This window comes from Myotis daubentonii, chromosome 5, assembly GCF_963259705.1.
Source record: "Myotis daubentonii chromosome 5, mMyoDau2.1, whole genome shotgun sequence".
Lineage (NCBI taxonomy): Eukaryota > Metazoa > Chordata > Mammalia > Chiroptera > Vespertilionidae > Myotis > Myotis daubentonii.
In genome coordinates this window covers 84,099,755-84,243,933 of record NC_081844.1, presented here as the reverse complement: position 1 = coordinate 84,243,933, position 144,179 = coordinate 84,099,755, and the positions used below count along the sequence as shown (strand labels likewise).

Below are 144,179 nucleotides of genomic sequence, written 5' to 3'. Positions count from 1 at the left end.
AGGAAGGAATCCTCTGTGGCTTACTGTGTCCTTTCAAAACGTCCAGTTGTCCTGACCGCTCCCTTTTCTGCAACAACTTATTGCGAACCGGCTTCCAAGCCAGGGATCCTTGGGCGGCTGGTTTTCCATTTGTCCATCTGCTCATCCACAACCTCAGAAAAGTCGCTGGGCAGGGCTTCTGCTTAGGAGCTGCAATCGCAACCTTGCAGCCAATGCGTGGAGCAGGCGATGGCACCCAAGTGCAAACAGACTCTCCATATGCTTCAGCGTCCTGGGGTCCTCGAGCAGCACAGCCCAGGGAGGTTTTTAATTATGTCATTGGGCTACACGGGAGAAAACACACCTTCTGAGAGGACCCTATGAGCGACCAGAACAGAAGATGACTCAGGTCTCAATGGCTCTCTCCTTGGTGTTTGGACAAAAAGTCAGGTCCCATCGTGAGGCCCTTCCCGGCAGAGAGAAGGGTGTCAGTGAGTGAACACAGCGGGGACATGGCCAGGGTCGGGCCTGTTGACCACATTGCTGCAAAGAAACTTGCCCCCAAATGATGTCCACCTCTTCGTGTCTGCAGTGGGAATGGGAAAACCATTCTCAGAGGAGATATAAAAACAAGGCCCTGAGTTCATAAATCCCAACTTCCCCCAAGATGTTCAGTCCTAGTTTCATTTCGGGGGCATTTATACAGATATTGAAAGACTCAAGGAAACATCTGAGGAGAACATAATCCAATCCTATTGTTTTAGACAAATGTGCTTTCTGAGTTCTCACCATGAACTTGACTGAATGAAGTCTCGCGCTGCACACAGCATCCTGCTAAGTGTTACCACATTTGTTTGCCTGGTGTCATTTAATGAGGTTCCACAGAGCTCTCAGGCTCCTAGACAAACAATGTAGAGAGAAAGGGGGTGCAGCCAACGTTTCTCTCTGTTAGTTGATCTAAAGATGTGGGCTGGGCCAAGATATCCCAGGATATAAGCCGGATTTCTCTGTCTGTGTGTTGGGGGTGGAGGCAGGGAAGGGCACTGCTTGTCCTTTCGTGTACGCTAGCCCATTGGAACAGGGAGCTCAGTACCAGCTCGGAAATCCCCAGGGGCACAGGCCTGATGTGCAGACAAATAAGCCCCAGAAGGAATAGGACTCCCTCTGTTTGCTAATGGTGATATCCCTCGGGGCCTGGCAAAATGGTTAGCTCATGGCAGCCCCTGTGTCTGACAGAGTTCTGGCGGCAGGAAATAGGGGGTATACTCACACTGGATCAATGGTCAGTTTAACAAAGGTTCTAGTTACAAACTTGCAGAAAAGCCACAGGGACCGTTCAGTGTCCCCAGGAGAGCCACAGTGAGTGGGGTGTGTGTGTGGGAGGTGGGGGAGCGGGGAGGGGAGCTTCACAATACTAGGTCTGAAAGGAGAAAATGCTGCCCACCCAAGGCAGCCTACTTCACTTTCCTTCCTCCCTCCAGTTCCCTGCTGGTGCTTTCCATTGGCCAAACCCAACCAGAAACCGGAGGAAAGTGAGCCCAAGGTACACTCCTCCCCTGTCAGCCCCCCAGGTCACAGAGCAAGATAGAGAAGGGAAATATTAGATCTGGAGGAGCTAGCAGCAGACAGCCACGCCAGCCTTCATAAAGATTTGCTGGCTGACCAAGGAAGAAGCTAACAGGGCAGGAAGACAGATGGTTTTCCTCTGTGTTGTTTCTGGATAAAGTGAACTCACTAATACACCTATAGACCAAGCACCGTGTTAAAGGCATTACATCCAAGATCTTATTTCATCTTCACAACAGCCCTATGAGGTAAGCACTATTATTATCCCCACTTTATTTTTTATTTGTTTGTTTAAAATATATTTTTATTGATTTCAGAGAGGAAGGGAGAGAGAGAGATAGGAACATCAATGATGAGAGAGAATCATTGATTGGCTGCCTCCTGCACGCCCCACACTAGGGATCAAGCCTGAAACCTGGGCATGTGCCCTGACTGGGAATCAAACCGTGACCTCCTGGTTCATAGGTCAACGCTCAATCACTGAGCCATGCCAGCCGGGCTATCATTCCCACTTTATAGGGAAGACAACTGAGTCCCAAAAGGCTTGTGTAATTGGCTCAAGGCCCACACTTAGTGTGTGGAGGAATCAGATGCAAGTCTAATCTTTCTCATTTCCCAGCTTTTCATTATGAAAATTTTGAAATGTAAGCAAAGTTAAAAAAAATAAAACAATGAACATCCTTACAACAAACACCTTGATTCAACAACTGTAAATATTTGGTCTTATTTCCTCTTTCTATATGTATACATAAATATGTAGATTTTTTATGTAGAAGGAAATGTAAAATAAGGGGCAAATATTCCCTCATGCAGTTTCCAAAATAATAATATTCTTCTCACAATCAGCTTACAACTCTCACACCTTAGAGCATTAACATCCATTTCCTAATATCAAGCAAACTTGTTTAGAGTAAAATTTCTTAGTATTTCCTAAAACCCCCCGTATTTATTAATTTAAACCAGGAGCCAATTAAAGTTTGTACACTACATGTACTTGTGTATTTTTAGCCTCTTTTAATTGACTGTTCCCCCAACTTTTTTATTAAATGGCATTGGCTTTGTGAAGAGTCTTGGCCTGCTAACTGATTGAATACTCCATATTTTCTATTTGTCCGATTTTTGCTTCATAGTGTCATTTAAATGGTTCCCATATTCCTCTCATCTTTGTAAACTACATAGAGGCTGGATTGCACTCAGGTTGGTGAGAATGCTGTCTCCTCTCTACATATCCTCAGGAGGCCTTTGATGCCAAGAGTGCCTTGGATGGTGCCTATACTCTCACTAGCCAATCAGGGGCCTGGTCCCCAGCCAGGGAGGAAGGGAGGGGAAGGGCTGGAGATGAGCTTGCTGACCCTTAGAAAAGTCCAGACTGGGGAATTCCTGACTGAGAATTGTCCGGATGGGAGAATGGAAAATCTGTGGGAAAGAACAAGACAGAGGGGAGGACAGATGACCCACACAGTCACAGCACATCTCATCTTACAGCCACTCTGGGAAGGACCACTCCCCGCTATGAAGACCAACATGCAGACTTGTGCCTCATTCAGAGGCAAACTGTGCCCCCACCTCTACCCTCCAAACCCCAACAAACCCCTATTCACCACCAAGGATGTTAGCCTTTTTTTATGTGGCCGCTTTTGCCCATCAAGTTTATGTTATCTTTTTGCATTGCCTTGTTGTAAGAAATAAAAATCCACTCTAGATCACTTACGTGAAAAAGGATATATATCATAAAGAAGCAAGTATATCAAGAAACAGCCTCATGGGGGTCCCAAACCAAGAACTGTCCGACTCCTCTCACACTAGACCCAGATGAACACAGCAGACATCTTTTGGGGTGTCTGGCCAGCACACAGCCCCCCATGGACCTAACAGCCCTAGTTTTCAGGATGCCCTCCTTTGGCCATTGGGTTAGCATTGGTGACCCGATCCACCCTCCTCCAGGAATTTGGAATTGTGCCTAAAAGAGGTAGGTCAGTCTCTGCTGGTTCCTGGAATGGAGGATGCGTCACTGTAGTAAGGCTGAGAAAGCCAGAGAGGGAACACAGAGAGGCCAACCCACAGAGGAGCCCGAGGGGTGTCACAGAGTCGTGGAGAAAGGAGAGACCCACGTTCTATACAACACATTTCCTTTTTGTCTTAAGCCAGTTTGTAATGAGTCTGGTAACCTGCCACTACGTCTCCTTGGCCAAACAGGAGCAGTCTGCCCTGGTGGGAGGGATCTGATGGCTGACATTGTTTAGAATTGCTCGTGTATGGCAAGCAGTCCTTTAGGTCGGTTAATTCTCACTTTTCATTCTCTGCAAACAATGTGCCTGCACAGGGGTCAGAAGGGTGGGGAGGAGGGGCTCCCAAGCCCCTGCTCTTTGGAAACCACTATGACTAAGTCAGCGAGGGCCAATCGGGAAGGATTTGGGAAATGTTTTTTAAAGCCTTTATTTCCCTCTGCCTGCGCAGCCCTGATTCGAATGTGCTCCTAGAAGGAGCCCCCAGAAAAAATCCCCAAGGGGCCCGAGTTCTCCTCTTGCCACCACACCTGCCATTCTGCCATGGGAACAGCCCTGGACTTCAGCAGGCCAGGGCCCGAGGCTGCGGCCTGTCCCCAGCTCCAGCTAAAGTCCCCAGTTATGGATTTTCCTCCGGTAAGAAAGAGGCTGGTGCCACCCTCCTCCTCCGAGAGTGGACACTCACTCTTCTGTTAACTCAGTATTTCCGGCTCTTTGAATAAGGGAGGGTCAAAGACGGGAGCCCAGAGGCTTTCTGGTGGAGAAGGCGACCTTGTACATGAGACCTCGAGACACAGCCAGCTGCTGCCCTTTCCCCAGGAACACTCTGAGGACGCCTGCTCCTCCGGCCTGTGATACCTCCCTCCGCCAGGCCGCCATAACCAGGTAACAGTGAAGAATGTGGCGCTGCCTGGAATTCCGGCTTCTCTATTTTTTTGGTTTTTTGTTTTTTTTGTTTTGTTTTGTTTTGTTTTCAGAGAGGCAGAGAGAGAGGAAGAAAGAAAGATAGGAAACATCAATGATGAGAGAGAACCATTGATCAGCTGTCTCTGCATGCCCCCTACTGGGGATCAAGCCCACACCCCCGGCATGTGCCCTGAGCGGGAATCAAACCGTGGCCTCCTGGTTCATTGGTCAACTATCAACCACTAAGCCACACTGGCTGGGCCCGGCTTCACTATTTAACAGTCATTCGCTTCAGGCAGGTTACATGACTTAGCCTTGATTTTTTAAAAACAAGTTTGTTGAAGTGTAACTTACATATCATAAAATTCACCAGTTTTAAGTGTACAACTTTATACTTTTTTGGTAAGTTTACTGAGTTATGCAACCATCACCATAATCCAGTTGGAGAAGATTCCTATGATCCCATAGATTGCTTGTGCCCATTTACAGTTAATCCTCATTCCTACCCTCAGCCCCAGACAACCACTAATCTACCTTCTGTCTCCACAGATTTGCTTTTTCTGGATATTTCATATACATGGAATCATACAATGGGGCCTTTAGTGTCTGGGTTCTTTTACTCGGCATAAAATTTTTGAGGTTTACCCATATTATACAATGTATCAGTACTGCATTCCTTTTTTTAAAAAAATATTTTTTTTTATTGATTTCAGAGAGGAAGGGAGAGGGAGAGAGAGAGAGAAACATCAATGATGAGAATCATTGATCAGCTGCCTCCTGCATGCCCCCTACTGGAGATAGAATCTGCAACCCGGGCATGTGCCCTGACCAGGAATTGAACCATGACCTCCTGGTTCATAGGTTGATGCTCAAGCACTGAGCCACATTGGCTGAGCTGCATTCCTTTTTTATTCTTTTTATTGCTGAATTGTGTGAATTGTATCCCTTTATCAGTTGATAGGCATTTGAATTATTCCCAGTTTGGAGCTACTATAAATAGTGCTGCTAGGAACATTTGTGTCTAAGTTTTTGTGTGGACATATGTTTTCAATTCTCTTCGCTATATACCTGGGAGTAGGATGGTAAATTGATGTCTGTCTCTTTAAGACACTACCACAGTTTTCCAAAGTGGCTCAACCTTGGTTTTATCACCTGCAAACTTAATATATGTACCGAGTCCCTACCTCACATGGGTGTAGTGAGGTCTGAATGAGTCAATGCAGCTTAAGCAAAGTGCCTGGCTCCTGGTAAGTGCTCAAAAAATGCCAGGTCTGATAGCTGGTGGTTTTAGCACCTGGTTACTTGACTAGCTTTCCCACCACACCATAGCTACTTGAAGGCAGGAATTGTGTGTGAGTTGAGTCTTTATCCCCAAACCTAACAGTCTCAGAAACTTGAATACGGCACTGACTACAGAGCCCAAGGGGCACAACACTGTCACAGAGGGGATCAACTACAATAAAAACAATCACAAAAATTCAAACACTTGGAGGCTGAATAGCACGCTATTAAACAATGAGTGGGTTACCAAAGAGATCAAAGAAGAAATAAAAAAACAACCTGGAAACAAACAACAATGAAAACACAACAATCCAAAATCTTTGGGACACAGTGAAAGCAGTCCTGTGAGGGAAGTTCATAGCATTACAAGTCTACCTCAAAAAACAAGAAAAACTAGTAATAAACCATCTAAATCTGTAACTTGAAGAATTAGAGAGAAAGAGCAACAAGAAAAGCCCAGAGTGAGCAGAAGGAAGGAAATAATAAAGATCAGAGCAGAAATAAATGACATAGAGACCAAAAAAAAAAAAATCTATGAAACCAAGAGCTGGTTCTTTGAAAGGATAAACAAGATTGATGAACCTCTAGCCAGGCTCACCAAGAAGCAAAGAGAGAGGACCCAAATAAACAAAATCAGAAACAAAAGAGGCGAAATAACAACAGACCCCACAGAAATATGAAGACTGGTAAAAAAAAAATACTATGAGCAACTCTATTCCAACAAACAGGTCAACCTAGAAGAAATGAACATATTCCTAGAAAAATGTGACCTTCCAAAACTCAACCAGGAGGGATCAAAAAAATCTCAATAGGCTGATAACTGTGGAAGAAATGGAAGCAGTCATCAAAAAACTTCCAACAAACAAAAGCCCTGGACCAGATGGCTTCACAGCGGGGTTTTATCAAACATTCAAAGAAGAAATAAAACCTATTTTCCTCAGACTATTCCAAAAAATTCAAGAGGAAGGAACACTTCCAAACTCTTTCTATGAAGGCAGCATTACCCTAATCCCCAAACCAGATGAAGACAATACAAAGAAAGAGAAGTACAGGCCAATATCCCTCATGAACATAGACACCAAAATTCTCAACAAAATTCTAGCAAATCGAATCCAGCAGTACATCAGAAAGATCATACACCATGACCAAGTGGGATTTATTTCAGGGATGCAAGGATGGTACAATATCCGCAAATCAATAAATGTGATACATTACATAAACAAACTGAGAGATAAAAAAAACCACCATATAATCATACCCATTGATGCAGAAAAAGCATTTGACAAAATCCAGCACCTTTTCTTGATAAAAACTCTCAGCAAGGTGGGAATAGAAGGATCATACCTCAACATAATAAAAGCCATATATGACAGGCCCACAGCCAACATCATACTCAATGGGCAAAAACTAACACCATTTCCCCTAAGAACAGGAACAAGGCAGGGATGCCCACTCTCACCACTCCTGTTCAACATAGTACTGGAAGTACTAGCCATTGCAATCAGACAAGAAGAAGAAATAAAAGGCATCCAAATTGGAAAAGAAGAAGTAAAACTGTTCTTATTTGCAGATGACATGATATTGTACATAAAAAACCTTAAAGACTCCATCAAGAAACTACTAGACTTAATAAATGAATTTGGCAATGTAGCAGGATACAAAATTAACACCCAGAAGTCTATGGCTTTTCTATACACCAATAATGAACTCACAGAAAGAGAAACTAAAAAAGCAGTCCCACTTACCATTGCAACAAAAACATTAAGATACCTAGGAATAAAGTTAACCAAGGAGATAAAGGACCTGTACTTAGAAAATTTCAGAGCGCTGAAAGAAGAGATAGAAGAAGATATGAACAAATAGAAGAATATAGCATGTTCATGGATTGGTAGAATCATTAAAATATCCATACTACCCAAAGCAAATCTATAAATTCAATGCAATCCCCATTAAAATACCAATGGCATACTTCAAAGACCTAGAACAAACTCTTCATAAATTCATCTGGAATAAAAAAAGACCCTGAATAACTTCAGCAATCTTGAGAAAGAAGAACAATGTTGGAGGGATCACAATACCAGATATCAAGCTATACTACAAAGCCACTGTGCTCAAAACTGCCTGGTACTGGCACAAGAACAGAAATATAGACCAGTGGAAGAGAACAGAGAACCCAGAAATCAACCCAAGCCATTATGCTCAATTAATATTTGACAAAGGAGGCAAGAGCATCCAATGGAGTCAAGACAGTCTCTTCAATAAATGGTGTTGGGAAAATTGGACAGATACATGCAAAAAAATGAAACTAGATCACCAACTTACACCATACAAAAATAAACTCAAAATGGATAAAGGACTTAAACATTAGATGGGAAACCATAAAAATCTTAGAAGAAGCCATAGGTACCGAAATAGCAGACATTTGTTGTAGCAATATCTTTACCGATACAGCTCCTAGGGCATTGGAAACTAAGGAGAAAATAAACAAATGGGACTTCATCAAAATAAAAAGCTTCTGCACAGCAAAAGAAACCATCAACAAAACAACAAGAAAGCCCACTATATGGGAGAACATATTTGCCAATGTTATCTTCAATAAGGGCTTAATCTCCAACATTTATGGGGAACTCATACAACTTAACAAAAGGAAGATAAAGCATCCGATCAAAAATAGGCAAAGGACCTAAATAGATACTTTTCGAAAGAGGACATACAGAAACCCAAGAGACATATGAAAACATGCTCAAAGTCACTAATCATCTGAGAGATGCAAATTAAAACAACAATGAGGTACCATCTCACACCTGTCAGAATGGCTATCATCAACAAATGACAAGTGCTGGAGAGGATGTGGAGAAAAAGCAACCCTCCTTCACTGCTGTTGGGAATGCAGACTGGCGCAGCCACTATGGAAAACTGTATGGCGTTTCCTCAAAAAATGAAAAATGGAACTGCCATTTGACCCAGAAATACCACTTCTAGGAATATATTCCAAGAAAAGAGAAACACCAATCAGAAAGGATATATGCACCCCTATGTTCATAGCAGCACAATTTACAATAGCTAAGATTTGGAAACAGCCTAAATGCCCATCAGCAGATGAGTGGATTAGAAAACTGTAGTATCACTACACAATGGAATACTACGCTGCTGTAAAAAAGAAGGAATTCTTACCATTTGCAACAGCATATACCAAGTGAAATAAGCTTATGCTAAGTGAAATAAGCCAGTCAGTGAAAGAAAAATACCACATGATCTCACTCATTTGTAGAATATAAAGAACATTATAAAATGATGAACAAAAATAGATACAGAGGAAAAGAAGCATCGAACAGACTGTGAAACTACAGCAGGAAGGCTGGGGAGGGTGTGGGAGGGAGCTAAGAGATCCACCAAAGCACTTGTATGCATGCGTATAAGTATAACCGATGGACGCAAGAGAGTGGGGGGGGGGGTCGGTGAGGGAGTGTGTGTGGGGGTAGGGGAGGCCAGGTGAAGGTCAATGGGGAAGAAAGGGAGACATATGTACTACTATTTGTAATACTTTAAACAATAAAATAAAATTTTTTAAAAAAAGAACAGATGGTGGGCCAGATTGGGCCAATAGGTACAGTTTGCTAACTCCTGCCCTAAAGAAACACTCAGTCTTATACACAAAGATAAATGTACAAGAATGTTCATAACAGCATTGTTGGAATTTAAAAAATTAGAAACAACCTAAAGTCCATCAGTAAACAAACGAATTGTTTTATATATATATGTATGTGTGTGTGTGTGTGTGTGTGTGTGTGTGTGTGTGTATATATATATAATATTATAGCAGAATAAATGAATAAACAAGAAAAAAAATACCCCTTCCACTCTCTGCCCTTGACCACCAAGGCTTGGAACAGGTACTGGGATGCCCCTCCCTGGGGCTGAGCCACAGAGCTCAGAACTCACTGCTCGCCCCTTAGGATACCCCTCCAGCTCAGCTGCCCCATCCTCCATGCCCCAGGCCCAGGCTCTGTCCCACTCATTGTCTTCTGGTGGAGGCCTGTACACCCCACTGTGTCCCCAGGAATCCTATTCTAACCAGGCCAGTACATGACAGAGGGGTGTGTGTGTGTGTGTGTGTGTGTGTGTGTGTGTGTGTGTGTTGGCAGAGCAGCCAGAAGAATCAGAGTTCCCTGGGGTTGCCTACTCTCTGCCAGCCACCCCTCCACTTTCCCCCCATGGAAAGAACAGAGGTAGACCCAAGGTCGATGAGCGGAAGTCCGTGACCCTGGGGAAGCTCTCACAGAGGAGGGACGCAGCAGCAGTCACACCTGCTGCTCACCTCCACGCTCATATCTTCCGGAAGGCCACTCCCCACCACCAGGAAGGCGGCTCTGATGGGAAGGGGAGAAGGAGAGGGAACACTTCCCGTCCCAGAGGGCAATTATTCCAAAATTAACACACTGCGGACCCAACAGCAAGCCAACTGCACGGTTAAGAAAATCAGTGGAGTGTATGCAATTAATTAAAGGACGTGTCTCAAGGCAGACTAAATACGAAAAATCAGGAACCGGAGTCCCTTCGTGATCAGAAGGGGGAACTTCCCGGTTTGATTGCAGAAAGCAATTTACTTCAATTAGCAGCGACATAAACAGGGTGATTGCTTAATAGGAGGACCAACTCTCTAAAAAATAAACAGCCTGGATTGCATCCCTTCCCATTATGCTCGCAGAATGGGACTGCTTTTCCCAAGACGGGTTTGATTAACCCTTTCGGAGCCACCCCACTCCCAAGGGGAGAGCTTCAAGTCTCCCGCAAGGTCTCCCCACGGTGGTCCTAACATTTGTTGTGCATTTAATAAGTGCTCACCAATTTGCTTGTCGCTTTCATGTCTGTCATTTCCCCTCAGTAATCCTGGGAGATATGTTTTATTGTGCCCATTTTAACAGATGGAGGAAATGAAGCTCAGGAAGTTTGGGAGTTCTATGGGGGGTGATCTTTTCAAATGCAAATCCAATCATGGCATTCCCCTGCTCAACTTAAAACCCACCCGCGGCTTCCAAACTCTCTGTCTTGGCCTCGAAAGCCCTGCCAGGCCTGTCTCCTGCCTCCCTCTCCCGCCTCCACTCACACCACTTTCCCACATGCTCACTGCATTTGCAGCCTGCGGCCATGGCCTGTTCCTCAGACATATTAAGATCATTCCCCCTTGCCCTAGCTAGTTTTGCTCAGTGGGTAGATCATTGGCCTGCGGACTGAACAGTTCCAGTTTTGATTTCAGTGAAGGGCACATGCCTGGGTTGTGGGCTCAATCCCCAGTGGGGAGCATGCAGGAGGCAGCCAATCAATGAATGATTCTCTCTCATCATTGCTATTCCCATCTCTCCTTCTCCCTTCCTCTCTGAAATCAATTAAAAAAAAAAAAAAAAGATCATTCCACCTCAAAGCCTTTGCACTTGCTGTTCCCTCTGCCTGGAATGCTGTTCCTCCATTTCTGGTAGAACTGACTTAACTCCAGATCTCAGGTCAAATACTGCCTCCTCATAAAGGCCTGCTCTCTCTGCCCCATCTTTCCTCACCCCTTTTGGCTTTTGACCTAACACTTATCTTGTTTGTTCTCCTCTCCCTCCGAGTTCCATGAGAGCACAGATTCTGGCTTCTGTCTGTCTTATTCACTGCACAGGGTCTGGCACACAGTAGGTAGACAGAAAATATTTGCTTAATAAATAGATGAGGAAACTGAGGTTCAGAAAATATTTGCTTTTAAATAGATGAGGAAACTGAGGTTCAGAGAAGTTAAGTCACTTTACAAGGTCAAACCGCCAGTAACCGGCAGAGCTGGGGTTCACACAGCTTCCTCGGTGTAGCCACACGACACAGCCCTCCATCCGACCCCACCCCCACCCCACCTCCACCTTCTCACCATCCCCACCCCAGCCCCAAGAAGCAGGCACCCATCCAACCACTGGGAGAGCATTAAAACCACGCCCCAGAGCATAATCCCTTCTTCCTGCTGATTCTCCCTCCATACTTGGTATCCTTGATATTGTTGTGTCTCAGCTGGGCAGGGTCCTCATTCCAAGAATGCAAATTCCAGAAGTTAAAAGACCTTAAATTTCTCCCTCTGGCTCCTCACCTGGAAGGATTTAGGTACTGAACTGGGCTTCTCTTAGGAAATGCATCCTTGCCCTGGGAATGTGGAGGCCATGGGAAAGCTGTTTGAAGAAACTTAAGCTGCCCTGTGACCCCCACCCAACCCACAGCCAAGCCCCCCAACATACACAGCCCAGTGCGTGGGGGCTACCTGGGCCCGCTCTCAGGTTGGCTGTAAACGGGGAAGGGAAGGGTGGGGAAGCCAAGATCGGTGTCAGGAGCAGCAGCCTGGTGAAGGTCAGGGAGACAGTGAGAGTTGTGAAAACATGGGCCTGAGAGCTCCAGGAATAGGAGAGGATGACTGGGAGAGCACTAGAGATTGAACATGCTTTGCAAAGGAGTAAAGCAACAACCCGGAGCTTTCTTCTTGCTGGGGACACTTACAAAATTTAAGACGATCCAAACCTAGCAGATAAAGACGGAGAAACTTTTGAAAACAAGTATCACGTATGCCCTCGGGGAACAGGATGTACGGAGCCTTTTACCCAATTGAAGAGCCTTTGCCTCTTTCTTTAATTAAGCACCTCTGTACCCCCCCCCCCCCCCCCCCCCCGTCACTGTTAATTCACTCCCAGGTCCTAAGTGGGGCAGGACCCTTGCTCTTGAGATTCTGGCCCAGGGCCGTCTTCAGAAAGGCCTTAGCGTGGTTTTACTTAGCCTTTGGCACCAGTTTGGGGGGCAGAGCTTCAATTCCCCTGTGACAGCTGGGAGGAAGACCGAGTCCCATTTGAGGTCATACACTGTCTTCAAAGGAGCTCAAATGTCCTCTCCTCCATGAGGCCTGCCCTGACTGCACTAAGATGGGAATTCTGCCTCTGTTATTCTCCAGCTCTGTTCCCAGCGTTTTTTGTTTTGTTTTGCTTTTTGTCTTTTTTGTGTGTGTGGTTTTTTTTCATGTCACTAACCCAGAGCTGTTTTCATTCATAACGATTATCACAGTTTATAATTAACCATGATTCATTTGCTTACCCTCTGCCATCCTTTCCCCACCAGGCTGGGCCCTCTCTGGGGGCAGGGAACATCTCTCTTCAAGCTGCATCTGCAGCCCCCAAGCACACTGCAGGCGCCTAGGAGGCGCTCTGTAAATAGCTACCCACTAAATACCAGGCATTGGCCAGGGCTTTGAAAGCTCCCACCAAGCCTTCCCTCTTGCTGCCCCCCTCAGGCCCTAGAGCGCTGACTGCCAAAGTCTGGCCCCAACTCAGATCCCTTCTTTCTCCTCACCTGCCCCACACTCTGTTCCCTGAGGACTAATCAGCCCAGTGGCTGCCACGCGCATCTGTCACTGAGGTCAAAGAGGTTACTGACAACAGAAAGAGAAGGCCGTCTCCACTGTTAAAATGATGGTGCCCAAAGGATCATTGCAGGTGTAAGTCGTCCAAACAAGGACTCTGAGGACTGGCCCTGTGCCAGGCATAGCGCTCAGAGCTGGGACACGGTGGACAAGACCAACATAGTCCCTAGCCCTCTTGGAGCTCAGGATCTAGTGGGCTCAAGTCTTTTCCAGGAACCATTCGCCCCAGGGCAGACATCCATGGCCCGGAATCACGCTCTTCCCCACCCCCAGCCCAGCATGCGGCAGCTTTCAAGTTCCCCAAGGAAAGAATCATGCAGTAAAGCCCACCACCCCTGACTCCAGGCCCAGGGGACACTAGGAATGAAGCTTTCATATCCCAGCCCTTTGACTCATGAGCTACATGACCTTGAGCACGTGACCTCTCTAAGACTCATTTCTCCCCCCACAAAACAAGATCAAGAGTCCTCACCCCACAGGGGTGTTAGGAGGATTAGATTAGATGATAATGGTAATTGCTAACATTTTCTGAGCTCTCTGCCAGACACTGTGCTAAGAGTTTTGTCCTCGTGATCAAGTTTAATCTTCCCAACAACCCCATAAGGAGGGCTATTATCACCCCCGTTTTTTAAATGTTTTTATTGTTTGAGAGAGAGAGAGAGAGAGAGAGAGGAAGGGAGAGGGACAGAGAGAGAGAAGCATCAATGAGAGAGAATCAATGATCACCTGCCTCCTGCACAATCCCTACTGGGGATCGAGCCCACCACTCAGGCATGGGCCTGACTGGAAATTGAACCAGCAACCTCATGGTTCATGGATCAACGTTCAACCACTGAGCCACACTGGCCAGGCCACCCCCACCCCACTCCCACAGACAATGTCACGTAGCCAGTGAGTGGTAGAGCCGGACACAGAGCCAGCCACTCTCACTACAGTCTACCCTCCAGCCCAAAGCTGTACGCACCACCCTGTGAATGCGGGCAGAGTGCTTAGCTTGGTCCCTGGTGTGCAACAGCTGGAGGCCCCCAACACAAGGCTGCCCCAGCTCTGACAGTTCTTCAGGATTCGCCTGTCCTCTCCCAGCAGTCAGACCCCCAGACTCATTCCTATTCCAAGTCCCCAATCGGCCTCCTTACAAAAGCTCAGATTGGGACAGACAGTGGCTACAAGCTCTCCCAGCAGCCCCATCACTGTGGGCCACCCAGAGCCTCAGCCCTGGGGTGAACTGAAGACCCAGATCTGAGCCTCCTTGAAGAAGCTGAATGACCGAGTTGCCTTAAGGGACTAGTTTTTGCTCTCCTGTCCCCTTCACCCCAGTCACAGGTACTGGCCTGAATCAAAACAGCAGGGGCCTGGGAGGTAGCTCCGGGTACCACTGGGACAAGTATGACTTGGTTCCAAAGAAAATGATAGTATGAGATCATTCATTAGAATATTTAGCTCCCAGAAGAAACCGCTGCAAGCGCCATCCAAACCACAGACAGCTTTGGCAGCCTCAGTATCCTCTTACGGTTACATAAGCTTTGGAGAGAAATAAATACCAACTCATCTCGGAGGAATTTTAAGGGCTAATAAACCTTAACCAGTCTGTGCAGAGAGGGCTCCCTTCCGAGGGAGGGACTGCGGTTTCAGAGAGGAAGGACTGAGAGGGCTCTGGGGCAGGTCTGAGAGGGAGACCTTGCAGGCCTGGCCTCGGGGATGTTCCTCAGAGAGGCTCAATCCCGCAGCCTCACTCATGGGTCAGGCATCTACAGGGCCGGCTGTGTCCCTGGCCACCCCCTCCTTGTATACCCAGAAGGCACTCTCCAGTTGACTCTGATAGGTAGTGAGTTCCCCATCACTGGAGGTGTTCAAGCATATTCAAACAAAATGCATGGCTCTAAGGGGCATTCTGGCTTCAGGATTTCATTATTATATTATGGTTTGGGGGTCGAGGAAATTACCTTTGACATCAACAAGAGGCAGGATAATATAGGAGAAACAATTTGCATCTAGGACTGAAGACCTATACTTTGGTTCTATCTGGGTGACCTTGGGCAAGTTGCTTCACCTCTTTCAGCCTCAGGAAAATAGAAATAACAATTACTCTCTCCTGCCTGTCCCAACTGATTGCTGGAGGGGGCAGATAAATTGCAGGTGTGTGAAAAACACCTGGCAAATCACTTTGCAACAGGGAGATGCTGCAGGCACAGCAGACAGTAAGCAGAGATGGTGGCTTCCTGCCTAGGGCAATGGGAAAAGCACCGAAAGCCCAGCCTGACCATCCTCCATGCATGTCTAGGGCGCCCTCTCCCACTGCTCCAGGTTTTCCGGGGGAAGCAGATCAAGTGTGTCAAGGTTAAGACTAGATTCTGGAGCCAGACTCCCTGGGTCTGAATCCTGGATCTGCTGCTCACCAGCTGTGTACCCTCATCAAATCACTTGACCTTTCTGTGCCTCGATTTCCTCATTTTAAGTGGGCATAATAATAGCCACCTATCCTAGAGATATGTCAGGAGGCTTAAGTAAATAATATATATCAAGTGCTTAGAAAAGTGCCTGCCACAATGAAAGAGCTATATGAGGATTTACTGTTGCTATTATTACTAATATTTTAATCAGCTAATTAAGTTAATTCTCTACTAGCCACGGTCACTGAGCAGGAAGATCAATCCTAAGGAGTAGAACACAAGATAGGTAAAAAAAAATTTTTTTAATCTTCACCCAAGGATATTTTTCCATTGATTTTAGAGAGAGTGAAAGGGAGGGGGAGAAACACAGAGAGAGAGAGAAACATCGATGTAAGAAAGACACATTAGCCCTAACCGGTTTGGCTCAGTGGATAGAGCGTCGGCCTGCGGACTGAAAGGTCCCAGGTTTGATTCCAGTCAAGGGCATGTACCTTGGTTTCGGGCACATCCCCAGTAGGAGGTGTGCAGAAGGCAGCTGATTGATGTTTCTCTCTCATCGATGTTTTTAACTCTCTATCCCTCTCCCTTCCTCTCTGTAAAAAATCAATAAAATATATTTTTAAAGAAAGAAAGACACATTAATTGGTTGCCTCCCACACACGCCCAGACCAGGGACAAGGATCGAGGCATGTGCCCCAGACCGGAATCGAATCCGGGACCCTTCAGTCTGTGAGCCAACACTCCATCCACTGAGCCAAACCAGCTAGAGCAGATAATTTTTTAAAAATATGTGTTATTGCCCTAGCCCAGTGGTTGGCAAACTCATTAGTCAACAGAGCCAAATATCAACAGTACAACGATTGAAATTTCTTTTGAGAGCCAAATTTTTTAAACTTAAACTATATAGGTAGGTACATTGTTATTAACTTAATTAGGGTACTCCTAAGGCTTAGGAAGAGCCACACTCAAGGGGCCAAAGACCCGCATGGGGCTCGCAAGCCGTAGTTTGCCGACCACGGCCCTAGCCGGTTTGGCTCAGTGGATAGAGCATTGATCGGTCTTCGGACTGAAAGGTCCCAGTTTGATTCAGTCAAGGGCACATGCCCAGGTTGCAGGCTTGATCCCCAGTGGGGGGCATGCAGGAGGCAGCCGATCAATGATTCTCTCATCATTGATGTTTCTATCTCTCTCTTCCTTCCTCTCTGAGTAAATAATAAAAAAATTTTTAAATGTGTTATTGATATTTAGGGAGAGGGGAAGGGAGAAGGGGGAGAGAGAGAATCATCAATGTGAGAGCAAACATTGATCAGTTGCCTCTTGCATGTCCCCCACTGGAGATCGAGCCCACAACCAGGGACTGGGAATTCTACCGGCAACCCCTTGGTACATGGAATGATGCCCAACCAACTGAGCCATACCACTGGGACAAGATGGGTAAATTTTGAAAGGGATGACAAAAACAATGACTACCAATTAATGAGCACTTGCTATGTACTAGGCAATATGCTTAGCATTTTACATATATTATCCTCTCTAATCTCCATAATAGTCCTTTGAAGTGGAAATGTGTTATTATTCCCATTATATAGGAGACTAAGCCTCAGCAAAGTCATGTGATTGGTCTAATATCAAAGATCAGGTAAGTAATGGCGTCAGGGTTAGACCCAGCCATCTGGCCCTATGGCAATTCCCTTGAGCTTATTTGAGCTTGGGGTGTTTCCTAGGCCTCCAGGAGGTGCACCAGAGTCTCTGTAATGAGGGTCTAAAACAGTGGTTCTCAACCTTCCTAATGCCGCGACCCTTTAATACAGTTCCTCATGTTGTGGTGACTTCCAACCATAAAATTATTTTCGTTGCTACTTCATAACTGTAATTTTGCTACTGTTATGAATCGTAATGTAAATATCTGATATGCAGGATGTATTTTCATTGTTACAAATTGAACATAATTAAAGCATAGTGATTAATCACAAAAACAATATGTAATTATATATGTGTTTCCCGATGGTCTTAGGCGACCCCTGTGAAAGGGTCGTTCCACCCCCAAAGGGGTCGCGACCCACAGGTTGAGAACCGCTGGCCTAAAAGGAAATGGATAGGTGATGTGTCATGAACACAATGGATGACCTGTACGCCACACCCTAGTCCCTGACCTCTCTCAGGGATCCTGGTATCTCTGGTTTCCAGGGAGGAGAAGGGTCTGCCTTCAGAGCCAGACAAGATAGCCAGGTACTAGGGAATAAATATCAAGTCCAAGGGAAGTGTCAAGTGCAATTAGAGACTGAGTCCCATCCCAGACCAAGTGGCCAACCGCCCCTCCTCCCCTCCCATTGGCTATGGGCAGAAGTTGGGGACACCCCCCCAGAGGAGTGAGTCTGACAGGGCAGACCAAATGCCAAGAGGCAAGGCTGCCTACCCACGTCAGGCCAAGCCCAGGGAGAGGTAATGAGTAACTGGGCTCGCTGAGACTCAGCCTGTGTAACCAAGCAACCTCGGGGTTAAGTCGTCCGGAGACCATGGAGCTGGAGCAGCCCCCAGCCCCAGGGCTGGCAGGCCACATGCTCAGAGTGGACTCCATGCTCTCCCCCCACCAGCAATGGGAGGCCCGGCCAGGTCCTCCAGAAAGATCAGCTCGCCCTCGGACATTAAAAGCAACAATTTCTGTCTCTGTCCAAAAGCTCTTACTGGCTGACAATGCCCATAGGAGGGGGAAAAACAAACCTGCTCAGTCCTCACTCCCCACATTTCTGTTTCTCCCAAAACACATGTATGCTGAGAATTCCCTGGACAGGTGCAGGCGTGCTAAGCGCCCCCAGGCTTCTGGGGACCTGTGTGCTGAAGGGTAGGCCCAGGGCAAAAGGAGACAGAGTGAAGGATGCCAAACGTGGAGGCCCTTTGAGAATCCTGAGACACCCTGCGGAATCCTGTCTACTACTCGATCGCCAGAAGGCCCTGAGTTGGCCGTTTGGGTCTCCCTCTCTGGCCTGGTGAGCACTCCAGGTAGCCGACCAGGAGGCTCACAGGCAGCTGTGCCGGGCCCCACCAGCCCACTTCACTCTCAAAAAGGCGCTCATCCCGCAGAGCCTCACCCACGTGGCAGGCAGGCAGCTGGCAGCTTGTTTTATGAACATCCAAAATCCAAGGGAACCACAAAACCACACTGGGCTGTAGACACTGGGGACGCCCCTGTCTCCTCCTCTGGGGCTGGGTTCTGCTGGGCCCTGCCTGATCCCCCGGGCCCACTGTCTCCTCGTCTAGCCATTCAGCTCCATGAGCTGGGAACACCTGCGTTCTCCCCAGGTAGCCCTGAGAATCGGGAGTGGGGGAGGGTGCAGGTGGGAGGTCCGTGACAAAGCTCAGAGGTTCGGTAACCAATAGAGACTACTTGGAACCCTCTCAAGTGTCTGCAGCCTTATCACTGCCCATTATAACTTCCGACCAAGGGGGAGAAATCAGGGGTTTGGGGAACTCTGGCGGCTAAAAGATGGTATGGGGAGGGGCAGCAAGGAAAAGCGACAATTTCCTAAAACTGTCTTTTTTCACTGAGTAATATGTGGAGGATATATTTCTGTGTCAGGAGATATATTGTACTGTATTCATTTTTTATATTATTATGAAAAATGGTAAATATTTTCAAGAGCCTTCTTCAGCTGTGAGAGTTGAAAGGTGGACAGTATAGAGATGGACAAATAACTGGACCAAGAAAGAGTTAGGCTTCTCCCCATCTCTCTTGCTTCCTGGCAGTCACAATGATAGCACAGATCTTAAGACCTTAGCTTAGACGTAACCTTCTTCTCCCTAACCAGGTGGATGGTCCTCCCTGGCCACTGGTCTTTATCTCCGTAAGGTTTTCTTTTCCTTCTGCGCACTTCGTCACAATGTTATCCTTTTTTTTTTCATTGTTTATTGCAGTGATGGCAAACCTATGACACGCGTGTCAGAGGTGACACCCGAACTCATTTTTTTGGTTTATTTTTCTTTGTTAAATGGCATTTAGATATATAAAACAAATATCAAAAATATAGGTCTTTGTTTTACTATGGTTGCAAATATCAAAAAATTTCTATATGTGACACGGCACCAGAGTTAAGTTAGGGCTTTTCAAAATGCTGATATGCCAAGCTCAAAAGGTTCACCATCACTGGTTTATTGTCTTTCTCCTCCACTAGGTTATTAGCTACATGAGAACAGATGTAATCTAAGCACCTAGCATCATTCTGGCACATAATGAGTAATTAATTACTATTTGTTAAATGAATGAATTCTAGGTTCGGAGGTAGATGCCAACAAACATAAGCTGTGGTCCCTACTTTTAGTCTTACTATTTAAGTGGAGAAAAAGGTGACTGTGTTAAAAAAAAAAAAAAAAAGTAATGGATAAATGAGAGCATTCAACAAGGTCTTAGAATAATTATTTGAGGCATTCATAAGCAAAAAGATACTCACATTACATCTCACACCTTATAAAAAATTAATTCAAAAAGATCATTGATCTAAATGTAAAATATAAAACTTTTAGAAGAAAACATGCGAGAAAGTTCTTCATGAAGATTTTAGGTGAAGAGTTCGTAGACCTGACACCAAAATCACAATCCATGACAGACAATTGATAAATTGGATTTCATCAAAAGTTAAAATTTTTGCTTTGTGAAAGACTCTATTAAGAGATGAGAAGACAAGCCACAGATTGGGAGAAAATATTTGCAAAACACATTTCTAACAAAGGGCTTGTATCCAGCCAGAATATAAAAAGAACTCTTAAAACGCAACAGTAAAAAATATAAGCAATCCAATTAGAAAATAGGCAAAGACTTCAACAGACACTTCACCAACGAGAATATGAGGATGGAAATAAGCCCATAAAAATATGTTCAACATCATTAGCCAATTGGGAAATGCAAATTAAAATCATAATGAAAAACACTACACAAGTATTAGTACAGCTAAAAACCAAAGACTGAGTCTACCAAGTGGATGGTCCTCCCTGGCCATTTTAGCTGTTTATCCAGTCATCCAGAACGCTCATCCACGAAGAGTGGAAATGTAAAATGGTCCAGCCACTCTGGAAAACAGTTTAGCAGTTTCTCATAATATTAAACACACTTACCATGTGACCTAGCAATCACACTTCTGGGTATTTATCCTAGAGAAATGAAAACTATGTTCACACAAAGACCTGTCCATCAATGTTCAAAGTAGCTTTACTTGTAATTGTCAAGAAGCAGCAACAACCCAAATGTCCTTCAATGGATGACTAGATAAACCGCCTGTGGTATATCCATACACTGGAGTACCATTCAGCAATGAAAAGAACAGGTGTGATAACCTGGGTACGACGCAAGGGCATAACTCCATCCTGTCCTCGGGAATGATGTGCTACTGTCAGAGCCATGGGGAAGCTGTGCTGGCTCCTTTGCGGGAGAGGACTTGTTGGACCAGAGCAATAAAGCATTGTGACCCTGGGCTCTCTGCCAACCATGGAAATTGTTCTGTTCTGCAGGCTCTCTCTTTGACTCGGGGACTACAGCTTTTGTTCAAAAGGAAACACTAAGATAATGAGTTCCTTGTTTTCCTCTACGTGGTTCACCCTAGATCGGTTCTTTCCAGAGAGAATTCTGCACAACATTAATGCCATGATATGCTCATTAAAAAATAAGTTTGGGCCCGGCTGGTGTAATCGATCTATGAATCAGGAGGTCATGGTTTGATTCCTGGTTCCGGGTTGTGGGCTCGATCCCCAGTAGCGGGTGTGCAGGAGGCACCCGATCATGATTCTCTTTTATCATTGATGTTTCTGTCTCTCTCTTCCTATCCCTTCCTCCCTGAATTCAATAAAAATATATTTTTTTAAAAAAATAAGTTTGGGTAATACCATCTTCAGTAGCCCATCCTAGGATTAATGCAGTGGTGTGTACTGTGAAGGGGGTGAGAAGTCCAGTAGATAAGAAGCCTGGTTAACTTTAACTTTGCTTTCACCTGCTGCCCAAGCCTATATGACCCTGGGCCACACACCTCCTGCCATGGCTCCTTTAGTAACATCAGCTCTAAGGTCACATTTCAGGAAATGGCGCTCCTGGCCAACTTGTCCAGGTGTAGAATTGAGATTCACTACTCCGGGCACCATAAAATGTTGGCATCTCTAGCCCCATCCATGAATCAGGAATATTTTGTTCCTGAAAAATATAGCTCTCTTATATGTGGCCTCTGCATTTCAATTAAGATGAATGTATAAGTATTTGAAAGATTAAATGAGTTTTTATTTTATTTTTTTATGCTTTTCTTGATTTGAGAGAGAGAAAGAGAGAGGGATAGATAGAAACTTTGATGAGAGAGAAACATCAATTGGCTGCCTCCTGTATGCCCCCTACTGGGGACTGAGCCCACAATCTGGGCATGTGACCTGACTAGGAATCAAACCGTGACCTCCTAGTTCATGGGTCGACCCTCAACCACTGAGCCACACCAGCCGGCTGTGGTGACTGGTTTGTAGGTGGCAATGACCCCAGCACCCAGGACTTGGGTGGATTCTAATGAGGAAGCCAGGCCTGGCATCTGTGCAGTGCACCTGCCACAGGCACAGCCACCTTCCCAGACTGATTCAGACGCCACTGAGACCAGGGGTGGGGAGTTGCTTAGAGAGAGAAGTGCGTTAGGCAGACCTGGTAGCTCTGCTTTGTGCTGAGTGAGAGTAATCCACTTTTGCTGCCAATCCCCTCCCAGCAGGAAAAATGAAGTTTTTAACAAAACACCCTCCCGCCAACCACAACAAAACCCAAACCATACAGACCCCCGCTGCTCAGGAGCCCTGGTGTTCAAAAACAGTGAACCCCAACCTGCTTTTGGAGGTCCACCCCACCTAAAATGACTCTTACCTTTTAAGAGCATTGCTTTTTGTTTTAGCATCTTTCTGTGGGAGTTTTCTGATCCTCCCCACCCCCACCCCAGGAGGGCAAGGGTCTAGGAGTTGGGTCCAGGCCTCAGCTTCCTTCTCTGACTTCCTCCCAGAACACCAGGCTGGCTTTGAAGGGCTGCAGGCAGAGGACTGCAGCCTCCTGAACGGCTGTGAGAACGACCACTTTTCCCCGTGCGGGGGGACCCCAAGGGGACATGGCCCACATGGCCTGTGTGGGTACGTTTGGCATCCGAGTGGCAATGCCGGGAAGCAGGCTGGCCAGTCTGACTGTCCCCTTGCTCACTGTAGGGATGCATCAAAGGAAAAGGCGGGAGCAGGTAGAATGGTCCTTCTCTGGAGAGAATGATGGCTGTGCCGAGGCGTCTCTCCCTGCTGTCGGCCATGAAGACTTAGCTAGGAGGTGGAGTTGGGAAAACAAACAGAATGTAGAGGAAGGAAGAGAGACCACCCTTCCCGTCCCACAGATTGTGGGGAACAGGTGGCAAGCAGGAGAATCGAGAAGTTGACATGTATGTGTGTAAGCCCCAATTTTCTCTCAGAGAGGCACCAGGAGCTAGGTCAGGTGAGGAGACCATGGTGAGCAGAGTGGGTTCTAGCAACACAGCACAAGGCTGGGGAGGACAGTGGGCCCAGCAGCAGGGCCAGGAGGAGAGGGTCTGGGCTGCCGCTGGAGACGTCTCCAGTTCCTGCGTGGTGGGCACGCTGAGTTAGGAGCCAGAAGCCGAGGATGAAACTCCTGCCAGGGACCAAGATGGAGGGCCAGACAGAGACACGGCAGAATTCAATCAGCAAGGATGATGCCCTACCAGGCACTGTCTGAGCTGGGAAGGAATGGACTCGATGTACAGCAGACACCAGGATGGCCCAGGGACAGGACTAGTCCTCCCTGACACCCGCCAGCTCACACCCAAGGACAAGAACAAAGACAGAGGGACCCTCGCCCCAGACTGTGAATTCTCCCACACCCTTCCCCACCCACCCTCTCAGGTCAGGAAGAGACTGAGTGAAATCTCAAGAGACTGTTTAAAAAAAATTGGATTCCATTATAAGTTGTCTTTTTTCCTGCTCCCCTCCCTGCCAGTACACAGAGGTGGGGTGGGGCTTTTACCAGTTATAGTTTTAAATAAACACCTTATACTTCCTCTGCACATCTGAGAGTGGTGTGAACAAAATTCAGGGCCCTACCACACACTGATGGAGCCGTTTCTTTTTGTTAAATAATGATGTTACCTCTTGCTGGAACACAAATCCAGCTCAGTAGGAAGAACCTGTCTACTGGGAATCAAGGGTTTCTTCAAGAAATTGCTCACTTCAAAAAATACTTCTACTTCATAACAAATTGCCGAAGGCTGGGTGGGTGACTTCCCAGTACCAGGTGGGCAGTGGTTTGCACAAGGCCTAAGGCGTGGGCACGGACTCAGAAGGATGTGGCGTGAAGGCTGCTTCCACTGAGCCTGAACTTTGTGACCTGGAGCTGCCGACTTCCTCTCTCTCTCTGAGGCCAAGGGCTCCTGTGTGAAATGAGCGTAACACTCAGCCCACCTGAGGGCTCTCTTGAGGTAAAGCTTAGAAGAACTTGGGCCCTAGCGGGTTTGGCTCAATGGATAGAGCATTGGCCTGCAGACCAAAGGGTCCCAGGTTCAATTCCAGTCAAGGGCACGTACCTGGGTTGCAGGCTCCTCCCTGCTCCGGGCCCTGGTCAGGGCTCCTGCAGGGGGCAACCAATCGGTGTGTTTCTCTCACATGGATGTTTCTGTCTTTCCCTCTCCCACTCTCCCTAAAAATCAATGGAAAGATATGCTCAGGTGAGGATTAACAAAACAAAACAAAAAATAGAAGAATTTGGGATGGAGCCTGATCCCTGTGCACAGCAATGATTTCTGCTCATCAGTAAGTGAAGAGTATGACCAGTATTATTATTTCCACATCCCTCTGTCTGCTGCATTGTAGGGGACCAGAGAATGATTTTTTTTTTTTTTTTTTAGACAAACACAGCAGAACTTTTATATCTAAAATGAATGTGGATCATCAGGGGCATCTCCACGGAACTGAGACCCACATGAGGGGCACTGAGCAATTCTGGCACAGCAGCACCGGGCGGTTCCCAGGGCTACGGCAAGCTACTCGAGGAAAAGGAGTGTGCGTTATCCATCACTTCATCCCAGGGCCCCACGCAGGCCTGGAACACGGGGGGGCTATGCCGTGCTCCCCAAGAGGACATCTGGGCTCTTCCTCACCCACTCAGTGAAGGTGGGTAAGCAGACCACCACCCAGGACGGAAGCCAGGGATCCTGAGAAGTGAAATGGCCTCTTCTTTCAGGAATGCCTTCAGCTTCTGAGCCAGCCGCTTGGCTACGCCCTCGTGGTGGCAAGTCTTGAACTTGAGGCTGGGCTTTATTTTCTGAAACTGCGGGACCCAGACGACCAATACGGCGAGAGGGAGTTTGTCCAATAATGCCGAGGGAAACCACTTTGGGTGAAACGTGCTAGGAAGCAGCTCAAGGCACAGGCCCTGTGAACGGGGAGCACGCCAGGAAGAGAACCCACAGATGTGTAAGCCTCTGGGCCCAGTGAGCTTTCAGTAGCGGTCAGCAGGTTCGCTGGCTGGAGGTGAGGTCTGGTTTGTCTCTTTAACCCTGTGGCCTTAACTCGGAGGCTTTAAAGTCAGTACGATGGAAAATTCTATTTGTCTTATTTTAAAGAATAAAAGAATAAGTGGTCATTCAGTAATGTGCGTGTGGTCCATTTTTCTATGAAAATGAGGTCGTGTGTGGACTCTCTCAGGAAGATGCAATGGAAACTGGTCATCAGACTGGCTCTGGGGTTGTGGCGGGGACAGGGGCTCCAGAGGCAAACAGACTCTTCCCACATAGCACTGTGCACCCTTCAGATGGTACGCTATGTGCGTGCGACTGCCCATGAGACAGCTAACAGCACCAAGTGGGGCTACAGCACCAAGTGGGGCTACAGCACCAGGTGGAGAAGCCCGAGGAGGCAGCAGCATCCCTTTGCTCTACAACAAATATTTAACCTGAGCTTTCCCTAAAATACAAAAACAAAAAAGCAAACCATGAAAGTGTAACAGGAGCTACTGATCCCGTGGGGCCTGTTAGCACGTCCCCTGGCTGCTCACCCCGCCTGGCAAAGAGGACATTTCACTTCTCCAAACTAGTTAGGTCTGCAGTTGAAGAAAATATATACCCTTGACCTAAACCCGCACAGGTAATTTGCAATGAAGATAATCAATCTTACAAACACGGATCCTTTTGAAAAGAAGCCCTCGATCTCTGCCGGCTCCAACCTCTCCCTCCCTTCTTGGCCTTCCCACCCCTCAGACACCTCCCACCCCTCCACCCCCCCACCCCCCCAGGCAAGAGGGCGGAGAAGGCGGCACATCTGGGCGCTTCCTCACCCGCTCAGTGAAGGTGGGTAAGCAGACCACCACCCAGCACGGAAGCCAGGGATCCTGGGCCGCTGTTCTTAGACTATCTGCGCTTCCTTGTTTGCTGCCGCTGGTCCCGGGATGAAATGAAATAGTTTTACCTGAGAATTAGTTGGATCCATGAACCCCTCCCATTGTAGTTTTATATCCTAAATGAATGACCTTGTGAGGTGCACTATGGAGGAACCGAGGATTTCCCCCCCCCCCCCCACAAGCTTCTTTTCACTTTTTCATTCACTTATTATTTTATCTCAGAGAGAAGAAGGGAGAGATAGAATCATTGATCAATGCCTCCTGCACGCCCCCTACTGGGGATCAAACCCGCAACCCGGGCATATGCCCTGACTAGGAATCGAACCGGTGACCTCTTGGTGCATGGGTCGACTCTCAGCCACACTGGCGGGCGGAATCAAGGACTTTGGGTCTTGACAGCCCAATGTTCTTTCCTCTGCCTTCAGGAAACAGCTCCCAGGGCTTGTTTGGGGTCCATCTCCCCTCCATGCTCAAGTCGGGGAGGAGCCCACGTCCTAGCCCAAGCCCATCACTGTGCCAGGTCCCCAGGGCCATGGGGCTTGCAGCAAGGATGGAAAAGTGGCCCTGGGGAGCCAGAGCCCCTGGGCCCCAGAGACCTTTGCTGGGAAGGCACAAACGGGCCCTCCCTCAGTCTGGACTTAACCCCTCGAGGATAAGGGGCCATACACGGGTCACCACCATCTTGCTCACAAGGAGCCTAAGGAGCGAAGGGGAGATCCAAGAGAGGGTCCAGGGATGGCGGGTGTCATTTTTGAGCCCTGAATCCAACCCATTCCCATGCCCACCCGACATCCTGGTATATGATCCAATAAATATCTTCAGTTTTTTCCTGCGTAAGCCAGAGTGTGGGTTGGATTTTCTGTCTCTTATAACCAAACCGTCTGACATGCTAGTCAGTGTGCAAAGTCTGGGAGACTAAAGCTTGGATCTAGAGCTGGAAAAGCAGTGGGACCAGCCTTGGCCAGTGAGTGTCTTTGAATTAAGCCATGGACTATTCTATCAAAGTCTTCATTGCCTATAAGCCTCTTATCTTTCTGTGGTGTGTGTGTGTGGTGGTGGTGTGTGTGTGTGCAGGGGGCGCAGGGTGCAGGGAGGATGAGAATACAGGAGAGGAAAAGCCTGCCAAGTTTGTTAACAGGAGGGCATTACCAGGAGGTTTAGTCCCCCGACCTCACTACCCTCTCCATTCCTAACCATCTAACCATGTGCTTGCGCAGCCCCTGACCCTGGGCTCAGGGTTCAGACCAGGTCTCACAATTCCCAGTGAAATGCAGAACATTCTTTTCCGGGGTATGACAGGGCCCTCTGACACAGCGTTCCAAGTAAGTAATGAGCCTGAGGATAGCACAAGGTTAATAATCTGCTCAGCAACATTGTGAAACCCTCTCAAAGGCAGGCAGCAAGCAATTTGATGGGGCCCTGATTCGGAGTCCTCTTAGGGCAGTGATGGCGAACTTTTTGAGCTCGGCGTGTCAGCATTTTGAAAACCCTAACTTAACTCTGGTGCCGTGTCACGTATAGAAATTTTTTGATATTTGCAACCATAGTAAAACAAAGATTTATATTTTTGATATTTATTTTATATATTTCAATGCCATTTAACAAAGAAAAATCAACCAAAAAAATGAGTTCACGTGTCACCTCTGACACGCGTGTCATAGGTTCGCCATCACTGTCTTAGGGGGTCTTCACTCCCCCCAAACCCCCAAGTCGCCTCCCTATTTCTTTGCTGGTGCCTGGAGTATAGGAAACTCATGGTTGTATCCCAAATTAATCTCTCAAGTGTAAAGAAGAATGAAGCATTATAAAGATGCTCAATAGCACTAGTCGTAGAAACAAGGTGCCGTTTTGCACCCATCAGACTGACAAGAGATGAAGACAATGGATGGTGTCTGTTAGAGTCACCGAAGGAGGCACGCATGAGGCCAACGGGGTAAAGAACTATGAAGTAGGTGATCTGGAAAACCAGGTGGGCTGAGCCCCAACATGGCACCAGCACCCAGGGATGGGGAGTGAGAGATTTTAAAGGACCCTAGGCGGGCTTTTTCTGGGAGGAGAGTCCTCTGGGCGGGCCCTGGGGTGAAAGATAATGGTCTTAGCAAGTGGAATGTGGTCTAAGCCAAAGGGAATGCTGGCTGAGAAGTGGTCCGAAGGCCAGTTCCCAGGGGAGGGATGCTGCTTCCATTATTTGATCAGACCTAAGGGTACCCAGCACCAGTGAGCGTAGGGAGAATGAGCACTCCTGCTCCCACAGAGGGTTCTGTGTATGGAACAGCTTTGTCGAATACAATTTTGCGGTGGCTGTCCAGATTGGAGACGTGTATGCCTTTTTTTAAAAAATTAATTTAGCTCTGACCTCATGCTCTGCTGCTCTCTGCCTTTCTCTGCTTCAGCAGGGAGGCTGTTTGCCCACAGACGCCAGGTAAGTTCTCAGTGTAGGGCTTTTGCATGGGTTGCTTCCTGAACTTGGAATGTTCTTCCCCCTGTATGGGAACTGCCTCCTATGCGGCTAAAATGGCCAACTCCTTCATTGTTACCCTACAGTGAGCCCACCCTGACCCCCCCTGTCCAAAACCAGCACCTGCCAGACCTCCCTCTCCTCCCTCCCCGACCCCAACTACATATCCCCTTCTATCTGGTTTTTAAATTTTACTGACCGTTTCTCACCACCCTCTAACTTCCTGTGATTTTCCTGTTTGGGCCTCAGTCTCCCTATGCCCAGCCTGGCACAGTAGATGCTCAATAAATATTTCAATTATTGAATCCTTTACATTGCTTCCATACAAGTCTGTACTATTCACAAAGAAATTGTTGTCTTTAAATTTTTTAAATTATGCGAGTTGATCTTGACTTGTAATATATTTCAATTTTAAATACTCGGACCATGAAGGGAAAACTCCTCCATGGTAAGGCCTTCATGTGAACCTTTTCCCGTCCACATGCAACTTTTCGAATTCAGATAGGCAAAGGCTAGAATTTCCCGCATTTCATTTTCTTTAGGTACAAATGTTACTCTAGAAACACTTGTTCCCTCGCTTCTCGCTTCTCTTCTGCAGGCCTGACAGGCCTGAGCTTTGGGGCCTGGAGGAGCAGGACAGGTACCACTCTCTGCCCGAGGCCACAGAGAAGCCCTTGGCCCCGCCCTCCTCCCCCGAGTGGCAGCGGGCCTGGTGCCGACTCTGGACCCCACGTTAACCATGAAGCCAAGTGAGCAGGTGGCGAGGATGCGGCCGCCTGGCTTTCTGGACGCCCTCCACAGCACCATCTCCTTCTCCCAGACTCTGTTCTGGAGCCCAGTGTGTCGGGCACTCTGACATGGATTCTTTCTCCCAAGTCACCTCTCAGTTGTCCGGGCTCCCCAAATGCCCTGCAAAAGCTCTCGGGAAAATCACGCGTTCCCAAGCGAAAGCAGGCCCAGGTCCACGTTCTCGGCCTCTATGTGTCACTAGTGACGCCATCTCGGACAACACGGTGGGAGAGGAAAACCTGCCACGCTAACTGCAGCCTCGGTCAGTCGTCCCAGCTTCCAGAGCGTGAGGAGACGCTTTCCCAAGGAGCCTTTGAAGAGCCCGAAGGAAAAGCATGCCCGCCCGGCGCGTGGCGATCTTCGAGCTCATTATGAATCAGAAATAAATAGCTTGAAACAGAAGCTGGAGGCAAAAGAGATTTCTGCAGCTGAAGGTCGGAAGAAAACCCATCAAATTCCCGGGGACAGACGCGGCCAGTGAGATGGTGCTCTGCACGCAGCCACTAGTGGTGTGAAGACACTGCAAAGTAAGAATCGCCTCCTGGAAAGAGAAGTGAGCGGCTTCAGAGAATGCCTCGGTGCAGCCAGCAGTGCCCCCAAAATCCTGCAGGAGTGTTCGCCTGGAGGGAATGGGAGCAGGTGACTGAGGAAAAGACAGCACAGCACTGGACTGCAGTCCAGGCTGCAGGAGCCGGAGGAAGCGCTTGGGAGTGCCTACAAACTCGCAGATGACAAGACGCCAGACTGAAACAGGAAAACAAAATGTTTCATCTTTCATGAGAGTAGGAGTTCCTTGGAAGAGAACAGGAAAGAGTGAAACACGCATTAAATACAACGGAGAACATCGCTTGGTGCACAGACTCAGATTTCTGATTTGAAAAGAACAATCTCAAAACTTGAAGCTCAGGTCAAGCAAGTGGAACATGAAAATGTTAACTCTTCGCCCTAATTCGCGAGCTCCCACCGGACCCTCCCGTGCCAACACGCTGGCCGCCTCCCCGATCCCTGGGGCGGAATACTCGGTCTTCACGGCCGGCCCCGGGCATGCGTTCCCGGGTACCATTCTCCCCGGGAAAAGGCTTCTTCACCTGGAAGTTCACCAACAAACTTCCTGATAAAAAAAACCAAGAGTCTTCAGACACGCCAATCATGAGCGCTTTAAAAGAACTTGAGGAAGAAAAAAATATTTAAAAATTGGGGCACACAGACAGAGAAAGGGCGCACTTCAAATAAATTAGTGAATCCTCTGCAAACTGCAACAACTGTGGGTGCGAATCCGCCCCCAGAGAAATGCGCCCGCAGACACAGGAGGTTAACTGTGCCGCGCAGAGCCGCCATCCCTGCCACCTTCCAGCCGCACACCCTGCGCTCCGACCAGAGAGAGAGGTCAGCACCGTGGCTGCGGCTTATCGTCCAGAGAGGACTCCCTCCTAAGGAAACTTTGTCCCCAGGATTCAGTCATCTCTTAGCAAAATCAAAAGCAGTCCGATTCGATTTGATATACTTTTGGATGATGTAGATACTGTTCCTGTGTCTCCGTTACAATGTACCAATCCAAGAAAACAACTCCAGTTTCTTCCTATTCGCAAGGGGGGAAAAAAAAAATTCAGAAAAAGCCACCAACACCCATGCAAGTCATATCTCTTCCCCGGAACTGCTGCCTCAGGGAGCCCCGCCTGTGTGTGGGCGGGGAAGGGCGGGGAGACCGTGGAGCCTGGCTGGGCGCCCACGAAAATCAGGACCCTGGCGGACACAGAATGGTTTTTTGATGAACTTACAAAAGAAAAAGACCAGATAGAGGCTGCCCTCAGTCGGAGGCCTCGACGGGAGGAGGAGTCATTTTGCAGACGAGATTAAATCCGGAAGCCTTGGAGGACCGTTTGGAAAGGATGAGCCCAAACGGGGCTCAGGGCGCAGGCTCAGGGCACAGGCCGCTAAACAAGTTGCACGTCCTGCGCACCTCGGTGCGCCTCTGGCACGTGTACCCACTGAACGGATGTGTGGTTATGCCCCGGGAAAGGCAGAGCGGTGTGTACTGTTCCTAACCCTTCACACCACACTTTTACAACCATGCCACTGGCTCTTTTATACTTCAAATGGCCACATATTTCCAAGATATTTTTGTTATGCTCGGGAATCTCTTGTATATTTTACTATTTTTTTTTTTATTACTTAAAGTATTACAAAGGGTATTACATATGTGTCCATTTTTTCCCCCCGCCCTAGACAGTCCCCTAGCCTCCCCTATATTTTACTATTTAAAAAGTGTTATTTTAAAATAGTATATGTCTCCAGTTTATATCAAGAATAAGGAAGTGTGACTGGGAGGCAGCTGGTCTCTAAACAAATGGCGTGCATCCTTTTGCAGGTACCTGTGCACCAGTTTTGTCAATTTGTTCAACATTGCGTATACGATTCTTTTTTTAAAAAAATTAAATAAATGCTTCAGAACAAAAAATATTAACTTATTTTCCAATTACAGCTGTCATACAATATTAGATTAGTTCCAGGTGTACCACATAGTGATTAGACATTTGTAGACATTACAAAGTGATCACCCAATCAATCTAGTCCTCATCTGATAGCATACACAGTTATTACAATATTATGACTATATGCCCTATGCTGCACTTCACATCCTCGAGACTATTTGTATAACTGGCAATTTGTGCTCTGTAATCCCTTTCACCTTTTCACCGAGCCCCCAACCCCCTCCCATCTAAAAATGTGTATCCCTTAACCAGTGGTTCTCAACCTTCCTAATGCCGCGACCCTTTAATACAGTTCCTCATGTTGTGATGACCCCCAACCATAAAATTATTTTCGTTGCTACTTCATAACTGTAGTTTTGCTACTGTTATGAATCGTAATGTAAATATATTATATGCAGGATGTGTTTTCATTGTTTGCGACCCACAGGTCGAGAACTGCTGCAAGTAAGCCAACAACTCCCTTCTAGGAATTAAGCTACAAAAATAATCCCACCTATTTACAAAGATATGTGAAGACTAAGAACACACACACACACACACACACACACACACGCACGGTGGGCAAAAGTAGGTTGACCATTGTAAGTACGCAAAACAGTTTATTCTTATATTATTATTTATTAATTATTGTATTATCTTTCATATGAACAACAGTAAACCTACTCTTGCTCCAACTGTATTTATATTTAAATATTTATGGAGTCAATCTTCAATAGTTCAATTCCCCTCCCTGCATGGGCACACATGCCCCTCCCACATGAAGAGGTGGAGCTTGTCTCTCATCCCCTTGAATCTGGACTTGCCCTGTGACTGCATTTGCTCAATAGTACATGGCAGGGGACTCTTTCCCCCTCCCCACATGGGAGTCTGTACTTGTTCTTCAATAAATTTCCACCTTTTCTATACAAAAAAAATAATAATAATAATAGTACATGGCAGAATTGACATTCTGGAACCCAGCCCCATGCCGTGAGAAACCCAAGCCATGGGTAGAGACCAGGTAGCGGGGAGCCAAGGTGCTCCTGGTGACAGCCCCAGCTCAGGTCCCAGCCACCAGCCAGCACCAGCTGCCAGCCATGGAGTTCATTTTGGATGCTCCATCTTTGCCAACACCACGGGCAGAAGAATCACTAAGGCAGCGATTTTCCACTGGTGTGCCATGGCAGGCACGCGGGTGTGCTGCAAGAATTTTATACACACACATACACACACACACACACACACACATATTAATTGATTTCAGAGAGGAAGGAGAGGGAAGGTGAGATCGAAACATCAATGATGAGAGAGAATCACTGATTGGCTGTCTCCTGCACGCCCCCCACTGGGGGTCAAGGCAACAACCTGGGCATGTGCCCTTGACAGGAATCAAACCTGGACTTTTCAGTCTGCAGGCCAACGCTCTATCCACTGAGCCAAACTGGCTAGGGCTGCTGCCAGAATTTTTAAAACATGCAATACCTGACTATTTAGTCAGGATCACCGACCTCTTTTCCCTTAGATTCTCAAATTAAAAAATGAGCCCGCCTGGTGTGGCTCAGTAGTTGAGCATCAACCTATGAACCAGGAGGTCACATGCCTGGGTTGCAGGCTTGATCCCCAGTGGGGGGCGTGCAGGAGGCAGCAGATCAATGATTCTCTCTCATCATTGATGTTTCTATCTCTCTCTCCCCGTCTCCCATCCTCTCTGAAATCAATACAAATGTATGTTTAAAAATTAAAAATAAAAGGATGCATGACAGCCCTAGCTGGCCTGGCTCAGTGGTTTGAGCATCTGCTTTGTACTGAGGGTCAAGGGTTTGATTCCAGTCAAGGGCACATACTTCGGTTGCAGGCTCATTCCTCAGCCCAGGTCAGGGCACATGCAGGAGGCAATCAATTGATGTGTCTCTCTCACATCAATGTTTCTCTCTGTGTGTCTTTCCCCTCCCTTCCACTCTCTCTAAAAAAAAATCACTGGGAAAAGAATATCCTCAGGTGAGGATTAACAAAACCAAACCAAAAGAAGGAGTGCATGTGTTAGATGAATGCAACCCACCTGGCAACCCACCTGGGCTAGAGCAGTCATGGAAGACTTCCCAGAGGGGGTGCCCTAGGAGCCTATGCTCAAAACTGAAGCAAACTTTGCTGGCAGGACAGGTCTCCACCCTGCCCAGGAGGCTCTGGAGTGGCCAAAGACAAGACAGAGGCAAGGCAAACCTGCACACCACCCTGCTGAGGCAGTTACTTAGGGCCTTATCACAGAGAGGAGCTGGGCCTGACACTGTGTGGGGGCTGACGGGCTGACCGCAGGGCCCTCCTGAGAAACCAGACTCAGAACAGGCCTGCGCTGCCACCACAGGGAGGCTGGGGGGCGGGGGGGGGGGTGCTCAGGAAGGCCTGGGGGAACGCGGGCTATTTGTTATGGGGTGAAGAGGAAGCTATAAGTGGTCCTCTGTCCTCCATTAACAGCAGGATGGAGTCAGGCTGGAGCCACTGGCTGCGGAATCAGCCTTGTTTTTTAAACACACATGGCTGGCCCAGGCCTTTTAACCCCCAAACACCCCAGGGTTCCTGCAGGAAGAAAACAGTAGCCTTTGGTCTAGAAACTCTGCAGCTCGGGTGTAGCTTAGGGCATTTCTGTTCGGCTCAGAAACAAACAGAAGATAAGAATATTGTGATAAAAGGAACTGTACTCTTATAATGGATTATTCAAAGTCAGGGCGTCTGGTCGGGCTGGAATTCTTTAGACTTGAGACTCTCCTGTGTATCCTCACAGCTAAGAGCAAATAATAGAAATGGATTACTCCTGTCTGAAAAGAAACACGAACTATTTGTTTCTGCCTCATCCACCTTCTAAGAGTATCCCCCTCCCATCACCAAAATTAAGTGAAAGTATGAGATGGAGAAGTGCTTGGACCTGCCCATATCCCCTCCGCCCTCTGAACTTCACTCCTACCATATTCTGTGGGACCTTTTTCTTTTTTCTTTTTTTAACAGATTTTATTGATTTTTTACAGAGAGGAAGGGAGAGGAATAGAGAGTTAGAAACATCGATGAGAGAGAAACATCCATCAACTGCCTCCTGCACACCCCCTACTGGGAATGTGCCCGCAACCAAGGTACATGCCCTTGACCAGAATCGAACCTGGGACCCTTCAGTCTGCAGGCTGACGTTCTATCCACTGAGCCAGACCGGTTAGGGCCTGTGGACCCTTTTTGTACAGCGCTCTTTGGTGAGGGGAGGGAGTGATTAAGAGCAACGATTCTCAACTTTTTAAGAAGCCCCAGACCCCTTGGGAATTTCGTGAAAGCCATGACCCTCTGCCTAAAAAAGGCAAGTGTGCACCATGCAGAACTGTGCAGGGTCAGGGGTCCAAGCCTCTCCTTCTGCCCCCCAAGCACATTCTGAGACCCCAGGTCCCGGCCCTCTCAGATCAGACCGATTGGTAAGCTTCCCTTCCAACTCTCATTCTACAATTCCTCTGTTTTCATTCTATACATGAGATAATCCTTAGCAATCAGAGCCCCATTACAAAAGAATTCCAGTGGCTCAGAAACTCCCAGGAGAGTGCTGAGCTCAAGTCAGCAGGATGAGGACTGTTGCCATCAGGGAGACCAGGGTGTCTGGTGGGCAGGCCCCTGGATAGCAGCTGTGAACCCCAATCCTCACCCATGATGCAGGAAAGGGTCCCTAGGACCCTTAAAGCTCAACAGGACTCCCACCTGCCTCACCAGACGCCCTCCTCGGCTGAGGAGGAGCCGGTGAGAAGGCGGAGCTTCCCGGCCCCCAAGGCCATCATTCTCGCGCATGAGGCCTCAGCCCCACTCCATGATGGGGTCTGTAAGGCTATGCTCAGCGCCGCCTGGGAGTCCAGGCCAGGTGTTTGGTTCCCTGACCTCAGAGCAAGGTCTGAGAGCACACACAGAGTGCGCATCACGACTCTCTCCAGCCTTGAGGAGGAACAAAGGTCTGGTGCTGAGTTCCACCCAACCCTGGAAAAAGCTGACCGCCAGGGGGTATCTTTCCCAGGGCACTCAGTCTGTATATTAACCCCTCGCCAGGGTGCCATCCTACCCCTCCCCACACAAGAAGCACCCCAGATCTTCCAGAAAGCAACCTGCAAGGCAAAACCACTGCCCCAAAGGCAGTCCCTACAGAAACCAGGGTGATCGGGACACAGTAACTACACGAGGCAGGAAGACTGGGATTCACAAGCCTTTGGTGGGTCTCAGTGGGAGCAAGCCAACCCCCAAATGCAGGAATGATTACTAACAGACCATGTCCCAACCTTACACATGTTCCACATCCACAAACTGGAAAAAATACCAAATTAAATATGAAACAGGAAATGGAGATAAAGAGCTATGCACACAAACGCGCACACACTCTTCTGGTTAGCACGGGGATGAAAGCCAGTGGTGGCGATTTCTAATTAGAAAGGAGGGCTGACAGCGGCCCCCCAAGGCCAAGGCATCCATCTCTGAGCACCGGGCCAGCGCTAACCCTTTCAGCAGCCTCACTGTAGAGAAAGCTCACGGAGTTTTCTTTGTTTTTTTAATTTTAGAGAAAGAAGAAAGGAGGGGGAGGGAGGGAGAGGAAGAGAGAAAGAGAGAGAAACATCAGTTGGTTGCTTCCCACATGTGCCCTGACCTGGGATTGAACCAGCAACCTGGACATGTGCCCTGACCAGGAATTAAACCCGTAACACTGCAATGCACAGGATGAAGCTCCGACCAACTGAACCACACTGGCCAGGACTCATCAGGGTCTAAGCCTGGTTTGGTTAACTGAAGAATCGTTAAGAAAAGAGAAAAAGGGAGGGAAGGAGAGTAGGGGAAGGGAAGGGAAGGGAAGGGAAGGGAAGGGAAGGGAAGGGAAGGGAAGGGAAGGGAAGGGAAGGGAAGAAGAAGGTCAAGGAGAAGGTCAAGTTTACTCCTTGACCAGGGGTGAAGGCACCTGAAGCCCGAGAGAAATAAGTTCAACTCCCAGCTCTGTGACCATGGCCTGATTACTTACCCATTCTCTTGGCCTCAATTTTTCTTGTCTGTGAAATGGAGATGATAGTACATACATGACATGGTTGTTGTGTGACTAAATGAGATGATGTGTGAAAAGCACCTGTTTGCCTAGAATATTGTAAGTACTCAAACATGATGGCTACAGCCACTATTAAATTAATTTCATTATTACTCCTTAGTCTGCTCAACATGTCTGAGGCAGCATTTCCTTCAATGAAATACAAGGGGATAAACTTGGTTCTGTAGAGACTGATTTCAAGTGCATGTGGGGTGAGGAGAGAGTAAGTAGATGCTTTTTGCATGAACAGAATGAACCCCCCCCCCGCCGCCCCCCCCTCCTCCAGTGACATGTGGCACCCTGGATGGGAGAGACCAGTACGCTGTCCTTTAGGGAAACACACTCCCATCGAGACAGAGCTGTGAAACAGGAGTGGAGGCCTCCTCCCCCAGCCTTTCCCCGCCCATCACTCCCCTGAGTAGCATTTGACTCCATCATAGACGACAACACAGGTCCATGGGTTTCCCACCTTTCTCTTTCCAAGTCTATTTGACAAGGAAAGAGCCCTCTTCATATCTCAAAGACCATTTAAAGAGTGCTAGGCACACAGTGGGTGCTCAATAAATATCCGCTGGGCAACCAAATGGACACGTGGCCTGGTCTCCACAGTGGTCACTCTTGAGGCGCTCACACTCCAATAAAAGAGGCACATTGGAAGACACCTTCTTTCTCCCCTTCACCAGGCTTCCAGCTACGGGGGAACAGAAAGCAGCTAAATTATGGTCTCCAGACACTTCTGATTTGATAAACTCAGTTTTGGAAAGAATTGAGCTTTTTCTCTCCCCTCTCTGCCTCGTCATCATATTCTTCTCAGACATTGGACCCAGGATCTGACACATTACAGGTTCACAATAAATATTCATAGAATAAAATGTAGTTAATAAATGCATTCACTGATGTCAGATCCACACTGCTGCCGGATGCAACTGTCAGAGGAAGATGGCAACAGATCCTCCAGCCAGCCAGCCAGGCCTATGAGCGCTCTTCCATTCACATCCTGCGCCAGATAGCATCTTCCTAAACGAAATCAGGCCAGACCTGCTTCGGGAGTGGATCACTGCCAGCTCACTCCAGTGACTCAAGCCATATGTTTTGGAAAAGAAGAGCCCACTTTTATTAGGAGTAGCAGAAACTGTGCCATGATTTACATTTTGTTAGCATGTACAGTAGTATATGCCAGACACCATGCTGGCTGAGTTACATCCAATATATCCTTTCATTCTCACAAACCCTGTGAAGTGGGTCATATTATTCCCATTATACAGATAAATAAACTATGGCTGAGAGAAGTGAAATAACTTGGCCACTCAGCCAGTCTGTGAGAGTCCAGAGCGCTTTCTTACCCACCTCTCAGCACCGACACTCCAGGCTGCACCAGCTCCCCATCCCACCTGCTGCATCTGTTTCTCAGGCACCTCGGGCGTTTGCTCAAGCCCTTGCCTTGGCCTGGGAAGCCCTTCCCATCTTGCCTACCGTGGAAAGGCTGCTTCATCCTCAGGACTGTGCTCCCGGGCTGCTCCTCTCTGCAGCGCACCCCCCACCCCCACCCCTGCCCCGCTCCCGGCAAAGACAGAACATCCACTCCTCTGTGTCCTCAGCTCAGAACACGGTGCCACAAAACCACCACACTCTCACGGATGGCCAGGACCCAGCGCCACCGTGCTTCCAGCATCTCGCATGGTCACATGCCCCATAACGACATTCCGTCAACAACGGACCGCATATATGCATATATACGATGGTGGTCCCGGAAGATTACAGTGGAGGTGAAAAATCCCCACTGCCTGGTGACGTCTCAGCCACCATCACGTCGTAGCGCAATGCGTTACTCACGGGCCTGTGGTGATCTGGTGTGAACAAGCCCCCCGCGCTGCCAGGCGTACAAAAGCACAGCCCAGACCACTGCATACGGTACATAATACTCGCTAACGTGATAAGCAGCTATGTCACTGGTTTTGTATTTACCGTATGTTCCTCATCACAATGTACTCTTTCTACTTACAAAGTTTGCTGTAAGACTAACTGGATGCCGTTATGCCAGCAGCAGCCTCGTCCTCTCATGTTTACTGCACCTCCTGATTGCGCATTTCTCTGGTGTGTGATTTCATCCGTTGTTTTATGAATTTAGTGTAGCCGAAGTGTACCCTGTTTATCAGGTCTACAGTTGTGTGCGCCATGTCCTAGGCCTCACCTTCACTCACGGAGGCACCTGGAACAGCGTCCAGTCCTGCAGCTCCCCTCACGGTGAGTGCCCTTTACAGGGGGGCCATCTTTATCTTTTACCAGAGGCCCGGGGTACGAATTCCTGCACGGGTGGGGTCCGGCCAGCCTGCCCGATCAGGCCAATCAGGCCGGGGCGGCCAGGGGAGGGGACGTGGGAGGTCGGCAGGCTGGCCCCGCCCCCTGGTCAAACTCCCGGTGAAGGGGACAATTTGCATATCAGCCTTTTATTATATAGAATGCCATCTTTTTTTTATTGTCTAAAGTGTTACATATGTCTCCTTTTTCCCCGATTGCCATCCCCCCAGCCATTCCCTCCCCAGCCAAGCCCCCACAGCCCCAGTGTCTGTGTCCATTGGTTATGCTAATTATATAGGATACCATTTTTTTACTACCTTTTCTAAACAAATACTCACATTGTGTTACAATTGCCTACACTGCAGTGATGGCGAACCTATGACACGCGTGTCAGAGGTGACACGCGAACTCATTGTTTTGGTTGATTTTTCTTTGTTAAATGGCATTTAAATATATAAAATAAATATCAAAAATATACATCTTTGTTTTACTATGGTTGCAAATATCAAAAAATTTCTATATGTGACACGGCACCAGAGTTAAGTTAGGGTTTTTCAAAATGCTGACACGCCGAGCTCAAAAGGTTCGCCATCACTGGGCTACAGTGTTCAGTACGGTAACATGCTGCTCAGGCTTTAGCCTAGGAGCAATAGGCTGTACCATATAGCCTGGGTGTGCAGCAGCTGTACCATCGATCCGACAGGGGCAAGGGCAGGGGTTGGATGTGGGGTTTTGAGTTCTGCTTGATAATGAACTAAAAGACGTGTGGAAATCCCCTCCAGTCCCCAGATTCTATGTCCTTTCTGGAGACTGGTCACATGTCCCTGTGGGCAGTGTGACCAGAATTTATTGCTCAAACCAAGTTACTTTGAAAAATGAAGGGGGATCAGACAGGCATAATCTGGGCCCACCCCCCGCAACCAGGATGTCCAATCTTTGTGCCCACAGGGCTGAGGACAGCAAAGCTTTCTCGAAGTTCAAGTGTGCACGGCTCCAAACCTGCCACCTGTTCACGCTCCTAAAAGATATGGCCACTTATCAAAGAAATTTTGGCAAGCCACTTCTCTGAGTACATAATAAATCATAGTGTATCTGTGTTCTGCCCAGCAGCCTGTGGTTTGTCCTGCGGACGCTCTGCACAGAGGTGCACGCCAGCGGCCTTCTCCAAGGAGCAGACGCTCCCTGGGGAGAGGCGATAGCACTAAGTGGCCTGCTCTACTGAACGGCCCGTCAGTGCCGCTCCCTCTGAGGGTGGGGGCTCCGGGGGTGAGGAATCGGGGGCGGGGGAGGCAGGGCCTTTAACCAACTTCCCCAGGTGGGAAAGCAGAGGGTGTCAGCGACTGATCACCAGGTAGAGCTGTGCAGCATCCTTTGGGATGTCCCCACAAGCCAAGGGGGTGGGAGATGGAGTAAGGAGATGGTACTTCCCGCCCTCCCTCCACACCTGACTGAGGGCCCAGCCTGGCTCCCCTTCCTTCCGTCCCTCTGGCTCTGCTGTGGGAGACCCTTCATCCCAGGGCCAGTTCTAGGGCTGCGGGACTTAGGGGTAGCCCAGCAGCACTTGGGTCATTGCTCAATGAGCACAAGCAGATACGGGGCTCCCTTCCTGGCTCCCCTGGTAGTCAGATGAGGGGAAATGTGGATGGGGCTCAGCAGCCCTCCGCTGCATTCCTGCGTCCCCTTTGTGATCTCAGAAATCAGGAGCACGTGACCACTGCTGGCCAGGAACTGGTCCAAGAATGACACTGGCATCCCAGGATAGTTACCTCAGGGTGCGCGCGCGCACGCGTGTGTGCGTGCGTGTGTGTGCGTGCGTGTGTGCATGCGCGTGTGTGTGTGCACGTGCGTGCGTACGTGCGTGTGTGTGCATGTGTGTGTGTGTGTGTGTGTGTGTGTGTGTGTGTGTGTACACAGGAGATCAAAGGGTCAGATGCTGTGGGAAGGCCCTGTAGGGGAGCCCATTTCCCCAAACTTCAGTCTGCTTGCCATGTATTCTCTCATTCCATGGAGTCCACCAAATCAAGTCCATTTTAAAAATCAAATACACAGTTTAGCCTCATACAAAACAAGAAAACAATCTGTGACGCCCTGGCTGGTGTGGCCCAGTTGGTTGGGCATCATCCCATGCAGCGAGGCTGCCGGTTTAACACCTGGCCAGGGCGCTTGCCGGGTTGTGGGCTCGATCCCTGGTAGGGAGCATGAAAGGAGGCAGCCGATGGAAGCTTCTTTCTCACATCGATGTTTCTCTCTCTCATTCTCCCTTCTGCTCTCTAAAAATCAATAAAAAACATTTTTTAAATCTGTGAAATAATGGATCTTATATGTTATTACATACATAAAGATAAGCATTTAATGTGTGTGCATATTTAACACATAACTATTAAACTGTGAAAAATCTTTATCCACAAACCTCCTAAAATCATCTCACAATTTGGGAAGTGCATGTCTGGGGCCAGTGCTGGGAGCTCCAGGCACCAGCAGGAGAGGGGAGGGAGAGAGCAGAGTGAGGGTGGGTGCCTAGTCCCCTGGCTCCCTCCAGGTAGAGTCATCTTGGGCTGGCCGGGCCCCTCCATCAAAGCCACAGTCCTGTCAGGGAGCCCCCTTCAGACCCCAACTCTTATGGGGGCTGGTACCTGCTCCCTTTTTGCTTCTTCTTTTTTTTTTTTTAAATATATTTTATTGATTTTTTACAGAGAGGAAGGGAGAGAGACAGAGAGTCAGAAACATCGATGAGAGAGAAACATTGATCAGCTGCCTCCTGCACATCCCCCACTGGGGAAGTGCCCGCAACCCAGGTACATGCCCTTGACCGGAATCGAACCTGGGACCCTTCAGTCCGCAGGCCGACGCTCTATCCACTGAGCCAAACCGGTTTCGGCCCTTTTTGCTTCTTGAGGCATTAGGTGGTCAGGGCAGACTGTTCACCCAGAGGGCTGCTCCATCCTCACTGGTTCCCTACACCTCGTCCACATGGCTATAAACTGTCCCTTTATTCAACTCTCTGTAAACTACAGAGTGTGCCATATACGCACACAAATATCTCATATAAAACATAAACTATTTCCAAGGCCCCAAGAAGTGAATGAACAAAGCTTGGAGCACACAATTCATACAGAAAAAATACAGAATAGTAAACAAATGGTGGGAAGTATTGAAGCTGCCTAGGCACCAAAGCTACGTACATTAAGAACTCCAAGGAACCATGTTACACCTTTTAAATCAGCGGAGAGGAACACCCATGCGGGCAAGGCTGGGGGAGCCTGGCACCTCGTCCATTGCTGGTGGCAAGGAATGGTGTGCGGTCCTCCTGCAGAGCCGTCAGCAGGACAGGGCAAGTGCCCCAAAGGCTCAGATCTCTGAACCAGGTAACCGACTCCTGGGAGTTTTCTTAAGGAAATAATTCACAAGAGGATAGAAAGAAAATGCACAGAGAATCTCACTTCAGCTTTTTTTAAATATAAAAACTAGAAACTGTCCAATGAGACCCAAAAGAGTAGGGTGGTTAAGTAAATTATGCTTTATCCCCTCAATGGAATATTATCCAGTCTTCAAAATGATAAAGACTTAATAAAAATGTTTACAGTGTGTATAAAACCAAACAAGAAAACATGAAATAATATATGCACTATGTAGAAATAGCAACAGCCGTGGGCAAAGATTGGAAGGACATATGTAAAAAATAATAGCGCTTATTAGATTAAGATGGTGAGATTATGGGGCATATTTCTTCCTATGAAAACGTTCTTTACTGTCATATATATGTAATGCATTGCTAGCACAATATTATTTTGACAATTATACGTAAAAGAGAACAATTTAAATTTCCAAATTAATAAGTATCTTGTGGACAATAATTACGGTTAGTTTCCCACCTCTCTAAATTCCTGTGTCTTTTAACATCTGCTAACAAAACACCACAATGTGGTCAATGAGCTGGGCTTTGAGACAGAGAGAGTTGAACTCCCGGCTTTAAGAGCTGGGTGGCCTTGGATAAGTTATGTAACCTCTCTGAGCTTTGCCTTCCTCATCTGAAATATAGGCTGATACTATCTACCTATCTTCCAGGGGCTTTTAAAAAGTGCCTACTACGCAATAAATGTGTAATAGACTATTGCCATCAGGCCAGGCAGGCTATTGGCGCTGATTCCTGCAGGTCTCTTTGGGCTGACACCTCTCTCTGCTCCACTTCCTTTGTGTACACGTCTTTCCTGCAAACCAGACAGCGAGCTCCTTGGGGGCCCTCCCTGGGGACAGCCTGAGGACAACGCTCACAGATGATGCTCCATAAATATTAGGTCAGTGATGGATGGACACCCATTTGGCCCATTATTAATCATACGAAGAAGGACAAAAATAAAGACTAGAAACAACTGGCCGTTCAGGAAAGGGCCAGTGACACCTATAACCTCCCGCAAGGAGAGAGCCAGGGTGGAGAACGCCTGAGAAAAAAATGACACTATCCCCCTCCAACGGCCGCCCAGCTCATTCCAAAACGGAAGCGCCAGAGGAACTGGAGGTGAACCTCCGTTCTCTCGCCCTCTCCCTCCGCCACGCCCCCAGGGCATGCAACATTGTGAAAGTCCTTAATGCCACTGAACTGCACACTTAAATGGTTAAATGGTCAACTTTATGATGGGTATGCTTTGCCACAATAAAAAAACCTCAGGGCAGTGGTTCTCAACCTTCCTAACGCCGCGACCCTTTCATACAGTTCCTCATGTTGTGGTGACCCCCAACCACAACATTATTTTCGTTGCTACTTCATAACTGTCATTTTGCTACTGTTATGGATCGTAATGTAAATATCTGATATGCAGGATGTATTTTCATTGTTACAAGTTGAACATAATTAAAGCATAGTGATTAATCACAAAAACAATATGTAATTATATATGTGTTTCCCGATGGTCTTAGGCGACCCCTGTGAAAGGGTCGTTCGACCCCCAAAGGGGTCGCGACCCACAGGTTGAGAACCGCTGCCTTAGGGGGTGGGTGTTGGTTATACTATTACTATTCTTTCTACTTTTTTGTTATTTTGAAACTTTTTCATAATAAATAATTTTTATTTAAATATTTTTATTGACTTCAGAGAAGGGAGAGGGAGAGAGAGAGAGAGAAACATCAATGATGAGAATCATTGATCAGCTGCCTCTTGCATGCCCCCTACTGGGGATTGAGCCCACAGCCTAGGAATGTGCCCTGACGGGGAATCTAACCGTGACCTCTTCGTTCATAGGTTGACACTCAACCACTGAGCCACTTCTGCCAAGCTAAATAATTACTTAAAAGACAAATAAACACCCATCTGGTCACACACTACCATCAGCTAGTTTTTTCTCTTCTAGTTATACCCTAAGTCTTTCAAAAAGCCAATAGGAGGCCAAAGCATTTTTTTTTTTTAATCCTCCTCCCTTTTTTTGTTAATCCTCACCTGAGGATATTTTTCCCATTGATTTTTTTTAGAGATAGTGGAAGCAAGGGAGGAAGGGGAATGAGAGAGAAACATTGGTGTGAGAGAGACACACAGATTGGTTGCCTCTCGTACACACCCCAACCGGGGTGGGGATTGAACCTGCAACCCACGTACATGCCCTTGACTGAGAATTGAACCTGCAACCCTTCAGTGCATGGACCAATGCTCTATCCACACAGCAACACCAGCCAGGGCCAAATACTCCTTTTTTTCTTAAACATAAACCTTAAGGACCTTTCTGGACTTATATCGAGTCTGGCTCAGAGTAGAATGGATAAGGTGGGTTCTAGAAAGAGCCAGTGCCTGATGAAAGAAGATAGAGAGACTCAGACCCTGGGGTCCTGAGAACCCCCCCTCTTCTGAGTACCCACTGCAGCCAGGCACAGTGTCCACTGCAGCCAGGCACAGTTCTGAGGCAGCTCTCCAGGCTGAGGTCATCTTGTGCTCCACTCTCACAGCGAGAGCAGCAGGCTCAGAGAGGGTGAGTAACTCCCCCAAGGCAGCTCAGCTGATGTGCGACAGATTTTTAAACAGCCCTTTCAGAAAGCAGAGTGGGAGTTACCCCGCCTCCTCAGCCCTGAAAAGATGGTGAGGCTGTCTTCTCCACACATATCAGCCCCACCCCCGCTCCTGCCACAGGGTTCAAGGCTGGCTGCTCCGTTTAGAAGTACTGACCACCACATACCATGAACTCTGACCTGGGTGAGGCTGTTGCAGGAGCCAGAGGCAGAACTGGTCTCTAGCCTGAAAGCACTTTCCGCCTGTTGTGGAGTCCGGACATAACTAGAAGGACTAACGTACAAGGTGGTGCAGCACCTACACCAACACAGCCCTTTGCACCCAGCTCCTCCCTCTGTTGTGCTTGTCCCACTGCACTGTAATGATGGAGCGTAAGAGAGGCAGGCTCGTGGCGATGGGCTCCATGGGCTCCATGCAGCTGGCACGGAGAGGGTGTGGGCCATGCTGGATGCAGGTGGGAAAGAGAGTGACTAGGTGTGCAGAGATCATCCAATTCCCCACCTTATTGGCCGGGCGGGGTCCTGGGAACCAATCACACACTGTCCTGATCCCCTTGCTGCCCGCCCCACAACCCAATCATTCTGGATCCTATGGGTGGCCTGGCTTCCCTTGACTTCCTCTCCAGCTGTGGAGGGGGACTGCTACTTCTAACAGAGCCTTGCACACAGAGGCTAAGGCCCTGCTGGAACCAAAGGCCCCTCCCGGTCCTGAGCCCCGCCTGGCCCTCCCGTCCTTAGGCAGCTGGGCACCTGGTTCGTGCTGTTAGAACCCTATTTGCCCAGCCCCTGACTTCAAGGCCATCGCGTTTCCTCCACGGGTAATGGGGGACTCACTAGGCAGATGGGATCTGCTGCCTCCAATCCAATCCTGAGACCTGGGTGGGGGGAGGGGGCGGGGGGGCAGGAGTGCCCCCAAATCAAGAGAAAGCCTCATGTGTGCATAGTGACTGCTGTTCCCTGGGTCAGGCCTGCTGCCTCAGCAGGACCTCTGGGCTCTGGTGGGACGAGAGCATGACAGCTGTGCCGCTGTGTCCTGGGTTCCCGAAGTGGACCTGTAGGCAGATAATGCCACACAGACCCGGTGCCGCCATCTTTCTGACTGAGGGGACGGGTGGCCAAACTGGAACCTTAGCAACAGCAGCCACTGCCCAGGAAATGCGGGCTGGGATTTCGTACTCAGTGTGGGCAGGCGGCTCGGCGCCACGATTTGCTCCTTCTGTCCTGGGGGTGGCGCTGCAGATGCATGATTTCCAGGCCCCGCGTGGCTGTCATGACCACTCTTTTCTTCACTGTGTACTGTTCACTGACACCGTTTTTGGATCCTCTGACATGCACATACTGCCAGGTATATTCTGGCCTCTTGGGGCCTTTTTTCATTTTGGTCAATTAGGTCAAAATTATTAGTATCACAGGCAAAATCTGAAGGCTGAAAACAATTTTGAAAAGCACACAACTGGAGCTCTGTCCCTGTTTGTCTTTAAAACTATCCTCCAATTTTGGAATGCATACTCGAAGTTTAGATCGAGTAATCTGAGGCTACCTGTTTATATTCACTCAAGATATTCAAGCGAAGAAATTCAGGTCAAAGCAGTAAACACTTGAAGCTGTCTCCTACCCCAAGATACAAACACTCCACGTAGCCCCATCGGTCTGGCTTCCTGTTGTGACCACATTATACAAAACCATTCAGACAAGATGCTTCCAGGACCTGCCCCCTCCCCCCACCCCTTCCCCAGCTCTTGTGAAGTGAGTTGTCTAAATACCAGTGAAAAATGACATTTTTTACAATGACCTTGGTTTGTCCTGTTACCTGTACTTAAGTCATGTATATAAACCTGCCTGGGTCGGAAGCCTTTGTAAATGCTTCATCATGAGGCACCATGGTGTGGGTCAGGTTCTGGAGTCAGACCTGAGATGAAATCCCATCTCCACCTTCCCGGCTATAGGGCCCTGGGCAGACGACCCAACATTTCTGGGCAGACGGTTCGTCTCCTGGAACATGAGGATGGTAACACGCACCGGCCTGACACACAGTAGGTGCTCGTACGTGCTCACCGCTCGTTTTGTTCTGCTTGTCCTGTCTTTGCAGTTTTCCTTAATTGCAACCCCCTGCTGCATAAGTCACAGATAGAGAGCACGGGGTGGGAGGAGGGGGACGTGCAGGGAAACGTCTGCAAACCTTGGGGGCCAAGTTCACCACCGGTGACCCAACTACATTTTAGCATCAAGCCCCTCGGTCTGGTATGGACCCACCACTTGAGCCCAGAGGACCACAGACACCCAGGAAGAGAGTGAAGACTCCCTGTTCCTTAAAGCTCTCCTGCAGTTTTACATTTCACTGCCCTCGGCAAACCACCGCCCCCCCCCCACCCCCACCCCCAAAGCCATGTCATCCTGCATTAACCTCCACGGCTTCTGCAGCCCACATCCCCTCAGCACCAGTGAGGGACCTGCTTGACCCTCACGCCCGGGGTTGCTCTCTGGTTGTCCTCAAGATACACGGGACACAGGGCTCACCCCGCGAGCGTCCAACCATCTCTGAGAAGCCCAAAGTCTCCTCCCCTCCCTGCTGCTGAGCTCACTTGGGCAGGCTCAAACCAGCTGACACCTGCTCTTTCAGCCCCAAACCCAATAGTCAGGATGTTTCCACAACATAGCTTAACTGGGGAGGGTGTGGGGGGGGGGGGGGGAGAGGAGGGATGGGCGTTGGGACACAACTTAAACATTCAATAACAGGAGATTATTAAAGTAAATTCTGATAGGTGGCAGAACACCACTTGGCCGCTTAAAACGATGTGACGCCAGACGAGGACAAAAGATGCTCCAGGCAGACTGAAGAGAAAGGCAGGCTGAAAGTACTCTGCACAGTGGAATGCAGCTTGAAAGTTTTGAGAAAACCCTCCTGTGCATATGTGTGTGCGTTTTACACGTGTGTACATGTGCAGGCGCCAAAAACAGGCTGGAAGACGAACCCAGGCGATCACGGGGGCCGTCACGCTGTGATGGAACTAGGGGCCCTTATTTCAGCCTTTGTTTTGCTTCTCACTCGCATTTTCAATAATGGCCATGCCTTACTTTTGGAAAGAGGAAAAAATAAGAAATTTAAAAGAATGTTAAGAATTGCCTCACCTCTAGTCTTCCCGGCCGAGTCCCACCTGAAAGGGAGAAGGGACGAAGGCACAGGGTCCCAACAGGCACCCTGACTCGGGTCCACCTGCACCTCTTCTCAGGGGGAGGGAACCAGGTCTCCGCGGCCCAGCGGCCCATCCCAGGGCCAGGATGGTCCTGGCAGGAGTCACTTTCTAGCACGTCCCAACATGTGTTTCCAGTCACGCTGTTCGTGGCCGCTTTCTTCTCTTATCGCTCCTCTGTGACCTTTGCTGGTTACAGACTCCTGGCTGGAGCCAGGTGGATTTGTTTGATTTCTGTTGACGGTTATTAGGAAGAGGAAGTGCCAGAAGGGATTACCTCAAGTTTAAACCTATTTCCAGCAGAGTCCCGGGGCCTTTAATTACACATCTCCGTCTGTTTGGTAAAGAAGTGGTCAGAGATGTGCTTTTTATCTCTCTGGGGATCTCCTGCAACTGGCAGCATTCCGGCTGCGCCAGTGTTTCTGTAAACTCCAGCCACGGCTCCGGGGGGAGGAGTGGCAGCTGGAGAATGGGATGCGAAGTTAAAAGCTGGCAACAGACATTTTTAGAAGCAGCGTACCTGTGAGTCCTCGGTCAGGCCGGGCCACTCTGGGGACCAGACAGTAGAGGAAGGCTAGGAACCGCAGCCCCACGAGTTAGAATTCTGTTTCGGCACCAGAACCACTGCAGTGCCCAGAGGAGTCTCCCGGGTCAGCTTCTGCTGACCCACAAGGGTGAGGGGGTCAGCACGAGACACGCCCAGACCCATCCAAGAGCAGACTTTTCTTTTTCACAGACGTTCGGTCACATCTTCACCCAGGCACTCGCCAGGCACTGCAGGTTCCGGTTCTAGGCCACGGCCGTAAAGCAAGCCTTGAGGTCAAGCGCACCTTGCAGTGAAGCGAGACTTGCAGTAAAGCGGCCACTCTTTTATCTGGTGGAGGGTCTTGTGTTCGATTTATAAAACAGGCAACAGCTGTGCAGCACTATAAAGCAAAGCGCAGTGAGAGGAAGCGCGCCTGTGCTGAAACAGTAACAGCCAGAACCACCATGGACAGGCAATCGCTGCGTCTGAAATGATCAAGATACCAGGCCAGCTGCGGGGAGACAAATGTTGCTTTTCTGCCGCAGCTGGGCCTGGTCAGAGAGCCCAAGACCAGCTGGTCCCAAAGAGAGCCTTTCCCACAGGCCGACCTCTCCAGGCTGCGAGAGATGAAAATCTCCAGCCCACCCCCCCACCTCCCCACACGGCTATGCTGCCATCCTCTCTCACTTGCCAAATTACAAAGCTAAGAAAGTGGAACTTTAAGGGGTGGGTGTGCAGATGAAGATGAGGTTGCTGGATTACTGAGGGGCTTAGTACATTTTGGGGTAAGAGCGAAGTCAGGAAGGAAATTAGGAATTCTTTTTTTTTTTTTTTAATCTTTATTGTTGAAAGTATTACAGATGTTCCCCCCCCCCCCTCTCGTTTCCTCTCCCCATTGACCCCTCCTCCCTGCTCCCTTCCCCTCCACAGGCCTTCCCGGAGCTATTGTCTGCGCATGAGCTATGCATATATGCATCCAAGTTCATTGGTTAATCTCTTCCTGCTCCCCACACCCTTCCCTCTGAAACACACGTCAGTCTGTTGCGTGAATTCTTCTTTAGCTGCTTGTAAGACACAGCAATGTACTCAGGTGCACACACAATGTCAGACCACTGGACTTCAACTTTCCCTTTAATTTCTGCCCCAGAGCGGATGGAATTCAGGGAGAAGCATTTGGTTGGTACAGAAATGGGAACAAATGGAGTTTAGTTAGAGGCCTCTGTCAGCCCAGGCTGAGACCCCTTACCACCCAGATTCTGCCCCTGGCAGGGCCATTTCTCCTTCACCCAGGGCCCCAGCAATGCTCTTCAGCGGGAGCACACAGCACCTGAAGACACCCCCGCAAAGCAAGCTAAGTAACATCCTTTTTCTTGGCACCTCTGTCTCATTAGAGCAGTGAAAACAGGCCCTGAAGGATACAGAGTGTGGTCTCCACCAAGGGCGCCTTCTCTGGAGTCAACCCAGCCACCTCTCGGGCTCCCAGCATCACACTCCATGTGGAGGCGGGGCGTGGTGGGGACAGGCTGCCTGGGGTTGCGGGTAGAAAGGCTATTGTAGCTCTAACCGGTTTGTCACCTGCAGACTCAAGGGTCCCAGGTTCAATTCCAGTCAAGGGCATGTACCTTGGTTGCGGGCACATCCCCAGTAGGAGGTGTGCAGGAGGCAGCTGATCGAAGTTTCTCTCTCATCGATGTTTCTAACTCTCTATCCCTCTCCCTTCCTCTCTGTAAAAAATCAATAAAATGTATTTTAAAAAATACTCTTGGATTTAAAAAAAAAAAAAAAAGAAAGGCTATTGTAGTTCACCCACAGTTCTGCTGCAACATGGACATGCAGCCTTCAAGTCTGACATCAGAATTGCTCAAAGTGCAGCACCCATACACTGACATAAATGATGTTAGGTGGGACATAACATTTTTCATTTGAATGGTTATATAGTTATTTCAGTGTAAATTCAAGAAAAATAAAACCACATCAATGGTTATTTCATGGACATTGTTTAGGATGATGCTAAGGCTTAACAAATGTAATAACATTTAATAATAAAAGTTTTAATTAAATAGTAATTTAATAATATAGGCAGTATATAAATTGGGCAGCCTGGGTGGTGTGGCTCAGTGGTTGAGCATCGACCCATGAGCCAAGAGTTCGATTCCCGGTCAGGACACCTGCCTGTGTTTTGAGCTCGATGTCCAGCAGGGGGTGTGCAGGAGGCAGCCAATCAAAGTTTCACTCTCATATCAATGTTTCTATCCCTCTCCCTCCCTTCCTCTCTAAAATCAATAAACAACATATTCAAAAAATAATAAATAGAACAAAATTCATGAAGCTGATTTTTAAATGGCTAAAGTTTGGGACAATTTTGTGCCAGTTAAACAAACTAACCAGTGCTCACATATATATGAGAAGCTCAAACAAGTATGTTAAAACATTAGACACAAAACTTCCATGGTGCTGCCCAGCCAGTATGCCATAGTGGTTGAGTGTCGACCTGTGAACCAGGTCAGAGCACATGCCCGGGTTGCAGGCTTGACCTCCAGCAGGGAGGGTGCAGGAGGCAGCCAATCAATGTCTCTCTCATCATTGATGTTTCTCTCTCTTTCCCTTTTACTTCCTCCCTGAAATCAATTTTAAAAATACTAAAAACAATAACAACAATAAAAAAAAAACTTCCATGGTGCTAAGAGCTATAGAATCAGGCAGCCCAGGTTCAGATGCTAGCTCTACTGTTTACTTAGCTCTGTGACCTTGGACAAATCACTCTTAAAAAAAAAAAATCCTCATCCATGGGCATTTGCATTGATTTTTAGAGAGAGGAGAAGGGAGAGAAACATCAGTGTGAGAGAGAAACACCGAGGCCTGTTGCCTCCTGCACATACCCTGACCAGGGCAGAGGATCAAACCCACAACCTGGTTATATGCCTGTCTGGGAATCGAATCTGTGGCTTTTCAGTATACAGGGGGACGCTTCTACCAACTGAGCCACACTGGCCAAGGCAAGTAACAACTCTTTAAACCTCAGTTCCATCAGCTATAAAATAGAAATAGCCCTCTCTAGTTTGGCTCAGTAGATAGAGTGTTGGCCTGCGGACCAAAGGGTGCCAGGTTTGATTCCAGTCAAGGGCATGTACCTTGGTTGCAGGCTCCTTCCTGGCCCGGGACCTGGTCAGGGCATGTGCAGGAGGCAACCAGTCAGTGTGTTTCTCTTGTATTGATGTTTCTGTCTTTCCCTCTGTCTTCCACTCTCCCTGAAAATCAATGGAAAAATGTCCTCAGGTGAGGATTCACAAAAAAATAAATAAATGAAACAGAAATAAAAATCCCAGTGTCATAAGATTGTTCTGAGAATTAAATGGGGCAACGCTCGCGAGGTGCTTTGCACGGCATCTGGCATACGGCACGTGCTTAGACAGTAGGAGTGATGATTGTAAACGGAAAGGACTCATTTTAAAACAGTCTGCCCATCTATCTGTCCCGAAAATTTCCTTCCAAGAAGATGCAGCCCAAATAGTGCAGGACCATTTAGCCCTGTGGGCCCTGGATCCGCTCCCAGAGAAACATGTGTGCAGACACACTGGCAAATGCCAAAATCACATACAGTTTTAAGGTGTTCACAGTTGGCATCTCCTGTAAGCACTCCCTGAGCTGACTGCAGACCTGGTAAACTAAGATAGAGAGCCAGGGTACCAAGCCATCGCTCCTCCGCCTTCCGCCCCAGAAAAGGCCTGGAGTCAGCCCACCTCCTGGATGCATTCCTAAACCAGACTTGGTTCTTTCTCTCTGGGTGCCTCTTAACACACAGGCCACCACAGCTTTATTCTCTACATGGGCAGAATGCAAATGAGATCTCCAGGACCCACACACCCCTACCCTCACTAACTGGCTTGTTCTCCCTGCCCTATCTCGGTGCAGTACAGCCTGGCCTTGCCATTTTTAACTCAGTGCTGATGGAGCTGGGTAAACTCAAGGGACTAGCAATGTACCTGGAAAGCCCTGGGCCCGATAAACTGCTGATACGTGTGCCCGGGCTTCCGCTGGTGCTGTTTAAACACTGATAGACGCTTGGGCAAATAAGAAACCTTTTGTGCTCTGAGCATCCACAACTGCCATCCGGAGTCCATTCTGGACAAGGCCAAGGCTCAGGGTAGGTGAAGTCAGGGTGGGAGAGAGGCACACCTTTCTTGATCCACACTGGGGATCAAGCTTACAACCCAGGCATGTGTCCTGATCAGGAACCAAACCGTGACCTCCAGGTTCATAGGTCAACGCTCAACCACCGAGCCACACCAGCCAGGCTGAAGATATTTTTAGAAGATAAAATTCCAACCAAAATCCTAGTGTTTCTTGGAAGATAGTTCAGAAACATTGAGAGAATTATGAAAATTGGGGCTAGCCCACTGCCTGCTGCTTTTCCATATAGACCCAAGGCTTGCCATGGATTCATGCGCAAGTCCTTTGTGTTCATGGCGAAGAACAGTGAGCAGAGGACACCCTAATGTCTCTGTTTAATGAGCAACTCAGACTAACACAGAGTGGCACGGAGAAGTGGGAAGCCTGGGGACACTGCGGCAAAGGCCACATCTGTGAAAAGCTCCGGATCCCAAATGAAAGGAGAATGCAGGCAAGCGCACCTGGGCGGCGTAGATTGGTGGGTGGAGGCAGACACACGGGCTGGGAACATCTACCAGGAATGGATCCGGGGGGGGGGGGGGGGGGGGGGCTTCAGGAAGGAAAGGAATGCCTGTGATTTTCTTGTTGGGTGGGGCTCAGTGGATTGGGGAAGGAAGGCAAAAAGTAGGAGGGTTGACATGGCTCAGGCAAGATGCGAAGAAAGGAAGGGAGAGGGGCCGCTGAGAAAGCGGCCCTCTCTGCAGTCACAGGAAAGAGATGTGTAGGAATTTAGGACAGGACAAGGCAAAGAAAGTAGAGTGTCTGAGAAGCACGGGAAACCTTGTCGGGAGGCACAGAGAGGCTGGCAAACAAGAAATGGTTTGTGCTCTGAGCATCCACAACTGCCATCCGGAGTCCATTCTACACAAGGCCAAGGCTAAGGGTAGGTGAAGTCAGGGTGGGAGAGAGGCACAGCTTTCTCGTTCCACACTGGGGATCGAGCTCACAACCCAGGCATGTGCCCTGACCGGGAACCAAACCGTGACCTCCAGGTTCATAGGACAACGCTTAATGACCGAGCCACAGATGAAGAAGTAGCAAAGAATTAAAGGTAAATGCAGAAAGAAACAAAGAAAGGATGGGAAGTTCAAAGGACGCTTTGAAGACCTAAACCCACACGATGATAGTGTTGGGCAGATTTTGTAAGATAGTACAAATGGCCCAAGAAAAAAGGAGGCCAGAATTTCAGGCTATAGAACTCAGGACAGGACATGAGAGTCCGTTGATGGGATTTATAGAGTTTTTGATGTGATGAGTGTTGAAAAATTATTTGCCAGGGGAGGAAGGCTTTGGCTGCCTGCTGGTAAAGAATGTGCAATGATCCCTTTTATAGTAATCCGTGAGGATCAGATGAACATGTACACAAACAGTAGGCCTCCATCAATGCATGGTGGCATCGCCTGAAAACAAGAGGAAGAAATATTCTCACGTGGGCTTCAGCAATGTAGGAGGAAGCACGGGCTGGTTCATCAGGGTGGTCTAGTGGGTGGCCGCCTTGAGGAAAGAAGGACGGAGGAAAGGCAGGACATGGAAAAGCTACGTGGTCCTGAGGAGGAAATGAAAGCCCTTGGTTTGAATGACAGGTTTGGGCTTAGCCCTGTCTTCTATGTGCCAGGCACTTTGCCTACATTATCCTACTTAGAACTAAAGACAGCCCCGGGAGAGAATATTCTGGTACACAGGTTAGGAAACCAGAGCTTGGAGAGAGCGACGAACAACCCAATATGACACAGCGAGTCAGGACCGGATGGAGTGCTCAAACCCTCGGCTAGTCCACTCGCTCCCCTCTCCCCTCTGCGGCTGGTTTCCGGTCCCGGGCCCGCAGCACCTTGAGCTGCTCCCCTTCGCCCTCCTAGGCCTCAGGAGTGGCTTCCCCACGTGGCGGTCATCTTTCCTTCTTTGGGGGGTATTTGGTTTTATGAAGCTCTTTCGTCCCCTTCTGGTGCAAACTAGAGGCAGACCATCATAACTTGAAAAGTATAAAGAGCTTCTTCCCCCACAACACAAAGAAGGCAGATACAATTATGATGTATTAAGATTTCTTGGCCCAGCTGTTGGGCTCAGTGGATAGAGCATTGGCCTGCGGACAAAAGTGTCCCAGGTTTGATTCCGGTCAAGGGCATGTACCTTGGCTGCAGGCTGCTCCCCGGCCTGGACCTGGTCAGGGCTCATGCAGGAGGCAACCAGTCGATGTGTTTCTCTCTTCCACTCCCCTTAAAAATCAATGAAGCCCTAGCTGGTTTGGCTCAGTGGATAGAGCATCGGCCTGGGGACTGAAGGGTCCCAGGTTCAATTCTGGTCAAGGGCACAGGCCTGGGTTGTGGGTTCAATCCCCAGTAAGGGGCGTGCAGGAGGCAGCCAATTAATGATTCTCTCTCATCATTGATGTTTCTCTCTCTCTCTCCCTTCCTTTCTGAAATATATATATATATAAAGATTTCTTGGACAAGAGGGTCTTCAGTCCTGCCCAACCCCCTCCCTAGTACAGAACCTCCTGTGGCTAGGGCTGTCTTGTACAAATCTTGCATACACTGTAGCCAGCACAAGGTTGTCTATAATCAGCTAATACAAATGAGAATTTATTAAATGAAGGCCTGAAACGACTATATGCAAGAAGCCAGAGCATTTCAGCTATGCAAGCTACTATACACACAGTCCCAGTTATCAGTACTGTATTGTATACTTAAAATTTTGCAAAGAGGGTATATCTTATGTTAAATGCTCTTATCACACACAAAAAAAGATAATAAAGAGGGTGGGAGAATCTTTTGGAGGGGACATAAATGTTCATGGCATGGTTTCACAGACAGATGTATATTAACCTCCAAACTCATCAAGTTGTAGGCATTAAATATGTACAGCTTTAAAATATATATATATTTTAATTGATTTCAGAGAGGAAGGGAGATGGGAGAAAGAGAAAGAAACATCAATGATGAGAATCATTGACCGGCTGCCTCCTGCACACCCCCTACTGGGGATTGAGCTCACAGCCCGAGCATGTGCCTTTGACTGGAATTGAACCTGGGACCCTTCAGTCCACAGGCTGACGCTATCCATCGAGCCAAACCAGCTAGGGCTGAATAGCTTTTTACATGTCAATCATATCTCCAAAAAGTGGCTTTAAAATAAATAAAAAGAAAAAAAGAAGCCAGATTTTGAGTATTTTGAACATATAGAAACTATATTTTTCAATAGTACAAATGTATGACTCCTAACACAGGTGATTTCCCAAATTTCATCTGTACGTCTTCCCGAGAGGAATGAAACACTGGCGTGGGAGGCGCAGCCAAGGCAGCTGAGCCTGAGGACACAGGGAGGCGCCCTGGCTTCGCGGCAGCTGTCTGAGGTCACCACGCAGTGCTCTCGAGGGCCAGCTGGGATAGACTTATGACCCCTGCTTGGCCCTGTGCTCCTAAGAATTTTATGGGAGGTCACTAATAAACTAAGTGTGTAAATGCTCCACCGTCTAGTTACGAAATAACAGCCTAACTGCTACCGGAGCTGACTTACACTACATATTTTCCGCAAAACACCTTTATTTACCTTTCCTCCCAATAAAATACACCCGGCAATAAATAAGAGGCAGTAAAAGTATCCACGGCTCAGTCTTAAAACTTGATATGTTTTTAATGACAGTTTTTAGTGTGCTGTTTTTTTGGACGGATCAGGCATTACTTGGAAATAAGCACCCAACGAGGACACGGCTGAGATGGGCACTGAGGCACAAAGAGAATAGTTTGTCCTCAGTGCCGTGTCTATACTCGGGGTTTAAACGTCTCCCCCTGAAAGATCAGGTTGCACTTTAAAATGGTCCATATACTTCCACCAATGAGTCACTTGTATAAAAATGCCACCATAAAGCAAATTAGCCTGGTGGAGTTGTTTTTAAGTTTAATCCACAGTCTCATTCATCACAGTCTGACATAAATGCTACAGTGGAGGGTGAAGAGTCTTTGGAATTTCAGAGATTTTTTTTTTTCTTTTTTGTAAAGAAAGTCTCTCAATAGGATATCGGACCACTTCTTGGAGATATAATCATATGTAAAGAAAAGTGACCCTAATAAAGGAGGAACTTAAAAAAAAAATCTTAGTCGCTCTTTAAATTTATTCTTCAGTTAGGCTAATCCTTTTACAGGGGCTCTTAGCAATCAGCTGGCAATACTGTCCTGAGTCTATAGGTTCGAGCAGGAGCACAGAACAAAAGGCCCGATGAGCTGTCTTCACCAGCCCTCCCTTTTAGGAAACAGCCCTCATTTCCTTCAAGCCCTCCTCACCCACCTCATCTTCTTTCTTCCCTTCCACCCATGGTCTCTGAGAACAGGGATTCTTAAAGGTAATATTAGCCATCCTCGCTGGTTTGGCTCAGGAGATAGAGCTTCAGCCTGCAGACTGAAGGGTCCTGAGTTTTATTCTGGTCAAAGGGCACATGCCCGGGTTGCGGGCTCAATCCCCAGTAGGGGGTGAGCAGGAGGCAGCCGATCAATGATTCTATCTCATCATTGATGCTTCTATCTGTACCTCCCTCTCCCTTCCTCTCTGAAATTAATAAAAAATATATTTTAAAAAAACAAAGAATGAAAACTCTCAAAATAAAATTAAAAAAAGACAATAGTAGGCAATGCCACCTAAACAAAATCCCTACAGAATATACAAAGGGATACCTGGTTACCCTTCAGAACGGCCTTCCAGGGACTGCACAGGCCCCTCTGGACCTCTTGCATGGACTCTGGATGGGCCACTGCTCTCCTGTCTCCTTTTCAATCCCAGCTGTCAGAGTCCCAGCAGGAAAGAGATGGCATGCACAAACGATGTTCTGGAAGGACTTTGGCAAAGGGACTGTTGACAGGTGTGAGAGCAGAGGGCAGACAGCCAACCAGGGAGGTGGCACCTGGAAACAGAGACCATCCAAGGTCTCAAGGGGGTGGGGCCAGGTGAACATGGGAGCTTAGGCACCTAAATAAGGGGGCGGGGCATGTGATCAGGCGAGAGTGGGCATGTGAACAAGGGGGCCAGGCCACGTGAACAAACTTGTAACGATGGAGGAGGGGCCATGTGAAGATTGAAGGGATGAGGCCAGGGGCCCCCAGAGCTGAAGAGGAAGGAAGGACCCTCCCCTAGAGCCTTTGGAGGCAGCACAGCCCCAGACACCCTGATTTCAGATTCTGGCCCCAGAACAGGGAGAGCACATGTCCTGTTTGTTTAGGCCAGTCTGTGGTCATCAGAGCAGCAGCCTCAGGAAATAGACCCCTCCTTTTGGGGCTCTGACCGGGTTCTGGGATCCGGCAGGGGAGACCCCCTAGACCTCTCACTGCAGGGCTCACAGGGAGATCCATCCCTGTGTCTGTGCCTCGGCCCAGTCTCCCGCTCCCCTGGGGGCTCCTTGGCAGTGACAGTGCAGTGGGCACCAGGGCACGCTGCTTGGTGGGAAGCGCAGGTTACGTGCCTTAGGGACTCCTAGCTGCCCTGCTGAGCCCCCAGCTGCAGATGAGGCAGGGTACCCCCAGTCCCGCCCTCACCTCCCAGGCCCTCCCCCTAATGAGTCCAGCCTGGGCCTGGCTTCCTGGACCACCTGGGTTGACAGGAGCCAGCAACTGGGTTGTCGTACCCATATTCTAGATGCCAAAACTGAGGCTCAGAGAGGGGGAGCAGAGGCCCCTATCCCCAGCCCACCTCCCCCTCAACCCAGCCCAGCTCACAGGTGGCTCCCTCAGCTGCCACCTGGTTGCCATGGTGTCGGAGGCGGAGAAGGAGGAGATTTCTGGGAAGCAATCCAAAAATACACACCAGCTGGCCCCTCCTTCCTCACTCCCTCTCTTCCAGCTTCAAAGCCTCCTTTTGTGCAGGTGCGGGGGGGGGGGGGCGGGGGGGGGGCGGGGGGGGGAGCCTCTTCCTGGCCAGGCAGCTGAGGGCAAAAGAGGTCAAGGAGGCAGAGGGTCCAAGTAGTGGGTTCTACTACTCACGCAGCAGATTTCCTGGACCTCTGCTCCATTGGCCTCTCCCCCCCTCCTCTCCACCCCCTGCCACCCCACCAGTTCCCAGACCAGGAGGGCTTGTTTCCTGCCTCCCTGCCTTCGCACATCCAGTTCCCTCCACCTTGAATGCCCTTCCTCATCCTTCAAATCCCAGCTCGGCTTTAATTCCACTGGAGAACCTTCCCTGAGTCACTTGGGGCTCCCCCTGCATCCTGCCCCCCCCCCCCCCCCCAGTTACAGCGGTTTTCTGGATGATGCTCTTACGGGACAGTGAGGGCTTGGGGATCTAGCTTTGTACCCCAGCCCCTGGCACAGACAGGTGCTCAGTAAAGCCAGAAGGAAGGGACGTTGGGAGGGAGAGAGGGAAGCAGCAAAGAAACGCCTCTCATAGGGTTGCTGAGGATCTGGACCGTGAGCACCTGGCACAGGGCTGGGCACGGAGCAAAGCCCACTCCCTTCCTGCCGCCTCCACTCGAGCCTGGGCTCCAGCACCTTCTGCCTCTGATTTGGAGCCGGCTCAGGGGTCCTCTCCATACCCGCAAGCCTGTGTCTGTTGTCCATTTGGATGCAAGGTAATTGCACCAGGATGCAGAGGTGCACTTGACTTTATAAGGAGCTAGTGTGTTTGGGAGAAAGGCCTCCATTCTCCGAAATCCTGGACTGTGCAAACTTGCAAGGGCCTGAGGGCTGACCTTGAGCAGGGGGCTGACCTTGAGCAGGGGTTTTCTAACAGTTTTCACGCTGAGTACTTTCTGCAAACAGAGCCTTACCTGACGGCCACTATACAAAACAGATGGAAACTAAGCTGCTCCGGGCGAAGTGGTGGGTGTTGAAGGGGCTGGGAGACGGGACCAGAGCCCCATCTCCCCTATAGCTCTGGGTCCCGGGGAGATGGGGGTTGGGGTTGGTCCTGGCGGTGGGATGGGACAGCCAGGAGAGAGGAGGGCCCTGGGGAGAGTCCAGTGGCTGACATTTACTAACTGGTACAGAAGGGCTTCAATATTTTCAGAACCTCGTGTTCACGCCAGTGTGGCTGGGCCAACGAACTCATCTTTCACAGCAAGAAGTCAGTCTATATAAACAAAAGTGAAAATATGTCCTTGGAAAAAAATCATGATTAAAAAAAAAGAATATACAAAGGTTTGGAAATGGCTTCAGAAATGACATAGTGGTTTTATGTTTTCTCATTTTGGAATTCTGAGCAAAGTGCAACTTTTTTTGATCCTTGGATCTTAAAAAAAACAAGAATGTAGCAGTAAGTCACAAGCCACCCAAGTTAGGTTTACAAATTTAGACACACTCCTTTCTCTCAGACTGTTTAGGACAGTGCTCCCAGTCACCACATGAAAGGGAGCACAGCCTGGGAAAGCAGACGTGACATCCGTCGCACTGACTGCTCCATCTGTCACTGACATATAAACCTCTCGAGCTGGTGGGGACTTCAAGGGACCTGCTAATCCATTCCTTTCCCTTTACCCTTAAGCCATTCCAAACAAGGAGAATCAACCCTATTTTTAAAGACCTCAGGGAAGAGTCCACAACCGTTCTTAGCAAATATTTAGAAATTAATTTTCCTACGGCCTTTCCCCACTGCTCTGACACATCCCTCCTCATGGTCCTATGTAAAGAAATGGAAACTATTGCAGCCATGAGCTTGGAGAAGACTTACATGAAGACAGAATAATTCTTCATTTTACTCAACAATCAATGCCCAGCAAATATTCTAATGAAAACCCAACCCACAGTGTAAAGTGTCAGTAAGTTTCTTCTATTCAACCTTCTTTTATGGAGATTGAAGATTCAAAATTAGCACTTACCTGTTATCCTTACTTCGAAGTTCTGTGGAAACAAGTCTGACCATTTATCATTCTACAGAATGGGTGTTAGAATAACATTGACTAAATAAAATAAAAAATAAAATAAGGGTTTGCCCGAGCCCCGTGGTCAGCAAACCGTGGCTCGCAAGCCACATGTGGCTCTTTGGCCCCTTGAGTGTGGCTCTTCCACAAAATACCATGTGAGGGTGCGCACGTACAGTGCGACTGAAACTTCGTGGCCCATGTGCAGAAGTTGGTATTTTGTGGAAGAGCCACACTCAAGGGGCCAAAGAGCCGCATGTGGCTCGCGAGCCATGCTTTGCCAAGCCGCAGTTTGCCGACCACTGCCCTAGCCGGTTTGGCTCAGTGGATTAAGCGTCAGCCTGTGGACCAAAGGGTTCCAGGTTCGACTCTGGTTAAAGGTACATGCAGGAGGCAACCAATCGATGTGTTTCTCTCACATCCATATTTCTGTCTTTCCCTCTCTCTTCCACTCTCTCTAAAAATCAATGGAAAAATATCCTCGGGTGAGGATTTTAAAAAATGTTTGATTTTTTTTAAGGCAATATAATTCTTTTTTTAATTGGCTTCAGAGAGGAAGGGAGAGGGAGAGATAGAAACATCAATGATGAGAGAAAATCATTGATCAGCTGCCGCCTGCATGCCCCGGACTGGGGATAGAACTGGCAACCCAGGCATGTGTCCTGACGGGGAATCAAACCGTGACCTCCTGGTTCATAGGTTGGCGCTCAACCACTGAGCAACACCAGCTGGGCAAAAGATTTGATTTTAATACCTACGTCTAGGGAACTGCTACATCATAGAAGGGCTTAGGGCCCCAAACAATAGGAGACCTAGTACAGATTAAACCCCATTTCACACATATAACCTCAGGAACAACATACACAACTACCCCAAACAAGGCTTTTCTCACACACATGTGACCATGAGAGTCACTGAGCCAGACTTGGGGAAGAATGGACTCCTGATTTTGCTTTAGGCCACCAGTGCCCACTTTTTTTTCTTTTCTTTTTACAACTGTATAGTACCAAGTGGTGCTAGTAATAAAAGGGTTGGTGAAAATATTGATCCACCCGGTGGCTTGCTTACTAATTTATCTGCAATCCCAGTAAAATGTAAACTGGAAATAACTCACGGATGTAAACATCTTCAGTGTTGATAACCACAGGGAAGAAAACATACTCAAATGACATCTAAACCCAGTGACTGACAAATACAGCCTGTGAGATGTTCTGTCAAAAAAAAGATGTGGCATCAGCAAGCAGCTGGCAAAATTCTCTCTAAAACCTCATTTAAAGGGAATATTTCAGGCATTTCTGAAAGTTGTGCACATGAGAAGGATGTTTCACCAAGTGTAACTTTAGCTGAGTTATGATGATAGGTGCTCCGATGCGCTCTACTTGGCTCAGGAAGTAGCTGGCTTACATGGGGGAAGCAGCTCGCAGCAGGGACACGAATGCAAACTCTAAAGGCAAGGTGAAAACCACTGCCGCTCAGGGTGAATTCCAGGAGCCAGGCTGGGTTTCAGAGGCAGAGGCAGCACATTCTTTAGTTCCACAGTTTAGCTGATAATGTTTCGTGTCAAGAAATCACCTTCTCTATTTGAGATTCCTTTTAGGTTTTTGACCCAACTTCTTATTTCCCAGACAGCATATACCACTCATGAACCTTCCGGACAACTAATGAATAACAATGACTGCTGCCTTCTCCTCAGATCTCCAGCACCATTCTTTGTAAGATTTAAAGCAGTGGTTCTCAACCTTCCTAATGCCGCGACCCTTTAATACAGTTCCTCATGTTGTGGTGACCCCCAATTTCATTGTTACAAATTGAACATAATTAAAGCATAGTGATTAATCACAAAAACAATATGTAATTATATATGTTTTCCGATGGTCTTAGGCGACCCCTGTAAAAGGGTCGTTCGACCCCCAAAGGGGTCGCGACCCACAGGTTGAGAACCGCTGATTTAAAGGAAACCACTTTTCTCAGTTTTTGTTTTATTGCTTAAAGCAGGGGTCCTCAAACTTTTTAAACAGGGGGCCAGTTCACTGTCCCTCAGACCGTTGGAGGGCCAGACGATAGTTTTAAAAAAATACTATGAACAAATTCCTATGCACACTGCACATATCTTATTTTGAAGTAAAAAACCAAAACGGGAACAAATACAATATTTGTATTTGCATGTGGCCCGCGGGCCGTAGTTTGAGGACCCCTGGCTTAAAGTATTACAAAGAGTATTACATATGTCTCCTTTTTCCCCCGCCCTTGACAATCCCCTGGCCTCCCCTACCCCCCAGTGTCCACTTTTCTCAGTTTTGGTGTCTATAAACCTGCAATCACATACGGACAGGGGGAAAGTTTGCGAGACATTTCATTTCCCACATCTATATATGTAAGCCCAGCGACCGGATGGCAGAACGACCAGAAAGACCGAAACGACCAGTGGCTATGATGCACACTGTGGCAGCCAACCAGCATGATCCAGGCCCTGATCGATCCCCCACCCCAGTCAGCCTTGCCCCTGATCAGCCCCCAACACCCTGATTGGGGGCTCTCCAGCTGCCAACTGCCCACAGCCCCTCCCCCTGGCCGACCCTGCCCCCCATCACCCCAATCGGGGGCGGGACCATCTGGCCAACCACCCGTGGCCCCTCCCCCCGATGGACCTGGACCCAATCGGCCCCCCTACCTTGATCGGGGGGAGAGGGTGGCCGGCCAACTGCCTGGGGCCCCTCTACCCAGCCTGCCCACCTGATGGGCCCCCATTGGGGCAGGCTGGCTGGACCCCACCCATGCATGAATTCATGCACCGGGACACTAGTAAGTAAGAACCACTTTTGGAGCAGGATGAACAACATACAAAGCCAGGTTGGGAGATGTCTGTTTCACACAATTGCATCTCAGTTTCTGACCCATATGGAATCCTGCAGACATGCAAGAGACATCTTTATATTTCATATTTTCTCTATTCAGGTTTAAGGGGTTTGTTTGCATTTAGGTTTACCTCTTACTAATTCACCAACTGATGAATGTAAGAATGAAAACTCAAAATCAGGAAAGATGCTTTTTGGTAAAGAAAAAAAAAAAGACTTTTAAGTAAAAATAGGTATCAAACCAAAACTTGAATAATCTATTCTGCAAGTGATGATTCTGAGGCTAACTGGAGGGTTCGGGGGACCGAAATGCCACGCAGTAGATGGAACATTTCCAACGTTATAGACAGGGGACAGCTCTCCATTCATATTCCGTAAGAGCAGGCTTCTATAGCCATAAGGTTGTAGGTGATATAATGAGCTGGGTTATAAAACAGCCTTGTTTTAGAATGGGGATGATACAAACCAGCTTCTGTCACTATCTTTTCCTCCTGAAAACCTTTTACTCTCAACCTAAACATAGTCTCCCTGGTCTATTTCTTTGACATGTCCTTCACTTTGTAGCAGAGCCTACAAAACACCAATATTCAGAGGCTACCTATCAAAGAGCACTTTTGGAGAGTGCTCTAAATGAGTGCAACTGTACACATCTACACAAGTACATAGGAGAACACAAAAGGGAAAGCTAAACCAAGGGTATTTTTGTTTTGGTTTAACAAACGCTCCCAATCTACCTAACTTACAGGCTATAAATATTTAGGCTTAACAATATGCAGAACAAATTTTTAACAATGCACAAAGCATCAATGGAAACATATTTTGCATTTTGTTACAACTCTCATCATCCCTCAAATCTTCAGAAAGTCTGAAAAGATGAAAATCTAAGTAGTTGAAAACACCAGCAGAATCTGAAAATCATTAAACTACATCTTGTACATGACTTACCTGAATGTTTTGTTGAGGTAGGTGATAATTATGTTTTCTTTCATAAAACACTCCTTTACACTTTACATAAACGTATAGTTCTGTGTCTATTCTTGGCATGTTTAAGAGTTGATTATTGGTATTTACTAGAATCAGAGTCAAGTGATTTTTCAGTATCTACCATGTCAACTCTTAAGAGGGTCAGACATCAGGAAGAGGTGGCTGGGGTGGATTCAAAGCTGAGGCCAGCGCTCCATTCACAACTGTTTTTGCTGATCTTCACCTGAGAATCTTGCCACCTCAGGCACCCATTTAAATGATCACTTCTTTAGTCCTGAAACTCCTTTCATTAGTTATTTCCCTTATTTATTTATTCATATTGATTTGAGAAAGTTCGATAAGAAACATCGATGTGAGAAACATGGATCGGTTGCCTCCCGTATACACCCCAACCAGGGATTGAACCTGAAACCTAGGTATGTGCCCTGACCAGGAGGTGAACCTGCCACCTTTTGGTGTATGGGAGGGACAACACTCCAACCAACCGAGCCACTCTGGCCCGGGCTCTTTCTTCCTTTAAATATAAACAATTTGTAGCTAACTGGAACATATCCTACTAGAAGAACATAGAGAAGGCCACAGGAACTTCATCTGTGTTACCACTGACTCATGATGGATCACCCCTCAAGTCAGACAACATACTCACCAAGAATGCCAAACTAAAAATCTTGTTGCTTCTTTAAACTTCTGAATGAAATTGATCCCATTAGTAAAGATATTCATTCTTAACATTTCTTAACAAGTAAATTTTAATAACACCTTTTATTCTCACACAATCTAATTCTCTGAAAAAAAAAAGATGAAATGGTTATGCAGAATCCTTTAAACATAGTTGTATGATTCCAAATGGTAACAAGTAAGAAACATAAGAGTCCTCTGTGGTCATTGGTGAGCCATCATTGTCCCTTAGCCTAGGGTCAAAGCTAGTTTATTTCATACCAGTGGTTCCTCAATATCTCCTTTCAAACAATTTATTTTAAAGGTCCATTTTTTCTGAAAAAATTATTGAAAAATATATTTTTTTACTGCTTTCAGAGAGGAAGGGAGAGATAGAAACATTGAGAAAGAATCATTGACTGGCTGCCTCCTGCACGCCCACACTAGGGATCCAGCCTAGGCATGTGCCCTGGCCAGGATTCGAACCATGACCTCCTGGTTCATACGTCAACACTCAACCACTGAGCCACGCCAGCCAGGCTGAAACGGTTACTTTTTTTTTTTTTTTTTTTAATATATTTTAGTGATTTCAGAGAGGATAGGAATGGGAGATAGAAACATCAACAATGAGAGATACTCATTCATTGACTGCCTCCTGCATACCCCCTATTGGGGATCGAGCCCGCAATCTGGGCTTGTGCCACGACTGGGAATTGAACCATGACCTCCCAGTTCATAGGTCAAAGCTCAACCACTGAGCCACGCAAGCCGGGCTGAAAGGGTTATTCTTAATAATAAGCATACCAAAGGGAGACAGAAAAGAATGAGAAAGAAAAAATGAAAAGTGTGCAGTATAAACATTTCCACCCTGAATAATGAGGACTGTAAGTGACATAGGGTACCAACTTTATGCATCCGGACTTTAATTTTTAGAACATTTAAAGGGAAAAAAAATCATCCTCCTAAATATTTTTAAAGCATATCAAACTGTAGATTTACATTTGACTAAGTCTTACAAACCAAATATGTAGAAATAGGAATGCAAATATTTCAATTATCTGAATATACAGAACTGAATAAGGCACAGGGACCTAAAGATGAACCACAAAGCAAGTCCACAATGTCTGAGTAACATGAGTTAGGGCCCTTCTATTTTGTCCTGTAAGGTAATTAAGTAGTTCTCTCTGTTGCATATGCAAGAACATACTATCCTATTACTTACAATAATCAGTAAATTAGGATGATCATTGCCTTGTCAATCAATCCAGGAGGCTCTCAATTTCCGTTTGGCTTTCAAACCACCTGTACGTCTGCGCATTAATCACTGACACCCTGAACAGACATCCATGCTGACCCCAGTGCTCGCCTGCGGCAGAGAACGAACAGGCACAGCTCTCACACCACGCCAGTGCTATTTTGTCGTTATTCGACCATTTTGCTGCATTTTTGTCCTTTATGTTTTATTTGAGTAAGTGGAAGAAGGAAAAAAATCAAATGGTTGACATTGTAAGAACCATCATCTCTACATTTAACACAACTGAGGTAAGAATAGAAATCAAGAGGAACGAGAAATCTTTTGCCTCAACTGGGTGCTCATAGGTCATAGCACTTAAACCAGTAGGCTGTGTTCAACTGAGAAAAAAGGCAGGGAACATGCAGAAATATTGAGAATAAATGATCTAAGATTATGTCTAAAAAATGAAACATAATTGGGAATGGCAGGGTGATTTAAAATCTCTACAACTCCTTCCTATTTCAGTCCACTAACTTTTGCAGAACCAATTTTCACATACATTTTTAGGAATGATTTGAGTATGATCTGAAAGAAGGGAACTTCCTGTACTGAAAAAGAAAAAAATTGGCCCAAGACAAATTTGTTTATATTTATTGAATTATTCTGTATGAAATCTATATGAATGAAGATTAGAAAAATTGCCTTAGCAATCAACAAATGCAAACCAAAAAATTAAACACTAATCTACAACAAATTTGCTACACAAGAGACATTTATTAATGTTCTGTTGTATTTACAGTTTTAACATAGCAAACCAAGGTGAATGACCACTTGGCAGAAAGCACATCATTCTACACTTATAACACATCAGCTTCTGCTAACACATTGTAAAAGCAAGTAGTACATACAGTATGTTAGGGATCATCTCAAAAGTTCCAAGCAAATTCTTTGCTCCTAGTAACTAATCCCCTCCCTACTCCTAGTCCTTGGCCTAATCATCATCAGGAGATAAGAGAAAAAGACAAAGAAGGGATAGGGAGACTCTAATCATACAGAAAGTGTCCAGAATTGCATTTTAGTAATTAAGCTGTATTTGTCCCTGTCCTTTCTATTCTATACAGTGACAACACAGTTACAATCCCTTAGCACACAACAAAGAACAACAGGTACTGCAAAATTTAGAATACAAACTATAAAAAAATTAATGCTTATTACTTTCCAATTAAAAACATATTCTTGACCAAATCTCAAATGTATTTGCACTATGGTTTTGCTTTCAGGTGTTCACAATACAATTGCATCAATTTCTAGATTAATTTTCACAGTAAATATGAATTATGTGCATAAATGAATGCAGTCATAACAAATTTTTAACTTTTGAGAAAACCCCTTTAAAATAGCCAGCATTACACATTATCTTACACTAAAATATTTTATGCCAAAGTCATTTTGAGATGGAGGATGAATAAAGCAAGATTGCCCCCTAGTGACTACAGGGACAAGGCTCATGCTATTTAAAATGACTACAAACCATAGATAAGGCATTATTAATACATCACAGACTTGATTGCGAGAGATTTTTCAAACATTAACCACTAATGATTCCATGATTACAGAATTCTGCATTAACTACTAAAATTTAACACCTAGGAACAAATAGAGAGACATGATCTTTTTCAACAGTACTTTATTTTGTTGAAGTAGGTGATTATTCCTCTGTGTTCTGCATCTTGATTCACTTCCTGCAGGTGTTCTCTTGCTTCTTGAGAGAGAATTCATAAACGCAGGAAGGCCTTTGCCAGAAAACATCTGCCAGAGAAGGATATTGAATATTGAAACTCAGTTAGTGTGTTATTTTGGCTGAGAGAAGGATGTGGTCACAAAAGAAGGCAGGATGTTTAGAGACACAAGAAATACATTTTAACACAGCTTTAAGATTACTATACACTGACATCAAAATATTCAATAAACATTAAATTTCCAGTTCTTAAAGTTATCAAGGACTCTAACTAGAAAGAACTTGAATGCTTTCTTTAAAACCCATGAAGTCAGGGGTCTCACCCTCCAAACTTCCTAACAAAAGAATGAAATGCAAGTAGCAATTACTTCATCTCACACTTAACCTCAACAGCAATGACAGAAACTTGAAGAAAAGAGACATTTTCCTAATACATCTGCAGCTACTGTTTACCCTGCCAATGCTGCCAGGTCTCACACAAGGAAGATTTCTAGTAAGGGTGCCAATCATGTCATGCTGTCTCAGAGCGTGGCAAAGTTAAAAAACGACTTGTAAACTCAGAGGTATCACAAGTACTTTTAAAAATAAATTAGAAAAATAGGCAATGTTATTTTGGGCATGTGTCTCTGAAAAAAAAAAAAAAAAGATATCTGTAGCCCCAAACTACTTTTTAATGTACAACCCTGGCCAGGTGGCTCAGTTGGTAGTTGTTCCGTACACCAAAAGGTTGTGAGTTCAATCTCCGGTTGGGGTGTATACGGGAGTCAACAGATAGATGTTTTTCTCTCTCTCTCCCATCCTCTCTCTCTCAAATCAATAAACATATCCTCAGTAAGGATTTTAAAAAACAAATAAAAATAAAATGGAATAAACATGACTGAAATAAATAATGTCCATAAATTTTGTTAAATGCAGTTTTCATCCAATACTTTGAGGCATGTCTGTATTGGCATAATAAATTGTTTTGGTTCACATGGAAATAATGGGGAAAAGTACAAGTAACTCCCTATATTAATGCTAAAAGAAACATGAAAGAGATACATTAACTACTTAACAAATATTTATTGAGAAAGTACTTTATGCTACTCTGCACCAAGAGAGAATTGGATGACCTCATATACAGGCAGGCCTTTAGCTTACTTTTCCATCTTTCCAAATTACTGTAAAAGCCACAAGCAGCCTTTTTATATCTTTTCTGATTAGACTGCTGTGTACATGTTTAAAAGGCTGGCAAAATGCAGAGAAGCTACAACACTGGAGGAAATCAACATATTCTTTATAAACTTAATATTTCACCAAACTCCAAATTCAGTCAGTGTTTTGATTTGAAGTAAACCAATGATACTGGCACAAGTGCAACTTTTCTTTAGATTGAAAAACCTTAAAATGTGCAGGGTCAAAGATGCAAGAATTTAAGAAATTCTAAAAGCCAAGCAGAAGCAAAAAGAAAATTGGTAGACTGATGTCAAATGGGGGTTTTTGCAATGAGCCCAGACTCAATACAAACCTAAGTAACTTCAGTTTTATCAGTATCCATAAATAGATTAAAAACTAATGTACAATTATTAGGTCAAAACACTCGAGTTTGAAAGAACATATAATACAGTCCAGATGACTACCTAGCCACTTTTCTCACTGCTTCCACAGCAGTTAATTAGCTTTAATAGATCCCTCAAAGCCAGAGCCACCCAAAAAACATTTAAAATCCACTAAGAGGACCTACATGGGTTTCTATGGGTGATCTTAATCACCACACAAACACCACATGAAAAAGACTACTTAAAGAGGCACTCACTGCCCTCTAAGACCAGAGGCCTGTTCAGATCAACTTGACTCAGTTGTTACAATAATGGTGGAACATGAGCTGGAGGACAGACAGGTTTTAGGGCCTCGGACATCATTACTAAACTGTACATCATGCTTCAGAAGCAAAAGGAATCCAACAGTCTACGAATCGTTTAATTGCAAGAGGAAGACAACCATTTCTTCTTGGACACTGTGATTTTTTTAAAGGAAAAAAATCACACTAGAAACCTTTTTACTGTCTTGCTACTTTATAACACAGTCCAATAAATCAAACTTTAGCTTGAGGTGAATTTTCTCTAAGAGAGATATTAAAGTGTGTGTGGGGGGGTGATACTATAGAAAAAGGGAAATGAAAGCATTTGGAAGAAGTTAAATCATCATATGGAAAAGGTTAAACTATCTTAAGACTAGTAGGTATAGCTCACCAGTCTTAGCAATCACTATCTAACTACAAAGAGCCCTATTATCTCATTAATGCCAGAGCTTACAAGTTCTCTTTCTTCTTATTTCAGATGTTGTTAAAATAACAGAAATCTATTATGCTTCATATGCACAAGTGCTTTTGGAATGGCATTTAGATAACAGTTAACTGTGCTACCACCTTGCAGCTATTAATTACTCTCAATGACCTGGCAGCCCCAGAGGAGTGCCAGTGCATAGAAATGTAATACTGGTAAGAGAAAGCATGAACACCTCACATATTTCAGCATTTCAGATAAAGATGTTTCTACAAGGTATCTGTTTCTTTTTTTTACAACACAGAAGGAACATTTTGTCTTTCCTGCTTCCTCACAGTCACTTCTCCTCGATGCCCATGTGCCACCTCCAGCAGTTCCTGCTGGCTTTTCCGGCTGTGGGTAGGAAACCAGATTTCCTTTTTTAACCTTAAATGGGCTTCAAAAGGGAACCTGAGAGCTGCCCCTATGCTAGTAACACATAGGCTTTGGTGCTCCGCTTTTGTAACATCTACTTGGGCTCATTAAAAAGATGCCCCTGGGGTCATTTCAAGGTGTGGGTGTGGGTGTGTGTGTGTGGGGGGGGGGGGGGGCGGGTATGGGGGTTGTGTGTGTGTATGTGTGTACTAACTTTTTGATAGCCTGAATAGAAAAGTCACTATTCCTATACGTTTTCCAGCAAAATGCTAGATCTTAGTACAGCATGGAATTAAGTTATTATTTTGTTCTAGCGAAGTTATTTTAAAAATTCCCTACCTGTGTCTTTCTGGCAAAAAGTAAGCCTCTAGCTAGCTTTTAATTAGTGACATCTCCATTAAAGAAAGTAAGAAAAGTCTCATTGAAAGGAAATATTTACTTTTCACATAATGGTTTTCTAGCACATATTTAAACTTAATTAAAACTGAATTTCCTCTAAACTAGAAAAAGGAAATATTCTACATTTGGATCTAGATGGACAGTTCTCCCTATCAATTGTCAAAAGAAGTCAGTCTCATGGGATATTATAGCTTACCCCTCTGGGGATACTGAAAATTAGTAAGGAAGTCATTAGAATTCCGATTGCTGCTCTAAGTCCCCAAACCCTTAATTTAGAGCTCTGAATCCTCTAGGCATGTCAGGAATAATTTAGCATCAACTAGAATAGTCCAGTCAGACAGAAGAGCAAAGAAACCCTACCCTGCACTCCAATGAGGGAAGCTCACAAACCTCAGAGTTTCTGAGAACTCCTAAAACTCCAATCTAAGGCTTCTGACTCCCAAATTCAGACAAGCAGGCCTATAAGCAACCTCACAGCTCCAAGAGCATTATTACCACGAACTACCTCGTTCAAATCATAACCCTAAAGATGCTTCATTTTACACTTAGGATACACCCATGAAACATTTCAGAGATTTCAGAAAATCACAACAAAACAAAATCAGCCTGGCCAAAGTGACTCCATTGGTTGAGTGTAGTCCTGTGCACTGAAAGATTGCCAGCTCAATTCCCAGTCAGGGCATGTACTATGTACCAAAGGCAGCTGATACATGTTTATCTCTCATATTGCTGTTAACTTCTCTCCCTCCTCTCTCCTCCCTCCCTCCCTCTCTTAGCATGTCTTCGGGTGAGGATTTTAAAAAAATAATCAGCCCTGGTCGGTGTACCCAGTGGTTGGAGTGTCGGCCAGCACACCAAAGGGTTGTAGGTTCAATTCTGGTCAAAGGTTATGTATCTAGGTTTCAGGTTTGTTCCCTGGCCCTGGTTGGGGCAAGTACAGGAGGCAACCAATCAATGTGTCTCTTTCACATCCATGTTTCTCTGTCTCTCCCCCTCCCTTCCATTCTCTCTAAAAATTAATGGAAAAAATATCCTCTGGTGAGGATTAACAAAAAAAGGAAAAGAAAAAGAAATCAACAAATTTACGGAACTTTAAATAAAGTCCCTAACAATTCAGTAAAACTGAATTGTTCACACTTTCTCTCCACCTGGTCATTTGTTAGGTATTAGAAGCAAGATGAAGAAGGTGTGCAGTTTCCTAATAAAGACTGAAATTTCTGCCCTGACCCGTTTGGCTCAGTGGATAGAGCGTCAGCCTGCGGACTCAAGGATCCCAGGTTCGATTCCGGTCAAGGGCATGTACCTTGGTTGTGGGCACATCCCCAATAGAGGGTAAGAGGCAGCTGATCGATGTTTCTCTCTCATCGATGTTTCTAACTCTCTATCCCTCTCCCCTCCTCTCTGTAAAAAATCAATAAAATATATTTTAAAAAAATTCAAAGCTACCTTTTGACTAGACTTAGAGGAAATATTATTTAAAGAAAATCTGTCCCCTCAGTATACTTTGGTTTAGGGAAAATCCAAATCTGCAGGTGATTTTAGTGCCCTTTGTGAGAAGGTGAGCTATGGCACCCACAAAGGATTAACTTCTGTGGTAGGTAAGAGTTAAATCTAAGGCTTGGAAGTGACTATAAAATATAGTACGACAGAGAGAAAAAAGAAAAAAAGATGACAATGGTAATTACATAAAACTACACAGAACATCTGATAAGCCTCGTAGAGTTAAGATGTCCTAGACACAAGAAAGACCCATCTTGGCATCAAGGCCTAGGCCAGTGGTGCCAATGTCCATGTGTGCTCAAACTTTGTAACCTAATTCAAACTCAGGGCACGCTTGAATTTAAACACAATAAGCATAACCTTTCTTTTAAAAAAAATCATAAACACACTGTTGTTTGCTTTCTGTTGTTGTTGTTAATCCCCACCCGAGGATATTTTACCATTGATTTTTTATTTTATTTATTTATTTTTTTTAGGGAGAGTGGAAGAGAGAGGGAAAGACAGAGAGAAGTATCAATGTGAGAGAAACACACTGATTGGTTGCTTCCAATCAGGGCCAGGGCCTGAGGAGCCTGCAACCAAGGTACGTGCCCTTGACCGGATCCCGGAACCCTTTGGTCCGCAGGCCGACACTCTATCCACTGAGCCAAACCGGCTAGGGCCACACTGGTATTCTTAATGACTAAAATTTTAGTTCAAATAAAAGTGCAGTCCCTTGAAGAAAACAACTTTAACCAACACAAGACTAAGTTCTTTGTATGCTTGAATTTTTATAAGAAATGCTATGAATACACTCCATCTGCATGTATCTGAGTATATAGCACTAAAGCCTTCTGTTACTTGCATAAAATTACACAGGTAAAGTATCTAATACACTATCTGATATATGGAAAAGTTGGTGTTAGTTTTTACTGTGCATGCTTAAAACAAATTTTAGTACACTCAAGTTCTCATCATATTTTGTTGCTTAAAACTTTCAATGCTATCCCACCAACTGGCAAATTAAATACTTTTCTAGAAACACTAGAGGCCTGGTGCATGAATTCGTGCACATTCAAAAGAAATTAATTAGAAGAAATATTTTAGACGCTGGGGAGGGAGAGCAGGAGGTTGGCTCCAAGGTGTGTCCAGCCCGTCTCGCCCAGTCCCAATAGGCTGGACCCCAGCAGCAAGTTAATCTACCAGTCGGGGCATCTGCCGCCTGGTGGTCAGTGCACATCATAGAATGGTCAAGCAGTTGACCAATGGTTGGACACTTAGCATATTAGGCTTTTATGTATATACTAGAGGCCCAGTGCACAAAAATTTGCGCACTCGGGGGGAGAGTCCCTCAGCCTGGCCTGTGCCCTCTCGCATTCTGGGACCCCTCGGGGGATGACCACTTGCTGGCTTAGGCCTGCTCCCCGGGGGGATTGGGCCTAAGATGGCAATCAGACATCCTTCTGGCAGCCCTGCAGCCCTCGAAGGATGTCCACTTGCCAGCGGGGAGCAGGCCTAAACTGCAGTCTGACATCCTTAGCGCTGCTGAGGAGGCAGGAGAGGCTCCCACCACCACCGCTGTACTGGCAGCCGTCAGCCTAGCTTGTGGCTGAGCAGAGCTCCCCATGTGAGAGCGCCCTGACCACCAGAGGGCAGCTCCTGCATTGAGCGTCTTCCCCCTGGTGGTCAGTGTGTGTCATAGTGACCAGTCATTCCCAGTCATTCTGCTGTTAAGGTCAGTTTGCATATTACCCTTTTACTATATAGGATAGAGGCCTGGTGCACAGGTGGGGGCTGGCTGGTTTGCCCTGAAGGGTGTGCCAGATCAGGGTGGGGGTCCCACTTGGGTGCCTGGCCAGCCTGGATGAGGGGCTGATGGCTGTTGGCAGCTGATCGCACCCCCTTCAGGGTGGGGGTCCCCCTGGGGTGTCTGGCCAGTCTGGGTGAGGGGCTGAGGGCCGTTTTCAGGCTGGCGGGTGACTGAAGCTCCCAAGCTCTCCTTTTTTCCTTTTTTTTTTATTCTGGGATTTATTTACCTTCTATAGCTGTCACTGGAGCTGAGAGCCGGCTCCAACTTTGAGGCCTCTGCTGCTGAAAGCAGGTATCTGGGGTTTGTTTAGCTTCTATAATTGCAACATTGTTGCTTAGAGTGCAGCTCAGAGCCTGGCAGCGGCAGGCAGGGAACCTCGGCTTCCTCCATCGCCGGGGCAACCAAGCCTCCTGTTCGCTTCAGCTGCGTGGCTGCCGGCCGCCATCTTGGTTGGCAGTTAATTTGCATATTGCCCTGATTACCAATGGGAAGCATGTCGGAGGTACGGTTAATTACCCTATTTGTCTATTATTAGATAGGATAGATACATTCTGAGACCTACACAAATCTTCAACATTGAGAACTCCACCCTTAGCATATGATTAGCTAAATAAACTATGATAACCCAACAGCAAATACTGAACAAACTGATTGATGTTCAGATGGGGTTAGCCTTGAATTGAGCCAACATGTCACTAAGTTTAAAGTAATGCTCTATGAATTCTATTGGCCCCACTGCAAATGGGCTTAGTATTCAAGGTATTAGTATTCAGAACAGCTATTTGTTCAACCCAGCTTTCCAGTCTTGACCCCCAATGCTCCTTTATGCTACAATCAAACTGTGGTCCCTTGGGCAAGCTTCATACTTCTCATCCTGTATTTTGACACTCCACTCTGCCTCAGTGATTCTGAAATTCTTCCCCACCTAGCTAATTTGCACTAACATAAATGCTACCTATCATTTAAAGCTTATCTCAATTGCTACACTCTTTTACAAGCCTTGCCTGAGGCTTTAACTGTCCTGGCCCCTAGGTGTTGCTCAAGATACCTAGGGGCCAGGCCAGAGCTGATTCACCATCCTCACCAGTGTTAAGGAACAAAGAGTGAAGTCCAAGAAGGCCTATTAGATGTTGGTACCGGAGAGGCCTTGCTGGTGTAATTACCATCTCTTCTCTTTTAAATCTGAGAGCCTCTACAGGGCTTAGTCCTCCTATTCTAGGCAGGAGAAAAGACCTTTTCTCCCCTTCCTTTCATTTGAACCCACCTTACCACCAGAATGGTAAAATCAGGGTGTAACCCTGAAACAAGGCACCAAGAAAGCATCCCTGACTAATTTTTAAGGAATGGAAGCCTTGGTGGGCTTGTTAGAAGTCCAGGCAAAAGGAGTTCCTAAGGAACTCTCCCAGTTCAGGGGTTCAGGGTCCTACATAATTAGAGCTGAAAGGCCCCTTCCCAGTACTGTCTTCTAGAACTGGTACTACAGTAAGCAGTGACTTTGGGATTCAAGATTCAAAGATCTACTAGTAAATCCCTAGACCCAGCCAAATATCCTAGCTCCTTGATGACTACTAAGACCCCAGCCTTTTCTGCACTGTCAGAACATGAGGTAACGTTTCCTCCTATGGCAGTTTTCCAACTTACTTTTTCCCACAGCTTTTTGTAGAAACACCCCTCACAAAACCAGAAGCTGCTAAAAGGCAAGGACTGTGGCTTCATTACCTTCTCCATATCCCCTACCACAGGAGGTATGCTCTACTCTGAACCGGAATAGAAATCTGCAATGCATCACATCATTACACTGGGATTAGAGCAAAGTTTGATTTTTCTTTAATACCTTTAATAAATAAAGAGAACTCTGGTCCTGGGGAGATTTGAGAAAGTTTCTGGCATCTTCCGAACCTTTGCATAATTGATAAATCCTCTGAGAAACAGGAGAAAGCCTAATTTAAAAAAGAAAAATCAGGAATAAATTTATAATTTCCACATTAAGTCTCCTCCCCAGAAATGTCCCCCTTGATAGCACTAATTCATCGTTTTTCTACTAAAAGCTATCAAGACCCGAGCAACTTCCTCCAAAGCTTCCAAATGATTTCCACTCCAAATTTTCCATTTCTCATTAAAAAAACATAATCTCAAAAACCAAATAAAAGCCTTTTGCACATTCAGAATCTAATTGTCTAAAAGGGAAATAAAATAAAAAAAAGATGGGGCTAAACATCTACCTTTGAAAGCCTATGAGAAACATCAAAATCTACCTTCTGAGTTCCAAAAAAGCATTCCAAGATAATTAACTCAAAACAAGGGAGGGGGCGGGGGTATAAACTTTTTCTCAAGTGAAAACAAATTTCATCCTTTCTTGTCAAGGGATTTTTTTTTTGTCAACAGTACATAATGTTGACCACTAGATGTCAGGATCCCCTTACCTATTACAGTAAGTCTCTTATTTTCAATTCTAAATCCTATTTCTTCATTCTTAAAAAACACATACAAATAGGGCACTCTGCCATTTACTTACCAGGCAGGTAAAAGAGTAAGGCTGATTTGTATGGCTACACCAGAATCTACACATTCACGGAGTCTGTACCTCTTGGAAGAGTGAGCTGGAAGTCGGTGTGCCCTCTAATGGGAGCTCAGACACTCCCAGCCCTCCTCTTCAGAACTATTCCTCCAAAGTGACTCTCTGGCAGGTCATTTTTATTATTAAGCTTCTCAATAATCATGGGGGAGGGGATCATATTTTTCTTTCCTTGGAATTATAATGACTATTGGTAAAGTAGATGATGCTATTGGAAGGTGATTAATGGCATGACGGATGACTTGTATTTTCTAAATATAATTTAGGGTCAGCAATGCATGAGACAAAGAAGGTAAGTCCTGAATGTATTAAGTACCTATTGGGTGGGCATAGTGCTACTACACGGTGCTAGCCAGACCCGTTAGTAGCACTGCCATCAGGGGTCTTAATTAAGGAAGCAGCAAAAAGGCCCAAACCAGGAAACAGGAGAGAGTGATGTCACAGAAGCAGAACAAGGCAATTATACCATCTTTAATAGATATAGAGATATAATGGCCCTGCTATTATTTTATAGAAATGGTAGTGATCTGTTATTATCAAAAATATTTTCTTTACAAAGAATGAAGAAGCCGACAATATTCACCTCAATGTTCATGTCTTTGCTTTAAAATATCTTAGAAAAAAATATTTTAAAATAAATATTTAGAGTAAAAAATAAAACATTAAGGCCAACCTGAAATATCTGTTATTTTTTTAAATAAAAACCTCTGCCCAACACAAAAGAAATTCTTATTTTAATAACAAACTAAAGAATTCTGGAAACCCAATAGTGGTTCTTCCAGAAATTATATCTAACAGGGCTACATATTTTCTGTTTTCTACTAACACATCCAACACACATACTCATGAGTAGTTTAACTGGTTACAATATGCTTAAAAGCAATTTGGGGTTAAGTCTATGACTTTATGGCAATAATTCACAAGGGGAAAAAAATCCAGACTATAAAGTCTTATCAGTGTCCCACTGGTCACATGGGGAACCTGAGAAGTGAATATGAATGAGTTAGGGAAAACCTACAACTACTAACAGACATTTTATTAACATTCATGTTATTCTGATGGTGAAAGCCTAATTTTTGAGGGAGAAATATTTTTTAAATTATACTTATTGTTGATTAATCTATCACTGTATAATATGATGAGGGTTTACTAAAAGTAATCTCACTTCTAAAATTTAACATAATCTTTTCTCTCCTTTGTCTATGTTAAAAGCACTTACCTAAAACCAGGAACACCCACCAGAGCCAATACTGACCATCAAAGTATCCAGGGAAATAAGTGGAAAACTGAAAAAACAAAACAAAAACAAAAACATTTCATAGCAGTTTAGCGATACAATTTCACATTTTAACTTACAGGCACACAAAACATAAGACTTTATTTTGTATATAAATGCTGTCCTTTAGCTCTTAAAAATAAATAAAAGTGCCCTAGCCCAGTGTTCAGCAAACTCATTAGTCAACAGAGCCAAATATCAACAGTACAACAATTGAAATTTCTTTTGAGAGCCAAATTTTTTAATCTTAAACTATATAGGTAGGTACATTGTTATTAACTTAATTAGGGTACTCCTAAGCTGGCCTTTGCTAAAAACGTCCTCAATCTGATTGAGGTACGTTCGCTGAGGTCGACCCCTCCCAACTCTCCCATCCACACTTGTCTTGTATACTTGTTTCGTCTATCTCCTTTCGTTCATCCTCTCTGTATGTCCAAACCATCTCAACATACAGGGCACCTAAAAAAAATGTTTCATTTTATAATAATAAAGCCACCAACACAAAATAATTACAATTATTAAATTGATGACAAAAATACCTGTAGGATTTGCAGCTGGTTGGAAAAATACAGGTAACTTTATGCTTCGAGTAGGTACTTTTGTCACCCGCGCTCAATTTGCCGATGCGACTAGCACTAACCACTCCATGTTGACTGGCTCACTCAACTCGTGCATGAATCGCGGGCGCCTCCCCGCGCCACGTCTCCGGTCGCTGGACCGACCGACACCCCCCACTTCTTCTGACGCCACTTCTTCAAAATAGACTCGCCCAGGCCAAAAACCGACTTCTGCGCATGGGCCACAAAGTTTCAATCGCACTGTACGTGCATGCCCACACGTGGTATTTTGTGGGAGAGCCACACTCCAGGGGCCAAAGAGCCGCATGTGGCTCGCGAGCCGCAGTTTGCCAACCACTGCCCTAGCCGGTTTGGCTCAGTGGATAGAGCATCGGCCTGCGGACAAAAGGGTCCAGGTTAAATTCACATGCCCAGGCTTTGGGCTCAATCCTCAGTAGGGGGTGTGTGGAAGGCAGCCAATCAATGATTCTCTCTCATCATTGATATTTTTCTCTCTCTCTCTCTCTCTCTCTCTCTCTCTCCCCCCCTCTTCCTTCCTCTCTGAAACCAATAAAAACATTTTTAAAAAAAATAATAAATAAATAAAAGTATTTTAAATATTACTGGTTTGAAGTGCTTACGACATAAATATCTTTATTTTCATGGAAAAGTAGTCTTGAAATATGATCGCTTTCAGCTTTATAGATTCCTTGTTTTGAAAGTGCTCAAATCTGTTTAGTTTTCTCAATCTTTTACCCACGTAATATTGGTCCTTCTAGAAACACATTTTACTAATACTTTTACTTTGTTTACTCAGTGCCAAAACCAACTATTTGGCTTCCTTTCTAATGAGTCCTGATTCTATTCCTACTCCTCCAGCCATGCCTTGACCTTGAAAACTTTCTCATGTACATAATGATAACCCCATTCCTTTCACAGGATGTTATTCTGGACAATGGGAATTGAAGCCTGCTGAGAAGGTTTCCCTGCTCTTAAAGGGAAAAAGAAAAGAACCAATAGTTCCCTTTTTTCTGTTGAGCACTGTGGGTTTCTGTGATAATGCCTTAACCTTCAGGGAGGAGCAGCTATTCCAACATGGTGAACAGTTGTCCTGATGACGTCAATAAAACACTGATTTAACTAATCTCCATGTCAGAACTTGTTTTCCTAGATAATAATTTTTCCCACTGTTTTCCAAGCCATTCTGAACTAAGTTTTTGTTACCTGCATACAAAGCCATCCTAACTGATACAAATTGATTCATTAAATTCAGTTTTAAATTTAGTAAAAAAAAAAAAAAAACAAAACAAAACCAAAAACCTGGTAACTAATTTTATCTGTTTTCTATTGGAGGCTTTGATGTTCAAAAATTTAACAGTTTGTCTATGTTAAAACCTGAGTATTAAAATATAGTATTTTATTTCTTAATAAAATAACAATGAAGAGTTAGAGAAAGAATGAAAAACCTCTTTAGGGCTTGGTTTCTTAACCTCAAATCCATGTTTTAGATGACTACATATTAGCTGTCTAGGGAAAAAGCCCGTAACTTTTATCAGATTCTCAAAGGAACTTGGGCTCTAGTGGGTTGGGCTCTGTGGATAAAGTGTCGGCCTGTGGACCAAAGGGTCCTGGGTTCGATTCCAGTGAAGGTCATGTATCTTGGCTGTAGGCTCCTCCCCGGCCCAGGCCTAGTCGGGGTGCATGCAAGAGGCAATCAACTGATGTGTTTCTCTCTTCCACTCTCTCTAAAAGATCAATGGAAAAATATCCTCAGGTGAGGATTAACAAAAAAGAAAGGAACCTGGAATCCTAAAAAATGTTAACAACTTCTTTAGAATAAATAAGTTTGAAAAACCACAGTGGTCAGTCAACACCCATTAATTAGTTATTAATGCCAGATTATGATGAATAATTTGTTTTATTTATAAAGTTGTCAATAGCAGTAAACTTACTTGAAATCAGAAGACACTTGAAGAGACTAGATCTTTTATAACTTTAAATTACTTCATGTGATTCTAACTTCCAAATCACTGAAGAAATCTCTAATTTGCTTTATAGATAAGACCCCCTAATGGAGCAGCACTTGTTAAACAGTTAAAGATAAATAAAAAATAAAATAAAAAGAGAGAGAGAGAGAGAGTAGGTAGTGAAAAACCTGTAGGATAGATGCCCCTGGACCACTAATATTCACTAGATTTGGCTACAAAACTTGTATGCATGAACCAATTGCAACTGATTTAGGTTCAACTTCATGATACCAGAACAAAGACAAACCAAAAATCATTTTAAATGTTGACATAATGCAAATAAAGCAAATGAAAACAATTAAATATTCAAAATTACTCTATTTTTTGTTTCTCTATAGAGTCTATCATCTCTGGTGTACAACTTACCCTGACAATCAAGATCCACTTAATTAGAGAGAGACCAAATCCTGAAATGGCCCCATACCTTCCTGCAGCTGAAGTGGTCAGGCAAAAAGACAGGAAAAACCCAATCCAGTTAAAGAGGAATGCCACTGTAAAAGCAGAGAGAAAAAAGATATCAGACATGTCCTATTACCCTGGAGCAAGAGTGTGCCCTCTGACTTGCTTCTGCTTAAATGGCTTTCCCAAGGATAAAAGAGAGCCCAACCTGCCCTCCACAACCCTTACCCGCTCCCCCAAAGCAACCAAGAAAACATCCTCTCTGAATATCAGATGATACACTATTATAGCTACTGCTGTTCACTTTTTAAAATGCCGTAACTGTATGCTTATGACTTTGCTCTATGTGTTAAACTTCAGTAAATAAAATAAATGCCTTAAACATTAAATTAGTGCACCCAAATAATTTGATTCAAGTCATTCATCCTCCTGCTTCTATAAATTTTGGTAGTTTACATAACGTCACCTCTAAAAGTATTGCATTTCCTTCATATATTTTTAATATAACAAATAAAAGAAATAAGGTCGCTCACTTTAAGTGAGGCACATGGAAAGATAAATGCAAAACATTAAGGAGACAAAAATCATGCTGACTTTGATCTGTTAGAAAATAAAAGCTCACAAAAAACAAAATTCATCAGACAAAGGCACTTACAGGTCAGGTATAAGTAAGAGCAAGGCTACGGGGCCCTGCAGACCGGAAAGATGAGCTTGGCTCGTGCGTAAATGCAGCAGCCCCGTAACCAATTTAATTATTTAATTATTTTAATATTTTCCATAGAAATTCATAAAAGTATAAGACAAAGAGAAAGGATAATAAGAAAAAAGTGTACTAAGCTCTGACATTTCAGTAAAAGGCACCAAATAAATAGTATTAGTTCCACTAGTTATTTTAATTCAGTCAGATTCACCCATAATCCAAAGTACTCCGTCCAGTCGGTGGGAAGTGGCTCTGCTATGTGTATGTACTTACTGAAAAAAGTTAACATAAAAATCCCATCGTTTCCTATCCTCAGCTGGTCAGCATCATCAAAATCATCCCGACCCACAAAATCCTCATCCTACATGAAAAGAAAAAGAATAAGGTAAATTCACAATGAATTATTTCTAGGCAAAGGAAAGACATCTAGAAAAAGAGAGAGGGACAAAAGTAGTACCAAGGAGAAAACTTACTGCTTTGGCTCAATTCAAAACTATGAGCATTAAGGATCAGTATGGTTTTTAAATGTCATTTTGCACCTGAAACTTATATAATGCTATAAACTGATGTTACTGCAATAAAACTAAATTTTAAAAAGAGACCTAAGAGTAGGATATAATTAGAGAAAAGGACAAATCTTTCTCTTCCATCTCCAGTTTTCTAAGTGATTTTTTTTCATTTTATAACCCAAGTTCTTTAACAATATACTTCAAAAATTATAAACACAAAGTCCTATATATATATATATATCTTTTAAAAAGAGAAAATTTACTTATACATCTGGCTTAAATTCTAGAATGTCAGTAATCCAGGGCCTATTAAGGAGACACAATTGAGTAGCTCAGGTGTTTTATGAGTCTGACACAGGGGAAAAAAGGATGGCATCATCATACATGTAGAGTCTATAGGGCTGCCCACTGCTCATCTCCATAATCACTTATGTGGGAATCTAGGTCTGAAACAACCTCACTTCCAATTTTATTGGCAGATCGGATCTCTTCCATCCTAACATGAAAACATAATATTGCAGGTCAAGAAGGAACAAAATCTTGATCAATATTGACACCAACATACTGTAGCCTACCTTTTTAACTGATGTAGATGTGTTGAGACATTGAAAAATAAGTGAATATATGCTTAACAGTAAAAGTGATAGACTTGTACACAGCCCAGTAAGGGTTCCTCAAATTAAACAAACAAAAAAACTTGAGGGGCAATCAAAACTGTCCCTACACAGAAAAGGAACTTGGAAATCCACAACAAGCTGTTAACATGCTTCCCTTGGGGAGCTGGAACTAAAAAAAGGGAAGATCAGTGGTAGCTTCCATTTCTAACTTAACATGTTTCCTCTCTTGTTTAAATTTTTTATAAGAATGTGATTTTTATTTTATTTTTTAAAATACTAAATACCCAGTATTCTGACTTCATATTAGCAGGATAAATAAGGCTTTGCCAAATTAGAAATTGTTTTTTTGCATAATTAGTCAAAGATATATATGCTACAAAAATACATGGAAGTGAAACCAACTTATGATGGTCTGACTTTCAATTTTTCAACCATACGGTGGTGTGAAAGTGATATGCAGTAATAGAAACTGGCTAGGCTAAACTAGGATGTTCGTAGTTTAAGTGTATTACATGTATTTTCAACTTAACAATATTTTCAACCTTCAATGGGTTTATCAGGATGTAACCCTACTGACTGTTGCCAGGATAATGTTTCTAAAACACCATACGGGTCTTATCACATCCCTGCTCAAAAACTACAAAGGATTCTGTGTGGCCTGCACATAAGTCTAAATGCCTCAGCCTAGCATTCAGGAGATTCTAAAGGGTGTCCCAAAATTCACGCAAGAAGTAATTTTGATAGAAAACACAGGTTTATAATTAAAAATTGTAAATTTTTTATTGATTCATAAAGTATACAGTATAGTGTTTTATATGGAATAGCATATCAGGTAAATGGCCTCCACGGCTTTGCTGGCACATACGCTCTCTTTTGTTGAAATTTTCCGTGACTGTTTTGCATAATTGTGGCTGAATTTCGATGAGGCTCATTTTCATCTTGATGGCTTGGTTAATCGACAAAATTGTCGCATTTGGGGTTCAGAAAATCCACGAGTGATTGTTGAGAAACAAATGCATCCACAACATGTCACTGTTTGGTGCGGATTTTGGGCTGGAGGCATCATCGGACCATTCTTTTTCGAAAATGCGGCTGCTCAGGCAATAACAAAAGAGTGCGTATGTGCCAGCAAAGCCGTGGAGGCCATTTACCCGATATGCTATTCCATACATAACCCTATACTGTATACTTTATGAATCAATAAAAAATTTACAATTTTTAATTATAAACCTGTGTTTTCTATCAAAATTACTTCTTGCGTGAATTTTGGGATACCCTTACCACCTACAAATCTGTTCTCAAGCAAAACCAATGACTAAATCCACAGAACCTGCCCTGTACCTGGCTGAATTTACACCTGCTTCCTGGGCTTTTCCTTCTGGAATGCCTTCCTTAAAACTCAAGGCACATTTCAAATTCCATGTTCCCCATGATCACACAATAAAAAGTCACAGTTCTTATGCTCACTGCTCCTGTGCTGCTGCTTAGATATGGGTATTGAAGGGCCTTTTCCCCAGCTGGATTTGAAGCTCTTGGCAGGGACACTGCTTTATACAAAGCTTTCTACCTACCCATCTCAAAATACACAGCAAGCACATTGTAGTAAAAAAGTGCTCTATATCGGTTTGCTGAATAAGAAAACCCTTAAAGATGTTCCTTGTCCAGCCAGTGTTGCTCAGTGGTTGAGCATCGACCTATGAACCAGGAGAATGCCTCTGTAAAAGCAGAGAGGTGGGATATGAATTCACAGTTTGATTCCCAGTCAGGGCACATGCCCAGGTTGCAGGCTTGATCCCCAGTATGGGCTGTGCAGGAGGCAGCTGATCAATGATTCTCTCTCATCATTGATGTTTCTATCACTCTCTCCTTCTCCCTTCCTCTCTGAAATCAATAAAAACATATTTTAAAAAAAGATGTTTCTAAATATGTATACACACTTGTGAAATAAAAGTATTCTAAAGAGTTCTGTGATTAGTCAGATTTAATATCTTGGTCTATTTCCATAGGACAGTTACCATATACTCCAACAGGTCTACAGCATACATACAAGGACTTCGGAGTCTAGAATATCTGGGTTTGGCTCTCATCTATGTTACTTATTGGCTACATAACTTTGGGCAAACTACTTAATCTCTCTGGGACTCAAGTTTTTATATCTGTAAAATAGGGATAATATAATCCCTACTCTGTGATGTTACTATGAGGACTGGAAACAATATACAAAATACTATATGAAAGCACCAAACATAGGATCAATCATGTTGTTTGTTTCCAATACTAGAAGTTACATTAAGACTGTTTTGTTCTCAAGGCAATAAGCTCCAGGAGGTTTTTATTTTCTCCTTGGCACCTATAAGAACTGAATGCACATCACCATGCAGAATCAGCTTAGATTAGACTTATAAACTATTATTTCCGCCAAGCAGTGGTTTTAGGAGCCCCATCCCTGAATATGTGGTCTGTAAACAGTTCCCTACCCTAAGGCCTGAACTTCTAGGGGTTGTGCCATTGTGTTACCCAGACTGAGCTTCCCTTCTTTATCTTTCACTCTAGTTTCCTGCCGGAACTAGAGTCTAAAGTCCTGATCAATCCACATTCCTGGAGACTGGATCCTGCTTCCCATTGTCTCAATATTTCAAGGCCCTACCTATATCAGCTTCAACCTGGATGGATATTTAAACCACATCTACATCATTTACCAAGAGTGCCCCCAAATCTCGGGCTGGCTTTTATCACACCCACCCGCACTCCCGTTAATTAACATCAGGTCAGATGGATCTGAATTCACTACTGCCCTATAAATGCTGTAATCTGCACTGGAAGCATAAGGGTCATCTTAGATGATTGTCAGGACACTTTTATGAGTTTAATTCCATAAAGTTGCACTTATTCATTATCTCCATAGATCTCCCCAACAGCTACCTACCTAACACCAAAACTGAAGTGTGCAGAATCAAGGGGAAAGCAGTGTATTTCCTAAAACAGCTCCTGCTCCAAGACACTTCAGCCATGCCAGGAGAATTGAGAAAGTGGTGGTAGTAGTAAAGATACAGGGGAAATGAGCTGGCTTAACTAGTGATTTTCTTATCATTTTCAGGAAGAGATAAGAGTTTATTATCTCCAAAGAAAATATGCTTGTTTTTAAAAATTAGTTGTACTTTTACTAATCAATACAATTGTAAGTAATAAATCAAAGTGGATAATAATGAAAATAATTTGATTCCCATGGACTTACTCTTCCAGGAACCAAAGGGATAGTAGCTTCAGCCTTGGTTCTCTCGGCTTCGTCATAGCTGGGCAGTGTGGTAGCCACATTGTAAGATGGGGGCTTTGGAAACCCAGACTCGTCTTTGTAGTCAAAATACACTGCAGAATTAAAAGAAGTCACAATTATCTGATGATTAGCTGAACGGAGGGGAAAAAAAAGATTTCCACTACCTCTGGCAAATAAAAACCAGGCACTCCTCTAAGAGCACATGTACATAACTGAATCAAAAGATGTTTATAGATGAATATAAGAGTGGGAATGATTTTTAAATTTATCTACTTTTCACCTGGTTGCTGTGACTCAGTGGTTGAGTGTCAACCTATGAAACAGAAGATCACCGCTGGGATTCCTGGTCAGGGCATATGACAGGGTATATGTAGGGGGTGTGCGAAAGGCAGCCGAACAGTGATTCTCTCTCATCATTAATGTTTCTATCTCTCTCTCCCTCTTCCTGCCTTTCTAAAATCAATAAAAATATGTTTAAACAAAAAGAAAGAAAAAACAACTTCAGGTGAAATGCAGATGTAAATGGGAAATATAAAATAGTAAATCTTTTAGAAATAAATACAGGAAAACATATTATTTAAACTAAATCTGCCACCTAAGAAACTTGGGGTTTTTTTTTCCCAAGTCAAAATAACTATTTAACATACATACATAAATATACATATACTAGAGGCCCAGTGCACAGATTCGTGCACCAGTGGGATCCCTTGGCCTGACCTGCGGGGACTGGGCCGAAACCGGCAGTCCAACATCCCCGGAGGGGTCCCAGATTGCGAGAGGGCACAGGCCAGGTAAAGGGGCCCCCCCAGTGCATGAATCCATGCACCAGGCCTCTAGTATGCATATAAGATCTTCAGTTAATCTCTTCCCATGCTCCCCTCTCCTCTCTGAGATTCATCAGTCTGTTCCATGTTTCCATGCCTGTGGTTTCCAAGCCTGCATTGAGGGTCTGCCCCCGGTGGTCAGCATCTTAGCTACCGCACGGTCGGCCAGTCACTTAGGCTTTTATATATATACTAGAGGCCCGGTACACAAAAATTTGTGCACTTGGGGGGGGGGGGGTGAGTCCCTCAGCCCAGCCTGTGCCCTCTGGCGGTCTGGGACCCCTCAGGGGATGTCCACCTTCTGGCTTAGGCCCACTCCCCAGGAGATCGGGCCTAAGCTGGCAGTCAGACATCCCTCTGGCAGCCCAGCAGTCCTCGGGGGATGTCCACTTGCCAGCGGGGACCAGGCCTAAGCTGCAGTTGGACATCCTTAGCACTGCTGAGGAGGCGGGAGAGGCTCCCGCCATCACTGCTGTGCTAGCAGCTGTCATCCTGGCTTGTGGCTGAGCAGAGCTCCCCGTGTGGGAGCACACTGACCACCATGGGGCAGCTCCTGCATTGAGCATCTTCCCCCTGGTGGTCAGTGTGTGCCATAGTGACCAGTCATTCCCAGTCGTTCTGCTGTTAGGGTCAATTTGCATATTACCCTTTTATTATATGCCTGGTGCAATGGGTGGGGGCTGGCTGGTTTGCCCTGAAGGGTGTCCCGGATCAGGGTGGGGGTCCCACTAGGGTGCCTGGCCAGCCTGGGTAAGGGGCTGAGGGCCATTTGCAGGTTGCCACACCCCCTTCAGGGAGGGGGGGGTCCTGCTAGGGTGCCTGGCCAGCCTGGGTGAGTGGCTGATGGCTGTTTGCAGGCTGGCCACAGCCCCTTCAGGGAGGGGGGTCCTGCTGGGGTGGCCTGGCCAGCCTGGGTGAAGGGCTGATGGCTGTTTGCAGGCTGGCCACGGCCCCCAGCCACCCAAGCTTCAGTGGAGGCTGGCTGGAAGCAGGTATCTGGTATTTATTTATCGTCTATAATTGAAACTTTGTTGCCTTTAGCGGAGGCCACAGCTGGCCAGGGCCGGCGGGAAGCTTGGCTCCCTCCATCGCCGGGGCAACCAAGCCTCCTGCTTGCTCCAGCTCAGTGGCTGCCGGCTGCCATCTTGGTTGGGTTAATTTGCATATAGTCGCTCTGATTGGGGTGGAGGGCGTGGCTTGTGGGTGTAGCAAAGGTATGGTCAATTTACATGTTTCTCTCTTATTAGATTAGATAGATATACGCATGTATACATGTACACATGTGTACGTATATATCAGTGATGGCGAACCTATGACATGCGTGTCAGAGGTGACACGCGAACTCATTTTTTTAGTTGATTTTTCTTTGTTAAATGGCATTTAAATATATAAAATAAATATCAAAAATATAAGTCTTTGTTTTACTATGATTGCAAATATCAAAAAATTTCTATATGTGACACGGCACCAGAGTTAAGTTAGGGTTTTTCAAAATGCTGACACGCCGAGCTCAAAAGGTTCGCCATCACTGGTATATATTATAAAATATTCCATTTAACTTCCTATGAAATTTCTTTTTACTTTTAATCAAATCATACTAAAGTCACATCACAAACAGAAATGTACAGTTTGAATTAGCCCACTGCCATAGTAATTTTTAATACAAAAATAAAACTGATATCTACTATTTAAGTTGAGGAAGAACAAGAACATTTTAATTTCCCTATTTCAAAAGATTTTTTAAAAATAGAATCCATCCATATAGATCTCATACAATTTTAAGTTTCCATGAAAAGCTTGACAATTTTTCAAGTTTATTTAGTACAAAAAAATCCAGTATTTGTTACTGTTAAATGGTATATATCACAAATTAAAATAGGTAAGATGAATATACAAAACATTGATTTGTTATTTTTCCCCCCACCAAAATGGGCGTTGCATTCTGTTTCTTTTTTCACATAAATGGACTAATAAGTCCACACAGTTAACATTTATCTTAAAAATAAGCCATGTTAATTTAAAAAGGGTGGAAGGCCAATTAAGCCATTAATGAGGTTTCCTTTAAAAAAAAAAGAAAAACCCTAGTTCATAAGTAATAAAAAAAAATGAATGGTCTTGAGTAACTTATGATCTCTAAAAACCTATTTCCCTAACCTGGAACTAAAAGAGTTCATAGAGACCTAGGAACTTAAGTGTTCGTTTTATTTTGTTTTTTAAGACCTCTGTAGTTGGATACAATGCCACAAAGTCCAAAGACTTTATTCAAGGGAGATCTCTTCAGGCCTTATTCTACAGTTTCTTTCCTTTATACCCAATCTTAGAAACTTTTGTTATTTGCTATTGAGGCCCATAGCAAGATTAACAAAAACAAGAGAAAGAGGTAGAGGACCTCATGCTGAAAGCAAAAGGAGATGTTATCTGACACACCAGGGAGGAATTTGGTTCTTGAGTCAAAAGTTCTACAAATCTCAATGAATAAAGGCATCACCACTATAGTACAGAACAGAATACCTTCCAGAGATTGTTTCTGTTGTAATCCCTAAATCATAAAGAAATTTTTAAACAGCCCTAGTGGTTTGGCTCAGTGGATAGAGCGTCAACCTGAGGACCGAAGGGTCCCAGGTTTGATTCCAGTCAAGGGCACATGCCCAGGTAGCGGGCTTGATCCCCAGTAGGGGACATGCAGGAGGCAGCCAATCAATGATTCTCTCTCATCATTGATGTTTCTATCTCTCTCTCCCATTTCCCTTTCTCTCTGAAATCAATAAAGATATATATTTAAAAAAGAAAAAGAATATGAAATGTCAGTGAATAAGGGAAAGAAGTGTTTGAGGAAGATTTCTGTCTAAAATGGTTATGGGGGAAATGGGAGACACCTATAATACTATCAACAATAAAAAAGTACATATATTAAAAAATAAAATAAAATGGTTATAAAAATTTACACAAAATAGAAACTAAGATATTCAGGAAAAATTACCTCCTATAAAAATGAAGGACTTTTATCATTAATAAACAGAAATCCAATTTCTTATTTATCAGTTGGAATTTTCATGAATGTATTTAATGGAAGACCAGTACTAATAATCTAGGCCAGCGGTCGCCAACCGGTGGTCCACGGACCACTGGTGGTCCACGAGGTCCGAAAGGTTGGTGACTGCTGGTCTAGGCAGAGATGAGTGAATAAGGACTAGCACTGCAATTCTTTCCCAAGTCTTGCTGTTGTTGTCTTAATGTGACTCTGCAAGGCACCCTAGAATTCTTCTAAAACCATGTTAGCATTGTTAGTTTCAGAAACTTATAAATAAAAATACCTTAACTAATACAAAATGATGGGGTTCAGAATTTGAAGCCAGAGTAGAGGTGAGAAACTTTCTATGATCATCTAATTACAATGGCAGCCTTGGGCCACAGAGACTACCAAAAGATTTAATCTCACATCAACTGATGACAACTGCCTGAGGTGCTGTATTGAAAAGGATTCTGAGGCTGTTTGGTATGAAGGCTGTCTTCAACTTGCCTATCCAACCTGGGCGTGGTTGGGTTGAGTTGTGGCACCATGGGCCATGTACTTGCCTCAGTTCTATTTTAGAGAATATGGAAGAGGTTTCATTAAAAGTGGTCAACTTTCAGCAATAAAAGCAGAACTGGTTATCAGAAAGCTCTAGTTACCGACCACAAGTCCTCAACTAATGAGATTGTTTTCTTCCTCCCTATTCCTTCTACACATATACATGAAAATTAAAAAGATAATCTGACAGACATAATGTGGGAAGATGAAAGGTTAATTAAGGAAGGTGGAAACTATGAGGAATATTTAAAACATGAGAAACAGAATGAAAGAGTTAGGAGACTTCTAGTTGTTTTGTTTTTAAAAAGAATTTACTAGCATAAAAGAATGTAACATACTATATTCCACACCACAGGTACTAGAGTCACAAAAAGCAAAATAGCTAATAAGGAAACTACAAAAAGAACAAAAATTAGGTAATGTACCTGGTTCCTAAATTTCTACTTCTTTTACATTAACAGTCTGTTGGAATGAAATTGAGTTCCAAAATAAAATGGGGTTTGACCTATTTTTCAGAACAGTAACATTAGTTTTTTTCCACCTCAAGCTACAAACTAAATATAATTTCAAAGACTATTTAGGGGAAGCTGAAGCAAAGATAAACACCAATAAACACATACTAGACAAGTCCTGGCTCAGTGCACTTCAAGAGCTCAGTGGTCCTCTGGCCCATTACCTACCTACTGCACTCTCTGGAGAGATGCTGCTGTAAGGAGGAGGAGCGTCACATGCAACCTGTTCCAGCTGTACAGGCTCTTCGACATTCTGCAACTAAATAAAAAGTTCACGTTTTAATTCAAGTATAAAGCCAGTAAGAGAGAGAAGAACCTGAAAACGGGAATAGCCTTTCTGGAAAGCTAGCTGGCAATTTGTTTCAAAGGTCTTCAATTGTGCAAATCCTTTACAAAGTATTCTACTCCCAGGAATTTATCCTAAGGAAATAATCAGACAGAGGCAAAAAGGTATATAAACAGGGTAGGGCAAAAGTAGGTTTACAGTTGTGAGTATGCAAAACACAAGAGTTTATTCTTGTATCATTATTTATTGTCTTATTTTCCATACAAACAACTATAAACCTACTTCTGCCCAACACTGTAAATGTCATTGGAGCAAAAATTAGAACAACCTAAATTCCAATCATGGGAAACTTATTAAATAAAACAGTTCATCTCACAAAAGTCTACTAAGTAGCTATAAAAATGAAAATAAAGAAAATTTGATGGCTCAAACAAATATTCAGTCTAAATACTATTACATAAAAAAAAAACAAAAAACCTAAATTTACCAAACAAACAGTATGCATCATACAATTTGGTTTTGGAAGATATTTAATGGAAAGGAGGTCTAGAATGATAGACATCTACAGCTTACACTGTTTATCTCCAAGTGATGTGATCACAGGAATATTTTTTATACATACATCTAACTTTTTGTAATGAACATTTATCACTTATGTAATTTCCTAAGTGACAAAAATAATCTAATAATAATAATCTGTTAAGACAAAGACAAATCACACAAACCAAGGTTTACCATTATATTCAGTTTGGGCATGGAAATTAGATCTTAAATTAAAACATAAAATTCTACCCAATTATACATATAACCTCTGTCAATTCATCTAAGCAACTTCCTCGCTAGTCAAATCTACAGCTGCAATTACTTTAACTCACACTGAAAGTGTGTCTTCCTGCTATTGCCATATGGCTAGTCTATCCAATTCATCTTCATTGAACAAAGACATTTGTTTTAATTTTTCCAGTGTGACAATAGACTACAGCTCATTTAAAAGATAAACTGGCTGAGAATGGGAATCAATCTGTAAAGTAATAACAGAGTACTCACTGGGGGTTCTGCGTCCGGGCCATATATCATCATAATACATACTGCCAACTAAGCCACTCGTAAAATAGCCTCTAAACCAACTGCTACAAAGAACTGTATCTTGAATTGAGAGAGAAAAACAGAGTCTGACCTGTCATAACATTTAGTAGAGCCTCCCTAATTCATTAAATTTTAACTAACCATCTCAGTCTCTAATCCCTATACTATTCAAAATCAAAAGCCAACAAAACTTTTCTGATTAATTCTACAAAGCATTCAATTTCAAACGAATTCCTGTATCAAATTTCCATCAACATCTACCATCTGATCACATTTTTTAAACCCCTGCAATCTAATGGTAAACTTAGAGCATTCCCAAAGTAATTATATTGTAACCTAAGATGAATTTTCCTTTTAAAGGAAGACATATGGGCAAAATAGCTATAGTAATGCCAATATTTCTAGGACACCAAATCAGTAAATTCTTTAAATAGAGTTCCTGGGGCCATGGTTCACTTGTTATACTATCCCCACCTCCCCTCACATAGAGGAAGGGAGAGGGAGAAAGAGAGAGAAACATCGATGATGGGAGAGAAGCACTGATCTGCTGCCTCCTGCACTCTCCCTAACTGGGGATCAAGCCTGCAACCCAGGCATGTGCTCTGACCAGGACTCTAATCATGATCACAGAGCCACAGGCCGGGCTTGTGGATACTTTTAACATTGGAATACTTTTAACATTATCTGAAGCTCTACCAGGGTATTCTCAGCCTACTCCTAACCACACTTAGGAGTGTCCTCGGAATGTTGCAAAAGAAGCAAGAGTCTTGCCCTATTCGGTTTGGCTCAGTGGATAGAGCATCGGCCTTCGGCCTGAAGGGTCCTGGGTTCAATTCCGGTTACAGGCACATGCTGGGGTTGTGAGCTTGATCCCCCCATGCAGGAAGCAAACCATCGGTGGTTCCCTCTCATCATTAATGTTTCTATCTCTCTCCCCCTTTCCCTTCCTCTCTGAAATCAATAAAAATATATTTTTTAAAAAAATCAAGAGTCTGCTGCAAAAACCGAGGCAAACATGGACTTTTCAAGAATATTGCCTTAATTTACTGTAGCTAGTAATGCTTTTTAAACCTAGTAATGTTCTTTAAACATAGCTTGATATCTTTGATTGTTTTATACTTCCTGAGCTTGGTCAAATAATCATGTTGCCTCTGCATAATTTAGGTTTTAGAAAGGAAGCATGGCAATTCTAAGAAATTACAGAGGTCCAAAGAATACAGAGGTCTAATACGCCTCTATCTTATAGAGGTCTATAAGATAGGTTGCCTGTTTCCTAGCAACCTGGAAATGAGAAATTTGATCATCCCACACCAGAGTAACAGATAACAGAGCAAAGAAATTCCAACCGTCACAGAAACCCCCATTTTCTCTTTGGTGAGCAAAAAAGAAACATTTATAGGTGACGTTTTTTGCTCCGTTAAGATTCACCACTTCAGAATCATATACTAATATTATTTCCAACTGAAAACAACAAAAAACACCCACTGTGACTACAGAGGCTCCCCATATTGGAGAGATCCAGGACTTAACTGTACCAACATGTTTTCCGTAATGCTGGTGATACATTTAGGCTCTGTCAAGAAATGTGTTTAAAATAAAATACTACAGTGTGGGAGGAAAAGAGACAACCATCTTCAACAAGTATTTGGTGACCACCATCTGGGGGAATAACAACTTGCTAAACAACTGAATCCCTAACTACACATCTTTTTAGACTTTGGGGGCATCTACAGCCATAAATTTACTCTGCCAGCTAAACAAGTCAGGCACACTAAAGGGCCAGGGGCAGCACATGTGCACTAGAACTGGAGTGGGACTTACCTCTAAGCCTTAGAGGTTCTCAACCTGTGGACTGCGACCATCGGAAAACACATATAGCATATCAGATATTTACATAACGATTCATAACAGTAGCAAAATTACAGTTATGAAGTAGCAATGACAATAATTTTATGGTTGGGGTCACCACAGCGTGAGGAACTGTATTAAAGGGCGGCGGCATTAAGAAGGTTGAGAACCACTAAGACTATAAAATTGGTTATTTGGTTCCAAAATGTATTTTTAAGGTTCCCCTTTTCTGTCCCTGAGAACCCTTCCTTGTAGTCCTCCCTGCCACATCCCTAGGGCTCAGGGATTCAGGCTCTCCCCTGAGCCTCTCTCAGAAAATAAGCGTCATTGTCACTGTGGGGCTGGTGTTGGAAAGACACCCCGTCTCTTCTATCAACTGGGTCAGTGGGAGCCTAAGTACAACCTACTGTCCCAGAATCCTGGTTTGTAGGAGATGCTGCGAGAGGCAGGTTTGAAAAGTGGTGGGACCTTCTGCTCTCTCCCTGCTCTGTGTTATTGGGTGGGGGAGATCCTTATATTATGTAACAGTGACAGATAATAACTACATGTTGAGGGTTGGATTCTTTTATGTCATGTATTCTTTTAAACAATTTTGATCAATTTTACTTATCTCTAAATAAGTAAAAATGGCTTTCCCCCCAAAAAAAGAGTTATACAAGTAACTAGATGCCATATAAAGCACTAAGTTTAGTACAAAACTACCTATAATTACCTATATCTCCATTGCTGAGATAGGAATAATCCAATGATCGTACAATTCAAATGGGCTTTCTCTTTGCCACACCCTAGACTGTGCCTCACTCCCACTTTCCTGATGCCCCTCTTTACTCTGAGCAGACTCTGTCATGGCTCCCCAGAAGAACCCTAAAACTTGTCCATGTTCCCACCTGAGATTTATCACAATCTGCTATTGTCTCTTGGCCTTGATCACTCTTGATTTCTTGTTTAATATTTACCTACAAATAGGTGGTAATAATGTTTTGCCCTTTAGATTTTGCCTATGAAATATATATAGCATGTCTAAAATAATGAATGTTTTCCTCCTTACTACATTCCTCTGTATCCTACCTATACTGTTGCTATTAGAAATAAATATATGATGTTTTAGCTACACAACAGTTTAAAGAATCTCCTGTATAGAAATCATTCACAGCTCTCGTTACTAATAGAAGCAAACTTGAATTTAACAAGTTTAAAGGCTCACAACCTACAGATTTAAATTCTTATTTGAGTTTCCACCCCAGCAAGAAGACTTCCTCGCTACCCTCCCCTAAGTAGTTCTAAAGATAATCTTCAATTTAGAAATGAGCTATTTTTAGGCAATAGCAGAGCCAGGGCTAGGATTAGGCCTAAATAAGGAGGAAAATTTACAACTGTACCAGTGGCAGTACCTAAAGGCACTTAAAAGTCTTTAAATTGGATTATCTCTATTCACTAAGAATGGGACGACAAAAAAACCCTACAAAACAACAAAGAGAAAAACAAAAAAGACATATACATAAATCCTTATAAACAAGAAGTAGTGTCAAAATATACCATACACTAGTAATTCACATGAACACAAAAACCATGCGTAAAATAATGCTGAACTATCCAAAAATTCCGTGAAGTACAAGTATTTGCATACGGCTCACGTTTTTCTTGGTTGAGTCTTATTTAAACAGCAAGAAAATTATAAGATTTTTTTAAGTTGTATTTTTAATTTAATTTATTGAGGTGACATTGGTTAATAAAACCATATAGGTTTCAAGTATACAAAATTCTCCTAAGTTTTAAATCCCTTCTTTAAGTGATTATCAGTAAATTTCAGAAAATCCTGGACCAATGCCCAAACTCTAGCTTTAAATGTTACTTACCACTTCTAACTTTAGAGTTAATTTATAAAACTTTTACCTTAAAATGCAATTTTTAAACCTCTCATTCCAACCCACTACTTCTGCATACTCTTTAAAATCCTACCAAATGAGACAGTATAATTACCAGAAAGTAAATAAGCACATTTCTTTAGAGCTGGCTCTGCTAGTGCATAAACAACTGCGTACACTATTTTACTGTTGTTCAGAAACAGCCAAAGTTCGTGAGGACTGTAAATTTCCTATTACATACAGACTGTAGATTTCTGATTGTACATTGACTATAAATTGTGTTATTCTAACTAAATTATTTACATTCAAGAACAGTTCTATATTATTAATTAGGGGATAACATTTATAATAAGGTAAATAATTCTGACAAAGAGAATCTCAATAATGGAAAGACAACCTAATTTTTAAAAGGGTACAAAATTTAATAGAAGATATATAAGTGGCCAGTATACACAAGATCCTCAACATCATTAGTCATCAGAGAAATGCAAATCAAAACCATGAGATACCACTTCACATCCACTAATATGGCCATAAAAAATTGAAAAAGAAAATAACAAGCATTGTTGAGTGCGTGTAGAAAGTGGGAACCCTTATACACTACTGATGGGAACCCTACTTCACTAACAATTCAGACAGGAGGAAAAAGGAGCTGTGGGAGGATTTGAGATGTGGACTGTGAGCTCTTGTAGACTGGGACCTTTGCATGTTTTATGGCTGCACTCATTCACCCAGCACTTAACAGTGAGTCACATCATGTTCACAAAGCCCGAGGTGGAGCTCTAACAGAAAACTACATGAAGAAATGGCAGCTAATCTTAACTACCAGTTCACATATATTAAAAACAACCAAGTGGCATATGCAAAAAATGAAATAGTCTACACTAAAAAGACAGTGAAGTCAAATATATAGGCACCGAAAGTGACAAGGACATGCCTACAACCCAGGGACATGTGCTGGATGCATGCAGCCTGCTTGGCTTTGCTAGCCCATGAGCTATTGAGCTCTCCGTCAGGCTGACAAGTTCCAAAGCTATGCTTGCTTACGATGATGATAATGATACCGAAGCCACCACAGCTACCTGGTGTCCAGCATGCTAGGGCAGAGATTATGGTGGGACAAGGTATTCTATTCAAAAGAGCCTGCCTTAATTTAGGCCTAATCATGAGGTCCCCTTCTCCTGCAAGAAGAGAGAGTCAAGAGGGAAATGTAGCAGGCATTTCATATTGTTCTCTCTACCCCATCATCAAAGAACTTCCATTATACAAGTGTTTAACTGATACATTAACTTAACACCATTCAATGATCACATCAGGCCAGGATGGCTGTGTAGTCTTAGGACACAACAGTGAACATGACTAGTGTTTTTTACCTCACTAAGCCTGTCATTTAGTAAAAAAAGGTCAATCAAAAGAAGTAATTACGATTATAATGTTCCAGTTAAAGATTAAACACACACATGTGCCTCTTATCCCTTCCAAAACTCTCTTAAATGTAAATATTAAAATTGTTAATTTTAGCCCTAGCCGGTTTGGTTCAGTGGATAGAGCGTCAGCCTGCGTACTCAAGGGTCCGAGGTTCGATTCTGGTCAAGGGCATGTACCTTGGTTGTGGGCACAGACCGGGTGGGGGGTTGTGCAGGACACAGCTGATCGATGTTTCTCTCTCATCGATGTTTCTAACTATCCCTCTCCCTTCCTCTCTGTAAAAAATCAATAAAAAGATATATTTTTTAAAAAATTGTTAATTTTAAGGCAAAAGATAAGTAACAATGGTGGAAGCAGCAATAAAATCTAGAAGCAGTAACATAGTAGACCCAAGAAACGAAATCCTAACCCAAAAAGCAGAAAAACAACCTCTCTTGCACTATACTCTCTAGAATCAGTGGCACCATATGGAATACTATTCAGTTGCCAAAAAAAAGACAGCATGGAGGGACCTGGAGAGTATTACGCTAAGCGAAATAGGCCAGTCAGAGGAAAACAAGTATCATATGATCTCACTCGTATGTAGAATCTAATGAATAAAACAAACTGATGAACAAAATAGATCTAGAGACATAGAATCATGGAATAGCCTGATGAATCTCAGAGGGAAGGCAGGGGTGGGTGGGGAGAGATTAGCCAAAGAACTTAGATGCATACTAGAGGCTGGAGCACGAAATTCGTGCAAGGGTAGGCTCTCATAGCTGCCCCAGGTGCTGCCTTGGCCCTCGCAGCCCGGGCTTCATCCGGAAGGTCGTCCAGAAGGTGGCCCGGACGGTTGTTCTGCTGTTTGGTCTAATTAGCATATTAGCTCTTTATTATATAGGATATGCATAACTCATGGACACAGACGATAATGTGGTGAAGGCCTGGGTGGGAGAGGGGAGACATGGGTGCGGAAGGAGGGGGTCAATATGGAAAAAAAGGGGACATCTGTAATACTGTCAACAATAAAGATAAATTTTAAAAAGAAAAAGAAAAAAGGAATGGGTAGCACCAGGTACTGGTGCAAGTATGAGTGAAAATGAGATTTAAACGCAGAAAGAAAGGTTAGTGATACAGTTAAACACACACAGCTCCCAGAATCCCCATTAGAAGATTAGAGATTTATTCTCTGGTGAAAGTAAAGCAGAGATTTATGGGCTGGAGACACAGAGTTTTAGGAGAAAGAGTAGCCTATCAGAAAAAAGCGATTGAGAGATTTATGTACTAAATGTTGATATTCCCCAGCCTTTTCCCCCCAATCAGATCCTAGAATACTAGCAGCCAGGCCTGTTCTTTGGGGAAATGACCAGCCGGAGTAAAGACCTGAAGCCACTATCACTCAAAGAAAAAGCCTAGTCAGGTCACGCTAATTACAGACCTCAATGAGAAGCTCCATCAAGCATACTGAGCAACTTCCAAACTGCTGTACAGACCATGCACTCTTAACCAAGCAGGCAAAGATCACCATGCACCAAAAGCAAGCTTCTAACAAAAAGGTCATAAAAGGTCAAAGCAAAGAGAGTGAATGCAATGCAGAGGAAACAACTATGCTGAAGATGAAAACTTTTAAAAGAGAGGAAAAAAAATTCAATACTCTCAGAAAAACAAGAGAAAAAAATAGAACCATATAACAAGGGTGCTATTTTAAAAAAGAAGGGGAACAATTAGAGAAGAGTTTTGAAAATTCAACAGATTGGGATGATGAACACATAATAAACAGATGATATATTACAGAACCTAACAGCGGTTCTCAACCTGTGGGTCGCGACCATCGGAAAACATATAGCATATCAGATATTTACATTACGATTCATAACAGTAGCAAAATTACAGTTATGAAGTAGCAACGAAAATAATTTTATGGTTGGGGGTCATCACAACATGAGGAACTGTATTAAAGGGTCGCGGCATTAGGAAGGTTGAGAACCACTGCATAATTTTGTTAACCAATGTCACGTCAATAAATTCAACAAAACTAAAGAGACAATTGGAGGGATTTTTGGATTAGACATAACTACAGAGATTCACTGTAGACTCAAGTAGGGTTGGAGATATACAGATTTACATATATATTCAACTGGCAAATATCAGAATTATTTTAATACTTACATACTCGAACAAATATGCATTAGAAATATGGTCATGAAATTAATGGGCCCACGTCTCATCTCAAAGTATACTAGAAAGACTATCTTGGTAAAACATAAAATATCAAGTAAAGGAACTACTGACATTTTTAAAAAAGACAGTAACCCAGACGATGTGGCTCAATGGTTGAACACAGACCTATGAACCAAGAAGTCACTGGTTTGATGCCCGGTTAGGGCACATGCTTGGGGTTTGGGGCTCAAAACCCAGTAGAGGGCATGCAGGAGGCAGCCAATTGATGATGTTTCTCTCTCATCAATGTTTCTATCTTTCTCCCTTCCTCTCTCTAAAAACCAATAAAAACATATTAAAAAATAAATAAATAGCAAAAAAATTAAATAACAAAAGAAATTAAAATTGTATCAAAGAGAATATAAAATTGAGAATGGCTCAGAGAAAGTTGAGAAAAAGACAGGGGTGAAATATATAAGAGATTTTTATAATGTAAAGAATCCATACAAGAAGTCCAAATTGCAAAGAGAAAAGGGGGAAAAAATCAATCAAAGAAAAATCAAATACATACTTTAAAATTTTTTTCAGAACTGACAGACATGAGCTTCCAGACCAAAAATCCCCACTAAGTAACTGGCACAATGGATGAAAATAGATTTACACCAAGCTACAACATAGTGAAATTTAAGAACACTGAGGATAAAAGGAGGCTCCTAAGGGCTGAGAAAGTAGGCCACATCTAAGAATCAGTCATCATAATTGGCTTCAGGCTTCTTAATAGCAACAGTGGAACCTAGAAGGCAATTGAAGAAATGCCTTCAAAATTCTAGAGGAAAATGCTTCCAACACAGAAATCTAAGTAAGTGTGAAGATAAGTTAACCTCCCATGCATTCTTCCTCAGAAGGATACTGGAGGTGTGTTCCATGAAAATGAAGCAGTAAACCAAGAGAGAAATATGTGACTCAAGGAAAGGCAATTCAATGAAAAGGATTGGGAAAGGAAATCCCCAGAATGACAACTGAAGAGCAACCTTCTAGGACAGGTCAGAGGACCAGGAAAGAGCTCCACACCCCCTAAATGAAATCAAGAAAATATCTGATATGTTTGAACATAACAAAAAACTATTAAGATTATTAGGTGAGAGCCTGAGGCAAATTTATGATATGTACATAGAAAGTTAAGCAAACAAAAAAATAACTGTAGGGAAAATCAAGTACTGTTCAAAGAAAAGTAACCACAGTATACTACATATTTTCAACTATTGAAATGCTGAATATCAATCTAACCACATATAACTATTTTAGAAAAATGGAGAAACAGGAAGTGTTGTGTGAGCGGTAAAAGAGAGCTAAATCCTTATATCCCATACTGATTTCAATTTTAAAAATACAGAAAACCGCCCTAGGCGGTTTGGCTCAGTGGATACAGCATTGGCCTGCAGATCAAAGGGTCCCCGGTTTGATTCCATCAAGGGCATGTACTTTGGTAGCAGGTTCCTCCCCGGCCAAGGCCCTGGTCTGTGCAGGAGGCAATCATCGATGTGTTTCTCTCACATCAATGTTTCTGTCTTTCCCTCTCTTCCACTCTAACTCTCTCTAAAAGATCAATGGAAAAATATCCTCAGGTGAGGATTAATCCCCACTCATCTCCTCTCCACCCCCACCCCCACCCCCTGCCGCCCCACAAAAAAGAGCAGAAAACTGTCAAAGCCAGTGTGGCTCGGTTGGTTAAGTGTCGTTCCATACACCAAGAGGTCACCGGTTTAATTCCCGGTCAGGGCACATGCCGGGGTTGTGGGCTCCATCCCCAGTAGGGGGCATGCAGGAGGAAGCCAATTGATGTTTCTCTCTCCCTTTCTCTCCACCCCTCCCTCTTAAGTCAATAAAAATATTTATCCTACAATGCTGAAAACAGAAAAATTAAAACACACACTGTAAATGTTAGTTAACTACAAAGATAATCGCAAAACAGCAAAAGAAACAGCTAGAAGAACTAAGGAGAAGGTGGGGTAAGCAGAAGACTGCTGCTCTTGTTAATATCCTAAAAAATCTACTTGATTCTAACCTTTATGTGTGTACACCTTTGATATAAAAACAAAATAAAAAGTAAAAAGAAAAGATAAAAATATGATTACAAAATGTGTCACAAAAGGAGAATGCCTTGCTCAGGGGAAACTAATCTAATTTTTTTTTTAATTTTGTTTTATTGCTTAAAGTATTACAAAGAGTAGTACATATGTCTCCTTTTTTTCCTCCTTGACCTTCCCACAGCCTCCCCTAGCCCCCAGTGTCTTGTGTCCATTGGTTATGCTTATACACACGCATACAAGTCCTTCCGTTGATCTCTTACCGCCCACCCCAACCCTCCCCGGCCTTCCCGCTGTAGTTTGACAGTCTGTCCGATGCTGCTCTGCCTCTGTATCTATTTTTGTTCATCAGTTTATAATGGTCTTTATTATCCATAAATGAGTGAGATCATGTAGTATTTTTCTTTCATTTACTGGCTTATTTCACTTAGCATAATGCTCTCCAGTTCCATCCATGCTGTTGCAGAAACTAATCTAATTAAGGGGAGGAGAAGATACTCAGACTCCCCTTAGGATGGACTACCAAAATTAAGGGGGGGCTAGGGGAGAGGGGCCATTCCAGGTAGAGGAAATAGAGTGCAGAGGGTCTCCGGGCCAGAGAGGATGATGCATTATAGGAACTGAACAAGTTACCCGTGGCAAACAGATCACGAGAATCCACCATTTCCCCCAAAAGTCCTTGTCTCCCTCATGTCCATCTTACCCATCCTTCAAGGGCAGGCTCAAGTTTCATCTCAGAAGCTTCCCAGTAGTTTCTGGAACCAAGCAACTTCTTCTATCTCAAAATGATACCTTTTATCTACTATCCCATTCTCTAAATTATCAACTATCTCATTCTCTGAATTACTATAATTAACATTATATAATACTATAATATAGTCTCATTGATTAGAGTTACTCAACAGGAATTTAGTGAGTACTTAATATGTGCATAAAATTGTGCAGGGTACTATTAAGTAAGGGAAAGAAGAAAAAAAAAGAGAGAAAAAGAAAAGAAAAAAAGGAAGGGAGGAAAAGGCAGAAAGACAACAAACAAAGCAGCAGCCCACGGTACTTAGTAAACTTATAACCAGGAAGGCCTGTGGCGCATCCTTGTGCATTCCATAACATTTAAACATGTACCCTGGCACTTCATAAATGCCACTTAAATTACAAATGAATCATCTTTGGTGAATGGTAGCTTGACATTTTGAAAACCAAGATACAAATTGTGGGAGAAATATACATTGTACTCTAGACATATTCTAAGACAAGCACAAAAATAACATTTTTACAATCATGAAAAAAGAACAGAGGATTTTTTAAAACACTTTTTTCTTCTTGATTAAAAATGTGTACTTTCACAAGGAGAAAACCTGGTAAACATATACAGAAGAAAATAAAACTCACAATGATCCCATCTTTCAGATATCCTTCTAGCCTTTGGGGGGAATAGAAATAATCTATAACCTTTTTACTCACTATATGGTGGAATTTTCCTTCATCATTAACTATTCTTTGGTACTATCACTGCATTAGAAAGTCGGTCCATTTTTTTTTTAAAGAGTTCATTTCTCAGAAATAATTAAAGCATTTACTAGGGACAGCTAAATAATAATTTAAGCAACCTAATGCTGCTCCTAAACATGCATGACTGAGAACTGACTGTAAGCACACTTCAAAACACTGTATCTGAAAATGCAACTCAGCAGCATAAGGACGAGTGTTGAAAACAATCTCCTATTAACCTTCTTCAACCATGTGCAAGGCCTCTGAGGCCGCAGATAACGCTATCATACTTCTTATGTTGTCTCTATAGTAATCTAAGCAGGTTTTCAAAACTTCTGAAAATGCAACTACTAAAAGCAACGAATAAGAATACTAGAAATCAAAGAGCCAGCTTCTTTTTTAAAAAGTTAAACTTTTAAAGTTAATATTTCCTTGCTTTTAAAAGATTGACTTTTTTGTGAATTAAAATTGCTCTAAAAATAATTTATTTGAACATTTTAAAATTTATTAATTTTTCTGATTTATAAAAGCACTAGGGGCCCGGTGCACGAAATTCGTGCACTGGGTGTGTGTGTGGGGGGGGGGGCGGAGGGGAGTGTCCCTCAGACCAGCCTGCCCCCTCTCACATACTGGGAGCCCTCAGGCGTTGACCCCCATCACCCTCCAATCGCAGTATCGGCCCCTTGCCCAGGCCTGACGCCTCTGGCCTAGGCGTCCGGCCCAGGCAGCGGGGACCTGCATTGGCAGCAGGGGGGTGCCGCAATCGCGCGGGCTCCGCCCCTGCCCCTGCAGGAAGCCTCTGGCTGAGGCGTCTGGCCCGGGCAGCGGGGACCCACAGCTGCAGCGGCCCCGTGATCGTGGGCTTCGCTTTAGGCCCAGGCAAGGGACCCCTAGCTCCTGGGACTGCCAGCTTCGACCGTGCCCAGCTCCCATCGCTGGCTCCACCCCTACTTCCTGCTATCACTGGCCAGGGCGGAAAAGGCACCTGATTCTCCGATCATGGCTGGAGGGCAGGGCAAAGGCGGCCCCAGGGCCGCCTTTGCCCTGCCCCCCAGCTCTTAGCTCCCCCCTGGGTTTCCAATCACTGTCAGTGGCAGGGGGCTTCTTCCTGCTTTCCCTTTCGCCTCCCTGCATTGTGCCTACATATGCAAATTAACCGCCATCTTGTTGGCAGTTAACTGCCAATCTTAGTTGGCAGTTAATTTGCATATAGCCCTGATTAGCCAATGAAAAGGGTATCGTCGTACGCCAATTACCATTTTTCTCTTTTATTAGTATAGATTATTAATTTTTTGCCATGATATACAATGTTTGTTTGAGGCTGACCAGAAGGCTAAGACAAACAGAGTGTTTTTACTACTGCAAAATTACAAAACTGTATTCTGTATTTTTATCAGTGACTCATTCTTTTAAAATGTACTATTAAGAAGATATTTTCTGTATCTTTAAATAATGCATAACTTCTTTCTTTTGGCATAAACTCACCTATCTGCTTTTAAAAATAATTATGTATTACAAAAGAAATTTCCTAAGTCATCAATAGTGGTGTCTCTCTGCCACCAGTTTCTACACACACACCACACTTTAAAGCTGCAAATAGTCAAAATTATCTAGTCCAACCACCTCATTTTACATAAGAAAATGAAGGCTAGAAGGAGGTTAAAGTTCTTGCCCACAGTCACACAACCACTTACTTCATAACAGAGGCTGGACTATTGGTGATTAAACGTTTTAATAAAGTCCTTTTATGTTCTCCCAAATCAGCCTCTACTTAGGGCCCAAGGTGAACCTTCTAGATACTGAAGTCTACATTACAAGCTTCAAAACTGCTTACTAATACAAAGCTATATAAAAAGTTTGGATGCTATAACAGAAAGCTCCTAAAATGAAAGCTTGAGAATACTAAGGAAACTATATACCTGACTCCCTAATCTACAGAATTTCATCTAAATGTAATGAGGACAAAGTAAATTAAAAATAATTGAATAACAAAGTAAATAGCAAAATAAGCACTGAATCCTATAGAAAAAGGATTATGGTGGGTAAAAGGACTTAGATTTTACTTGTAATTCATTCAATTTTTATAGGATTGTATCCATTGTTAAGCAAACCTTAATGTTTAAGATAAATCTGGGCAATAGATATGGGTGTTATTTTATACTGTTCTTGAAATTTTCTGTAAACTTGAAATTATTTCAAGTTTTCAAAAAGGAATATTCAATAGAAAAATTGGAAAATAAAAAAGGGCTCACATCAACCATTTTTCTTAAAAAGTATTGTTTAAAATGCAAGGAAAAAAATGATGCTATGGATTTGTCAAAACCTATAGAACTTTACAGCACGAAGAATGAACTTGAATGTATGCAAAATTTTTAAAAACACCATTTAAGTTGGTGGTAGTTTCCAGTATGGTTTGCAGAATGTGACAAAACAATTAAAATGCATTATAAATGTATGATACACCCCCATGGAAGAACGTGGGGGAAAGTAAGTACCTAAATCACTTTGGAAATGAATAGTCTGTATGACTAAAGGCCAAAGAATCTGTAACTATTACACCCTGTCCTCTGGCTGATAAAACTATTTCCCATGCCATGGGGTGTGGGGTTAACAATTCTGACACTGCTACACATGTATATTAGAATTAAAGAATTAGGTAAGTGGATAGTGGATTGTGGGAGCAGGATTTCTCACTGTTGGACTGGGAGTTTACAGGAAAGGGAGGGGAGGGGACTAGAGAGATCTATGTAGTAACAGATTAGAGTCAGCTAGTTTAATATAGATGGTTACATATAGAAAAATTTTAAAGATACATATACACACATATATTTCTTTACTCTGTCAGCTTAGAAGGCATACAAGCAATGATACCCTAGTAGCAGTGAGCTCAGACCTTGGTTTCTAATAAATGCAACCAGGGCTCCTTGAGAAATGGCTGATTCTAGGAGACACAGGAAATATACATGATGAGCCTCCTGACAAAAAGTAAGGAAGTGCTTTAAAACAACAACAATGATGGAGCTTTGTCAAAGAGACACAGGTGCCAACTGAAAGAGTTCCCAATGGCCGAAGCTGGAACAGTTTGAGCAAGAAAATATAGTTTTGTATTGTAACCCAAAGGATAAAATAAATGAGTCCATACTGATATCATCCTATATAATCCTATATAATAAAAGGCTAATATGCAAATCGACCCAACAGCAGAATGACTGGTCCCTATGACGCGCACTGACCACCAGAGGGCAGGTGCTCAATGCAGGAGCTGCCCTCTGGTGGTCAGTGTGCTCCCACAGCGGGGGCGCCGCTCAGCCAGAAGCCCTGAGCCGGGCTCACGGCTGGCAAGCGCAGCGGCGGTGACAGGAGCCTCTTCCGCCTCCACAGCAGCACTAAGGATGTCTGACTGCCGTGGGAAGCAGGCCTAAGCCGTCAGTCAGACATCCCTCAAGGGCTCCTGGACTGCGGGAGGGTGCAGGCTGGGCTGAGGGACCCACCCAAGTGCACAAATTTTGTGCATTGGGCCTCTAGCTGAATAAATAAATGGAGGAGACAAATGTCCCATGCAGAAAATTTCCAAATAATTTACATAGATACTCTGCACTCAATGAGGTAGCAGAGTATAACTCCCCAATCCTTAAGGGTGGGTTGTGCATAGTGGGTTGTACTTTCTTCCAAAGAGTACAGCATGAAAAGGTGGGGGGAGGGAGACTAATTTCACAGTAGAGAAACCTGACAAACACTACTTCAATCAAGTGATCAAGGTCAAATCAACAGTGATAAGTCATGTTGATAGTATGCATTCTTGATATAATGTGATGAAAATGGCACTTTGCTTATATGGTCTTCTTCCCCCAAAATCCATAACACCAATCTAATCATGAGAAAAGCATCAGACAAATCCCAATTGAGGGACACTCAATAAATACATGGTCAATACTCCTATAAACTGTCATCAAAAACAAGGAAATTTTGAGAAACTATCATAGCCAAGAGGAACCTAAAGAGACATGATAATCAAATGTAATGTGGTAACCTGTGCGGGATCCTGAACAGGAAAAGGAGGTTAGATAAACCAAACATCTAAATAAAGCATGGACTTTAGTTAATAACTAGAGGCCTGGTGCACAAATTCCCGATCTGGGTGGAGTGGGCCAACCGGGGGTAGGGGCCACAGGCGTTGGCCAGCCGACCCAGCCCACCCCCTGGTTGAACTCCTGGTCGAGGGGACAATTTGCATATTAGCCTTTTATTATATAGGATAATACATCAATATTGGTTCATTGTCTCAAATGTACCATATGAACATAAAATGTTAACAGAAGAAACTGGGGTCTGGGGATATATGAAAACTGTATTATCTTCTCCATGTTTCTGAAATTCTAAAAATGTTACAAAAAGTACAGCTCAGCCCTGGCTGATGTGGCTCAGAGCAGAGTGTTGGCCTGCCGACCGAAGGGCCACAGGTTCTATTCCAGTCAAGGGCATATGCCCAGGTTGCGGGCTCGATCCCCAGGAGGGGCCATGCATCAGGCAGGCGATCAATGATTCTCTCACATCATTGATGTTTCTGTCTTTCTCTCTCCCTCTCCCTTCCTCTCTGAAATCAATAAAAACATATTAAAAAAAAAAAAAAGTACGCCCTAGCTGGCTTGGCTCGGTGGATAGAGCGTCAACCTGCGGACTGAAGGGTCCCAGGTTTGATTCTGGCCAAGGGCACATGGCTGAGCTCGATCCCCAGTAGGGGGCGTGCAGGAGACAGCTGATCAATGATTCTCTCTCATCATTGATGTTTCTATCTCTCTCTTCCTCTCTAAAATCAGTAAAAAATATATTTTTTAAAAAGGAAAGCTTATTTTTTAAAAAATGTAAATACATTTTTAAAGCAAATGAAAAATAAGAAAAAAGCCTGAAGAATGCACACCAAACTTGAGGTAAGGGAAATCAAGTTTTCCTTTACAAAGCTACTGTTGGACTCTAATATATGAAGACTGTATCTGTGTACTACTGTACAGCAAGAAATGTTTAATTTTAAATACCACAGTTAAGCACTGAATAAATTAAACAGAATCCACTTCCTAACCCCTTGTGCTATAATTCTATTCATAAACTATCCTACCTCCAGAAAGACCTCGAAATCACATTCTAGCCTCTGATTCCTAATATTACTGTAATACATGAACTTAAAAGAAAAGCTGTCAAAGATTATACTAAATTGCTGGGGGGTGGTATATACACAAATATGCATGTGAAAGGAACTTCTTTAATCAGTAAGGAAATATTCCACTAGAAACATTCTTAAAGTCTATCAGTATTTAGAGCTGGTATTTAGAATTTTTAACATAAATTGTGCTATTCGGAAAGTCAGGTTAATTTAACAACAGGATGTACTACACTCGCTTGGTGCACAGCTGCACTGGCTGGCTGCTCAGTGGTTAGAGAGTCATCCCTCAGACCAAAGTGTCACAGGTTGGATTCCCAGTCAAGAGCCCAGATTGCAGTTTCCCTAGCCCTGGTGGGGGCATGTGTAGGAGGCAATCAATCGATGTACTAGTATTTCTCACATGGATGTTTCTCTTCTCCCTCCCTCTCAGCCTCCCTCCCTGCCAGCCTCCCTCCTTTCCCTTTCTTCCTCCCTTCTACTCTCTAAAAATCAACTGACAAAATATCCTCTCTGGTGAGGATTTAAATAAATAAATAAATAAATAAATAAATAAATAAATAAATAAATAAATAAATAAATAAGGTGGCACGCTGCTATGGAAAACAGTACAGCAGGCTCTCAAAAATTAATAGCATATGAACCAGCAATTCCACTTCTGAGTATATATCCAAAAGACTTTAAAGCAGGCGCTCAAGAGATAACTGTATGCCCATATTCACAGCAGCATCGTTTACAATGATCAAAAGGTGAAAGCCCCCCAGTGTCCATCTGTGGAAGAATGGATAAACAAAATACGACATATACATACAACAGAATATCATTCAGCCTTAAAACAGAAGGAAATTCTGATATAGGTGACACTATGGATCAACCTTGAGAACATTATGCTAAATAAAATAAGCAGTCACAAAAGGACAAATACTTATACATGAGGTACTCGGAGTAATAAATTCATAGACAGAAAATAGAATGATGGCTGTCAGGGGTTGGAGAAAGAAATGGGGAGTTCATATTTAATGTGTATGGAGTTCAGTTGGGAAAGATGAAAAAGTTCTGGAAATGGATGGTGGTTATAGTTGCCCAACAATGTGAATGTATTTAATGCTACTAAACAGACTATACCCTTAAAAATGGTTAAAATTGTAAATTTTATATCTCAAAATATTTTAAAAAGCATTTGGCAAAATGCATGAGATAGGCAAAGCTCTATTCCAGTGACGCAAAGAGGGCTTGGAATGGATGAACAGGAATAAATGCAATACTTAACAGGTGCCGAAACCGGTTTGGCTCAGTGGATAGAGCGTCGGCTTGCGGACTGAAAGGTCCCAGGTTCGATTCCGGTCAAGGGCATGTACCTGGGTTGCGGGCACATCTCCCAGCAGGAGATGTGCAGGAGGCAGCTGATCGATGTTTCTCTCTCATCGATGTTTCTAACTCTCTATCTCTCTCCCTTCTTCTCTGTAAAATATCAATAAAATATATTTTAAAAAAAATACTTAACAGGTATCTCAACAATTGTCCTACCCTAGACCTTTTTCAAACAGTGCTTCAGAATGTTTGGACACACAATCTCAGTCTTAAAATGCAAAAAAAGGCAGAGAGGGCTAAAGCTGCTAGGAAGCTATGAGCCCAGTCTTTCTGGATAGTCTGTCATGACGCTAAATTCAAGTTGTGCATATACTGCATGACCAATAAAAAGACCTTTAAAGGCAAAACTGTGTTTGCATTTATGAAATAATCACATGGTTTTCATTACATTTACTTCAACAGAAGACAAGCTCAATTTGATTAAACAGATCAAACAGAAGTCAGAATGGCCTTTTGTAGCAACCAAAGAGTATCATGCTCATATCAAGTTGCCTGGATAATTCACCAACATTCTATAATTCAGAAGTCTTTTAAATATGCATATTCTCTGACCAAACATTTCCACATCTAGAAACTTATACCAAGGAAATAGATGAAGATTCGCGTAAAAGAAACTTCAATGAAAAATTTAAACATCCTTAGTGACCAACAATGAGCAACTGGTTAAATTATGGTGCAGCCATACAATTACATGCTATACACACATAAAAATGTGAACTCATCTTATTATATAGCTATATTGCGTGCCTTTGCATGCATGTGCATGTGTACATGTACATGGATATACATGCAAATTTGCTAATGCACGTGTCTTTGAACATGGTACACACACACATATGGGTATATAAACACATACATGTGTACATGTGTACAAAGTGTGTGTAAAGTATAATCAGTAAAATTGCACCTATGTGTACAAAGTTGTGCCTGTATATGTATGTATGGGTGCATATGCCTATATTTGGACCATGAGCCTGTGTTTTAAGTAGGGGAGTATGTGTTTATCCTTGTAATCACTACTTAGAAGCTGTGACCTTGAGCAAGTTACTGAGCCTCTTGGAGTCCTCATTGTCATCTATACCAGCGTTCGCCAACCTTTTGGACCTCACGGACCACCAGTGATCCGCTGACCACCGGCTGGCAACCACTGATACATTACCAAACCCTGCCTCATCGGGGTTTTGTGAAGATTAAGTGAAAAAAATGGATGTAAAGCAGTTAGTGCAGTGATTGAAGCATAGTAAATGCTCATAGTAAATCAATATTAGCTTTCTTTATCTGTACACATATACACTGATCTATACACTTGTATTTACATAGCTATAAATCCAGAGATACACATCAAAATATTAACTTTGGTTATCTATGGGTGATAGGTTTTTGTTGTGGGGTGGTTGTTTTTCTTGGCTTTCATATTTTCCAATTTTTCTAAGGAGATCATTTCTCTTTTTCACTCTCTTTTGAAGCTCATTTCTTCAAAATAATGATGAGCTCTCCCTGACATACCTCAATTTTGTGTATTTAAGGCTATTACACCAAGGAATGTATTTTTATACTCCACCAATTTTTTGTATTCTAGCAGTATGCGAGCACTACCTAATAGCTCAAGAAGATGGCAGTACAAAGAAAAGCCACAGCATTTTGCTCGCTTGCCTTATCCAAAGCAAGATGAAAAGAATGAATTAAATCACAGGGGGGGGGGGGGGGATTACAGGTGATTTGCAAACATCTTGGTGACAGTTAAGTGACGCCTGCCATTGGTATTTTATTCGCGGAGAGGAACCCAGAGCCTTGCCCAAGGTCATACAAAAAAGCATGTGCCAGACCCCAGGCTGTGAGGGATGGAAGGACCAGACTGCTTTGCCACAATTTGGGCGTGTTTATGAAACCAAGCAGCTAAATTCTCAACCAGTCATTTCAGGAGTCCGGCTGCAGGAAGGAGGAAATTACAACACGGGGAAGATGACAGCAAAACAGAAGTCAGTAACTGGCCACACCAGGGTCACTTCCAATGTAATTAATCGTCTTGGTTTTCCTTTATTTCTAAAATACAGACAGAACAGTTCATTTCGTCGAAGCACGACTGACATTTTACGCAAATTATACGGAAAGCATTCAAAACACGACCAAACGCAAGCAGTTACTTGCGGTCCCGATCACCACCAGTGACCATCCGGCTGGATTCTTGGTCTCGACGAGTTAAATCCCTAAAACCCCTCAGCCTCCCCGGATTTCTGGGAGAAACCCGGCCACAGAGAGGGGTGCGACAGCTCTCCCCCCCGGCCTCAACGCACAAATCACACCCTAGATAATAGCCCAGTCACCCCCGCACACCCCCTCCCGGCTACGCTCTTCCACCTCGGGAAACGTCATTGCCAAGCAGCGGTTCTCAACCTTCTGGCCCTTTAAATACAGTTCCTCATGTTGTGACCCAACCCTAAAATTATTTTCGTTGCTACTTCGTAACTGTAATGTTGCTACTGTTATGAATCGTAATGTAAATATCTGATATGCAGGATGGTCTTAGGCGACCCCCGTGAAAGGCTCGTTGGACCGCCAAAGGGGTCGGGACCCACAGGCTGAGAACCGCATTAAAACACACCCGGGCACACGCCCAGCAGCCTTCCCCGCAGCTCGACATTTTGGGATACCATCCGAGTTCACCAGCGCCTTTTCCAGATTTACTGCAGAATGCAGGCTCGCGGCTCGCCTCGGTTTTTGCTTGGTTTTCTGTTTGTTTGCTTTTTACTGGTGTCTCAAAGCGGAGGCGTGGGGGATGGGTTCCGCCACGGCGCCGGCTCCGAAACCTTGATAATCGCGTCCCGCAAGCGGGGCGGCGGCGGCGACGTTAATCTCTCTCCCCCTCGTTTCCTTCCATTTCACGCCTGCTCTCCCCTCCCCATGACATCGAACCCGCGCTGGGAAAGGGAACCCCAAGGCCTCCAGGTCCCGGGCTCCGGGCGGGGGCAGGTTCCGACTCGGGGACCCGCCCGCCGAGGGAAGCGCCGGGACGGCGCGGGCAGGGCTTCTCCCGCCGCCCGGGCCCCGCCCGAGGTCGCGAAGGGTCCGGCCCGGCCCGCGGCGGCCTCGACTCCGAGCGCGGGCCCGCCCGCCCGGCCGCCCAGGCCCAGCGCGGCCTGCCAAGCCGCGGAGTCGAGTTGGCCACGGGCCGGGCTGGAGGCCTGGCGCGGCCGGCAGCGAGGCCGAGGCCGGGGCCGGGGCCGGGACCCCCGCGGGGGGCGCCGCGCCGCTCACCTGCTGGTACCCAACGCCGCAGGTCGGCTCCACGGCGGCCAGGGCCGCCAACGCCAACGCCATGGCGCAGCGGCGCGGGGACGAGGGCGGGCGGGCGAGCGGAGGGACGCGGGCGCGGCGGCCGGGAGCGCCGGGAGGCCGGGGGGTCGCGCCTCGGGTGGGTCTCGATGGCCGCCGCTGCCAAGCGAGCCGCTCTCCTCGGGCTGCGCGCGCCGCCGCGGAGGCTCCGACTCGGCCGGGAGGAGGCGGGACCAGCACGACGCCGCCGCCCCGCCCCCGGCGCGCGCAGCCCGAACCGCCCCGCCCCGCCCGGCACAGCCCGAACCGCCCCGCCCCGCCCGGCACAGCCCGCCCCGCCCGGCCCAGCCCGAACCTCCCCGCCCCGCCCGGCACAGCCCGCCCCGCCCGGCACAGCCCGCCCTGCCCGGCCCAGCCCGAACCTCCCCGCCCCGCCCGGCACAGCCCGCCCCGCCCGGCACAGCCCGAACCGCCCCGCCCCGCCCGGCACAGCCCGAACCGCCCCGCCCCGCCCGGCACAGCCCGCCCCGCCCGGCACAGCCCGAACCTCCCCGCCCCGCCCGGCACAGCCCGCCCCGCCCGGCACAGCCCGAACCTCCCCGCCCCGCCCGGCACAGCCCGCCCCGCCCGAACCTCCCTGCCCCGCCCGGCACAGCCCAGCCCAGCCGGCCCAGCCCGAACCTGATCTCAAAGCCTATTTAGGGGTGGTGATAATAACATCCTGTAAGTATTCTAACAGCCTCGTCCATGGATATGGACACGATCCTTTTCTGAACCAAAGCTCTCTGAGGAGCTGATACAAAAGGCAAAAGCCTTCAGAGTGAGCCAAGCTGCACGCTTTCCCGGTGCAGGAACAAGGGCAGAGGTGGGGCGGGAAGTGAGAGCCCGCCTGTGGAGGAGCTGAAGGGAGGCAGGCACACCTGGCATCTAAGAGATCATCCTTAACTGCTTCACAGATGAAGAAATTACGCCGGAAGAGATGAACTATTGGACCCAATAACACAGAGCTAGTAAGGGGGTAAAGCTGGAATGTAAAAGCTTCCAAAACCATTATTATGCAGATAAATTATAAACGTTGTGGACAAGAGTAGTGTGTGTCTTTTAAATATTTCGATATCTCCCATAGCATGTAGCACAGTATAGCTCGTCGAGCATGCATTCGAGGTGTCTTGTTTCTTTCTGTCACACCCAGCCATCTGGGATTGCTTCCACCCATATTATCCGACACAGAAGAAAACGTGATCTTTCAGGCTTGTTGCAGTTTCTTCCTGATTTCCTTTCCACATTGGTAGTCTAGGGTTGGCATTAATATTATTGGTATAACTTCTAATTTTCAAATTTAGTTACAATATTACACATATAGCTGTGTTTTGAAACTACTCTGAGGTTTCTGTACACAGGAGCCACTGTAATCAATAAAAATTCTAGATGTTTAGCTTCCTCACCTTGAGTTCTCTGCTAGTATCCCAACTCCTACATGTCTGTCCCTTTTCCAGCAACATGCCAGTCTGAGAGTCTCTAAATGGTATGCCTCTTACTCTGTCCTTCCGTTGTTTTTAATCCAGAAAAAGAAAACTTTAATGTATATTTTTATTGATTTCAGAGAAGAAGGGAGAGGAAAAGAGAAACATCCATGGTGAGAGAGAATCATCGATTGGCTGCCTTCTACACACCTTCCACTGGGGATCGAGCCTGAGCATGTGCCCTGGCCAGGAATTGAACCGTGACCTCCTGGTTCATAGGTTGATGCTCAACCACTAAGCCACACTGGCCGGGCCAGAAAAAGAAAACTTTAAATGTAATACAGTACAATGAATTATCCCAAACATAATGCCCTACCTTGTGGTCTTATATATAGGGGGGAGGGGGGAATCTAAGTTGAAATTTTTTAAAATCTCATCAATAGAAAGTGGAAATCCAGACTTCTTTGCTCATATTCTAAACTTACATGTAAGAAGGAGTGAAAAAGAAGCATCTGTGCTGCCACATACGGCTTTTGGAACTACAGCTGCCATCTTTATGCATGCCTGCCGCACTGTGGCTTTTGTGGAAAAGTTGTTATCCTTCTCATCTACTTCTTTCCTAAACTACTTTCCTTTCAATAGCGATACACTCCCTGCATATGGACATAAATATTTATCACACTATAAATACTGGGCTTTCTTACAGGAATATTTCCTCTCGAAAGAAAAAAAAAATTGATCTCCAGTTTCCAATCTCCTTTTCCTTCTTTTCTCTTTTTTCATACTGTAAGAGAAAGTTTATTTAGAAAGTCACTGAGGTAGAAGAAGGGAGTGGTAGAAGAAATGGGCTCAGGAAGCAAGTTACAGAAGCAAAAGAAGGGCCTTTGGAGCTTAGGAGAGAGAAGGGTAAAGGCAGCACTGCTTGAGGGAAGAGGGGGAGGGGAGGGGAGGGGAGGGGAGGGGAGGGGAGGGGCTCTGGCAAGCTCCAGAAAGGGAGAGCATCACTCCTTTTCTGATGTCCTGAACCCAAATGTTTTGTGATAACAGTAAAGACTAAGCCTTTTCTTTCCTTCTGTGATTTTCTCCCAAAGCCTTTAATAAGTAAATTGAGATGATTTGTGTTGATTCAATGGAGGGATATATTGGGGACTGAGAAACTGAGTCTCCACTGTATATGGTCTCCAGTTGGCAAGCAAACTGTACAGGGAAAGGGAAAAGGTCTGGATCTCTGACTCATGGACCCATGCCTGCTGCAAGCCAAGCAGACAGAGAAGATCATCCAAGGCTGTAAAAACTGCACTTCTTGGCTTCGTCTCGAGATGTTGTCGAGAGAGTTTCCACAGAGAAAGTTATTCATTGCAGATTGCTGCACTTATAAACTTATTTCCCCGCAGAATAACAGTAATAATTTCCATGCCCAATACTTTTTATGTGAATTGCTGACTCTGAATCATCCATCCTGAGAGAGGAGAGAAATATTATGGACAAATAAGAGTACAGCTCACGTCTGTTTTTCCTTATTCCCCCAGTTCAGAGAAAAAATTCCTCCGCGGTGGGTGAGGTCTTTTTTCACATCCACCTAAGACTACGCAGTCCTGAGCTCAATGAGTAACCAAGAAGGGTTTGTTAAATTTTAAACAAAGGCTCACTGGCCTCATATCTCATTTCAGGCCTTAATGTCTCCAGCTAATCTTTACAGGCCTCCAGTTGAACCATGGAATTCCATTTTTACTGACTTGCTACTAGTTTCATTAAGGGCAAAAGGTAATATCTTCATATTACAAACAAAGGAAGTGTCCACTGGTGATTACTCCTGTTTGTGGAGCACCTCCTGGGCCTTCGACCCATGTTTTAAAGTTGAATACATCATCTCCTTAGTCCTCATGACAAATCCATTCTGCAGATGAAGAGACTAAGGATATGTACATACCTTGCTCAGCTCGTGAGTGGTGAAACCACAATTCAAACTCAGATCTGTTGGACTACAAATCTTGAGCACTGCTCTGGGTGTGGGGGGAAATACAGGACATAAAAGCACTAGGTCCATCTGAGGAGTAAAAGGCTTTTTCCAAAAAGGGAAGGCATACCAAGTCATGATTATGCTTGTATGAAAAGGGTCAGCAAACTTTCATATAAAGAGGTAAACAGTAAATATTTTGGACTCCGTGGACCACAGCTCTCTGTCACAACTTGTATTGTAAGCACAGCTATAAACAATACCAAACAAATTGGCATAGTTGTGTTCCAGCAAAACTTTTTTTAAGGGAACCGAAATTTGGATTTCCTATTACTTTCACATGTCATGAAGTATTATTATTTTGATTTTTTTAAAACTATTTAAAAATGTTAAAACTATTCTTAACTCTCAGATCATACAAAAACAGGCAGTGGGCTGGATTTGGTGCCCAGGCAGTAGTCTGCCAACCCCTTAGCTTAGTAACAGGGGACAAAAAAAGTTTATGTGTTAAGAGATTGGTAGGAAGTTTAAACCACAAAGTAATGCAGAAGGCCTAAGGGAAAGGGAAGGGGGAAAAGAGAAGAGGATGAGAATTTATCAAAGATCCTAAAACATAAATACATGTGCGAAAGTGTGAGAGGATAAGGATTAGCTAAGTAGGAATTCAACATGGACTCCTGATTCCTTGGTTTATCTTCTTGCCACTGGAACACCATTCATTCATTCAACAAATATTAATTTAGCACCAATATGGGCAAGCAGGATATGAGACCAAGAAGCTGAAACTATAAAAGAATAGTTTCTCATATAAGAAATGCTAAGAAATAAAATTAAGAAATGCTAAGGGTGGTTATTTACTAAGTGTAGTTGCTATCACAAGTTTTGATATGCTATGCCTTTATTTTCACTCATCTCAAAGTATTTTCTAATTTCCCTTATAATTTCTTTTTTTGACTGACTGGTTATTTAGCAGTGCGTGATTTAATTTCCACATATCTGTGCACTTCCAAAAGTTTTGGGACTCTCCCCAGCCAGGAATGATGCTACAGCTGCCCATGTATTGACTGCCACAATTGGTTGTGCAATTGTGCACTGCCACACTCCAGGAATAGCCTCCCATTACAATCTATGCAAATGACACCCCCACCCTGTACGTGGCCTCTTATAGATGGTGACCCCATAAAATCTTCGAATGATTCCTCAGTACATTTAGGGGTATTGTGGGTGGCGAAGGAATGAGGAACAGCTAAGTGTCCACAAGGAAATCAACTGTCTGATCCTCCTCTTTGAACACAGTGTACCAGCCAATTGTGATAACTAATTGCCTTGAAAAAAAGAACAAGGTGAGTAGGGAAAGCTCTTCACTCTCGAACCCTCGGGCAGATTTGTGAGGTAAGAAAGGGTTTCTCCCATTTCCCAGGATGGCAGTTTTCTCTGCGTGTTCAGGGAGTGTCATAGGAAACACAATGACACCGGGGAAATACTAAAGCAGGGAGCTCTGCACTGCTGGTGGTGTGTCCCGGGAGAAACAACGTGCGCTAATTGCGACCCTGAAGAGAGGCCACCCTCCAGGGTCCCCACTGGAGAAGCTGATGCGGCTTCAACTCAGCAGCAGCTTGAGGGCAGAAGGCTGGTTCCTGCAGGTCTTCAGGGAACTCGCCCGCGGGACCAAGAGCAGGCCTCAGGCAACGTTCAAGAGAGAATCTCCAGTTCTAAAGAAGATTATAAGAGGACCGAGAAATAAATAATACCTACGTTTTTAAGCAAAAATCCTGGCCAAATTATTCAAGCACTCCTCTCTAACATGATCCTGTGTGGGGCTCTCCCTCCTCACATCTTCAATATCTAAAGGCCACAGATGGGAAGACAGGCCCCCGTCCTGCCAGATGCCTCCCCTGGGGTCTGGCGAGTGGTACAGGGTGGGATGGCACCCTGGGAACAAAGCCTTTCTAGAGTTGAGTGACATAAAGCAGGTCACAAAAACTCAGATTTCCATTTTAAATGGCACAATAGGCTAAGTGGCTGAATGGAGGCCGATCCGGGCTCTTCAAACATCAAACATCCTCTTGCCCTGTCTTTCCATTTCCTGTTAAGCCAGTATCACTTCACAGTGATCAATATACTAGTCGGCAAAACATCCAGAACACCAGCTTACCTCCCCACCGATGTTCTTCACCATAAAAATTGTAAGGCACACTTGTTCACTGCCCTAACAAAGGTGCTCTGCTGTCCCTGGCCCAAGAACACTACTTCAATAACTCAATGTATTGAGTACTTACCTTATGCCAGGGACTGTGCCAAGCAAGGTACAATTATTACCTTTTTTACCGCTTGCAATAAACACATAAAGTGGAGTCTATTTCCATTTCTATTCTGTGGATGAGGGAACAAGTGGCTTGGAGGCTAATGGTCTTGCCTGTGTCTGTGTGGCGTAGAAAATAGGGCTAAAGGGGCTTTAGTAAAAGGCGAAAGATTTATGCGATCTGAAGAGAAACCAGAGTATCTAAAGGGGCTTTAGAAATCATCTGATGGTTCTTCACCTTAGAGCTGAGGAAACGGAGCTCAGAGAGGTGAAGTCACGTGCCCAGGTTCACATTGCCAGGAAGAGGCAGAGCTGCTACCTAAACACAAGGTTCATTTCACCCTTGAACCATACAATTTACCACTTTGGGTTAGCACACATCATCCCGGCCTCCTGTTCTCGGAGTCCGCGTCCAGTCATTTAGGATTTGCGGATGTGTGAAGACCCCAAGTCCGCGGCCATCATGCGATCAAACTATGATTCAAAGGGTGGAGGGAGCATCCTGCTCGCTCTGCATCAGATTAGTAATGACGTCAAACTTCATGACTCAGAACGCGCAGAAGCGCTCTGGCCCTTACAACTTTCCCCACAGGAAACCCACCAGGTGCTTGGTTACCTTTTGAGTTTTTTGTGGGTGGCAGAGAACGCATCTAAAAATAGGTCTGTCCCCCAGCTCTCCCAGAAGAGGCTTGCAGCCTGAAAATGTCAGTCCCTCCTCCTTTCCAAAACACAGACATCACTTCCTGGAGCAAAGCCCTTCCCTCCCAAACCAGCAGCTGCTTACGGGGAGGCCTTTCTCCCACCTGGAGACGAGGCTTCCTTCTTGGGAAGGGAGAGGAGTGTCTCGTGGCAGCAGAAAAGAAACCTTTCTCGTGAACTTTGGCAAGAATTGCTCTTTTAAAGCCAGCTGACTTCAAGGAAGAAGGCGTGGGTCTCTGACCTAGTCGTTAACCTTCTAAATGGGACAATGTATGTAAAAGTGCTTTGTAAATTGCAAATACCAGGAACTAACTATCACGTGCCTCTGGTGTGTTTCTGCCTCTTCAAAACAGCAGCAAGCAGAAGGGATGACTTCTCTTGTGACACCTCGGGTAACACAGATTTTCCAACTACAGAGACCAAGGGAGTTTTCCTGGCCTGGGCTTTCCGTGAGTAACTCCTCGTGTGCTGAGATAAGGCCATGGCAAAAAAGAAATTCTGAGGCTGTGCTCATGCCGGCTAAAACGGGGTGCAGATGCTGGAAGGAGGCAAAATGAATTTCAGCCAGCCCACAGGTGGAGAAGAGGGCCTTGATCAGCCACGGGAGGACCTCCCAATTGAGTCTCGGGCACTGTGTTAACCTGGAGTTGTTCTCAAGACAAAGACGAGCTTGCCAGCTTCTTGCCAGGGGCATGTGATGCTTGAGCTCCGTAGAACACTTTGCCATGTTAGGGGTGCTTTCAGTTCTTTTCTTTTGTTCCTGCACTCATTTATTTCAGTAAATAATATTTAATTATCACTCCAAGGGCAGCCTTCTCTGTTTAAAACACTCCTCTGTTTTCTGCCCCATAAAAGCCCACACACCGTGAGTACAGCTTGAAGGTAAGCAGGCTTTGTTCACATACAAGAAGCAAAGGCGTGCCTCTTTCCATTGCATCGACTCCCTGCCACCTTTCTTGACCTTCACCATAAACCAGAGGGCACTTTTGGGATGTTTTCTATTCCTGGGAACCATTGTGTTCCTGGAGAGCACTGTTTTCAGAATGCCATTGTACTCTTTTTATAGTGTTATTACAGTGTTTATTGGGTACTCTAATGCCTAGCTCCATGAGAGATTCTGAGGGAATATAAAAGCAATAACAACACAAATGGCATCCATTATAAGTACCTAAAGTCGAGTGAAGGGGAATACTCAAATAGTTAATGCCCAAAGGCAGGGGACATGCATATATATCCTTGCCCAGGACAGACAGCAATAATCGATCATAGCACTCCCATTGAGCAGAGGCCCCTAAGAATCCTTCCCAACACAGTGCCCTGAGCACTCATTACCAGTTGTCTAGAGTTGACAGGTAAAAGACAAGCCATCCATCTCCTCTTTCCATCCATGTATTTTTGACCAAGTTCAACAGTTCAGAAAAGGAAGAAATGGCCACATGCGCTGGAGTGGCTGGGAAAGATGCCCCAGGGGAGGGTAATTTTAGTGGTATCCTGAAGGAGCAATCAAATTTGTGTAGAGCTGGTAAATAGAGAAGAGGAGGGAGTGAGAATAGTATTTACCGTAATGAAGCATTTTGCATTCTAAAAATAGATAGTCAAATTTGTTTCTCTTTCTTATTTTAATGATGACTTGGCTTTCATTTAGGGAGTTCTTCCTCACCCCCAAGATGAAGAAAAAACATTCGCCTATATTTTCTACTAATAATTTTATAGTTTTCTTTTGTACATGAATATATTTGATCAAGTTGCAATTTATTTTGGGGTAAGGAATATGGTAGGAATCCAGCTTTAAAACAAAAAACAAAGAGTAGGTAGATCTCATACCATTTGCTACATACACATTTTGAAAGTCTCCTTTATCGTGTAAAAATCTTTGTATATACTGTGCTTGTTTCTGGCTCCCTGATGCTTTTTCACTCCTCTGCTCATTTGTATTATTGCAAGTCCAGCTTTCTAGAAAACTGAATTCACAAAAACCTCAACATACAAATTGATAAACCTAGAGAAAGAATTCTTTAGACTGCAAATGGGCAATTCCCTAATTACCCCTGACGTGAGTCAATTTTTTAAAAGCTTAAATTTAGCCCTAACTGGTTTGGCTCAGTGGATAGAGCGTCAGCCTGCAGACTCAAGGGTTCCAGGTTCGAGTCAGGTCAAGGGCATGTACCTTGGTTGCAGGCACATCCCCAGTAGGGAGTGTACAGGAGGCAGCTGATCGATGTTTCTAACTCTCTATCCGTCTCCCTTCCTCTTTGTACAAAAAAATCAATAAAATATATTTTAAAAAATAAAATAAAAATCATCATTCTCTCCTTTAAAAAAATAAAAGCTTAAATGTATACATGTCTTTTTAAATAACAACTTTATTGGCATATAATTCTCATGCCACACAATTCATTGATTTAAAATGTACAATTCAGTGGTTTTCAGGATATTTGCAATGTGCAACCTTCACCACAATAAATTTAGAATATTTGCATCACTCCTAAAAGAAACCCCATATTCACTAACAGTCACTTCCCATTTCCTCCCAACCCCCTCCAACCCTAGGCAACCACTAATCTACTTCTTGTCTGTATAGATTTACCTCTTCTGGACATTTCATACAAATGAAATCATACAATACATGGCCTTTTGGCTTCTTTCACTTAACTTGATGTTTTCAAAGTTCATCTATAATTTAACATGTATTTGTACATTCTTTCTTTTTTAAAATTTAGATAAGATTCATATAACATGAAATTAACTATTTAAAAGTGTACAGTTCGGTCCTGGCTGGTGGGCTCAGTTGGTTGAGCGTTGTCCCATGCACTGAGAGGTCACCGGTTCCATTACTGGTCAGGGCACAGGTTTTGGGCTGTATCCCCAGCAGGAGTCGTGCAGGAGGCAGCGATTGATGTTTCTCTCTCTCCTTCTCCCTTCCTCTCTCTCAAAACAATAAAAACATATTTAAAATTGTGTACAGTTCAGTGGCAGTTTGTACTCCAGCATGTGGTGCAACCATCACCTCTATCTAGTTCTAAAACATTTCACCTCACACTCATTAAGCAGTCACTCCCTATTTCTCCCCCACCCCCAGCCCCTGGCAACCACCAATCAACTTCTGTCTTTATGGATTTGCCTGTTCTGCACATTTCATATAAATAGAATCATATAACATGTGACCTTTTGTGTCTGGCTTCTTTCACTTAGTAATGTTTTCAAAGTTCATCCCTATTAAAGTATGCGTATCTATACTTAATTTCTTTTTATTGTTGAATATTCCATGGTATGGATATACCACACTTTGTTTATCCATTCATCAGTTGATGGACATTTTGGTCATTTCAAACTTCTGGCTATTATGAATAACAATGCAATGAACACTCATGTACACATTTTATGTGGACTATACACTTCTTTTAAAAGAATTATCTTTTGCATAGTCATATATACTTTGCAATACCAGTCTTATGAGCCATCTTTTCAGGACGATTTCAAAGTTTATATATTCATAGCTTTGTTTCTTTAAAGCCGAACGTAATATTTTGGAGGCCTTAATCCTATTAGTCTGTGCTACAATGAAGTAAAGTCAATTAAGAAATGAAGAAATTAATTACATGAACAAAATGGGCCCAGAGGCATAGAAGCATAGAACAAACTGTGGAGTTTCAGAGGGAAGGCAGGAGAGGGCGGGTGAGTGGGACGTGAGCAACCAAAGGCCTTGTATGCACATATGCATAACCCATGGACACAGACAATAGGGTGGTGAAGGCTTGGGGTGGGGAGTGGGGAGAGCTAGAAGGGGTCAGTTGGGGGAAAAGAAGAGGATATATGTAGTACTTTCAACAATAAAGATTGGGGGGGGGGGGAAGCAATTTAGAAAAACTGCAGTGTAGTGAAGTTCACCAGTAGGTGGGTGCTCTAAAGAAGGATCTGTGATAATGATGGAGGTGGTGGTTACGTACAATGAAGTACCAGAGTCTCTAATTACACTCTTTAAATTCTTTTCTTTGCAAATAGGATCCCGGTAATTTCATCCATTTGTTTTGGGGCTAGAGTTTCCATTTTTAAACTAGCTTAAACATTTAATAGGTTTTGCCTCTTAATCCTGCCATTAACAGGATTGCCACAGACAAGGTTCAGTGAAGGAAACCAAAGAAGCAAAACAAAGAGTTTTTAAACAGGTCCAACTCCCCCACTAGACTCAGTTCTTTTTTCTTTTTTAAACTTTTTATTGAATGTATTGGGGTGACACTGGTTAATAAAATTATATAGGTTTCAAGTGTACCATTCTATTAATACTTCATCTGTATATTGTATTGTGTGTTCACCACCCAAAGTCAAGCCCCTTCTATCACCATTTAGCTCCCCATTTACTCTCATCTACCTCACCCTGCCAGACTCTGAGTTTCACAGAACAAGAACTGGATCTTGTTTGTGGTGGACAGACTATATGTGTAATGTATTTGTTAAATAAAATATAGAAGTCTAACCATTGCCCCACCCACCCCTCCTATCTCATTGTTCATGCTCTCCCACAGACCCCATCCTCACTGGTTCTAATGACAAGATGGGCAGATTCTCAAATTGTGCTCTATCTAAGGCAGGTGTGGCTGGAAGGTTGTCTTTAGTGCTTTGGGGACAGAAGGGTGTAGCATCGACAGCAGAAAACCAAATAATCCCATTCAGTCATATCCTTCATCTGCCAAATATGGGGGGAGGGGAGTAATTTCTTCATACTTCTAGAGTTTGGGCCAATAAACAAAAATCAAAGAGTTTAAATACTAAATCAAACTGACTTGACCAAACCCCAAAGGTGGCCGTGGGGGAGAACAGATGCAGCATTGTAAACCTCTCACCCTCCTCCCCGTGTCCTCTCACTGCAGCTCTGGGAGGAGCAGAATACGCCAACCAGTCAATGCTGCTATTTTAAGCTCTGAGTCTGTTCTCGGGCGCTGGCAGCAGACACCGGGCTTTGTGCTGGAAGCACCTTCCCGGACCCCACAGCCACGCACTTACTCCCCAGACCCAGTGAAGACAGACTGCAGGGAGGTCCAAAAAGCCCCCTTTGGGAAAAGGCCCCTTGCTAGCAAGGCCTTGGCAGACATGCCTGGCCAGAGGCGACATGCTCCATCAGTAGGTGCCTGAAAAATCCCACGGAAGACTCGGCCCCCAGCAGAAAGCAGCGGTTGTGGAAGTGTGAGTGGCTGGCTCCTTTTGTACTACGTACTTGGTCATCAGTTCAGCTGCCACCTCCTCAGAGCCCACTACCCTGGCACCTCGCAAAGCGCTGGGGACCCTAAAGAGGAATTGCTATCCGTCTCAGTCAGCACAAAGCCCTGGTCCTGCCTCCCCTTTAGTCACAGGGGCTCTGCAAGGGTGGGGGGCGACGAGGCCACCGTCTGCAAGGGTGGTGGTGGTCCTTTTGATGAGCGGGCACTCCGTTTTTCTCTGGTCTTAGCGCCTATTCTCATGAAATGATTGTGATTTTCACCCTGTCCCAGAACAAACAGAGCTGTCTCCCCGTGTTCGCTGCTAATTTCATGCACCATCAGGTTTCCTGTTCTCTCGAGTTTCCATTAGAGCCTGTTTCCCCCTCTGGGGTGTGGGAACATTGTGGGGAGCACATTGTGATGTGCTGGCGCGCTGGGGGGCAGGGGAGGTCACAATCACCCTGGGGAAAACTTGTCCCTTGGTGACACCCACCCCCACCAGGCTCCCTCCCTGCACACCCAGGGCAGCCATGGCTCACCAACCACAGCTAAGCCTGGAAAAGGCCTCTGGGTCCTTCTCAGCAGCACTCCAGGCAGCCACCACCAACTGAACTTAACGGGCACTATTTGGCAGTCCTGCTTGATTTAGTACAATAACTGAAAGACAGAAAAATAAATCTGTCCCCTAACTGGATTTGTTTTACACTGTTGCTCCGATCGTGTTTCCTGTACATATAGTACCGTTTTGCGAATTTCCCCATCAAAAGTCTGTAAGGTGAGAGGGCCCTTTGTTCCTTTAGAGAGGAAGGAAATCTCTCTGAAAACATCTTTTAAAAATAAGTCTTGCCTTGGACAGTGTGGCTCAGTTGGTGGAGCATCATCCTGTGCATCGAAAGGTTGCTGGTTCAATTCCCGGGTATGCCCCGTCGGGACTGGTACTGAGAGGCAACTGATCATGTTTCTCTCGCACATCGATGTTTCTCTCTCTCCCTCTCCCTCTCCTTTCCTCTATCTCTAAAGTCAAATTTTAAAAATATGTTTTAAAATGTCTTAACATTTTTTAAGCATGAAGAAATACAGAGAAGAAAACATTTAATGGCCCATGTTTTCATTGGCTAGATCACCGCTGTTGATATTGGATATGAGATAACAATTATAACATTAATTCTAATAGTCACTACAATTGCTGTGAAGCAGCCATGTTTTTCCTATCACCAAGGTGCCTTCAAAGTCAGAACCTCTAAGTATATATATTTTAAAGTACATTGTAAAAGCTTTGAAATTTTAAACACTAAAAATCTACAATAATAAGTGATGACTTCTGTTCCTGCCCCTCCTAATGGTGACAATTATTCATTGGTAATAGTTATGGGTCCTTCCAGAAAAAGTATATATTTACATATGTTTGTATGTTTATGTATTTATACACATATATGTGTGTACATGCATCTACATATACATATTCTTTTTAAATTTACAAAGAAACTGGGAGAGGGATCGTGTTCTACATTATGTTCTACAACTTGAATAATACATCCTGGCATTCTTTCTTGACCCACTTCCTTCATTTTATCAGCACATGATTTATCCAACATACGGATGTGTCCATTTCTTTAACCAGTACCCTATTAATGGCAAAACATCTTTAAAGACTTCAGTGTGCGTCTCGGCAGTTGATATGCTATTCATCCATAAGAGAAGAGGGACCTCTATTTCATTCATTCATTCAAAATCCTGCAGCTGCAAAAATTAGTCAGCTGGGTCCACAACATCTGGCAAATACAAGTACAAAGCAAAGCATCCGCAGAGCTGGGGGTGGGGCATGGAATGAAAAGTCGTTTACAGTCCACCAGAATGAACATCACTTGCAATGATCATAAACGGTCAACGCTGAGAGTCCGGGAAGACTCAGTCACGTGATGGGGCCAGGAGGTATTGCCCTGGGTGATGTCAGCTCAGCACTGCTTCAAACAAAGACTTCAGATTAACAATATCTCAGAAGGCTTACAGCATTGAAAATGCTTTATTTTAGTCATAAACGGTAAGCTCTTGAGTTTACTAAATCAGCTGTGCTTCCTTATCATCAAGGTGCCTTGATAGTAGGACCATCTTTGCTTTGTCCAGTTGTCCAGTTCTAATTCCACCAAGAAATTGAAACTAGTCTCATTTACCACTTGTTAACGGTGTGTCCTTAGGTATGTCACCAAGCCATTCTAAGCCTATAAAATGCTCCCATTGTGTATTTAAACATGTATCTAATATGTTAACCTGCAAAGAGAGATGTCTAGGAAGAGGTTTATAAAAATGTTAACTTTGGTTTTCTCTGGGAGTAGAATTTCTGGAGATTCTATTTTTAAAAAAATATATATTTTATTGATTTTTTACAGAGAGGAAGGGAGAGGGACAGAGAGTTAGAAACGCCAATGAGAGAGAAACATCGATCAGCTGCCTCCTGCACACTCCCTACTAGGGATGTGCCCGCAACCAAGGTACATGCCCTTGACCTGACTCGAACCTGGGACCCTTGAGTCTGCAGGCTAACGCTCTATCCACTGAGGCAAACCGGTTATGGCTAGAGATTCTATTTTTTATTTATTTTTCCATATTGTTTGAGTTTGTTTGTTTGAGAGATTAAAAACATTTTTACAATGTTTATAAATAATTTTTACAAAAAACAAAGTCATTTTCAAAATCAAGTAATGCATATAAAGAAAATCACACACAATAAGTGCTCAATCAATGGTAGATGTTATTACTATGAAAACCTATCAAGAAAAGATGGCTATGCCTGGAACATAGGTATACCTTAGTATATATGTTGATGAGATCCAATCTTCTTCCTATTAAGAGGGATTAGGAATTCAAAATCTGTCACAGAACATGGACTATGATAGAAAGATACTTCATTCATCTGTAAAGTTCTTCAAATCATGCCTGGCACACAAGAAGCATGTTATAAATATTTTGTAAGTAGATATAATCCTAACATGTTTTTGAATGCCTACAATACTGTTCTACATGCTGGAATGAACAAGATAGTGTTCATGCTCTTATGGTACTTTCATTTTAGAAAGAGCAGGAGATGATGAACAATAAGCAAATAGATGAATTAATAAGAAATTGTCATGAACATAAAAGAGAATGGTGTGATGGAGACACCAGAGCTCCTTGGGCAGCATATTTAGGGAAGGCCTCTTGGAGGTGGTGACATTGAGGGTAAGACCTGATCCATAAGAAGGAGCCGACTCTAGAAAGGTCTGTTGAAAGAACATTGCAGGCAGAGGGAGGCTGATCAAAGCCCTGAGGTAGGAATGAGTTTGGTGTTACGGAGGGACAGTCTTCCAGAAACCACCCAAGGTTTGCATTTGCATTTGCAACCACAGAAAGAAATGCATATGCAGGGCAAAACCACATTTCATGTGGCCGGAAACGTATACAATTTGGAGGACACTCTGAGAAAAATAAGACAAAAGTACAAATACAAAATGAAGTTCTGCAAGGGGACTTTGCAAGAAGGAGGCCCTGAAGCTTAACTCTATAAACTTCATGGAAAATTTATTCCTGTTTAGACCTGAGGTGATAAAGAGAAGCAGGTTTCAAGTATGAATTACTCAGATTCCCATTTGAGTTAGATGAAGTGAAAAAAGTTGGCACTTATGATAAGGATTCAGGACAACTCACAGGACCCAAGGATGAGACTCGAGCTGGGCCAAATACGTGCTGCAGCCAGAGACACAAACACCCGCAGGACTCCCCGTGTTTCAACTCTTCCTCTCCAAACCTACACATGCTTGTTCTTATCTTTCCCTTTGCACATCAGCTCCCTCTGCTTTTCTGACCCACGAAGCAGAACACCCTGGCCCCCCAGAGCATTCTAGTTTATATGTTACAGCTCCAACCAGTGTCCAATCCAACCTCCCCCGGAAGCACTCTGGTTGACAGACTAAAGTCGGGTGTCCAGCCTCGGGGCCGGGAAGCAAACCCCAGAGGAGTCTGCCTCGCCCGTGGGTCCCTGACTGCAGAGTAGCACTGCCTAATCACATGATGCGAGACACACATGTGAGCCACGCGTCCCTTAATTTCTAGCAGACGCAGTAGAGAAGTACAAAGAAACCGATGAGATTAAATTTAATAATATATTTCAGTTTGCCCAATAGATCCAAACTATGATCACTTTAACATGTACTCGGTACAAAATGGTTTACGTTCTCTTTTATACACAAAGTCCTCGCCACCCAGTGTGCATTTTACACTTAAAGCACATCCATTTGTACTAGCCACCTTTCAAGTGCTCAACAGCCACATGGGCCTAATGACTGCTAGAGCGGACATCCAGGGCTAGATTTCTGGGCTCAGGTCGGATCGATCTTATCCTACTCATGCCCGTCATAGCAGGCCCAAGCCTGTAGTGATCAAACACGATGTTCTCTTGCCGGGTGCAGTTGCGTGTCTGCTCTTGGGCTCAGATAAATGCGCAGGATTGATCATCACTGGCTTTCAGAGGGCACACAGCCCAAGCACATTGGCTGCCAAATTGCAATTACAGAGTTCTTTCTTTGATGGATTCAGAGTTAATGTCTTTGCACTTCCTTTATTCCAGAAATGAAATGAAAGCCACTCACTCTCACGTACACAAAAGGTCCACGGAAACCTGCAGCTCTCTCAGCAAATCGTTCAGCCTTGGTAGGAAGGTCATTACACTGGTTTTATGTAGAGCCCATAAAGCATCAGGAAAACAGATAAATGTCAAAATCCTGGCTGCTCAGCTGCACTTCAGTTCAGCCTCCCAAAGGTGGTAAATGCATCTCTCCAAAGTGTGTCTGCGTTCTCTTCAGTTTGTTGCATCCAGGTAAATAAGTTCTACAACGCATTCTCCTTCTTCATCACCTGTATAGTCCCCCCCCACCCCCAAGTTTTAGCCAGCACAGATGTATATAGGGCAGATGGGCTGCATCTCACTTGGAGAGCCTGGTTTCTAGTCTATAGATTTTTCAGGTGAGTTTTGTTGGAAAGATCAGATCTGACTGACTGGTTTAGATGTCACTTATTTCTGTCTGGAGGGCAATAGTTGTGTAATAGTTGTCTAATAATTTCATAGCAACTGTACATCAAGCACTGACTATGTGACAGACAATGTGCTAAGTGCTTACAGACTTGTCATTTTATTTTTGTAACAATGCCATAGGTGAGTACTATTATCAACACCCCCATTTTATACAGGAGGAAACTGAGGTCTGAGAAAGGTTAAATAAATGACTTGACTGAAGACTAACGGCCACTAACCAACAAAAGCCAAGATTTGAACCCAAGATGCCTGATTCTCCAAAGCTCTAGTTTTTGATGTCGCATAATTTCTGAAATGGAAGGCCATTAGGCCTCACTTCCAGGGCCAGCACTTTCACCAGGGCGCTTCTTGGAGATAAGACAGTCAGCAGGAGGTCACAAGTGGACAGAGCTAGAAGGTGGCAATTGGAGCTGCTTTTACTAGTATGTGTGTGTGTGTTGGAGGGTGCGGGGGGGGGGGTGGGGGGGGTGGGCGGGGGGGTTGACCAATCCTGGCAAAGAAGGGCGGGACTCCATCTGTCACCACTGTGAACAGGCACTGGCCTTACTCAGCGGCCTTGAACAAGCCACCTGGCTTTCAGTGATGTAAAGATAATGGCTCTGCCAGGCCTCCCTAAGGACCTATATGGCTTAACTAGTTAATGGTTATATAGTAGTTTGAGCAGGCAAAGGGCCCAATAAAATTCCTACCAGGGCCTTTTTAGCACAGAACCGAGCCCCTGTTAATGATAAATGTTAAAGGAAGATCAAGCCTCTTCAGTTTTATTACTTTAATTGAACCATTTGGCAGTACTAGGCCAGACAAGAAAATAATAGCATACCCACATTAATTAGGCAACTTGACTCGGAGAGATAGCACCAATAATGTGCTTAGAATCTGAATTTAATGTTGGTAACCTCAAGCAGAGGGCAGGCATTGGATACATATTTGTTGAGTGACTAAATGCAAGGACTCGACATTTACTCAAGTACCTACTATGCACCGGACAGTGGATTACAAATATCACGGCTTTAAAAAGCCACCTCTCTGATGTCAGTATTTGGCCTGGAGATCGGCAAAATCACTCTGAATGTGGATTTCTCCATCAATGAGTGCACAACCAGCAGTAAAGCAAACTTTCAACCAATCCTGTTAGATAGCAAATGAGCAAGCAATTTCTCCTACAAGGAGACACACAGTAGCTCTTGGCAGGGAGGCCCTGGAAGACTGAAATTTCCATTTGCCAGGCACAGCATAAATAAGAGAATTTTCCGGAGCTATTCTGATAACAAATATAACTTTTAAAACATGCAGAATATTTTATCCTTTAAAGGACCACATATAGTCAGATTTCCACAAGGCAAGAGTAAGTAAATTACGAGTTAGGGGTAAGAGTCACACCTCAATCACATAACACCCCACAGCTCTTCACTGTTTGGAAAAGTGTGAAATGTGCAAGTTTCCAGAGAAATAACCGAGCAATAGTCCAGCTGGTTTCAAAAGGGCTAGAGACCCTGCTAATCCTTTAATGCCTTACCTCATGCGAGAAACACAGGAAAGTCATTGCCAGGCTACAGGATTTTCTCAAACCATTTTTATACATTCATTCTTTTATTTATTCAACTAAAATAAATTCAGGGCCTACTACATGCCAGTCTCAGTTCTAGGCATCAGTGACACATGAAGCAAACAAAGACCACCTGTTGTCATAGAATTTACATTTTAGCAACTACTTTCAATTCACCAATAGAAACAACCCAAGTACACTTCAGTTTGTAGTTTAACAGAATGAAATACCCTTTTGGGTTAGTACTCAGATTTTCCTGTGTTGATTCATGCTCTCAGCAAATATTTACTGCGTAACTACTGGGCTGCTCTGGAATAATACAAGTGTGCGAAGACGGGGATCATGCCTTCATGGAGCTCTCTGTGTAGTTGGAAACAAAACATTTATAGAAAAAAAAACACAATTCTGCCAGGCATTAAATGAGCAAGGCAAACAGAATGCTGTGTAAGTTCAGCTTCGTGGAGGAGGTATTAGGTGGCACTTCAATTAGGATTTAAAGGATTGAGCATGATTTGCACATGTAAATGAGAGGAGGAAGGGCATACTAGGATGATGGACAGTCTGTAACTGATCAAGAGTAACTGATCTCATTTTCTAATATACATGTTGGTAAAACAAGGTTATGAAAGCTGCTGAGGACCGTGTCTCCCCAATAATCATATGTAGAAGTTCTAATCCCCAGAGAGATGGTATTCGGAGGTGGGGCTCTGGGGAAGTAATGAGGGTGGAGACCTCATATGGTGATTGGTGCCCTTATAAGAGTCATGAGAAAGATTCTCTCCACCACGCGAGGCTAGAGCAAGAAGACACCATCTATAAACCGAGAGAAGGGCTCTCACCAGAACCCTGATCTTGGACTTACAACCTCCAGAACTGAAAGAAATAAATGTTTGTTGTTTATGCCACCCAGTCTGTGGTATCTTGTTATGCAGCTCAGATGACCCAAGACAAAAGCAAAGACTTCAACTTGCTTTAAAACTTCTTTATCTAAATGAAGCTTTAGAGTAGCTATCGTTCTCACCTGAACTGAACACTCAAGGCCAAACTACAATGAAAAGTCAAAAGAGTGAAAATTCCTTTTATTTCACATGCCCACTGTGGAACTGGCTGCTAGAATTGCTGTGTTGCAAATAATTCTGAGACTGCATTAAGGTTCAGCAGGAAAGGGCCAGGATTCAGAAGTGGTGGTTGATTTATCCACCATTCCTGCATTCAGGTCCCATATCTCCGAATTGCAGAGTGAGGAATGCTCCATCTTAGGGGTTGTGAAACGGCATGATCCCATGCACCGAAAGGTTGCTGGTTTGATTCCGCATCAGGGCACATGCTCAGGTTTTGGGCTCAATCCCTGGTGCAGGGGTGTGCAGGAGGCAGCTGATCCATGTTTCTCTCTCTCGCTCCTGCTCCCTTCCTTTCTCTCTAAAAGTCAATTTAAAAATCTTAAAATTAAATAAAGAATGGAACTGTCCTTGTTGAAATAGGACCCTTCTCACTCATCATGAGGCACTTGGAGCACAGCCTGAAACATCACTGCGTTATGAGACGATAGCTTTCTGTGTTGCAAGAAGAACAGCATATAATAATTTATTCATATTAAATTCCATAAGAGGGATGATTGCAGAAACTGAGATACAAAGACGTTAAGCGCTAAGCACCCGGTTCATGGCAGATGGTGTGTGATGAAGTCAAGAACCAGAAGCCAGGCTCTAATGCATCACTGCAAACCGCCCCACCGGTTTGGCTCAGTGGATAGAGCATCGGCCTGCGGACTGAAGGGTCCCAGGTTTGATTCCGGTCAAGGGCATGTACTTTGGTTGTGGGCACATCCCCAGTAGGGGGTGTGTAGGAGGCAGCTGATCGATGTTTCTCTCTCATCAATGTTTCTAACTCTCTATCCCTCTCCCTTCCTCTCTGTAAAAAATCAATAAAATATATTAAAAAAAAAAAAAGAGGCAGAAGCCAGGCCTCCACCCTCTTACTTGGGTATTGCCCGTCTCTAACTCTGCAGCTCCATCAGAGCTCGTCATGCCCTGAACACCTAACACCGGGGACTTCCAAAGAAGAGAGCGTTGAAATAAACTCAAGGAAGTGGGGGAGTGCTGCCTCTCTGTCTGAAACTCTGCCTCACTCTGCCTTCAGCTACGTATCATTTCCACAAGCCCTTTGTCAGTGACACATTAGAGGCCTGCAACCCTGAGCAGCTCAGGGCTCCTGCTCAGACTCAAGTTTCCTTCTCACTTTATGAGCCGGTGGCAACCTGAGCTTGCCCCTGGCTCCTCTTTCCGCAGCTATGTCCAAGGAGAGGCTGCCAGCTCTGCCTGCCTGGAGCACGGGTGGAGTTACAAAGGCTGACACAGGCTGGTCACAATGAGTCCCTACGTAAGGAATTTACAAATCACAAAGCATGTCTATCGTCCCACCAAGCCCATCCCGCACATCACCACCATCACTTCTAGCCTGAACCACAGCGGCTGCCTCCCCTCCCACTCTGGCTTCACCGTGATCCCTTCCATTTTCCACACTGTAGGCAGAGATCTTTGAATAATGCAAATCTGCCCAGCTGGTGTGGCTCAGTGGTTGAGTATTGACCCATGAATCAGGAGGTCACTGGTTTGATTCCTGGACAGGAAACATGCCTGGGTTGCTGGCTTGATCCCCAGTAGGGGGCATGCAGGAGGCAGCACATCGATGATGTTTCTCTCTCATCAATGTTTATATCTCTCTATCCCTCTCCCTTCCTCTCTCTCTAAAAAAATAAAAATATATTTTAAAAAAATAATAATTCCAATCTGACTGGGTCACTCCTTTGCTTAAAACCTTCAATAGCTTCCCATTGTTGTGAGCACTTGCTTGTGAGAAAAGGTGTGGGTGTGTGCGCATACACTCTCACAAAGGAGGGCTACAGTATTTAAACTGGCCCGTGACATTAGTAGAGGCTCCACCTGCTCCACAGAGGGCGGATTTATTTATTCCTTTACATTTATGTAGGTTCTGCCTCGCTCCACAAAGGAATTGGAGTGGCTGTGTACATTTATGTTTCCTGGGGAGGCAACAACAGGAAGCTTTCTCAGCTATTTTCTGGAAACTTCATCCCGTGGTATGAGCCAACTACAGTACAGAATAATAATAAATGAGTGTTTTATTATCCTAAAACCCCCAAAAGGAAACTAAGGGACGAGATGCCTGCAGAGGTGCTCAGTGGCAGCATCAGGATGACTTCTGGATCACCGAAAGGGCCTTCTGAGGTGCCTTAGGAGAAACTGAGTCATCACCCAAGCCTACGTGTCACTATCATAGCGGTGGCGCCTAGATCCCTAAGTCAAGGGAAAGTCCCCCAACCATGTTGTTAGAATTTAGAAAAGGGCCCTTTCTAATAGAGTTCCCTTGGTGGCCGAATCTTATTTTTTATTTTTAAAAAAGTACTTATTTTAAATTATGCAACACACATTTCAAAATTCCAAGGGTACGGAGTGCCTATAATAAAGGCTCCACCCCATCCCTATCTTCGAGCCACCATGGTGCTCTCTCCAGAAGCAATCACTGTTACTAGGTCCTGGAAACATGCATACATAAGTCTGCATGGTCACAGTGTTTATTTTCATTCAAACAGTGGAATTCTTTTCACAATGTCCTGTGCCTTGCTTCCCTCCCCCACCCCCCACCTTGCTTTTTCAGTCACCGGTTTATCTTGAGACCCAGCCTCATTACCCGTGACGATCGGGAACTGTGACGGGGCTGAATGCTCCTGATTTTTCAGGGGCGTGACAGACGTGGCTGCAGCTAACTGCACCTTGGGGCTGGGGAGCTGGGCTGACCTTGGAGTTCATCACCTGGAGAAGGGCAGCTCTGGCGCCAACAGGGCAGGGTGGGCTGACCTGGGGTCAGACAATCAGCCTGAGCCTCCCTCTGCACATCACTCAGGGACACCCTTATTTTTAGAGCTTTTAAATCATTTTTAATGACACAGGAAACACACAAATATATTCCCGCTGGGGGAAAAGGTCAAACAATATAGTTGAAGTAAAAGCCCATTTGACTCCCCAAACCCACATCCACTCTACCCAGAAGTATCCACTGTGGCCAATTTGGTATTTTGTGTGTTTTAAGCCTTTTTTTTTTTTTTTTTGTGGGGAAGGTTGTTTTTGTTCTGTTTTCCTGCACAGGGTCATATTCAATGTACTCCACAGCTTTCTTCCCTCATTTAACATTTTGTCTTGGCCTTATTTCCATTGCAGGGTATGTAGATCTACTCATTCTTTGTAACCACCACATTATGATGCTATTGTAGGGATGTGGCATGGTTTATGTAAGGACTAGAGGCCGGGTGTACGAATTTGTGCACAGGTGGGGTCCTGATGAGGCTGGAGGGAGGGGGGCCAGGATGTGATCAGCCCTCCAAGCAGGTGGTGGGACACCCTTGCTGGCTCGGGATCCGGATCCGTCCCTCTGATGTTCCCGCCAGTTGTCAGGAGCTACCTGGCCACCGCTTTTATATCCTTTCTTCCTTGTGGAGCGTCTAGGGAGGGGAAGTGGCTGCAGTGTCTGAGGCCAACTTCCAGGAGGCGGGTGGTGCTGTGGGGATTGTGCCGGCGGTGCTAGTCTGTTGGTGCCTGGCCTGTTCTCTGGAGATTGGACCTGCAGGACTACTGAGGGAGGGAGTGGCTGCTGATGGGCTGGTGGGCCACTGGGACCGGTCTGTCAGCTGAGTGCTCCCACTGTGGGAGCACACTGACCAGCAGGGGGCAGCTCCCGTGTTGAGTGTCTGCCCCCTGATGGTCAGTGCGTGTCATAGTGACCGGCTTTCCGTCCATTTGTCGTAATGGTCACTTAGGCTTTTATATATATAGATTTCCTCTTGATGGACATTTAAGTTGTTCCTAATTTTTTTGTTCTTACACTCAGTGCTATATGTGAAAACTTTGCACAGGAGAAATAATTTCTCTAAGACAGAGAAGAGTAATGTTGCAAGTAAAGGGTATGCACATTTAAAATTTGAAGATACTTCCAATTTATCCTCCAAAAAGAAAGCTCCAGGTCTCCACTAGGCAGTGACACCGTGAGTTGTACAAGATTGCTGTTTTATCCATGCAGACTGTGACTCGAACTGATGTAGGGCTCACCCAAGCACAAAGAGGCATGCAAACCCACAGGACAACGCAAACGCTAAAAAAATAAACAAAGCACCACTTGCACTGTCATCAGGATCGGGGCAGAGGACAGCCAACATACAGGGGGAGAGCAGCCCCCTCCTCGCTCCTCTCTCCTCCTCTCTGGATGAATAAAGCAATATGGAAACATGGGAGGAAGGGAGGCAGGACTTCAGATGGAGTGATGCAGGCATAATGAATATTTGCTCTAAGACTTCAGGAGGGAGGCTGCCATCAGCAGACCCTTTGAGCAAACTGCCGATGGCTGACTGTACTGACCCAGACAGAATTTTTCATTCCACGGGGCTTCTTTCTGGGGGTGCTGTGCTCCTCAGATTGTGATGCAATTAAATCACGAGTGGTCTGATTTCCTCAAGTTCTCCAGTCTTCACCCATTGCCCATCCTTCAACATCCAAATAAAATGGCTTCTTTCCCCATTTCACATCCCGTGGCAAGGCCAGCTCCCTCCCGAGGAATGCTGCAGATCCCAGGGTAGCTTATGTACCGCCCTGTTTATTGCCTTCCCAGTCTCTCTGTTCATATGTGTGCTGTCTGATCACTTTCTGTTCCTGTCCTGTTCTTTTTATTTTTAATATATTTTTATTGATCTCAGAGAGAACGGGAGGGAAAGAGAGATAGAAACATCAACGATGAGAGAGAATCACTGACCAGCTGCCTCCTGCACGCCCCACACAAGGAACCAAGTTCAGAGGTTGACACTCAACCACTGAGCTACGCCGGCCAGGCCCTGTCCTGTTCTTGAATGTGCTATGGGCTTCTCTGTTCTCACCTCTGGGACGTGCTCATCATTGCCGCTGCTATTCCTTCTTTAGTTTCCCAAACACCAACGATTTTACTGAGGGTTGTGGGTAAAGGAGAGGGGTCGTAGCACAGTGTGGAACGAGAAACAGATTACAAGTCCCAGGCAGCACTCTTCTGAAAACTCCTTAATCACTGTATCCTGGCAGGGGCCACTGGCTGAGCTTCTCATGGTAACTTGCCAGGTCACCTCCTCTCTCCCAAGGGCCTTCTGCCATCTCCCCAAACCTTTCCCAATTCCACTGTCCAGGGGACAGCTTCTATTATTTATTCTTATTTGTGCCAGCAATTGAACTCTCTTGGTTTTGCAGAGTGGTTAACAGGCTTCATATGTTCAAATCCAGGCTCTGCCACATGCTTCCTGTGTGATCTTTGGCAAGTTACTTAGCTTCTCTGAGCTCCAGTTTCTTAATATGTAGAAGAGGTTACCTTAGAATGTGTTTAAAGTACCCGATATGTTAGATCCTATCATGTCCAAGAGGATATTGTTCATGCTGGGAAAGACCCCTCCAGGTGTGCACCTCTCAAGAGAACAGCTACTGCCCTAAGTGAGTTCCGCCACCACCCTAGGGCACTTAGCAGCTGGTTTTTAAAATGATTATTTTCTTCCCCATGAGTGTGTTGTAAGAAAGCTTCCTTTTAGCTTAACTCCTCAGAAGTGTTGCTTACAAAATGCTTTAGTCCTCAGCGGTGTCATGATGGCCATGAAAGAGGCTCTGGAACAACGTAAATAAGCTCCACCCAGGCCGCAGAGCTGAGATTCCGTGCAGTTGCTCCCCTTCGCACCCTCGGGCACTTAGGAGTCATCCTTTCGCTTTTCTCCCACCCACAGTCCCCAGCCAGCCCTTTGGGGCTTACCTGCAAACTCTCTATCTCCATCCTCATGTCCCAGGCCAGGCCAGGCCACCATCAGCTCCTACCTGGGCACTGTACCAGTCTCCTCGCTGGTCCCCCTGCCTCCACTCCCACTTCCCTACAGCCCACGGTCCACCAGACCAGCAGAGTCATGCAAAAACATGTCAGGTCACTGCCCTCTCCTGCTTAAAACCTGTCCGTGCTTCCTGTTGCCTTCAGAGTAGCATGCAGGCTCCATGGCAAGGCCAAAGGGGTTCTGTCTGATCCCTGCTGCTTCTGCAGCTCCCTCCTCTGCTGCCCTCACAACTCACCTCCGTTCTCCTCCTCTGAACGCCAGGCCCCACCCGTGTGAGCCTTTGCACTGGCTCTTCCCTGGAACAGTCCTCACTCCCGAAGCAACTCCACGGCTGCTTCTCAGCTTGCCAGTCTCCGTGCAGAAAGACTTCCCTGCCACTCACTCTAAGCGGCCCACCGCCGCCAATTTCCCTGGATGATACCACCCTGCTTATTGCCTTCCCAGTTTCTATTCACATGTGTACTGTCTGCGCCCCACAAAGCAGTGAGCTCTGTGCCGGCAGGTGCTTTGTCTGTCTTATTCCCTGTTCTGGCCCTAGAACCTTGCACAGTAGGTACACAGTATACACTTGTTAGATGTATGAATGAACAAATGACTACATCAACGAGGAAAATGAAGAGGAAACGCCCAGGGCAACTTGTGATCGAAGGAGATGCTCCAAGGGAGGGTCCCAAGGAAGCTACCTGTCCACAGAGGAGCCTGGTCCTCATGGTGAGACAGGGGTAGAGGGAGCCAGGAGTGACAGCCCTGAGGTCCCCTTGGCCTCCTGAGATGGCAGAGGGAACGTCTCCTCATCACTCAGAAATGCCATGAGCACCACAGCAAAGGGACAGAGCTGCTGCTTCCAACGCTGAATTCCACGCAGCCACTGCTTTCTTCCTCCCGCCAGAGAGCCCACCGAGTTGCCATAGCAACAAAGGACTGCGCCAGAGTCCAAATAGGGATGTCTGTATCTCCCAGCACTTCTGGGGAGGGCAGAGGGCAGGAGGGGGTTGGCCCATAGCTGTGTCCTTGCTCTGTCTGCCTCTGGCCTGCCTGCTCTCTCTGAGCAGAGCGCCCTCCCCTGCTCCTCCTCCCCTCACTGAACATCTGAGGGAGCAGCTCTCCCTTCAGAGTCTTCTCCATTGTTTTCTCTCTCCTGCTGTGGAAGGAGAGGAGCGGTGGCCTCATCTTTGTATCCTGTCCAGCCCACAGATTGGCCAGAAGAACAAAGGAGAAGGATTCTCTGATGGCTTACAGCTCTCAAGACTGCCTTACAAATGTTTTCTCTCTGAACGCCGCATTGTTAACACTAGAAAGACTGAAATTTAGTATATACCTATATTGCCCAAAAGCAGTCAAAATGACTGCATTGTGAAAGAATAATATCGGAGCACTCTTCACTTATGATCCTTAGCTTTTCCAATAACTCACTTCTATTCGACATTTCTTTCATGAATTTAGGGCGCAAAAGAAATAAAATAAACAACTTATTAGAACAAGTATCACTGCATAAAGATTCGAATAACAAGTACTAGTTTAGCTTATTGAGCAACTGCAACTTATCAAGTATCGACAATTTATCATGTACTTGTATGTTATCATGTGACGGTAATCGAAAAAAATGAAAACTGTTATTTCAATACAGAGCCGAACTGGTCATATAAGAATATTAACTCAATTCAATAATAAGAGTCATTTGATTATTTAAAATTTCCCCAAGCAGTCAAAATGACTGCTTTTGGGCAATATAGGTATAATACACACATATATATATACCGGAAATGAAGGAGGGGGAGGTAACTACAATTATTAATAAACGCATTTATATGTTGTACAAAAAGTCACAAAATTCTAAGACATTGTGTCCTTATATACATAATTGTTTTTCTAATTGAAATTAAAAAGCAGTCAAAATGACTTCCTTGGGCAATCTAGTGTTAATCTAACTGGTCAGCTCCTGGAGTTTTTTAGTCTCTGCTGGCTGCCTTTTTGGTCCTCCTAAATTTAGCAAAACATGGCTTTCCTCCCCAGAAGCTGAACCCTTTGAGGAAGCAGCTATGAAACAGTTGTGTTATTTGTCAAAACAATGACAATAGCATCTAGCACTCACTAAGTGAGTGTGTGGCATGTATCACTTCTCATAATCCTTTCAACTGCCTGGGGGAAATGTCTTCATGGTCCCTCCGTACATGTAAGGGCACAGGCTCATCGTGCCTGGGGTCACAGAGTGGCTCAGAGGCCCGCTGCCATTTGAACACTCACCCTCAGACTTGGACACCCATGCCATGGCCACCGCTCTACATTGGGAGGCACACACAGCTACAGGGAATGGCACCTGTAACTTCCCCAGGCAGCCAGCCCCTTGGTCCTCATGTGGTCCTTTCCGGGTCATGGTGGCCAGCAGTTGGCTCTGGCCCCACGTCGCATCATCTCCACAGGGATCTGACAGCAACGCCCTCAGTGAAGGAACAAAGGCATCTCTTTTAGCCCCTTCTTTAGAAACGTAGACTTCTTGCTGCATAAGCAGCTGCTTGGATTGGCTGCTACCATGGCAACTGACTGCTGATCTCCGTCCAATTATGTCAGCCCAGACCGAAGGGCCTCTGTGTCCATTTCCTGCCCCAGCTTGCCAACCCAGCTCTTCTGACCTCCAGGCAGCTTTGATTGCCTAGGCTTTCTAATTACAGCTGCTTTTCCATTCCCTGGTCCTGCCTGAAACCTTGGTAATCTGCATTGAACTTCTCCTCCCAACAGCCCATTTGTCCCACCAGCGCCCCTTGCTCTTTATCTGTGGTTTCCGAAGCACTGGTTGTGTGTCCAGGCTTGCTCCCAGGATACTTTCGCACCCTGGTCGGCAGATAGCTTGGACACAAAAATTTCAAGCGTCCTGGGGTTAGTATTTGGCACTGCGATCTTTCTGCTGCAATTGTGACCTTGTAGGGGGTCTACAGTGCCCTAATTTCAAGCCTGATTTCTTCGTTCATACATTTATTCATTCACTGATTCACGAGCACCTGCTATGTCGCAGGCTCTAGGGTTACCACAGTAAATAAGAGAGTGGAACTTTGCATTTTCCTGGGGAAGAAGGGAAAACAGATCAGCAAACAAATCTGTATAATTTTGGTGGTGGTAAGTGTGAAGATACAGGAGCTCAGAAGCTTTCATCCTCGGGATGGCCTATCCCTCTGTCCTCGTCTAAACTCCCACCTCCAGAGGGAGGGGTATACAGATGACGGGGACGAGGAGACGGTGCATGGTGGCCAGGGGGCACTCTTAGATGCAAAGGGCAGAGACCAAACTTAGGGAAGAGGGTTCTTTAGGCAATGCTGCTGCTGGGGGCCTGAGGCCCGGAAGTCATCAGGACACCCTCACCATCTCCTCCCTCTCTCAGGCCACCAGCTTCCCTCTCCTAGTTGTGGCTTTCCCTACCAAATGGAAAGTGTGGCTGCTGACAGGCTCTGTAAGCTTTACTTTCCACAGCCTCACTCATGGAAGGCAGCCTGACCTCAAGCATTCCTCCATTCCAAGACCAAAACTCCAAGGGAAGAGACGAGTTGGCCCTGATCAGAGGTCCCCAGGCCTGGGCTAATGAGAGACGGCCAAGGATGGGTCAGAGTTCTAACAAAAAGGCTCCCTATCAGTTAGCTCCCTAAGGTTGGGAAGGTGGGTGAGACCCATCCAGGTGTGTGCCCCTAAGTCCCTCCCCCTCCCCCGACCGCTACTCCTACTTCCCCACTTTCATGGTCTCCATTCTGTGCCTGAGAGGCAGCTTTGTGCCAGTGCCCCAGTTTATTCCCAATTCTTAAGGTCACCTTCTGTCCTGGGGGCTTCTACCCACTCTATGCATGCCCTCAAGTCACCACCACCACTAGCTGTTGTGTACAGCAGGTTTTTCTGAAGGCTTGGGGGTGACAGATAGGGAACACCCTGTCGCTCAGAACTAACTTGAACTCCATCCATAGAATCGATTCTCACTGTCTTCTATCCTTCGTGCTCAGACTGATATCACATCGTTTCCTTCTCCCCTTGACCGCTCCCCCAGTACTGGCAGCAGGCACCTTGAAATTCCTGTTTATTTCCCATGTAGAGCTATTCCGCTTTTCGCTTGCACTCGAATCAAATTCCTGAACCTACCCTGGCCTGAAAACACACTTAGATGCTTTGCTAAGCCAAAGACTCTTATATCCGAGCCTACAAAGGACAGGAGCTTTGGAACTGACGTTCCTGGTCTAACTTATCCACGATCAAATTCTCAGGGCTCCCCTTTACACCAAGCAGAGCAAGGGCAGGAGGTGGGAGTGGATGGGGTCACGCATTTTATCAGATTTGGCGGCAGGATAAAGTGCTGTCACCTCAATGCTGAGCTCTTGCAGGGGCGACTGGGAAACATACACATGGTACATCCCCTTTGAGGTTAGACGGGGTTGCATGCTCGGATCCCTTGGACTTCCTTCGAAGGGTAGACTCAGCAAGTCATACACTAACCCAACACTTTGAGGGTGATACAGAGGAAGAAAGAACAGTTACCCAACTGTAGAGGTCAGGGATGCCTCAGCAAGGAACACAAAATCTATTTCAGAGACAAGAAAGAGTAGCAGGACCCCTCCCTCCCACTGTCAGTTATATTTTCCAGCTGAAAAAGTTCAAGTCCGTGCCTGCATGTCCAATGCCTGCCCTTTTCACTGTCAGTGCTGTGGGGATCAGCAAATGCTAGAATTCTAACCGAGTTATTTCTTCTAAACCTAGCTATTGGGTTGGTGAAGATTCGAGGTGAAGGCCTCTGGAGAGCTGTGCCCTTACATGTTTCCAGCTGCCTGCAGCTATTTCTGTGAACAATCAGAGCTCTCTTTGTGGCCTTGACAAACCTGTTTGGGGGCAGACTGCCCACAAGGACACTCATGCACAGTTCTTGAGTCTTGTTGTCAAGGCCGTTTTTAACTTTAGGGAGGGGTGGCAGGCAGTGGTGGGAGAGACAAACTGCCCATTCTGCTCTGTCCTCTTTTCCCGAACAATTTCATATGAGAATTACCAAAATCTCGGTGCTCATTCCTGAGGAGTCTGGTTCCTTCTCATTAACTCAGGGTTCCTGGAGTCTGGACTTACTAATGGACTCCTTCTGACCTTGTGGTTATGAGCAAACTGCAGGCTGCTTCTGCAAATAATTTGACTTTGGATCTAGGGACTGGGCTACATGGTTGTTGAGATCCCTTCCCCTTCTCATAAGAGGGAAGTAACCGGTGTAGGGGCATGAGAACGGGCCAGGAACCAGGTAACTTTAGGGATCTAGTCCTAGCTCTGATGAAGTCCAACTCTGAGCAAATCCCTCACATCTCAGAACCTTGCTCTTCTTATCTGTTAGCTATATTGTTTGACAGGGGTAGTTTCCTAACCCATCACTCATCTCTACCATATGTTTTGTCATACCTGTACTGTTATATAATGTCTGTTTTTTTTTTTTTTTATTGAATTGCCTTTTCAACTTGGCTTTATGCTAAGCAATATATCCACGGAATCACATAATAATGTGCTAGTTTTGTTTCTCTGCTATTCGTTAAAACAAATAGTTATTTGTAATCATACTCATCTGTAAAACTCCTGAGACCATCCTGAGTACCATACATA

General features: G+C 44.8%; 1 protein-coding gene and 1 pseudogene across 2 annotated transcripts; one reads left to right on the top strand and one right to left on the bottom strand.

The window, feature by feature from the left end:
- Nucleotides 1-28,822: 28,822 nt before the first annotated feature.
- On the top strand, nucleotides 28,823-31,230 carry LOC132236157 (M-phase phosphoprotein 9-like; annotated as a pseudogene).
- Nucleotides 31,231-67,230: 36,000 nt separating this feature from the next.
- Nucleotides 67,231-113,679, bottom strand: NDFIP1 (Nedd4 family interacting protein 1). Of its 2 annotated transcripts, XM_059698738.1 has the most exons (8): nucleotides 113,433-113,679; nucleotides 91,590-91,680; nucleotides 86,476-86,606; nucleotides 82,388-82,475; nucleotides 81,382-81,506; nucleotides 78,375-78,441; nucleotides 76,415-76,520; nucleotides 67,231-68,285 (listed from the first exon to the last, which is right to left on the bottom strand). In XM_059698738.1, exons 1-7 carry the CDS (start codon nucleotides 113,493-113,495, stop codon nucleotides 76,417-76,419), a joined length of 669 nt encoding a protein of 222 aa, XP_059554721.1. In that variant the 5' UTR covers nucleotides 113,496-113,679; the 3' UTR covers nucleotides 67,231-68,285; nucleotides 76,415-76,416. The 2 variants fall into 2 exon arrangements, with proteins under 2 accessions (XP_059554721.1, XP_059554720.1); XM_059698737.1 differs by lacking the exon at nucleotides 76,415-76,520 and having other exon boundaries at nucleotides 113,433-113,640.
- Nucleotides 113,680-144,179: the final 30,500 nt, after the last annotated feature.

Bases quoted from the DNA above. Each gene is read 5' to 3' on its own strand.
- NDFIP1 (XM_059698738.1), bottom strand. From the start codon at position 113,495: ATGGCGTTGGCGTTGGCGGCCCTGGCCGCCGTGGAGCCGACCTGCGGC. The intron at 91,681-113,432 runs GTGAGCGGCGCG...CTTTTTATTTAG, and splicing joins GCGGCGTTGGGTACCAGCAG to TTGCAGAATGTCGAAGAGCC. The intron at 82,476-86,475 runs GTAAGTCCATGG...CTTTTCATGTAG, and splicing joins TCCCTTTGGTTCCTGGAAGA to GATGAGGATTTTGTGGGTCG.